The sequence below is a fragment of the Lacerta agilis genome, chromosome 1, assembly GCF_009819535.1.
Source record: "Lacerta agilis isolate rLacAgi1 chromosome 1, rLacAgi1.pri, whole genome shotgun sequence".
Classification (NCBI taxonomy): Eukaryota; Metazoa; Chordata; class Lepidosauria; order Squamata; family Lacertidae; genus Lacerta; species Lacerta agilis.
Genome location: NC_046312.1, coordinates 65,575,591 through 65,705,678, shown reverse-complemented (window position 1 = coordinate 65,705,678; position 130,088 = coordinate 65,575,591). Strand labels below are relative to the sequence as shown.

The 130,088-nt window shown below is 41.8% G+C and overlaps 1 protein-coding gene across 8 annotated transcripts; it reads left to right on the top strand.

Annotated features, from left to right (window-relative positions):
- The first annotated feature begins 42,710 nt into the window (after positions 1-42,710).
- On the top strand, positions 42,711-129,784 carry MICAL2 (microtubule associated monooxygenase, calponin and LIM domain containing 2). Of its 8 annotated transcripts, XM_033152364.1 has the most exons (27): positions 42,711-42,780; positions 75,712-76,069; positions 86,882-87,089; positions 88,197-88,313; positions 88,969-89,070; positions 91,844-91,999; positions 93,282-93,382; positions 94,433-94,690; positions 95,524-95,639; positions 96,693-96,819; positions 97,314-97,404; positions 97,522-97,669; positions 101,577-101,776; positions 102,760-102,872; positions 107,893-107,949; positions 109,057-109,206; positions 110,552-110,662; positions 112,616-112,825; positions 114,723-114,824; positions 115,185-115,316; positions 118,791-118,898; positions 119,447-119,533; positions 121,078-121,264; positions 122,295-122,383; positions 123,100-123,199; positions 127,628-127,680; positions 129,547-129,784. In XM_033152364.1, exons 2-26 carry the CDS (start codon positions 75,770-75,772, stop codon positions 127,666-127,668), a joined length of 3,411 nt encoding a protein of 1,136 aa, XP_033008255.1. In that variant the 5' UTR covers positions 42,711-42,780; positions 75,712-75,769; the 3' UTR covers positions 127,669-127,680; positions 129,547-129,784. The 8 variants fall into 8 exon arrangements, with proteins under 8 accessions (XP_033008255.1, XP_033008276.1, XP_033008227.1 ...); XM_033152336.1 differs by lacking the exons at positions 127,628-127,680; positions 129,547-129,784 and having other exon boundaries at positions 42,715-42,780; positions 123,100-124,100; XM_033152355.1 differs by lacking the exons at positions 115,185-115,316; positions 127,628-127,680; positions 129,547-129,784 and having other exon boundaries at positions 42,715-42,780; positions 123,100-124,100.
- The last annotated feature ends 304 nt before the right edge of the window (positions 129,785-130,088 follow it).

The following is a 130,088-nucleotide window of genomic DNA, read 5'->3' as shown; positions in this document are numbered from 1 at the left end:
GATATTTATCCCTGTCTGCATCTGCATTATAACCATTTTAAACTGTTTTCATATGTGGAATTGTTTTAAATGTTCCCATTGTTTTCATATGCAGAACTGTTTTTTTATGAGGGCTTGGTATATTTGGAATCTTGGCCGTTTGACAGATAACAAGGTCAAACAGTAAGGTAATTTCCCCCCAGAACTACACATTCACATTCATAAACTCCCATATTTTCATTGTATATGTGTGGCTTGTTCAGCATGAAATTAAAGCTACAGATATGTACAATGCAATTGGAAAGAAGAGCAATGCTTCAATATCCACATTTTAATATATTTTATTGGACTTCAGAAATCTATAAATGAGTAGAAGATAACCATTTGCACAGAACAATGAGTACGGAGTGAGCAAAACAGTTCCCCTAAAGTGTGTATACATATTTTTAGTTATAAAAATTGTATCGTGGTAGATCATAAAATATCAGGGTGGTGTACAAAGACAAAACATAAACACCATTAAAAACAGTACAAAATAATCATTAATGTGACTTGCCAAAGCACTGGCCCTTGCAAGTCCGTAGGTATGGAAAGAGGTTGCAAACATGTTATTGCCGTTGCCGTTTATATGACAGGGTGTACTTGTCAAGTGACTAAAGATAGATGCTGGCAGATACAAAATTTGCATATCATCGCAGCAATAATTGTTATAAGAGGTTTACATTGAAGACGACCCTTGAAAGGGTCTGGAATTTCAACCAGGCAGATAAGAAGAGGAGGCCCAGATTGTAGCAATGAAGACTCACAGCTGCTTGTTTAGACATGCTCACAAATACCAATTCATGGGAAGGTTAGCAACAACAACTCTGCTCCAGCTTGCCCATCACATTTTGAAAGTTGTCGTGCAGAGTTCACACAGTTAAATGCTCTGGTGCAGTTTCCTGGACAACCGAGAAGAATCATACCAAGTTTCTTACTCAGCAGTGAATATCCAATATGCTTTGTATGTATCAACAGCTTTGATTTGACACTAAACAATATACATTTGTATTTTAAAAAATGTAAGTACAGTAGGGGCACTTAGCTATGTGATTATTGTACCAGTGATGTGTCACTGTCTGATAAATGGTTGATATTCTACAGGTGAAACTCGAAAAATTAGAATATCGTGGATAGGTTCATTTCTTTCAGTAATTCAACTTAAAAGGTGAAACTAATATATGAGATAGACTCATGACATGCAAAGCGAGATATGTCAAGCCTTTATTAGTTATAATTGTGATGATTATGGTGTACAGCTGATGAGAACCCCAAATTAACAATTTCAACTTTGGGGTTCTCATCAGCTGTATGCCATAATCATCACAATTATAACAAATAAAGGCTTGACATATCTCACTTTGCATGTCATGAGTCTATCTCATATATTAAACTCCAGTGGCTAATGAAAACAATTGCTTACATAAATGGACTTTTCCACGATATTCTAATTTTTCTAGTTTCACCTGTATATGCCTCCACAGTCATTCCTGCCCTGAAGCCTACTGCTTTCTCCTTACCTTGCAAAGTCTTCCTTTGGACATGGAAATGTATCCATGCTTTTAGACCAATCTGCAGCTTTTTTATTTTTTAAAATAGCATTTTTTAAAATAACCACTCATTAATGATAAGGTATTGTGGCAGTGCACATCAATTTTTGCAAAGCCATGAAATGTGCAAATTTAATATGAAACTTTAAAACAAGATTAGAATAAAGCCAGAATAGGAGCAGGAGTCAGTTAGAAACTGCATCATTGCTCAGAACCAATTTGAAGTTAAATTTCCCCCAAAGAGAAATGTTTTCTTAAAGTCTAAATAATTTTGGTAAGTGCAGTATCGGAGTTGCAGTGATATGAGGGAGATTCCTTTTTTAAAAACCCACTATGTTAAGCCATTCTGCAACTCCAGTTTATGAATGATTTCTGATACTGAGAAATAAAGACATCTACAGAGAAATCTGTTCATTTTAATAGCCGGTGTAACAATGTGCATATACTGAAACCCTTACAAAATATATCACATACCAGCAGTTGAGTTGGACTATCTCTTGGAAGTCAGCATTTGCCTTGTCTTAAAATTGGTCTATGGGGTGAAGAAGTGTAACTAATGGTCTGCTGTATTTGACTGAGTGCAAGATGCAAGTGTGAGACAAGCTTCCCAGCCAAAGGTTTACTTGTAAAGGTTTAGATGTCATCTTTGGGTTGCTGCTGTGGAATTTTACTTGCAAATTTAGTGGGGATAAAAGTGACAGGCTCACATTCAGTAGACGGACAGGTGCTTCACAAGTTTATTCCCTTAGTTCTGCCAAAGCACACACCCCTTGATCTGTGGCATCCCTGCTATGCATCCCCACAGCTATCCTGTGCCAAATGGTGTTTCTTCCAAAGTTCACAAACGCTGCTGTCAGATCAGAAATAACTGTGACTGCCTGTGCTTTGCACATGTTTGCTTGAATAGCACCATCGGCAGTGGCTTGCTGCAAAGCCTACCGATATCTGAAAATTGTGTGTTGATATGCAAGGAAGGGCTCCCATTTATTATGGATGCACATCTTTGGAACTTTTGAATGGAGTTGAAAAGGTTGAGTGATAATAACTGCTCAAGTACACCTAGTGAGTTTAATGGGTGAAGGGGGATTTGAACCAGGATCTCCAAATGTAGCAACCATAAATATATACAAATGGAAAGACTTCCCGTCCCTCTGGACATTTCAGGAAGATCAATAGGAAGATGACAATACCATGATAAATGCTTCAAAACATTACAGATGACAGTGTGGCTCATTCACAGTAGATAGGTTGTTTCAGTGGCATCACCATGATAAATATAACCAATGCAACGAACCTTTGTGACCATTCTGCATTCGTTCGTTTTCTGTGCTATCTCTCAAGTGCCATGAATTCTGGAGCCTGAGCAAATGGGGCTTTCCATAATCAGTGGCAAAAGTCTGGATCACTTTAAAGAATGTGGGTGGCATGTAGTTACAGTGAAAAACAGTGGAGGCATAGGAAGGCCTGTGGCTCAGAGAACATGCAGAAAGTCCCAGATTCAATTATTGGAATATTCACTTGGAACAGTTGGTAGAGCATGAGACTCTTGATCTCAAGGTTATGGGTTCGAGCCCCACATTGGGAAATGTTTCCTGCACTGTAGGGGGTTGGAATAGCTGAGCCCTGTGGGCACCTTCCAACTTGACAACTCTACAATCCTATGATTCCTTATTTTCTTTGCTTTAAATTTTTTAAAATTAATTTTCACAATTAAACATTATCATCACAAAAGTATAAAAGAATAAACCACACACACACACACACACACACACACACAATAATAATAATAATAATAATAAACATTTTCACACAATATTAAATCCATATTTTGGAATTACTCAGATCCCTTGACTTCCCTCCATTCCCTCTCCTGATTCTTAGGCAAGCTTTTAATGTTTAATAGATTATTGTATTTTAATATTCTCTTGGAAGCCGCCCAGAGTGGCGGGGTATAAATAAATTATTATTATTAGTAGTAGTATTAGTATTATTAGTTTAATTATTATTATACAGTATTATCTTAATTTATACATGTCAATAATTTCCTTATCTTTAATTATGTCTAAATTTAAACATTCTCCTTAATGTTACAAGTGTTTTTTAAAAGCCTGCTACTGTATTAACTTCCTTACAATGCATATGCAATACATATGCAATAAGCACTTTCCATTCTTTTTTATATTTGTTATCGTCTTGATTTCTAAATCTTCCAGTTAATTTAGCCATTTCGGCATATTCCATTAATTTCAGCTCCCAGTCTTCTTTAGTGGGGATTTGTTCTTCTTTCCAGTGTTGGGCTAACAATATCCATGAGGCCGTTGTTGCATACATAAACAGATTCTTGTGTTCTTTTGTTATATCCATTCCTATAATACCTATTAAAAATGCTTCCGGTTTTTTTTTTTACAAAGGTTATTTTAAACATTTTTTTCAATACATTATAGATCATTTCCCAAAAACTTTTTATAAATAAATAAATAAATAAATAATAATAAAAAGATTCCTTATTTTCTCTTTTTCTCCTGCAGTGGCTGTATGCTTCTCTTCTGTCCTGCTTGAGTGTACAGTAAACCTAAAACTTACATGGGGATTACATTCCAGGGATGGTGCCTAAAGTCAAAATTGCATATAGTGAAAACACATTATTTCCTAGGCACCCACTGTCGCGGTCACTCTCTCAGACCTGAGCAGCACCCCCGGACGTTTAACGGTCTATTGGTAACTGCCCCAACGACATATGGTAATACCGCTGCCACCAGCCAGTATTCACTCTGGCAATGAATAACTCACTTTAGATTCAGATGTTGGTAAAATAAAACATAAGTTTCTTTATTGTGTGTACAAAGCGTAATGGTTTCAAATGACTTGGTGAAATGTTTAATATAACTGCATGGTTATTCAGATAAGTATATATCAACTCTCTACCTAGTATTCCAATAACTATCCCTAATGCCTCCTGTTTATTATTCACTCTGCTCTAGCTCTGATCATTGGTTCTATCTCCCTCTCTCTATCCTTCCCTAACTCAACTCAACTCAACTGTCTGACTTCTAACCTCTAACTGCCTTTTCTATCCTCTCTAACTGCCATCCTTCCACACTCTAATTGCCTGGAGAGCTCCCATTGGTGAAGCTCCTCCCTGCCAAGTTAACCCTTGGAGAACCTTTAGGGGTGAATGCCACACCCACCCCCTTTTTATTTTTCCCCAATTGTGTAAAGCTGAATATGCACAAGTTAAATGCACATAAGTTGTGAGCTTAGTGTACAGTATTATTTTTAAAAAATGAGGCAAGGATACCCTCACCCTGCAATCCTAGAGCCCCATGGCCATAGGAGTGGGAATGGTGTGTGTGTCTAAAGGAGGAGATTGTTTTATGTGGCCAGTATATGTGTAGCACCAAGAGAAAGAAACGTCCTTTTCCTGAAAAAGTATGCATCAGCAGATGAATATTCTTATTTGAGTACTTCCTCAAAAGCAAAGAATGCTCTGTAAGCATAAGGATGCAGGACTGAGGTTGGGTGTAGAGGAAAATGACTTGATTACTGCCATTTTTTCAATTCCCATCCACTGTCCACATACACATGAGTAACAGGAAGAGGAATAGAGGGGTTCTTGTGGTCCAAGCAAGAGCTGTAGGGGACAATGGGCAACAACTCACTCTGCACCCATTGCTGCTTTTTAGAATCATCTTCCAGATAGGTGCAGAATCTTCCCTTAGCAGTTCCAAAAACACATGCAGGGCTCCAAAGTTATCATCAACACCTTGTGATCAAACTGTATCAAATGCAGCTGATAAGGTGTAATAAGATCAGTGGGTTTCAATTTGTTTCTGCCACTCTCCAAACATCAGTTGTTGTAAATCACAGCCTAGTGCCATCTCTGAGCCATAACGTAGTTCAGAGTCACTTTCGCATGAATGTCACATTGTCTAGGTGCATCTGGAATTGCTGCACAACCACATGGAGCTGCTGGTCTACCATTCAGGGTGGAAGCCCTCCAGCCGGCACTCCCACATGGCACCCTGCCTGCCCCACTGCCACCATTGGTGCTGATTGTGGGAAAGATAATGTCCATTTGGGGTGATATCTCACCCCCCAAATCGTCCTGATCTTGTAAGAAAAGGGTGCTGTCCGGCAGGTCACACAGCAATTGGTGGTAGCGGAAGCAGCAAGAGCAGCAGGGCAGGGTGGCAATTTAAATTTTGCCTAACTGTTCCTGACTAGGAGTTACTTTGAGAGGGATGATTGGAGTTGTAGTCAAGGATGATTGCCAACAGATGGAGGGCGCAATTTGGGAAAGGCTGGCCCAAAGTATACCTGCAGACAACTACCCTTGATCAAGAGTTCCACATTTATCAAGGCAGTTTCTGGGTAGGAGTTATTCCATGTTGTAAAGCTGCAGCTTGATAGTGCTTTATAGCTATGGCTCTGGCCACTTCCATGTTATGGAAGGAGGCTAATCTTGCAGATGAAATCCATCCATTTCTGACAAAACTAGCAGCCTGTTAAAAATAATAATAATGCAGATATGTTACCACCAACCTTGGTGAAGTCTCCTAAACTTTCAGTGCTTCCTCTTGTTGCCGTTCTTCTACACATTGGTAGTAACACGAGCAACTTTGGCCATGGAAACCTAATAAACAAGACCAGCTGCATTCCAATAATACTTTTAGCTACTGAAAAAACATGGAAGCTTAAATTAGTGAATGTATTTCAGTAGCAGGTGCTTGCTGTCAGCAAGCACGCAAGCAAGAAATCAGGCTGCAGAAACAGGAACTGCAAAAGCCCCAAGTAATTTATGGAACAAAACCCATCACAAAAAAACTTAAAGGAAAAGAGGTCAACTGGCATAGGCAGTTGAGTTTGTAGCCTCCTGTGACCTGCCATCACCTTCTGCGGTGCCAACTGACCATGCTCACATTAAGGCCAAGATATAGAGAAAATAATCCTGGTGTCTGTGGATCATAACAGTGAAACCTGAGATCCCACCTGGCATGTAGAAGACACTGCTACAGAAATGCTCTTAGAGATCTCTTAAGATGTTAATCAACTATAGAATTCAGCATAATGACTGACGTGTGGCCAAGTTAGACAGTGTTCTGTTGGTGGTTACACTTCAGCACTAACATACTGCTCTGTAAAAGAACATTCTACTGTCGCATTCCAAGTTTCAAATAGCAAAATTCTAAAACTATTAGTTCTGCAGAGCATCCAGTGGGTGGTGCCAAATAGCAACTGGAAAGCTACATTTTTTTGTCTCTCTAAAATGTGGTCAAATCTGAACTTCTATTTTCTAACCATTTCTATACCAGTTTATATCTCCATCCCCCCCTTCCAAAAGCCACAATCATTTTGCAATTTTTGCTTGATGGCCTTTTGTGCCATGTATGGGTTATTGGGGTTTTTGCCTTTATACAAAGAGCAGCAAAATCCTGGCTGGGTTTTGCACACCACATACATTATGAAATAACATTATTTATATTGATGATATAATATCAGTAAATATTATATGGCGCTGATCTGCCATACCCTGCTATTCAGTGTTATGTTTAGTATGCCTCTTTCCTTGTTTATTTTATATGCTTGTCTGCTGTCCCCCCCCCATTCTGCTTATACAATGTGTGATTAGTTTTATTCACACTTTTGTACACTGCCCTGGAACCATATTATCTCTATTTTACACATAGACTGACAAAGAGGTCACATTTGGGGGCTTTATAGATGGGGGAGGAACCCAACAAAATGGGGGACATGACAAAATTTTAAAATATGTGTGAACAGAGAGTTGAGAGTGGTCCCCCTTACCTATATGCACCTTGCAGACATTCAAGGAAGTTGCCAAGCAGTAAATTCAAGGCAGACAAATAATGTATTTATTCATACCATCCATACCACTGCCATTAAATACATGGCGTCTGCAACACTCAGGCAGCATTTGAAAAAATACAAATTAATAGGGAGCAAGTCTACCAATAGAATCTTTTTGTCCAGAGAACATAAGAGCAGCCTACAGGATCTGGCCAACGGTTCATCTTGTCCAACCTCCTGTTCTCATAGTAGCCGACCAGATGCCTGTGAAAAACAGGACCCTCAAACAGGACCTGAGCACAAGAGCCCCCTCCCTTGCTGTGATTGCCAACAACTGGTATTCAGAAACATTACTGCCTCATATCATTGACGTAGAGCACAGGCGTCATGGCTAGTTGCTATCGATGGCCTTACCCTCCATGAATTTGTCCAAGCCGTACGTCTCTGAATACCAAGTACTGGAGATGAATAACATGAGAAAGCTGGGCCTTGTTGGCAGCTAGTGAGTGTTTAGAAGCATCTGGCTAGATGATGTTAGAAACACTTGTATTCATTCCAGTAAGACAATTACTTACATTCTTAAGTTGTTATTGTTTGTTGGCTATGTTTTTAAGGGATTGTAAAAAGGAAAAAAAGTGCACATACGTACTTTGCATTCTTGGGCATTTCTTTTGCTGTATCAGATGCTCTGTTATCTGATGTTCTGCCTAGGACTTTGACTGTGTGATGAGAAAAGTTAGTCATCTGCATGTCCAGAACATGAGAACATAAGAATAGCCTGCTGGAACAAGCCAAGGGCCCATTTTTTTTCCTGCTAAGTTCTGCTAGTTGCAAAAAGACACCTCCGTTTTTCCAGTGTCGAAAAAGAAGGAAAAGGAAATGATGTGTTTTCTGCCATTTGTGTCCTATGTGCCAGTGTTTGTAGCCTGACTGCCTATGCTTTTAGTTTTTAATTATTTTCCTGGTACTTGCATATAAAGGTTAAAGCAAGGAAACTAGCCTTTGCTTTCTTTTTCAGGCTTGCTTCCAGCAAAGCTATTTGCGATTTGGAGTGGATGAGCTCCTTGCTAGCAACAAGGACTGTCTGTCTGCATCGGAGATCAACTGTGGCTCCACGAGGGCATTCTGTCTTTCATATGGTGCTGGATCACAGGTGTGATAATTTTTATAAAGGTCATTTCAGCCCCACCTCCCGGTGAGCGGCCTGCCACTGACTTAATGTTTTCCACAGAGTGGTTATATCACATTATATATTGCTCAATCCCTGCCCTTTGCTGTGATAAAAACAGGTCAGATGGAACATCTAGATTACCTGCTTTCAGGATAGGCAAAGCAGAAGGCAAACACAAGAAGCCAGGGTGGGATGTCAATGGGCCTCGTTGTTTCTGCTGACTTTGTAACTTGGACCATAGTGATATGCAAGGATTAATGAAATCACACTGGTGCACACTGACTGACACTTTCCTCAGTAGTATCCAAGCTTATTGTAGGGTATGTCACTGACTGAGCAGGCTAAACAAGCAAATATCAAGTAGAGCCTGAACTGTAAACAGTAGACAGCCACAGGGATTATGCTTCACTGAAATTCATTTGTGCTTGTCAAAAAAGCAGCTTTGATCACAGGTTTGGCAATCATGGAATTTAATAATGGGTGGGTTCCTTTCACAAATCTTACACATTAAGTGTTTCTTCAGAGATGCGTCACTTTAGACATCCAGCAAATTTAAAGTAAAAACCTGTGACATATCAAAGGGGGCAAAGAGGATGTGACAGGAGGGTAAAGGAGAGGACTCCTCTTTTTGCTTTCTCCTACTTTCTTTCTTTCTTTCTTTCTTTCTTTCTTTCTTTCTTTCTTTCTTTTCTCCAGACGGGCACAGCCCCATTCAATCTAAGCAATCGGCAGAAGAGCTAGCATTTGATGCAAGACTCATCTTGGCTGGCCCTCAATGATCTGTTTTCATGGAGACAACTTCCCAGAGGTGTTCATACATTACATCCAATGCATGTACAATCTGTGCACACCTTTGTATGCAAGCAGTTGAGCTGTATGAATCAATATAGATACACTCTTTCACACAAACACTCTGCATGCGGGCAGAGACAGCTTGTACCTATGATCAGTACAGCTGGCGAACAAACCTATGGAACAGGTCAAAGCGTGCCGCCACCACAAGACCACCCAACTCAAGGTGATTTACTTGGGTAGACCTAATATATTATTTCAGTGACCTAAGATGGGCATGTTTCTTTTGCCAACTTCCTATGCCCAGCTAGTGGGGGAGCAGTAGAACATTCACTGGTGGCAGGATGCTTGGTGACTGATGAAGCCTGCTTATTTAGATCACTTGAGAAATGCCAAGTGACTTGCGTTCAGAGTAATTTTTGTCAATAAAAGTGTCACCTGATCAGGTTCCTTCCCAAGCTCTCTTCATGCTGTTTTATCTTTCCAGTTATATGTTGCCAGCCTGATTTTTCATTGCAGTGCTGCTGACAGCAACGTGAGTGACAAAAATGCAGAAAATATTAAACAGAAACAAATCTCAGCATCAAATATTATACTTCTCTACACCACCATTCTTGCCACCAATAAGGTGAATATAAATTTAACAAGTGGTAACTTGTCATGGTGCTCACACTGTCACTTGGTATATTCACCTGTTTTGTCCTGCCGCTTCATCTTCTCTAGATTTCTGATCAGTTGTGGAAGTGAGATAATATTGTCGCCATCACTTTGCAGAACAAAACAGACTACCCAAATACCTCCTGGTGGTGCAGCAATAAAACTGTTAGCATATTTGCAAAGCTAAGCAGGGTCTGGTATGGTATCAAACTGAATGGGGGACCAAGTGCTGAGATCCCTGCATTGCAGGGGTTGGGGCTAGATGACCCTTGGGGTCCCTTCCAACTCTATGATTTACTAAGAGGTTACTTCCACAGCACAGTGTGTTAGCACACAGTAAATGGCTGTCTGTCTTCAACTTCTATGGGTGCTCAGGTTCTTCAGAATCCTGCTCACTGCCTCCGATAGTTAGTTTATATGCATTTTCATGCAATACAAATACAGCCTGCACATGCAGATGTCCACCTTGGATAGAACTGGGGCAACTGCACAAACCTTTCCCGTTCCTAGTACCCTGTTATGTTGGGAAAGTGTTAATGAACTTCTTCCACTCCAACACCAGGCCCTGGGCAGCTCCCAGTTGGTCTTCATAGTTGTGTTTGGGGTTATGCATCAGCAAATGCTTATGGTTAAGACTCAATCATCTAGTGGCTTCACCCTTCTGGGAGACTATTCTGCAGTCATATGCTCCTGCATGGTGGTGCAGCTGGAGAGGTCGCAGGAAAATCATCCTCACACTTGGAGGATGATGGAAGAGTGCAGGAAGTTTTGCTGAGTGACAGATGCACCACCTGAAGCAGAGCCCTCCTCAGGTCAAACTGGGACCCTGGGGGCAAAGGACATGGCAGTCAGAAGCCCATCCTCACACCTGGGTTCTGGCATGGCAGAGTCATCCCATGTGAACTGAAGAGTTCTGCAAGCAGGATGAGGCACTGAAGCTACAGCAAAAGGGAATATGCAACCCTGTCAGGCCTCCATGTTTCAGCTCTTCAACTAGCCTCTGCCATTCTCCCTTTCCAGCAAAGAACAAGCAGGAGAATGTTAGTTGGTAAAATATCATGTTGGTGACATGTCTACAGTAAACCCCCCACCCCCCGTTATGGTTTGAAGTTAGGATTCACTAAACAGAGAGTGTATAAAATAAATGTATAAGGTGCAGGATGACATGGAGATGGTGTTAAATTCAAATTGGGTTGTGTGTTTCTCCATGTGCAGCACTAGGCACAAAGAGTATTGGATTGGAAGCATATCATTCTGATGTGCCAGCACTGTAGATTATGTGTACAAACTTTTGGTCTGATTTAAATAGGATGCTAGCTGTGTAGAATCTGACATGAGGATGTGGGTTTAAAAATGAGCCAAAGAAATATATTTTGAGCCAGAAATATTATATTTTGAGCCAAACATCATAAATGCAACTTTAATGCAAGATTTCACATCAAAGATGTGCATAAAATATGGTGCAAAAAGTATACGCCCCATAACAAAATCTTACACAGTCACTTTTCTGTCCCTGACACCTGCGGCAAATTGTTTATCATTTCTTATTTTCTCTAAGCAGCTGTTCTTATGTATAAAATAAACGAACTGTACTACACACTTTACTACACTTGACTGAATCAGAAATCTGAGATACATAAACACGCATAATAGTTAAATGATATTTCTGTTACAGTTCTCTACTCTCTCTCTCTTTTTAAAAAAATTCTTTTCTTTTTTCATTATAACAGAATACTAATACTTTGGGAAAACGCACAACATAGCTCGAAGCTGGTTTATCATGCTATTCTGTTTCCACAAGAAACAGCATGAAGCCAAGTTCTGCTTAAACCCTTTCACCTACTCTGCAATGAGCAAAAGGGGTTTGCTTGTGAAGCAGCTGTGAAATCAATATATACACATGCAGAAGACATTTTTAGATGTGAATTTGCTGCTGAAGCGACTTTAGGATAGCAGGCACATGTTGCTGTGAAATAGTTTGTGTTTCATAACCTCAGATTTACTAGCCCCATAGCACCGCAACCTATAAAAAGGTTTTAATCTCTTATGCAAAGAGTCTGAGCTATCTTTGCAGTCAATAGAGTTGGTGGTTCTTGGAATAAGATAAGCAAACATGTGTATCTTCAATTACACTTTTAAGATTTGTTTGTTTGTTATAATGCTTTGTAGCCCCAAGAGGCACTCAAAGCAGGTTACAAAAGATTATTAGAATAAAAATCACAAATCCAGACCTGAAAGGGAAAAAAACAAGATGCAGTAAAGGGGATTTTGCTTAAATTGTTGGTTCCTTTTTTCCGGCTGGCGACGCCATAGCGGGTGGTCGGGGCTGCTTCGGCTGCGAGGCGCCCGATCCATCCCGGGGGTTAGGAGCCCCGCAACCGCAAAGCGGGGCTCCGGTTGGGGTGCGGGAAGAGCGTCCCGCACCCTGGGCTCCCCGGCTGCGCCCACGGAGGCTCCGAACCCTTCCCTTGCCCCCCCTGTAAAGGGGGAGTGGGGGTGAAGGGACAACGGAGCCGGGCTTACGGGGATATGCCCCAACCGGGATGCAAATGCGGCGACAAAGCCCGCGGTGAGCGTCTTAGTTCTACCTTTGAAGAATGGAGCCAAAGGAACCCGGTGGTCGTGAGTAATTAATTTGACCAGAAACTGAGCTTTTGGAACGATCCGGGGGGAAGGAGAAAGGCAGCCTGCCTTCTTCCCTTCGAGTTAAAGAAGCTAACCAATTTGAGTAACTGCTGCTACAGAACTGTTTCAATGTACTTAAAATTGATACATGAGACTGGCAAACTTTTTTCTTGGGAAGTAAATTAGTGGAAAATATCTCCATTTAAAGTTGCGGTATCTGCGCTCCAGTTTAGGAAAATGGCGACGAACAGAGAGGCAGGAGTAGAAATCTGATACCCACTTCCTCCCCCTCCACCAGTATGCTGGGCTTCGTCCTTGAACTGGTACTGAACTCTGGACTAACGGACGAACAGAGGCTCACTGCTTTGAAGGTGGAACTGCTGTACAGGAAAGTCAAAGTCTTGTGTGGGGGTCTGAAAGAGAACCAATTGCCCACAGAGGAGGCTTTTAAAACTTTTAATACTTTGGAAGAAAGTCTTGCCAAAGAGCTGAGAGGGTGTCTGGGAAGATGGAGAGAAATGAGTGAGCTACTTCGGAGAAGAAATTCGCCTTTTGGGGGTGGCAGTCCCAAGGCGACGGTAAGATTTGTTATATCCAGTCCCCGAGGTGTGAGCTCGGGGGCCAGGGACAGAGAATTATGGTTTTTACAAGAAGAAAAGGAATGCTACAAAGAACCGGAGAAGCTGAGAGACGACGAGATGGACATCCTGGAGCTCGTGGCAAGGAGAGTTTTGGACTGTGCCTGGATCTGTGGACGCTTGGAGAGGGAAGCTACAGGGAAATTCAGTGTTGATGCCACCAGGAGAAGAATAATGGACAGAGGGGGTGTGGGGTGAAACACTAAGTAAAATTTGAAGTAGCCTGTCATGGAATTTTGAAATCGGAGGGTGAATACTGTCAACAATCTTTCTGTTTTATTTTTTGTTTGAATATGAAAGGAGATATTTTGAGTTACTATGTTATTAGCAGCAGTTTAAAGGATAGAAGTGATAGATATGATATAAATGCTTGGTGAAGATTTTAATGGAAGAAGAATTATGATGAGATATTACTACGATGATGCATTGTTAGTTAAATGTTGAATATATAATTGTGTGTAACTATATAATTGAATTTGAATTTCAGGAGAAATGGTTATAAAATAGATTAAGAATATGAACTCGAAGGAGAAAGGGCAGGGGAAGTCAATGGTCAAGATATGGAAATAGAAATTTTCTTTTTAAAGAAAAGATGCAACAAGAAAACTTGACACTGTTTGTATTTGTTTTATCAGTGTATCTGTTTTGTATTTGTTTAATTGTAGGTGTGGGTGTGGGTATATGCTGTTATAAGAAAAAGGTCAATAAATTCTTATAAAAAAAAAATAAATTGTTGGTTCCTTTTAGGTCTGTTGTGTATATTGTAATCATGCATGCAAATTGGCAAGCTTTTTTTTTAAATAAACAAACAACATCTAGTTTTGCATTTTTGCCTTTTGGGCAAGTTCTTGAATGTAATGACATGAATATAATGCTGTTCGATTCTATATTACAAAATAATCCATTTGTAGTATCTCCACTATTCTCCAACCTTGCTACTCAAAAGTTTTAAAAGAAATGTTTAAACCATAGACAAAATTAAAGACTTCAAAATAAAAGGTGGATGCTATCTAATCTCAAAATATGAACTTTTGAGCAGTCCTAGGAATTTGGGGGTGCCTTGCCAGAATACAGAACCACTAAGAAGCTGTAGACTGGAGAAGGACCATAGTTCAGCTGTGTATGCTAGAGGTCCCACATTCAAAACCCTGGCATCTTGAGGAAGAGGGCTGGGAAGGACCCCATCTGAAATTCCCTTCCAGCCATTTACCTTGATCCCATCATTCAGTATCCAGAAGACTTGAGCAAGAGGGACTCGGTATAACACAGCTTCCCGTGTCCTTGCATTCTGAGTTAAAAAGTGAAGTCATACCAGAAAGCCTGACAGGTCAGCAAACCGCCCCCCTTTTAACCCAAAGCCCATGTTCTACTTATTTGGAGAGCTTCTAGCTTAGTCCTTCTTGGTCGGAGACCAATGAACTCAGTTGACTTCTACTGACTCATGTTAGACTGCTGATTTGGCATGAGTCAGACTCAACACATAAAACCACTATAAAACCAAAGCTGTGCATTCAAGGTTTGGGATGCAATGTATCTGTGTGCGTGTTAATGCATACAAGAGCACAAGTGGGCAACCCAAGATGTCCATTTCAAAAGCCCAGCTATTTGACATGGTGCTGATTTGCTCAGAAATCTTATTTATTTATTTATTTTTCTTTTGTAGTTGCTTAACATTTCATTTCTATTAGTTTTGCCCCCTCTGGTTATTTACACTAATTTACTGCCCGTTGCTTCTGAAGGCATTATAACATTGAAGGAAATAAAACAGACATTTCTGGAAAACTGGATTTGAAATCCTCAACCTTTAAAAAAAACAAAAACAAAAAAAACCTAGTTCCAACAGATTTCATGTTTAATAACTCCTGTGCCCATGTGTTATGGCACTGACTCCACTCATACCAGTAGAAACCACATACATTCAGAAAATGTAGGCATGGTAAATATGCTTGATTTGCATTAGCCTTCAATCCCAGCACGGTGGGATGACAAAAAACAGGGGTGGGAATTACCATGTGAATCTACACTCTATTTCCTCCTGTCTCATCCTGTCCATTTCATGCAAGTGTGTATGCCATATCTCTCTTCCCCGCCCTCCATCCTGCTTCCCCACCCTGCCAGCTCCACTTTTGAGCTTCCTGACAGTCTGTTTCCTTTACCTTGAACATCCTTTCCCTCTTTTATTTCCCAAGCCAACTCCACAGTCTCATCCTCTAAAAATCCTTCAACAGCCACCTCTTCTGCAAAGCCTTTGCTGGATGACATGTGTGATCTTTCCTCTGGTTTTGCTACCAGTTCATTTTCCATTAGGTCCACCGTTGCTGCTTTAAAAAAAATAAAAATAAAAAAAATAAAAAAAACCCAAAGGAAGCAATTAGGTTTCATCCAGACTTCCTGCCAGGCACAGGATCCTCTTTACAAGCGAGAAATGGCAGCAACCTTCTCCAGTTTAGGATTCTTGAATCCTGGAAACATCCTATAAACAATACAGCATTCTCTTTTGTACTGCAGAAACATACTTGAGTGAAAGTTGAGAAAATTTTAACCACCTCTGCTGTCTATGCATACACAGACTTATTAAGCAAATACAGTGGTACCTCAGGTTAAGAACTTAATTCGTTCTGGAGGTCCATTCTTAACCTGAAGCTGTTCTTAACCTTAGCTAATGGGGCCTCCCACTGCCACAATTTCTGTTCTTATCCTGAAGCAAAGTTCTTAACCCAAGGTACTATTTCTGGGTTAGCGGAGTCTGTAACCTGAAGTGTCTGTAACCTGAAGCGTCTGTAACCCGAGGTACAGGCTGTATAGGCTGTTGTCTAGGAAGTCTAGGAAGGGTGATCTTTATGAAATCTGTGCTTAAGTTTGTTCTGGCTATCCTTTTTACTTTCTGTAACCATTTTGGTAGCTTGACCCCGCAAAGCCATTTTATTCTCTATTGTCATGTTGGTGCTTTGTAATACTAAAACAGAATTCTGTTTCACCCAAATTGTGAATCTGTGATCCTTTGCTAATTCCCCATGCTATTCAGTGCAGCATTCCCACAACTGGTGCACCATGACTCTGGGCCCGAGATCTTGAAATATCACACTTTCACAGTGGCATGTGGCATGTAGGCTAACATAAAATGTATGAATAGGAAAAGGTGTGAGGTTGGAAACATTATGCCACAGTAGCAGTTCTTCCACAATATACAATTTGCAAATTGTCGGTCTACACTTTTAAAAAGAGATACTGACTTCCTCTTTGATCAAACTCCCAAACACATTTGATGTGTGGACAGAAAAACACAGTTGAATAATGTTAGGGATTAGGAGAGGCAGAGTACGTTGCTGTGAGTACAAGCTTCAAGGTTCTATCAAGGCTTGATCTGAAATCTCTTTAAGTCAGATGAATTATTGAGTAAGCCTTTAATAGTAAAGGAAGTTGCTGTTTTATAAGCGACTTAAATAAACTATTTCTTCAAAGCACACAGTGTTTCTTAAGCAACCGAAGCAAGTGGGGCAGCATGTGTTATTACTTACCTACCCTTTGCACAAACATCACTCTGGTGGTTTATAATGGCTCTGGTAGCTGCCACTGTGTTTATACGTTAATAATGTACTTGGGGCAGGGAGAGGCACAGTCATTCTGTTTCAGCCATTGCACAATGCTGTGGAGTGTGGGACCCTGTAAAATTCTTTTTTTTTTATTAGCTTCTGCTTCAAATGACAATATTGTAAGAAGTGGAGTTATTGGGGATCCATGTCATGATACAGAGGCATGCACAAATTTAGCCAGATTTTATTCTTCACCCCGACGCCTTTGGCAGCACACATACACAGCAACACCCACACAAACAATTCCTGCACACAGTGCTAGTCTAGATGCAGAATAGGCAGACTATCCTGGATTTGGTATTATGGTCCTTGTTTTATTAGTCTTCCACTGGTGGGTCACACCCAAACTAATAATGGGTTGCCATTCCTTTTCTTCAGTGTTTGCTTTCGTTCCTGGCTACCACTGCTGCTGAGCTATGGCCAGGGAGGGAGGGAGGTTACTCCATGCATATTCAAGCCACCACTACCTAGATTGTTAGTGGTGGGTGGGTGGGGGTGGGTGAGTGGATGGACAGCAGTTTTGATCCATGTGGTGTTAATTGCAAGGACAAAATAGGTATATAGAAAAGAGACTTCCTGGATGCCAAGATCCAAGTTTGGTGCAAGTGCTCTTTGGTGAGAGAACCCCAGCAGAGGATTTAATCACACACACAACTTCACAAAATATGCAGCAAAGTTATGCATGGAAATATAGGCTGCTGGACCTTTAAAATATGACTTTCTAACTTCCTTCTAAAGTTCCCTTCTTCTCCTAGCTTAGAAAAAAGACCACAAATTTGGCAAGCTAAAAATTGTTCACTTACAAACTTTCCAAAGATCCGATTCTCATGCTTTTCCATACAGCATTCAGAAAAAGTTGCACAGGCAGCAAAACATCACTTAGCTACAGAAGTGAAAGTTCCTAACTTATTGATATAGGAATTAAAGAGTGGCTTGTGAGAGCCATGCGGCTAAGCTGGAGCAAGCATATTAAGTGGAATCTAGACACATATTAAAAGTGTTGTGAAAATGCTTTTTTAATTTGAATTTGCCATAGCTCACAATCACCATCTAGTGTCACATTTGTGTAATGCACTTTACAGCACACTTAAAACCATTTTAATTGCAGCTGTATAGCTGAGTCCTTAACCTCTTCACACACTGAGTTCATCAGGTAGACTGAAGGGGAACAAAGGCTTGATTACCTAATCCCTCCCAAGGTGAGCTAAGCCTGGCAAGACACGTTACTTTATGGCTTTAGCCCCTTCAAACATTAATTAGACTTAACCATGTTAGTTATGGGACGGGGGTGGCACTGTGGGTTAAACCACAGAGCCTAGGGCTTGCCGATCAGAAGGTCAGCGGTTTGAATCCTCACGACAGGGTGAGCTCCTGTTGCTCGATCCCTGCTCCTGCCAACCTAGCAGTATCTAATCACTTTCTTCTTGCTGCAGTGCTATGCAAAGTCCAACCACAGACCCCAGTTAAAGGAGAAAGGACAGAGTAGTCACTAACACTTCTCAACTAGCACCAACAATTTCTACAATTAATCTAAGATGGCTCATTGATTCAGATTCTGTTAGATCAGCGAAGTTGCTTGTACATTTCATAAGTCAACTGAGTAGTGCCAACTTACACCAATAATGCTGTGGGGTCCTTTCTTTTGTTTTAGTTCATTATTTTTACACAGCAAAACCCTAGGCACAGCTGCCAGTAATCCTCACTCCAAAGGCTTAGTGGTTTTCTCCCTTTGACTGACTCACTAACTTTACGTACTGTGATTAATCCACCTGCCATGAATGAGATAGCTGTGAAAATGCAGTACCATCAGTGCCTACACATTCCCTGAAGGCCTGCGAAATGTCTGCTGCTATACCTTCTCTTGTTTTATGTAAGTGATTTTCCTAGTCAGTACACCTAATCCCTCAGTTCAAATAAAGGTACCCAAATAGATTACTTGTAGATGAGGAAACTGAAATTCCTTCTCAGGGTTTTCCCTTCAGTTGTACCGGTAAATAACAATATTTATTTCAAGGATGCTTTAAATATTTTTTACCTTGCCAACATGGTCCAGAAGAGCCTTCAAGGCATCTTAGAATATATAAACACATTTTAAAACAACAGTGTCACTAAAAACAACAATGGTATTAGCCCTCAGGTGATAATACAGCATAACAAAAAATAGCTGGAACAGAGAGATCTCACAGTAACATTCATAGCATGATTAAAAACCCACTAACCAAACCCACCTGCTTGCTGAATCAGCACACATCCTGCACACCTGCTTGGGGAGAGAGTCCCAGAAGGGCAGGAAAGAAATCTAATTATAGATATATTTCATTTATTCAGGAGCATTTATACCCCACCAAGTTCTTGAGGTGGCTTACAGTATATATTCAAATAACAATCAAAATAGATAGCAATATAATCAGGGGCATAGGGAGCCGCTTTGCTGCCCGGGGCGGCAAAGCGGGGGCACCCCCTGGGGGCGTGCCGCCACTCCCTAGCGTGCACGCGCCGTGATGTCACGGCGCGTGCGCAGTATCCCGAGTGGATGATACAGAGGCATGCGCAGTCCACCCAAGATGGCGGGTGCAAGCGGCCGGCACCCCTTTTGACCGTGCGGTGGCACGGCAAGTTTTAAGGCTGCAGCGCATGAACGCTGTGCTGCTGTTCATGTGCTGCAGCCTTAAAAGTTGCTGAGTGCTTGTGGCGCCGATCGCGGGGCGGGGCGCTGCCCCAAGTGTCATCCCCCTAGGGCGGTACCCGGAGCGGCCCGCCCCCCTTGCTCTGCCCCTGAATATAAAAGTCACTACAGCAGACTAACAATGTATGGAAGTCTCCAATCCCTTTAGAGTTTTCCAACAAATTCCTTTCTGCAGCTGAATCTCCTGGCTGTTGAAGGAGCTAAGCATCAGTCTCACATAGGCCAGGATGTCCTCACTGGGTGGTTGCTACTGATAATACTAATCACTGTATCAATAATAATGGTGTCACTGCTAAAGGCCCTGCTCTTTGAACCAACCAACCTAACAGCTGCCCATAGCTGGGAGCCCACACCAGGACTATGAGAGGAAAAGTATTTCAGGGGTTTGTACAAATTTGAAATACAGGAAGCTGTGACTGGGGGAAAGGAAGCATCAAAAGTGAAGAACAGTATTGCTAGGAGCTTTCGGAAAGGAGAGTGAGAGCCATGTGTGTTTTTCAAATGTGTTTGTCTTTATTGCCTTCTGCATCGTTAGAATGAATATGCGCAGATTTCCTGCCAATGTGCATCCCTAGGGCTCTAGCAGTAGCATTACTGAATGTAGTCCATGTTGTAGTTACAGAGGAACCAATTTCAGTTCCCTGGCTATTCAGATATGCTGGTGAAAATGCCATGTAAACCTTTATAACTGCATATGCCTTTATGGAAAGAGAGCAATTCTGCTTGTGATTGTTTTTTTATTAGCAACCAACAGTCTATTTTGATGCTCTGTGTGTCTCTGGCTAGAAGAGATTTTATTACTCATTATGCAGGGGCTGAAATATTTACAGCACTCAAGGCTGCTAAATATAATCTTGCTAAATTTAGTGATTTTTATCTTCCTTTATTTGGAATATTTGCTGCAGCTATTTGTGCCCTATCTCATTCTGAACATGAGCATTATTTGAGACTTTACTAATCTGAGCGCCATATTTCAAACATTAGTATTTTTTTTAATTTTTTGCCATTTGTGGAATAATACTGGAATCTCCCCTTTTCATTTCAGACTTTTTTTTTGTATAAGGCATCACCATTATTTCCAGGAAGCTGGTTCATTGCAGTTCCTTATTAAATGATTACCCACACAGTATTGCCACATCTGTAAATATTAGCACATGACCTTGTGGCTGAGATAAAGATAAATGTGTTGCACAGGCATGCAACTCTATCCTGAAAGGGTCATCCACATGAAAAATAAAATAAAATGATATTGTATGAAGGTAAAAAAAAACCCCACACCCAGCATTCAGAGATATGCTGGATTGGCATCACATTGAGTTAGAATTCCTTGGCAAACTCTTTGAAATCACCCAGATATCTATCAGCAGCTCTCCAGATCTACCTTCTGCCCACTCCTTCTCCAGCGTGCTGACTGATGGAGCTGGTCCTTAAAGCTGAAGCAACGTACATTAAGCTCTCTGAACATTTTCCTCCTTCTTGCGTTCTCTCTCTCTCTCTCTCTCTCTCTCTCTCTCTCTCTCTCTCTCTCTCTGTACTCCTCCATGCCTGGCTTTGAGCCTGCACGCTGAACAAAAAGGTGCATTGTTGAATGGTTTAATTACAATGTGATTAGCTCACATACCTACCCAAATCCTTATTTTCTAACACAGTTTAAAAAAAACGCTAACGTTTGTATAGCTCTTTCAATGATTCCACCTTGTTTATTATTAGGCCTTTTAACAAAGAAGTAAAAGGCGAACCTCCCTCCTTTTTGTTTCCAGAGTGAAACCTGGGGCACTTACATTTTGGCATTTACCCAAATCCAATAAAAGAGAATATTTAAAGTAAAAAATGTCTTGAGCTACTTGGGTTATGGTCACTGTTCGTCCAATATCCGTGTGATAATGTTATTGGCGTGTTTGTGATTGCAAAAGATTTCTCCTTCCACAGAAGACTCACATTGGGACAGTTTATAAGACTTTGTTTTTGCAAGAGGACTCCAGGGTGGAGTGGCACCTGCAATGTACTCTTCTTTCCTTCTTGGAGGAGAGCCTATCCCAATGGCATTTGCTATGCATGCACTGATGGCCAGGAAGAAATTACTCTTCCGTGCGCTGCTCTGGTTTTGCCAGAAGCGGCTTTGTCATGCTGGCCACATGACCTGGAAGCTATCTGTGGACAAACGTTGGCTCCCTTGGCCAGTAAAGCGAGATGAGCGCCGCAACCCCAGAGTCGTCCGCGACTGGACTTAACAGTCAGAGGTCCCTTTACCTTTACTTTTTACTGTGCTGTTTGCTGCCTCTCAACATCCCCCTGTGTACATGAATGGAATCAGTGGCATGCAGGCAGTATTTGAGCCAGATTCCATTGACTATGAGGATGACCCAAATGCAAAAGAGGCGAGAGCTCCTAAGCCTCTGGTTACTGTGTAGGAAGTAGTAGTGCTTGGAAGGTGTATTTTGTAATAAAGAGATGATGAAATCTTCAGACCTGCCGAAATGTTCTCTTCTGTGCAATTATTAAAGATGCAGGAGTGCAAGACTTCCATTGCTTCTAGCCACCCTACTGACTATGTGAATACAAGATCTGCAATCTGCAGAGGAATGAGAATATGATCACTTCACGTGGTCAATTCACAAATAATGCCAAGCTCCCATTTGGTGCTATGGGGAAGAATGTTCTGCTCACACCCACCTTCTGATGTAATACATTTGGCATCAAGCCATCCTTTGCGATTGCATCTGGAACAGCAGACTATGGTTTGCACTTGCCTTGCACACCAGGATCAAACCCTGATTTGCCATTTTGGCTTGCACACTATATTATTTCTATTATTTATTAAATTTATATACCCCACCCTTACTTACATGGGAGTTGAGGACACAAACTGTAACTTGTTGGTTCAGATGTAACAGTAAACCATGGTTTTCTACAACGATGGAAGTAACTAATTAAGTGTGAGCAAGTGCTGATTTACATAATGGAGCCTTGGTGGTTTAATCTGAAGCTGAGCTAGATTTGACCTAGCTGATAATATTTATGATTTCTCTTTCTTCATATTATTGTTGGCATATTGTTGGTATTTGTTTCACGTTATGGTTTGTAATTTGACAAATTATAATGAGACTGTCGTGGCCTTTGGATAGTACAATCAACTTACTGATTGATAGCGTCAAATCATGGTTTGCCATTAAATCTGAACAAGTGATCCCACAGTCAAGGCAGTATTGCTCTTTTTATCAAGTCTGTGGCCATATAATAAAAGTTGCTATTGTATTTCAGTTTCTTTCATTGCACACCTAGTAGGATTCTGAAAAGTGTTAGCGAAGCATAAAGTTGTCATGGGTGGTATGAAGAAAAAGGCAAGAGAAGGGGTTGTTGCCGCACCAGAGTGGGAGTCATCGCTCCTTAATAATATCTTGCTGCCTTGAAGCTGTTCAAGTAACAAGCGTTGTCTCCTTGAGTCAGGGGCTGGCAAGCTTAGTGATACAGTCATATGTTGCAGGCAGTGTTTAATTTTAAAAATGACAGGTCCCTGTCTGGGAGTCATTCCTTCCAACGTGGAAATTCTTCCCCTTTGTACTAAATGTGTGTGTAGCAGAGGGGGTGGGGGTGGGAGGCAGCTTGTTGTTACTGGTCAGAAAAAATGTAGTCTTCTCATGCTTGTCCTACATTTATTACTTCATATTTTTTCACAGCCGATGCTGAAAGTAGAGCTGTGTTCACACTCCCGTTTGCTGTGCCCTCACTGCGTTTCCAGTGCTGGGTTCTTAACCCATGTTCACGGGGCGTTATCCAGGACAAGGAATGGGGAAACAGAGGCAGATGTGAGAAAATCGGTGTGCACTTAAGTACAGCTTACACAGACTTAAAACTTGGTTTCAGTGGAGACTGAGAGGATTAAAACAGAGGCTATGCGGAAGAAGGTAGGTTCTGAGGAGTGAGTGACAGAGCTGTTATTGTGGGTAAAAGGTCAGTCCATTTATGCTCCAGGGTGAATGTTTATCAGTCTGTCGGCATCATCAAGACAATACTGACTGCAATTTGGAATCCACTTAAATGTTGTTGGGTAATAAGTGACTTCAGGAGGAATGTGGTCACTTTGATTTATCCAACAGTTTTTGGCTTAGCGAACAGGATTTTGTCGTTCTCGTGAATTTGTCCCATTCTTCAGCAGCCTGCCTGATCTTCTGCCTCTTGGCCCCCCTTCTCTTCAGCCTCTCCTTCTGCCTCTGATTCTGGACTGCTCTCTGCCACAGACTCTTCCTGCTCAGTAAACCCTGTTACCTCTTCAGTGTCACGGTCCGGTCTACGGGTGAACAAAGTCCCAGCAGAGGACGTCAGGACTGGGGGCAAGACGGCGAGGTGGGAGCAGGAATGCGAGTCCAGAAACCAGGGGTCTGAGGATCAGGAAGCAGAAAGTCACGAAGTCAAAGGTCCAGGGTTCAAGAAGCAAGGAGTCCAGAAGCCAAGGTCCGGAGATCAGGAATCAGGAGGTCAGACGCAGCAAGGCAGGAAGCATGTTGCTGTGGCAAAGAGCCGAAGGGAAATACTGACCTTATATCCCTTCCCGGCTCTTGCCACCAGGTGCAGTGAGTTACCAAGTGGCCTCACCTGTGCGGCCGCACCTTGCCTCTCCAGAACAAACTTAGGAAGGCCCCAGTCCTACAAAGCCCTGCTGGTCACGGGGCCTGGCTCCTGCACACACTCCAGACATTCAGCTTCTGACACCTCCCTCTCCCTGTCTGGCACCTGGGAAGGCTGCAGAATACAGATCATCAGAAAGATTATTTGTACAATGGAAGAAAGGACAGACACAAATGCCTCCTCCTCACTTTGAAAGTAATGTAAGCTAAAAAGAAAAACCCCTAAGATCTCACAAAAAGCCCCTCTCTCCTTTAAATGCAACCTCTTTTCAGCAATGGGGGCAGAGAGCATATAAACTTAAGGCATTTGCTGATGATGTGGTGATATAGGTAGAGGAACCCATGGTCAGAGTACAAAGGGTTTTAGAACAAATTTCTGAATTTGGAGAGGTAGCAGGTTTGAAACTTCTTTAAAAAGACAAAAATGATGGTGGAAAATATGAATGACCAGATAAAAATGATCTACAAGGGTTAATGATTGAAAATAAAATTAAATATTTAGGAGTATGGTTAACGCCAAGGACAATTATATGAAAGCTTGGAGAGGGGTTAAGAAAAGCCTAGAGATTTGGGGAAGGATGAACTTGTCCCTTATGGGGAGGATATATGTGATAAAAATGAATGTGCTACCAAAAATGTTATTTCTGTTTCAAACAATACCAGTGATCAGCAACACAATATGCTTTAAAGAATGGCAGAAAGATATCCCTAGAGTTATCTGGCAGGGAAAGAAACTAATAATAAAGTATAAAGAAAGAGGTGGATTTTCCTTGCCAGAGTTGACATTATATTTTGAGGTGTCTTGTCTTTGCTGGTTAAAGGAATGGATATCGTTGGAAAACAGTTCCATATTAGATCTTGAAGGACATGATAACAGATTTGGTCAGCATGCCTATTTGTGGTATGGCGAGGTTGAAGTTCATAAAGTTTATTTAAATCATGTTATAAGAAAACCGGTGTATGAAGAATGGGGGAAGTTTATAATCTATTTGAAAAACTATTGGTAGGATTGACAGAAAACTTGTAGTAAAAATTGGAACTATGGAATGATAAAGGATTTATGAGTTATGAAAGAGACACAGAGGGGGAAATCATTATATTAAGATCCACAATGGGGTGGGGGAGGAAGTCAAAGGGGATTATATGTTTATGTTTTTATATCACTTGTATATATAAAATGCAAAAATATATTTTTTTAAAAAAGGAAAAGGACAAAAAAATCACAGATTTTTTTTCAGCACAGTACTGCTTTATATCCTGCCTTTCTGCCATGTTGTATGTAACTCAAGGCAGTATACTAAGGATTGCCAAGCAGTCTCCCAGGCATTGCTCAAACTCAGACCTGCATGGCTTCAGCAAGTTCACTGTATCATGAGCCTTCAGACCATGCCCTGGGGCTAAACAAATGTAGCCGATTGCTTCCCATCTAGTTTAGCTTTAGGCTTTATAATTCCAGTGCTAAACTCACCTACCTATGCCTCCAGCAACCATATTCTAGATTACAGCCCCCCCCCCATTAATCTGGTTATAGGCTTTTTATATGTTGGTTTATTTATACAGTATGTCTATATATTTGTTCAATTTTTCTTTTGAAAAATCTGCTTCCAGACCCTGGAACTGCCTCTGTTGAGAAACTAGACTAGTCCCACTCCTCGTTGTCCTTCTGCAACCAGATGAAAACCTTGTTGCAACAGGCTTTGGGGAATTGACTGCTTTTAATGAAAGGGCTGGTGCCGTGCTGTTTTATTGTAGTTATTTGTATGTTTTAAATAGATTTTATAAGTGCATAAAGTTTTGATTCTGTTAATGCTTAATTGTTTTTTAATTATTGTTTTTTCTGTGTTTTTAGCTATTTTTGATTTTATCTGTAAGCAACGTTGAGTCCCACCAGGGGAAAATGCAGGGTATTAATACTGTATAATTATGATACTGATGCTGATAATAATAATAATTTGTGCTTAGAATCTTCTTTAGTAAGCTGTCCAGTGAGACCTTGCCCCAAAAGAGCTAGGTAAGGAAAGGATAAACTTCCTTCATGGTGGACACACTGGGGGATCCAGAGGCTAAAATGAAGTGGGGGGGGGAGAAGACTTAACTGTACATTACACATTGAGTGTAATGCCTTATTTGACCCTTAGAGGGCACACCAGTAAGGAAGTGAGTTAGGAAAAGACAAGTAACTGGAAATGCCTAACTCCATCCAAATCCATCTAAGTCTAGTGCCACCTAGTGACTAAACCGCTATGTGACACTACAGAGTGTCTGAGCTGAAGGGTGGAGGTTATGTCCGAAATTGAAACCCAATTGCTCCATGTTCATTTCTTGTTTATGCTTAAGTGTGATGAAGCATTGAGCACTGGCTTACTGAACTAAAAAGCCTCAGAATATTCATGCTAAGGAGGCTGTCGTGATGTGGCTGTTGCCTTGGTATGCATGATGCCAAGGTAAGTCTGAACCTGAGAGCCTCAAACCAGATTTAACCAAGTTTAACTTGTAGCATGTGAATTGATTTGAAGGTATGGCTCATAGTTTTGAAGTCAGAGTTCAAGTCTTTTCCCTCACTAGCTCAAATGAAAGTCCTCAGTGTATGGTTGAGTGCAACAATCTTTGTGTGTTCTACGAGGGAAATTATATTGGAAATATAAATAGATAGAATCTGATCTAAATGCTGCATCACTAAAATACTCCCTGCTGAGCAGGTCCTTAGTCTGCAAACTGCAAATGATTATAGCATTTATGCCTTGCTCCTTCCTGCTTATAGAGCAGAAATTGCATGCCTGCAAAGAAAGCTAAAGAAGATAATATTTCACATAATTCCTTTCACCTCATAATCTGCATCTGATTATGGAGGAAGGGGACCATCAGCGGCTGTGGTGAGGACTGCAGGGCCTGCTCCCTTCCAAGGCCTTTTCCAGCTGGCCTAGGGGGCGGGGCCCAAGCCTCACACTCCAGCTATAAAAAGGACTCCTGCTGCAGTGAGACCTGGGACCATCAGCGGCTGTGGTGAGGACTGCAGGGCCTGCTCCCTTCCAAGGCCTTTTCCAGCTGGCCTAGGGGGCGGGGCCCAAGCCTCACACTCCAGCTATAAAAAGGACTCCTGCTGCAGTGAGACCTGGGACCATCAGCGGCTGTGGTGAGGACTGCAGGGCCTGTTCCCTTCCAAGGCCTTTTCCAGCTGGCCTAGGGGGCGGGGCCCAAACCTCACACTCCCAGCCATAAAAATGACACTCTAGTGCTTGGAGAGTGGGGCTAGAAAATGTCCTTAAGCTGTCGATGGCATTTCAATTTTTCCCCTCCTTTTTTTTCTTTCTCCTTTTGGGTTGTTGGGGGGGGGTGGCTGGGTGGGGTGGATATTTTGTTGGGGTTAATTTTAGTATAATTGTTCTGTTTTTGTTTTATTGGTTGTTGTATAGTTTTGTTTTGTTTTAAGGGGTGGGATCAGAGCTGCCTGGGAGTGGGCCTCAGCCAACAGAATGGCTGGGGCATGTTCCACAGGGGGGGATGCACTAGTACACCCGATCTCAGTGATCATGGGCAGGAGGAGGAGTCACGCTAAAACCAGACCATGTCATTACCGAGGAGGCAGGCTTAGTCGTTGTTTGAGGACTATCCCTGCCTCCGGGTCTGGTCCTGACCGGACGGATACTGGAATCAACAAGGGATACCCACATGACCTGAAAGTGTTGCTGTGTAATGCCAGGTCAATGATGAACAAAACTACTGCCATCCACGACTTGATTGTGGATGGAGGATTTGACCTGGCATGTGTAACAGAGACTTGGTTGGATGAAGCAGATGGGCCTGTCCTTGCCGCTGCTTGCCCACCAGGTTTCTCTTACGCACAGCAACCCAGGCCATCTGGGCGGGGAGGGGGGGTTGCAGTGATTTTTAGGAAGTCATTAGTTTGCACCAGGCGTCCTATTGGGAAGACCGAGTTTTCTGAGTGCATGTTCTGGAAGTTGGGCAATAGGGGCAGTACAGGATTCCTTTTGGTGTACCGACCTCCCCGCTGCACCAAGGATTCCCTGTCCGAGCTGCTTCAGGTCGTGGCGGATGTGCTCCTGGAGACACCTAGCTTGGTTGTCTTGGGGGACTTTAATATCCATGCCGACACGACCTTACAAGGGGCCGCTCGGGACTTCGTGGAAAGCATGGCCTCCATGGGGCTGTCCCTGAATAAGTTTGGCCCAACTCATAGCCGCGGACATGCCTTAGACCTGGTATTCACCTCTATGGATGTTAGTGATCTGACATTAAGTAAAAGTGAAACAAAAGAAGTGCCATGGTCAGATCACTTCCTGGTCCAACTGGACTTCTCCGCGACCTTTCCCCTCTGCCGGGAGGTAGGACCAATTAGGATGGTCCGCCCCCACTACTTAATGGATCCAATGGGCTTCCAGAGAGTGGTGGGGGATGTTTTATCCCATGTTGATGGCCTTTCAGTTGATTCCCTGGTGACCCGCTGGAACGTGGAGTTAACCAGGGCTATTGACTGTCTGGCTCCGAAGCGCCCTCTCCGATTGCATGGAGCCCGGACAGCCCCGTGGTTTTCCCCGGAGCTGAGGGCGATGAAACAGTCGCTGAGACGGCTAGAGCGCCGGTGGCGGAAAACTCATTCTGAATCTGACCGGACACTGGCTAGAGCTCAACTTCGAGCCTACCAAGTGGCAATGGCAACGGCGAAGAGGGCCTTCTTCACCGTTTCTATTGCATCTGCAGAAAACAGCAGCAGGAGACTCTTCCAGGTGGTTCGCAGTTTAGCAGAACCACCATCGTCATCGGGGCCTGGTAGGGACCCCAAGATCTCCTGCAATGCTTTTGCAAAGTTTTTTGCAGATAAAGTCGCTCAGATTCGGAAGGAGGTAGATTCTACCGTGGGAGCAGGGCTGGGGCGGGAGAGTGCTAGAGCTCTGTCTAGTCATGTTTCATGGGATCAATTTCAATCTGTTACCTCCGAGGATGTGGACAGGCTGCTTGGACGAGTGAAACCAACCACCTGTGTCCTTGATCCTTGCCCATCCTGGCTAATAAAAGCGAGCCGGGAAGGACTGGGCGATGGGCTCCGCGGGGTGGTGAACGCTTCCCTCTGTGAGGGAGTCTTCCCATACCCGCTGAAGGAGGCGGTCATTAAACCGCTTCTTAAAAAAACATCTTTAGACCCGGCCAATATGGCCAACTATCGCCCAGTCTCAAATTTACCATTCTTGGGCAAGGTGATTGAGCGGGTGGTTGCGGAACAACTCCAGGCACGCCTGGAGGATGCGGACCATTTGGATCCCTTCCAATCGGGATTCAGGCCTCATCATGGGACTGAAACTGCCTTGGTCGCGCTGGTCGATGATCTCCGGCGGGCTAGGGACAAAGGTGAGAGCTGTTTCCTAGTTCTGCTGGATCTCTCAGCGGCCTTTGACACCATCGACCATAACATCCTTCTGGACCGGCTAGAGGGGTTGGGAGCTGGGGGCACTGTTATACAGTGGTTCCGCTCCTTCCTTCTGGGCCGTGTTCAGAAAGTGGTGATGGGGGATGAGTGTTCAGACCCCTGGGCTCTCACCTGTGGGGTGCCTCAGGGTTCCGTCCTCTCCCCCATGCTTTTTAATATCTATATGAAGCCGCTGGGAGAGATCATCAGGGGGTTTGGGCTGGGTGTTCATCAGTATGCGGATGATACCCAGCTCTACCTCTCTTTTAAATCAGAACCAGTGAAGGCGGTGAAGGTCCTGTGTGAGTGCCTGGAGGCGGTTGGAGGATGGATGGCGGCTAACAGATTGAGGTTGAATCCTGACAAGACAGAAGTACTGTTTTTGGGGGATAGGGGGCGAGTGGGTGTGGGGGACTCCCTGGTCCTGAATGGGGTAACTGTGCCCCTGAAGGACCAGGTGCGCAGCCTGGGAGTCATTTTGGACTCACAGCTGTCCATGGAGGCACAGGTTCATTCTGTGTCCAGGGCGGCTGTCTACCAGCTCCATCTGGTACGCAGGCTGAGACCCTACCTGCCCGCGGACTGTCTCGCCAGAGTGGTACATGCTCTAGTTATCTCCCGCTTGGACTACTGCAATGCGCTCTATGTGGGGCTTCCTTTGAAGGTGACCCGGAAACTGCAATTAATCCAGAATGCGGCAGCTAGACTGGTGACTGGGAGGGGCCGCCGGGACCACATAACACCGGTCCTGAGAGATCTACATTGGCTCCCAGTACGTTTCCGAGCACAATTCAAAGTGTTGGTGCTGACCTTTAAAGCCCTAAACGGCCTCGGTCCTGTATACCTGAAGGAGCGTCTCCACCCCCATCATTCAGCCCGGACACTGAGATCCAGCGCCGAGGGCCTTCTGTCGGTTCCCTCACTGCGAGAAGCAAAACTACAGGGAACCAGGCAGAGGGCCTTCTCGGTAGTGGCGCCCGCCCTGTGGAACGCCCTCCCATCAGAAGTCAAGGGAATAAACAACTACCTGACATTCAGAAAATTCCTAAAGGCAGCCCTGTTTAGGGAAGTTTTTAAACTGTGATATTTTAAATGTATTTTAATGTTTGATGGAAGCCGCCCAGAGTGGCTGGGGAGACCCAGCCAGATGGGCGGGGTACAAATAATAAATTATTATTATTATTATTAAGGTACTTCTGAGGCAAGATGCAGAACTGACAGTCAGAACCTCAGATTAGAATTGGACTTCAGAAGGTTTGAAATATATTCATAGTTAAGCTGGAATGAACACTTTTGTGAACCATCTATTTTCTCCTTACTGATTGAATCTGTTTTTTGTCTAGTTTCTTCACATGTTTTGGGACTGAGACAGCTGTGCTCACTGTTGTGGACAGGGGTAGTGCATCTCAGTGGCCTTTAACACAACAGTAATGGTACCCTTCTAAAGTGCCTTTATGTGCCTGTGGTGGAATCTTCCCACGATTGTTTGCTGTGAGCAAAGTGCAAACTAGGCCAATAAAAACAAGAATGCCATCACATGCTCACCTCCTGTGTGAAATTCTACAAGTCATAACCACAATACATGTTGTTTACACAGAGGAATTAGTTCCAAAAGAAAAATTTTATGCTCACAAGTTGGACTGTATAGATTAATCGCAAGAACCTTTTGATGTTACAAAGGGAACCTATGGAAGCATTAGATAGATAGATAGACAGACAGACAGATGATAGATTATATTAGTTTACTTAAGTTTAGATTAGATTATATATAGTAGGGAAAAAATAATGGAAAATGGAGTGGGGAACCTTTTGGCATCATAGTGAGAGACCCACAGGAGCAGTAAAATGTTGTGGTTTTTGTATTTTTAAAAGATCGGGTGTGGGGGCTTGGGAGGTTGAATTCAGTTTGCAGGTTAGCCAATCTTGAACTAGAACAATCTATGGGAACTACAACAAACACAAGTAGAAAAATGCTATATATAGCCGTAGCGTGGTGAACCTTTCTCAGTCTGAGTTCCATGTTTCCTTGTGGGTTGGACCAGAGGTAAACCGGTGTGACCCCTCCCTTTGCAAAGTAGGCTACCTTCCAATCATGTAAAAGCCAGAGGTTAACACTCTGCATCCTCTATCCAGAAAGGCCAGCAAGAGATAGGACCAAAGTTGAAGGACACATTCCAGCCAGGCTAAAACACTCAAGAAAACACTAAGCAGGTGCAAGTGAGGGCTGTAGCCTGGGGGTGGGGGCCTTGTTTGAGGAGATCATTGAGGGCAAGATAGAGATGACTTGATGGCGGGGGCACATTCAGTTCCTTGGCCTGAGATTCCCCAGCCCTGCTGTACTCTGTATACTGTTTTAAACTGGTTTCTAGATCTGTAGAAGGAAGCATGTTTTCCTTGTTCTGCTACAGCCCCACCCTTTCAGTTTTAAACTTAACTTCTCTAATTGCCTCCTACGATATGCAGAGGCATGTGGGACAAAGCCATTTATGTAGCCAATCATCTGAGTCCAATTAGCTTGGGATCCTTCTTGTCACAGAGATCAGGAAGTGACTAGTTATACTGCTTGAGACGCTTTCTGGTGACTAGTGGTCTGTCTGAACAGGAAACATATTGCAAGAAGCTTAAGGCATGGGGACTATAAATAGTGCATGTTTTGATAATGGTTTTCTTTCGGGACAACACATTTTACAGCCTATTGGCAAGAACTCTTGCAAAAAAATAAAAATAGGTCATGACTGGGAAAGAGAGACCAGAATTTCTCTGAGAAGAAAATAGAAGGAAGCTTTTCTTCCAGCTCATTAAGATAGCCATATTAACTTCCAGGAACACAGTAATAAATGCTTGATTTTAAGAGCAATTTATTTTGGCAGCTGATCTCTTCCCCTGCCCCATGAGCTTCTGTTAAAGAATTCCAGGAAGATATTTTTGAAGCCCATCCTTTTTTGGGTTACCCAAGATCCTCTTGAAGTAATATGCAATAAATTGGCTCACAGATGCTAATTTTTGTTTACCATGTACATGGGCAGTATCACTCCTACCAGGACCCTTCAGAATTACAATATAATCTGGTGCCACTTAATTCCATTATATAAACTGACCATTGCTAGGGCGAGACAATTGTACAAAGGAAGACATGGACTCTGTGCCTTTGACAGAAAGAGTTTCAGCACATTCAGAGCAACGAGGAAAGCCGCACTTGTCAAAATCCTCTCTTCTAGAAAATGATTTAAGGTACATGAGCTCTGACTTTCATTGCTACTGATCACACAATCAACTGGTCCAGGTAAGGTACTGGCAACAGGTTGACAGGCATGCCTTGGCCTTTGTAGATTATGAATATTTGCCAATGACCTTTGTTCCCTGCAAGTGACACAATCCTATGGGGCTGTGAGAAAATGGAGACACAGTTAGCCCTCCACTTACCTACTGCTAAAGCAAGAGTCTCAATAGGGTGACTGTCCTGCAAATGTGGAAAGGATTCCTTTGAGCCGGGGCTCTATCCTTGAATATTTCAGCACAGTTCTGAAATCTCTCTTAGGTGTGAGAGCTGAGCCACAATATATTAAATGTACCGTTTAATAAAATATGATTCTGAGGATATGCTGAGTGTTTCTTCTGTCCCCAAATCTTACCTCTGTTGATCACAGGTAATGTTGAATTAGAAACATTTATAGTCTGCCTTTTGAACTATTGTTGAGTTGATTGATGTTTCTGGCCACAACTTAATTTAAAAAACAACCATCTTATAATGAACTAAAAAACAAAACAAAATAAACAACACAGCAGGCAACCAGCAGAAAATAAAATTCTATTTATATTTCTTCAAAAACAACAGGGAAAAGAACTAGCCTATGGCAAACATTTGACTCATTTTCTGTATATGTGAATCTGTAATAAAATGTAATCAGAAAACTTTGGATGGGACTGGCAATAGTCCTAAATAAATAAATAAGACGGGATGGTTTTTTTTGGTAACTCAGTCTGTAACCTTGTTTAAGTATGCCCCCCCCCAATAACAATATTGGAGTAGATGGCATACTCCACCCGAAAAAGTATGCCAAAAAAAAAAATCGTCTTTTTCTTCCAAAGCACACAAAGACTTGACAGATTTCCATGGTGATATAACATCACTTGCTGAGGACAGCTTGGATGGCCAGATATCCCATATTTGGAAATATCTTTTGTCTTGTTTCCTCATACCACCTCTGTACAAAATGCAAGTCACAATTGGAAAGGCACCACAGTTCCCCAGCCCATGTTGTACCTAATTTAATCTGGCAGCCTGAGACTTTAATACACATGGATTTAAAAGAGTGCTTCAAATCTAAATGGGTATTTTTGTAACACTTAGAAAAACAATTTTAGCTTTGAAATTGAAATTGCTGTTCTCAAAACTCATGATTTTTTTTTAATTCATTGGAGCTTGAAAGGATTGGTTCCTTTGTTTGGGGATTATGTGTTGAATGTTGGGGAATTTATCTATATAGATAAATCCAGTACCATCCCGTTTGCAATTCAAGCACAAGGGTTAGATGAGGCTGGCCACTCCATTAGGACTCATGCCAAGCCATAGTCTGTCTCGGTGTTACGTGTAAATCAGGCCATTTTGTTTACATAAATATCGTTGTAAGATGCCAGGGGTTTCAGGCGCTTACCCAGGGTTCAGTTTCCTACAACCTGAGCCTACAATGGAGTGGCTCACAGCATCAACACATCCAACTCTGGCCTTTGTCCTTCTAACTAACAGCTAGTTGAGAGAGCAGGAGCCCACCCATTTGCTGTCTGACATGGAACCATTTCCTTTGTTACCTTCACTACCCATACTTTAGGGGAGCACTACCTCGCCAAGAAGCTGGCCTAGCTAGGTATTTCAGCAATTGAATTCTAGCTGGATCCAGCAATTAGAAAAGGATTTAGGCATACAGCCTAATCCCCCTGCCCCCCGCGCACAAAAACCCCCTCACAAAATGCTGATTGTTGTGGTTATTAAATAAACAGAAATGTCCTTTCCAAATGGCTGGGTTTATGCATCTACTTAAACTTTATCTGTTTAGGTTCACAATGAAACGTACATGTTGGCTCATGTTATTACTATAAACTGGATGAATTCCAACTCTTTTAGTATCTAGTAGCTCTAGAAATCATGAAGCAGAAGCTCACCCTTGTTTAATTATGCATTAAATAAGGAAGTTCAAATGAAAAGGAAAAAACTGTAAGATAAAACAACCTTGGTTAGAAATACTGAAAGGGGTTGATTAAAAGTTCTCCCAAGCCCATGTCACTCACAAGCAAGTCCCACTGAGTTCACTGTGGGACTTACTTTTTTGGAGAGATCCTGAGTCTGCCTTCACATGCACACCTTGGAAAATGATTAGTGTGCTGTAGGCTTGTAGGGTATCTGTTTTATATAGCCGTGGCCACATGTAAAACAATTTCTGCCTTAGTTCTCTACCCATCGGGCACTCAGCACAGCTTCACAATACAAATCAAAAAAGTAAGAGAACACATATCAAACTACCAGAAAAACACTAAGAAGCAGCAATCTAAAATACAAACACTGGCAGCAGTTACACTTAAAACATTAAAAGAAGGGGTTTTCTCTCTCTTTCAGATCTATGGTGACACTCCAGGAAAAAAATGCCCTGTATATTGAGGTCATTTGCTTAATAGCTCAAGAGCTCACACATCGGCAGAGTTTATCATAAGGAGTTTTTCTCATAGACTCTGTATCCCACTGGAAGGAAGGTATTGGAACTGATTACCTGGGAAAGGACAATCTAACTGTCCCAGGCATCCCGTTTACTTCTGTGACATGGGATTGGGCCATGCTGAAGTGGCCCCCACCTTCATAAGGCATGAGTGTGGATGAATTTTCATCATTTTGTGATTCCCGACTCCCCCCCCCCCAATCTTTCTGTGACTCACTGGCAGTCTCAGTGATTAATCTAAGATTATTCATGTAGCTCATTCTCAATGATTAATCTAATCTTATTCATGTAGCTGCAAGTTGGGGGGAAGTGGCACAGTTGATGCAGGCAGCATACCTAATTTACAACTCAGTTGCTATTTATTAGCTGAGGAAGAAAGTCCATGGAAGGAATTCAGCATACTGCTATGGCAATCGTTCTGTCAGCACAAGCATTTTGGCTTGCTAGATGGCACAGTCTCCCCTCTCTCCTCCCTCAGTGGGACTGTTCTGGAGGTTCTCCTGACTCTCCCCACAGCCAGTTCAGGGGTAGGGGGAGGAGAGGGGTGAAACCCTGTTATGCTAGCAGAGTAGGACTTTCTCTGGGCGGGACTTGTTGGTTGAATCCAGCCTCATCCCTTGATGGCAGGGGCAGGGAACCTCAGGCCCAGCCTGTCAGGCCTCTGTATCTGACCCTCAGAACTCCCCTCAGGCCACAGCCCTCACTGCCTCTGCTTCCCACCCTGAATGTTTTTGCCTGGCTGGAATGTGTTCTTTATGTTATTTTCACTAATATATGCATAATGTGATTGGAGAACTACACTGCAAAATTCAGCAAAGTGCAACTTTTGAAGGACGGTTGTGTTTCAGTTTGTATATTTTATTTTATTTTATTTTAGGAATGTGTGAATTAAATGCAAACTGATTTCAGTTTCTCTGCCATTCCTAGCAGTCAGCAGCTGTAATCACTTTGAGGCATGTACCTTTGAATGATACAGAATTGGAGACTGAGGAAGATGGATCCACCTGCTTTCCACATAATGCTGTGTCCTTTTCAGCCCCAAAGAAGGCTAACTGCCCAATCCTAATGGTATTTACTTGGATTGATTTCAATAAGACTCACTTCCAAGTTTTCAAGAACTTTCAAGAACGCTTTAATGAACTTCAGACTGAAAACATGGTTTGAACAATGTTCTGTCCACGGACAGCTTGCAACTGTTTCAGCTATAATATTGTCATAATAGACTAAAATATTATCCTAAGTATGGGATAAGCTACACATGAGGAAAGGAGTTAAGTTCAGGTCATTAAGAGTATGAAGTTTAACAGGTCAGGCTTCGAGCTAAGTTTGAAATAACCCTGAAGGGCACTTTTAATAGATTCCAGGAGTGTAAATAATACAGTGATAATTCAGCCAACTAATATACTAAGTTCCTACTCTAGGGTTTCATCTGGGAATGCAGCAGTTGCCTGACAGCTTAATTTTCATCTGTTGCAAAAACAAACCCAAACCCAAACTCACTTGTTGCACTTTTGGGTTTCCCACATAGCCCACTGTTATGACCATTCTGGCAAGCTCAGAGTATCTTGGTTCCCCGTTTGCTGGACAACTCTTATGGAATGGGATCCTAGTTCATTGGTTACTGAAATCTGAGACAGTAAGCACAAGAATTATAGAGAGATGTGAGGCACTTTGTTGACAAATTTTCAGTCTTGCAATGCAACTTACCTCTGCAGAGACCAGTCTTCAGCTATCTTAGCCTATTAACAGCTACATGATATACTTAACATACTTTCCGCTGTTCTCACAAAACAATCAGATAACCGTGAGCCTAACTATTACAAACTCTGTGAAAGATCTCAGGCAGAACATAGGGCAGTTTTTAAAATGTTTGTTCTTGCAAGCAACAGCCTGTATTTCTAGTTCTTTTATAGCCCTGACAGGTAAGAAAGAGAAGAATTACTTTAGGATGCTAAATTGATGTTACTTATTTGTCATTTCCTATCAGAGAATATGCAGCCGGGGGAACCTGGTCACATGGAAAGTTTTTACCACTCATCAACAAGTGATATTGATATATCACCCAGGCCTATAAGTCACCTGCTGTTACCTGATTTTCTGAGCCCATCTGCTGTGATATTTTATGTAAATTGTTATAGTCACCTTACTTTTGCCAGGCGGGTGAGAAATTCCAGGGCTGCAGCAGCACTTACCCAGGTTTTTCTTTTGAAGGATATCACTGATTGTATGTAATACTATATTTGCATGAATTTCAAATATACAGGTAGAAGTACAGATTAAATGGGCCAACAACTTGGCCTGGCCCACTCGTGAGTCAGGGTGAAGCAGTTGCCCCGAGTAGCGAAAGCCCCCAAGGCAGCACCCCCCAGGGCACCCTGCCCACCCTACTGCCTGTGCTTCTGGCAGAGAAGCAGTGCTGGCATTGGTGCCAGTTTCTGGTGAGATCGAGATATCACCAAAATCTCACACGATCTCACAGAGTGCATGAGATTTGCTGGAAATCAGCTAATGCCAGTGCTACTTCTCCACCAGAGGTGGTGGGGTGGGTGATGCTGCAGCAGCCGGGCGGGAAAGCACTTCCCCATTTTGCTTCGAGTGGCGAAAAGGAACGCGCTGGCCCTGTCAAGAGCCAAGTCCACTGCCCCCACACCAGATCTCCTTGGAGATGGTCAGTGCCTTAAGATGCTTACAGAACCCAGTCTTAGTGCTTGCTCTCTCTCTCTCTCACCTGTCTTTGATGCAAAATGGCAGCTTCCCCCTTTATTTCTTTCACAGACACCTAGGTAACAGCATCCCTGGTGGTGGGAGGAGGCATACCCTTTAGCCAAAATGGTTCTCACTTTCCAGAGGAATGTCCAGCTATTTCCTGTTTGATGTGGGAAACTATTAGCTATCACTTCTCTAATAGAGGCTTAACCAGGCCACTAAAGAAATACTTCAGGCTCTTAAGCTCTTTCTTGTCTTACCGCTCCCTCCCCTATTTTACAGTACAATCTTTGTGGGTAGGTGTTGCAGGAGGCCCTCAAGAGTCTAGTTGAAAGTCATTGTTTTTAGACTGGCTACTTATCTAGCTGGGACAGTTTCACAGTCCAAACTCTTGAGTTCTTTTGGAGCTGGGACAGAAGTTTAGAGAGAATTCAGCAGAAACTTCCCATGGACACAAATCCTTATAAATCAGGCTTATTTGGGAAATTTATTATTTTTGGTTTAAATCATTATTTCCTTTTCTGTATCTCTTGAAGAAATACCCATCATGTTGTCTGTCAGGGCTGAGCTCAAGTTAATCATATGATATGAAACAGGAGCCTACTCTAACACAAGGGGGTCAGAGTTGAAAGACAGAATTGAAGTCAGAACCCAAAAGCAAATCAGGAGGTAGGATAAAAGATCACATCAGAACAAAAAGCTACAGCAGAGGCAACTTGGCCAGTGTGGACAATGGGAGGGATGGTGGAAGTTGCACTCCAACATCTGGAGAGCAGCACATTGGCTATCCAAGCTATAGGAGCACACACAAGCTTCGGAAGACCATGTCTATCAACCAAAGTGTAACAGCAACTGGAAGGCCTCTTACACCTACCTGTCCAGAAGACTCAGTAACAAGATTGGGTGGGTAGTAGAGCAACTGCACATAGATCCAAATACTACCAGTAAACTGGGACAAGCTTCTGAAATGTGCTGTTTACTGACATTGCCTTGATTTACTCTTTCCTAACTCCTCTGCTGAGTCCTGACTGCCATCAGTCTGGCATTCCACTGAAACTGCCCTTACTAAATTGCTTCTTGATCTCACTTCATTCTCATCCACTTTTCTGGTACCTTTCTTACAGTTACCCTCTCCTCCTTGATCCCATCTATCCCTTAGGCTTCTAGGGCTCTTATCTCAACACACTGTCTTGTTATTTAGCAGCTTAGTCATTGAAATACAGGAAACCACACACCCCAACCTCCCCAGACTTCTCCCTCCCAGTTGGTTCAGTTCAAAGTTCTCCTCTGGACCCTGTGCAATTCTCACTGTATATACTGTCATGGGTGACCTCATCAACTCCTGTGGCTTTCAGATGATATCAAGCTGTTCCAGCAGCCCAGTCATACTCAAACATGGCAAAGGCTGAACTACTCTTTCCTGCAAAGTCATTCTCTTCCCAATCACACTTGTTGTATCCACTGACAGGGTCACCATCCACCCAACCCTGTTGACCAGGCACAATGTGTTGGCTCTATGTTTTTATTTAACCTTATCCTTTGCCCCTCATTTTCATCCTGCTACCAAGTCATTTCACTTTTCCCTGTATAAGATTTCTAAACTGTGCCACTTTCTTTCCAGTTCCTTGGCTAAAGCAACAATACAGTTCTGGATGCCTTGGTTTCTGCTACTGTCTTCTGCCTCCCCTTCCCCAAGCCTCTCACTTCTGTCCAAAACTCTGCTGTTAACAATAATTCACCTATTGCCAATTGAACCATGTGACACAATACCACTTCTCAAATGGCCACATCCCTCTTTTCTGTCCAGCTTATTTGCCCTGCCCAGCTTTGAAGGGTTCAATGGCCTTGCCCCACCTTATCTCCCTGCTATTATTTCTCATCATGCTCCTACCTTGGACCTTTGTGCCTCCAGCTTTCCTTCTTGTAGCCATCCCTAACTCTCCTGCCCCCTTCACCATTCTTCCTTGCTGCCACCCCCAAAACAACTTCCTTCTTTCCACTCCTACCTCAGAATGCAACATTTTAAATCAACAGCATGCTAAGAGTGATATAAACTAATAAAGTTATATTGGTTTGATTTTCTAGTTTGCAGGGAACCTATGTGCCTCTATGGCTGTGACCATCTTGTTTTGTATTCAACATTGTAATATTTCAGAATAAAATGAATACAACAGACTGTGATTTGTTAAATACAACTTATCTTGCAAAAGTGACCTTGATTCCTGTGCTCACAATTGGTTATTTCTGTCTGAAAGTGATATTGAATATGAATGCTTCTAATCTAGTTCTAGGAAGAGATAATATGAAACATTCCACAAATAGCTGGATAATTTTATCACCTGTTTCTCAGCACTGTCCACAATGAAAGCAAGATATGGATGATCACAGTAAACACTTTGTTTCAGAGACTAGTTAACATTACGAAGCGGAAACAATGTCCTTAAATTTCATGTGACTTACAAAAAGCAAGAACTCCAAATCAAGCACATAGAGATTGGAGATGTCATTGTAACTAGTGCAGGGTAATCTAATAAATACATTTCACTGCAACCCGAGAACAGCACTAATTCTGAACAAAGGTTTGTTGTGACCCATGTTTTCTCAGTATGATTGTATAAGTTGGATTGATTTCTGTCACAAAGTTTTTTGGGCCATTCAAGAAATGCTATTTCAAATTCGAATAGATCCCCCCCCCACTTTCATGTCAACTCTACTATCCATGTCCCAGCAAAGCTAATGTTGGTGGAAGTGAATTATGATGGATTACACTTATGATTATTTGCCATGTGGCAAGCAAGCTAGCTTCGCCTTAATGTTTTTCAAGCTGCAATTGTAAATACACATATATTTAAATGAGTTTATATATGAGCGAGAGACCTTCTACTCCCTAAGTACCCCTTTAGACTTTGATGGAACATCTGTGGAATCAGACTTACACCATAATTGTGTACATGCCTCCTTAGAATTCCCAAAGAGTTCCTGTTTGGGCTTTCTTTCTGAGTTACTTTCGACAAAAGCCCATCTTCCAGAAGGTCTATTTAATAATGGCACATATGTATACCATCTTTGATCCAAACCTAAAGTGCTAGTGCCCAGATATAGTTACAGATAAATGACTCCTATTTAAGGCTATGGTCTTATGCACACCTCTTGGGAAACAAACCCATTGCATTTAGTGAGGCTTCCTCCAGAATAAAAATGCATCGAGTTAGGCTGCACAATTGCAGCTCCTAACCACATTTATTAGAGAGCAGGGCTCTATACACTCCTTACATTTAAAGCACGTCAATTCCGCATAAGAATCCTGGGCACTGTGGTTTACCCCTCAAAGGGTACGCTACAATTCTCAGCATCCTTAACAAAGCCATATACTTTCAATATGCTTTTAAATGCATGGTGTGGATGCAGCTGAGCCAGTTTATACATTTAGCAGAATCAAGTAACAAAGCTTTTCCTGGACTTTACCACTTCAGGCTACAGGTGGGAGATTATGTCTAAACCATAAGAGCAAACTCCTAGGGGCCATGGTTTTTTTTAGCCCTCACAATAAAATATTTGAAGGGGCAGGGCCTCCACAAAGTTGATAGGCATTCCCATTCAACTAGTATGTGTACTCTGTGTCATGTGTGATCAGTTATGCAGGGCGTGGCTTACCTGCCCCCCCCCCATATTTTATTCAAGATGGCATGCCTGGTCTGACCCTTGAGGTGGGTATGTAGAGAAATCTAGCTTGTCAGGAGTTCGGCCCCTGTTATGCTGATTTATACTACGGTAGGTTGAGGAAGCTTTTTATGGAGAAGCTGAAAAATTCAATCACTGGTCTGTAGGCTGAAGTGCTACAATCCATGAAAACTTTTTCTGGGTGCATAAAGTGGCCCCAATACACTCAATGCGTAAGAGAGGGACCACATAGTTCAGTGACACAGCACATACAGCATCTTGCATGCAGAACGACTCAGTTCCAATCCATGGCATCTCCAGGATGTCCTGGGAAAGATCCCTGCCTGGAACCGGAAAGACAGCTGGATCCCTGGTTCCCAAAGTGGGCAGTAGCACCCCCTGGAGGGCGGTAAGAGGCAAGGAGGCAGCAGGGTGGGCGTAAATGAATACCAGACTTTGAAAAGCTGGTATCGCTGGATCAAGTTCGTCAGTTGGATTTGACTACGTGCGCAGTTAATGAAGACTTAGTGGGTCGTGCAAACCGCTGTTCTAAATAATGCTTTGGATCGAGTGCAGCAGAGTAAGGGGATGAGTTCATGGAACCGAGAGGGCCGCGCTGCCCCAAAAAGTTACATGGGCCAGATGGACCAATGGCCTAACTCGGTGTAAGGGAGCCCCTTCTATTTTCTGCCTTTCAAAGGCCTAGGGTTGCGCTCTTCCACCAGTCCAACCCCTCCTTCCGGCGAAGCCCTTCTCTCAAGCCCTCCTCGAGAGAGAGAGAGAGAGAGAGCATTAAAAAAGGAAGCCTCCTCAGCTCTCCCTGCTTTGCTCCCACGTGCGAGCTCGCGCTGACAGGACTCCCTCAGGCCGCCTTCGGATTGGCGGAGAAAGAGAGAGCTCGCCTGGAGCCACGCCCAGCCCCAGCGCTCTGGGCTCTGGAGAGCGAGGCAGTCCCGGCAGCCAGAGCCGCTCATATCGCCTCGCGCAAAGTCGCGCGCGCGCAAGCAAGCAAGCAAGGGGAGACATGTGTGTGGCTCCTGCCGGAGCCCCCCCGGAAAAAGAAGCCGGAGTGCTGACGGCTTCTCCTGCCTCTGTGGGAACATGTTGAGCGGGGACTCTCGGTAAGTCACCGGAGGGCGCGCGCGTTTGGCGCTTCAGTTCTTGCGTAAGGAGGTCCGGGCGCGCTTCCCGACAGGAGGCGTCCCGGTTCCCGCGGCTGCGCCCTGCCCGGAGCCGCCGGCTCAGCCCTGGCTTCCCTGGGCAATTCTATCTCGCCTGCCCTTGGCCGCGGCGGAGCAGGTGGCGTTTGGTTCAGGAGGCGCCCGGGAGCAGCGCTAAATAATTCACCCGGAGTGCGGATCTGATCTCAACCTCGTTGCCTCGAGGAACCCCGGGAAGCCTCCAGCTGGGGAGAAAGGGACCCGTGTGTATTTGTTTCTTTAAAAAGAAAGGGCGGGAGAGGGGGAAAGACAGAGAACCGCTCGTCAAACAGATAAAAATGTGGCGCGTTGAAAGAAAGGAAGAAACAGGACGTGGTATAGGCAACAACCCCAAAGCCACATCCCTGGCAGAGGCGGAAATAAACGAAAATCCTGCTTGTGTGGGTGTTCGTTCTTTCTCGCTGTGTTACTCAGATGTGAACTATTTTGCACTCCGGCACTTAGGGTCTCTTTGAATTCAGGTCATTGGGCTGTTCTTAAGAACAGGTGGCTTCGAGACACACGCTCTGCTATAGCCTGCGCTGCTTGGACTTGCTTTTAAAACTAGGGGGAGATTCCGAGGTTTTTATATATATATATATTAAAAAGATAAGCTTTTGTAAGTTAACAGAGCATTTAATTGTAGAGTTTTTCTTCCTTTCACTTACTGATGAGGCTGGTTAGATTTTAAAGAGAGCAGGCAGTGTTGCAAAACAGATGGTTCCTCATATTTGTATTAGAGGTTTGGGTGGGTTGAGAGCCTATGTACATTATGTATTCTCAGAAGTAAACCCTAGTGAGCTCAGCTGTACTTACTCCCAGGTAACTGGGTATATCATTACAACCCACCAGATATGTTATGGCAGGAGCCTTGGAGGATTACAGGCCACTGTGCCAGGTGGTGGAAGTGTTTTCGGTTGGCTGAGTGTGTGTGTTTGTGTCTATGTGAAGCACAGAAAAAAAATGCCAAACTTGGGGGTCATGTGGCAATTAAGTTGTGTTATGCAAGTCCCAAATCCTTATGTGACTGAAGATGTCCTGAAGTGTTAGTGGCACATTTCTTAGTGTCCTAAAAGTGACAGGTCAACCGAAGAGAGGTTTTAGAACCTAAAGGGAAAAATGAGGTGCGGTAGATGAGGAATGTAGATTGAAGACGGCTGGGTGTGGACGGGAAGTCGGAGATTGTTTACAGACAGTTGCAAGCATGCTGTTCTCTGTTATGGAGGAGAGCTTTAATAGCATACTAAGCCACAGAAGTGGGACATCCCTATAATAAAAATGTAAGCAAAACATGGCAAGAATGGGCAGTGTAACTCTTCTGCTGCTCCAAGGAGAATGGCTTGTGTTATACATGCTGCAAAGTCCATATAATCATAATCAATTAATACATTGAAGATGGAATAGTGGCTTGCAAGCTTCGGGAAACTGAACTTTAAAGGAATGCGATCAGCATTTCTGATGGCACTTGTTGATGCATTTGTGTGTTAGTCTTCCTATCAGCATGCTACTTGACAATGTGTGTGCCCTGCATAGTGTGAAATTGTGTGTCTATTTAAGGAGGTGTGTGCATATGCAGTTGGGGGCGGGTGTGTGTGTAGATTGATTCTTCAAGTCCATCTGAATTCCTCTTGGATTTGTCTTCACTGCAGTACAAGTGTGGGGATTTGTGGATGGCTTTCTGCCCCTTTAAGAGGTATACATTCTCCAGTCACATATTGTTTTGGTTTTTTTTGGTAAAAATAGGTGAATCACCTTTCTTCTGGTCTGTCACATTCGCATTTTACCCACAATTCATTTGTTTCTAAATTAATCAGACTGTACTTTAAAAAAAACCCTCTTAAAGTAGTATTTTAAAATGTGTATTTAAATTCCTATTTTCCTTATCATTAAGTTGCCAATAAACCACCACAATGTTCCAGTAAGTGCAAAAGTTGGTGGATAGTTAAGTTCTGGTCTGCACCTTCGTCTGTGTAGTGTGGATCAGGTAATTTCTTACAGGAGCTCACACAGGTTGAGTTGCTTAAGAATTTGCACTTTGGACTCTACTTCTGTTCTCCTGGCTTCAGAGTTTGTGTAGATATCTCCATTGCAAATATACCTTTGAATGACTCTTTTAGTGGATAGTGGAAGGCTGAGCAGAAATCGTGTTAAAAATTACATTTTACTTTTTGAAATACGGCAACCCTAGATTGTTCCAGTGCCGCATCATTTAAAAAATATTGTAAGTATTTTGTGTCTTGTTAATACTATCAGACTATACCTACCAATATTATTCATTCCATATACTGTGAAGAAAGCACAGATTAAGATCCTTAACAAAATCTGCAGCAGGTGGTATTTCCTTTATGCCTGCCAGTTACTTAAATAAGATCTGCTGACAGCCTTTTTTCCCTACTGAATAAGGTTAACAACAGCTGCTTGAGTAGGTGACTTTTTAAATAGGCAAGCCCACCTCCTTCCATGGCTCCTTGAAAGATTCATAGTAAAGTGGAGTTAATTCTCAAGAGAGGCCTTTTATGTTGTTTGAATGATGATATTGGATGGTATTTTATACCAATCTTTACTCTTGGCACTGATGGTAGGAAGGCTTGCTCAATAAGCTGCAGCAGTACTAATTCTGTCACAATGCTTGCTCAACATCAGGCTTGTAAATATTTTGCAAGAATGCGATGCTATCACTCAGACTTGTGAAATTCAGTGCGAATGGGTCTCTCTGAATTCATTGGCTCTTCAATTTGTTCTCTCATGTTGGGCTTAATTAGATATGCTACCCCATTGCTATCTACCCTGGCTTTGAAGTGGTAGTGTTTGAAGTGTTCTCTATTATATTGTTATATGTATTGTGTGTATTTAAACAGAGATTGTTTTGAAAAATGCAAAACAAAGGATCCTGGATATCTCTCCAGAGCGACATAGGATGGAATCCTACCTTTAGATTCCAACTTAAATTTACCATTGGTAACTAACAGTCTGATTCACCACCCAGTTAATTTAGGTTACAATTGTGCAAGACAATTATCCCAAGATTCTCTTTTTCTCTCTCTCTCTGTGTGTGTGACTGATAAAATGGTTTTAAGTTCTAACTTTAACCCTATTTAGGTGCTTGGTAGTAGCAGAAACACATGGGCCATAGCTGTCGGTGTGCTCAAGAGCCACATACGGAATACTTGCATTGCATGCTAGTGCAGCAAAGTACGTAAACTATCTTTACAATTGGCATCCAGGCCAATAATCGCAGCCAAGAAGCAATTTGAGAGTGGAATTTGAATGACGTTCTCACCATTAGAGATGGCCACTTCAGGTCAGAGTTAAGAGAGAGTCATGGGAGCAGAAAACGTCTTGTTCCAATTATGAGTACTTGTTGGCTATTTATTCCAGAGTTTTATATATTAAGGAATTGGTATAGTAAGAAATAACACGGGGGGGGGGGGAGGTGTCTGTCTCTTCTCTCTCCCTGCCCCCTCCTTGTTTTCTACCTGCTTACTATGGGCAAGCTTCTTAACCTGTTTGATCTGATTCCTGTTTTTATATATATGAAAATAAGACTTGCAAGGCTTGCTTGCCTGGGATGCTAAGCCCTAATTAACGATGCAGAGTATTGTTCTCTCGATGAGAGAGGCTACGTAAGTGTCCTATTGCCCTTACAGGCTGAGTCACTTGGTAATTGCACTGGAAAAGTGTCTTGTATGAAGAAACAAATTATAAACAATACTTATTCAAATTTATAAAAGCATAGCTATAGGCATTCATTGCAAAGCCCAGACGTACAGGTCTTCTTTCTTGCATTTGTTTTTGAATAGTAACTTTATTGAAGTAATGTTCCAGCCATGGTAAATACTGACTTAGAAATACTAATAAATCTTTAACTTACGCAATTGCAGGGTGCATATCTCTCACCGTGAAGGAAGTACATGAGAAGGCATCAATAAATTGGGGCCTATCTTCCTCCTCCTCTGGAGTATGCATGCTGGATGCACTTCCTGCCTCCCTATCCAGCACTTCTTTTTCAATCCAGGGCTGCAACTGGGAATGCACTTGAGTTTGAGGAGGGAAAAGAAGGCTCTTTGGGGCTCCACTGCAGTCTCTCTGTGTGCATGCAGCTGGGATAACAACAAGAAACATAGGTCTACAGTGGGTAGCATCCAACTCAATCATACTCTGAGCAGATCCTCTGAAATCAACATATCGAAGTGCACCGATTTCAGTGGGTCGACTAAGATTGGATTAGTGTTGAAATGTTGACATAGTTTCAGTTACTATTTAGAGAACATACCATACTTTTCCATGTATAACATGCTCCCTTGTATAAGACGCCCCCTATTTTGGGGGACTGCAATTTCAGAAAATGGCCCAAAGTTGTTGAGCTTTTTTTTTGGGGGGGGGGAATGCAGTAAATCACTAACCCAACAGTTGCAATCGATTGCACCACTGACGATCACTCGCGTCTGCTACAAACGTCTACGCAAGCACCAACAGCGGAAGTACATAGCAACCACAATTGCCACAGCGGCAGCCAATCCTCAGCAACCTTTGCCACAGCCACCAATCACACTACAAATCGCCAATGACAATCTGCAGCTCACGGCTGCAACCAGTCACCAGTCACCCCTACCCACTATCCATGTATAAGACGCCCCCAGTTTTTAAACCACCCCTTTTAGTAAAAAAACAAGAACAACACACGCTTGTCTTATACACGGAAAAGTACAGTACATTAGCAAAACTTAATTCACTGATAATTGTGGAAATTGTTAGTATCTGGATTCTCACAGAAGCTATGAAACAAATAGAAGCAAAGAAAGCTGTGATGGAGAAGGATTGTGCTGTTGCTTGCTTCTGTATGCTGTCTGCCTGTCATTGCAAGCCTCATGTTAAATAGTTATAACGAACAAACTTTCGAGGAGACATATTTGTTGGGATGCCTTGATAAACAATGCAGAAATACTGTTTTCTTTAAACACAGCATAGGTTCTTTAAATTATCATTTACAGGTAAAACACCATCCAGGATTGGTGTACACAAGCTGCATGTATCTAAAGTCAGCTTTAACCGATAGCGGTTTTTGAAAATGAATATGCTTTTTTGTGAATAAAGTTTATAACAAATAAAACATGTGCCGTTCTTGATGGTGGTGGTGCAGAAACCACCTTTAGGCAGCAACCGTATAGAACATGGGGTTTGTACCAGGGGTGGCAGTTTGTGCCCAAGGCCAAAGCAACAGATACAGCATTTGCTTTTGTGCAGCAGGTTGCATTTTAGCCATGTAAACGCCAGTGGCTTCTACTTATACCTCTGCACACACACCTCTCCATCTGGAGAAGCACAAGAAGGCGTTATTGGAGTTCAAGGACGCGTTCAAGCCTTAAGGCTAAGGCTCTGAAGAGTGGTCTGGAGCAGGTGCTGGTGTGGTCTAGGGAAAGGGGGAGCGATCAGGACAGGAGCGTACCCAGGATCAAAACTTGGGGGGGGCAAGCCATGGTCGCCCCCCCTTTCAGGAGCCAATTACAGCAAGGGAGAGCCGCTTTAGAATTAGGCTACTGTCCTCCCCTCCCTGGCTTGTGTGCTCAGCCCTCAGAGTGCAACAGGGTCCTAGCTCCTCCAGAGGGGCGCTGGAGGCGCGAAGGCACCAAGCCCCTGCTCTGCCTCACTTACCTCCCCGCTCTCCCCTCCCCGGACTCTCCCCGGACTCTGCTTCTGGGGGGGGCAGCTCCCCCCCACCCCCTGGGTACGCCCATCAGGAAGGCCACATTCTGGCCCCACACCTGCTTCCTATATATAACCAGTTAAGTTTCATGGAACGCAATGGAAGCAGGTCCGACGTTCTGCTGCAAGTACTGATTCAGGCCACCCTCAGATAGCTGTGTGTTGTGACAAATAGGACTACACCTCTCACCCCTCCCACACCATTTTTAGTGTAATCTTATCAAAGCGAAGTTTCCTGTAAGAAACAAATGAGAGAGTTAAAGCCAGATACATGGGGCATGGCCTTTTCAACTCTTGGAGTAAATCTGTTTATAATAAAATTGTTCTCTTAATCTACAACCACTTTATCTAATGGAGTAAAGCTGAAAGCTTCATTTAAGCAGCCTGTTTGCTTGATCTTCTGCCCCCTGGTTCCTTATCTCTCCACTTGCCTTCGGTGTTGCCGTTCTTAAGCAGAGAGAATGGTGTTGCGTTGGGACAGGATCCCTGACTCTGGCTATAGGCATGGGGACATGAATAACGTGACAAGTTTTACTGCCATAGTGTCCTTCAGATGCACATGAGGACTTCTGTTTGGTAGTCTTTTTATCCATCCTTTCTATTTGTGAGAACTGAAATTATCGAAATTATGAGATATGTATCATGTCAGCTTTGTCATATGTATATAGTTTTCTTAAATGGGTTCACTTAAAACTTAAAACAACAACAACAACAACAACAACACAGAAGTGTTACCTGTGTAGGAACTGCCTTGAGTGAAGTAGCTCAGGCCAGCCCTGATGCTAGTTTTTGTACATACCTGTTGATATGCTGCTTTCTCTCAAACGTTTTTCTTCACAAATAATGCTAATTTTGTGCAGCTTCAGGAACATACATGACTTAGTTACAGAGTACTAAAGAACATGAAGGAAACTTTATAGTTAGCCTGAGAAGTACAGTAGCTGAATTATGGGACTGAAGTCAACTTGGAAACAAGAGATTGAAATAGCCTGATTCTGCAGAGATGTAAGTGTGTATGTGTGTGAAACAAGCAAATTCTTTGGATTTGTTAATTGAAGATAAACCCTACTCAGACTTCTTAAACCTGCAGATTATTGCTTGGCTGTGCTGGTATAACACTTAAAGGAGCTTTTCTAGTTGTCTCTCAGCATTCATCTAGCACACTTGCAGTATGTTTGTCTATCTGATCATATTGAAACATGAACTCATTTTGAAATTTAATGTTGGTACATAACTGTCAATTGATAATTTAAGCTTTCATTTTCTTAACTGATTAAAGCATATCACAAGGCATTTGTGATGTGGGTCGTTGCATATGCATTGTATGCTTTGAAAACTTAACAACTTGTACACATACAGTATTGTGTCACTCTAAATCCTTTTAGCAAGCAGATTGAATATAACATAGCCTTTTGAAATAAGACCTTGTAATTGTTAGTTTGGAATAGTATTGTAGGTGCATAAAGGATCCTGTAAGCTTTTCTTTGTGGGGCAAAAGTAACTTGCAGAAAATGTAGCTGGAGGTAAAGGGTTAAATCAGCACCATCCAGTAGATACAGTATTCTGCCATCATTGTAATTTAGTGCTTACTAGCAAAGAAGTGAAAAGCATTTTCTTAAGCTTTTGAAGATGTCCAGGTAGAGTGGTTGAAAATCTTTATTTACATATACAATAACTAGCAGGAAGATCTTGATAATCCTGATTAATGACTGGGTGAGACCATCTGTTAAAGAGAGTTATACCCTCCCTTCCCAATGCCATAATCTCAGTCTGCACACAAAGAGGACAGGAGGACAACAGAAGTGTTAGGAAGAATAGAGATAAAAAGTTGAAGAATGTGCATAAAATATAACAGTGCCAATTGATTAAATAGTTTTGATTGGCTGCTGAAGCTCCTTCGCTCAGCTTTACCCTACAACAGGCGTGTCCAACAGGTAGATCGTGATCTACCAGTAGATCACTGGACGTCTGTGGTAGATCACCGGTTGATCAGTGGCTGCCCCCAAAGAAGCTAAAAAAACTTTGGCTCCCCTAAAAAAAAGCTCAGCATCTTTGCCCTGCACCCCTAAAATGACCTGAACCACCAATAATAGAGTTTTCCTTCCTAAAAAGAAAAGCTCAATGTCGCTTTCCTCTTCCCCAAAGAAGCTCAACAACTTTTACATGAACCCCCCCCCCCAAAAGGGTTTAGATCACTGCCCGTTTTTAACTCTGTGAGTAGATCACAGTCTCTTGGAAGTTGGCCACCCCTGCCCTACAATATCCTCCTCACAGTGCTGGGCCATCAGTCTCTTCCATGGATTTGTTAACCCAACTGCTACTTGCAAGTACTCTCTGCTGAAGTTCATTACAGAGGAATAAAGCTTGAACGCCACAGGTGTGTCTGTGAGAGTCATTTAGGGACAAAGTACAGTGAGGACTGGGACCAATTTAAAAAAAGGAACATTGCTTTGTTTTCTCTGGCCAATAAGAGCTGTATGCAGGGGAACAAGCACATAAACCAGTACAGTGGCTGATATCAGGTATGAGTATAATTAGGTCTCTAAGCTAGGTTTGCCGCTAAACTTTGGAAACAATATTCAAGCTGAAACTGGAGGGAGGGAACAAGTCCAGCTACAGATTTGCTGGCATCTTGAAGTTGACTTTTTAACATTAAGATGCAAAACTCTCTTCCACCCAACCATCAGCTGTCTGAAGGACTCTCTCTCTCTCTCAAAATCCTCTTATTCTTCCCAACAATATTCTTAATACACACATCCTCATTGTCTGCTTTCTTGCATCTAGAGTTGACAATCCCTATTGTGACTGAGGGGTGGGGGGGAAGGGACTCCAAAATATTTGACGGCTCATAAAATACCATTCTTAAACTTTTTTAAAAAATCTATCAAGAAGCCAAAGAGTTCATTCTTTTACAAGTTAAGTGGGAACACACTATTTGCAGTGCAATCCTATGCATGTCCACCCAGAGGAAATCCCATTGACTTCAATGGTGCCTGCTACCAAGTAAGTAGGAGCCTGAGCTGAATAAATGCTGCACTTGAGCTGAATAAATGCCAGAAATATACTGTTGCTTGCCACCCCAATCTCTGAGTGGTGCAAGATTCCAGGGGATCCAGTAGTTTACCCAGGGTTTGTGTTTCCTTTTGGAACGAGGCACAGCAGAAACATTAACACCCCCCAAAGTGTCTTGCCTCTCCCATAGCTGTAGCCTTGGATTCAAACAGAAATCAGCCATTGCTCTGAGGCCTCTTTTCTCCCAGCTTCTGGCTCACATAACTCAACTCTAAACTCAGGCTTCCCCCCCCTCTATCGTTGAGTTGAAGCTCACCCATTTGTCATCTGACACAAAGCCCTCTTTCCTTCGTTCTCTTAATGGCCCATTACCCCTGGTGATTACCTCAGCAGGAAGCTCACCTGGCTTGTATTTCAACACTTGTGGACCCAGGAGTTCAGGAAGCTAGCCTGGCATGATTAGCTGCTAGCACTTGTTAGATCCAGGGATTTGAAAGGTCTGGCACCCACAAAGTCTAACAATGCTAAACATTATTTTTGGAGCGCTTGAGTAAGTGCCTACAGTCTTCCATCCTGTGTAGGATGCTCAGAAACCTGAATGTGCTATTTTCCTGTATCCACCCAGCCTCTGTGTGCTACAGAGGCTTAAGCACCATTCATATTTCATTGGGTGTGCTTTGAAATAGCATTTTAAGTATCTGACTCTCCATCTAAGAGCGTTCTTTATTAATGGGTGGTTCAAAAGGCACTGAAGGTGTGAATCCTCTCTACTGAAAGTGCATACCCAAAGTAAGCGAGGTTCAATTAATGTTAAACTTCTGTAATATTAAGGGTGGGTGCTCTGGAAGAAGGGAGGAGGTTTATTTTGTTATTATCTAGTTTAAATATTGTATGGGTGGAGCGGCTACACAAGGTCCAGGCTTTAGGATAGATAGAAAGGGGTAGGATAGGAGATGAGTTTGCAGCTCAGCTTTCTTACAGTGGGGCACCTGATGGAGTTGTATGTGTGGAGCGAGAATGAGCTACTACTTCATACTGTAGTTTTGAAATTGAATTGGACACCTCTTCATCCTATGGACATCGAGTCCAGTGGAACCTAGATTTTGTAGCAAGATTTGCCACCCTACTCTTGCCTTTCATGGCTGATTTATGGAATGCTTAAGACTTCAAGGTATGCATGCTGCAAAATGGATAATGGTTATAGTAGAAATAAGATGAGGGTGCAAGCGATTTCTGTATTTGGGAAAAGTGGCTGATTTGTTAGATCCTTGAAGCAGGAAAACCCTTATACCGTAAGGGCACAATGTGGGCTTATGTATGTACCATTCCAACCAAGTGAAAGGTACTTGTCAGCATGACTTAAACAATTACCTTAAATAGGTAAACACGCCACTCTATGTTTTCTTTTTAATGCACATTTATTGAGGCCACAAATGTAATTAAAATATATATTTCTGTGCCTTGAAGATTTCTTTAACTAGGGTCTATTATGTGCAATAATAGGGAAGGGAGTGTACAGTATTTGCTTGATTAGTAATTGCAGTAGCCTTAACAGCATTTTGATGGATCTGATCATAGCTGTCAACTTTTCCCTTTTCTTGCGAGGAATCCTATTCAGAATAAGGGAATTTCCCTTTTTAAAAAACGGGAAAAGTTGACAGCTATGGATCTGATAAAGTCTCTTCCTAGTGTAAAGGAGAGTGGGCCTGCATAAGAAAATGTATTGAGAGATGATGGTTCCAGGCCTGTGCCAAAACATCTCTGTCTTGTAGAATGAGGGGATCCCTTCAACTCCTAGAATGGGCTTTGAGGGTTGTTCTGGCAGGGGTAGCCAGTAGAGAAACCTGACTGAGCTATTAGAACGTTAGGGTTAGTAGTCTTGGTACGTTCAAAGAACAAAACAGGTGTCCTTTGTACACCTTAGTGTGTCTGTGTCTAAATACAACATGCTGAAGCAGGAATGGGTAGCTTCTCTGTCCATTCTACTCTGCAAACAGTGACATGTTCCACAGGCTAGCTCTGTTATAAAGTCTCTAAGCAGCTATCAACTGGGAATTACATGCAGAACTTGGATATAAGAAACAAAATAGAAAATTCTTTCCAGTAGCACCTTAGAGACCAACTGAGTTTGTTCTTGGTATGAGCTTTCGTGTGCATGCACACTTCTTCAGATACCTCCTAGAATGGCATCTGATACCTCCTAGATACCTCCTAGAATTGGTATCTGAAGATACCTCCTAGAATTGGTATCTGAAGAAGTGTGCATGCACACGAAAGCTCATACCAAGAACAAACTCAGTTGGTCTCTAAGGTGCTACTGGAAAGAATTTTCTATTTTGTTTCGACTATGGCAGACCAACACAGCTACCCACCTGTAACTTGGATATAAGGTTAGAGTAGCCAAATCTCTCTTTCCACTCTTAAACTGTTTATTTTCCATAAACTGGTGAAATGCTTCTGAACCCTACTTGTTAATTCCTGAGACTGGATGTAATTGCTTTGTTGGTCAGATGGGCCTGCTGGTTTTTGAAAGTTGGGTTAAGACTGACCATATTAGAGGCCAAGTGTATTTCTAGTAAGAGGGAGTGATCCCTAACAGCAAGACCAGTGTATCTATTCAAGTTGTGAAAGAACAGCAGAGTTTTGGCTTACTCTTAAAGGAGGACAGGGTGTATTCCCCAAAAAGAGATTGGTGAAGTTACTGTATTTTTGGAAGTTTTCCATTCTTTGTCATACTGTAGTTTCTTGACATTTGGAAAAGTATAAATATAAGAACTATAAAATAATCCTACCATGCTGCCTATCCCCCACCCCACCATAATTCATAAGTGTTGGCATGTGATGTGGTGAAGGCCTAATTCCAGTCCATGTGCTCTTATTAACCATGTTAATAATTTCAGCTTGATCTCCAATGTCTTTGGTGTCTGAATTTGTATTGTTAATGTGAAACCACCTCCTTAACTTGAACAACAGGAATTGCTTAGCTATTTCATCAGTTTACTCAGAGTGCATTATCATTTCAAAGCTAGGATCAAGGTGTATCTTGATATGAGCCAACATAACTCACATGGGTCCTGCCCTCAGTTTGACAGGATATTTTTCTAGCACCTCTTTGTAATAGAGTAATTTATATGCACATTTAAAATAAAACTGAAGATTCTGTAAAGCAGTCAATAGGTTGTTGTCTGCTATTTTGTGTTTTTCATGTAGCACTGTATTCTGGTTCCTGCTTAAAAAAAGAAAAAATCAATTCATAGGGCCATGATGGGAATCACCAAACAAATGTCTTAATCTTTGCTTGGAAAACAACTTTATTCTTGCTTTCCCAAAAGACAAGTCTGCTATCCAAAGTTGTTCATGTAATCTGTAGAAGACTGACCATAGACAGACTTCAGGTTTCTATGCACTGCATAACATATATGAAATTAAAAAACATTAAATATGACCTATTTCTGGACAGCCAGAAGTAGATAGTCGGTTGCTATTGAGTACAGAATGCTAATTCTGGAGCATAATTTTAGCTGAAAAAGCATAGATATCACCAGGGAGTATATTTCCCTGCCTCCCTTTTTGTCTGTCCATCAGACAGCAGCAGAGGGAGAGATGGGAAGCATAGGCGTTCCTAAGAGACCAGCTGCCTTGCTCTTCCTCAGCTGCCACCAAGCAGCAGCTATTCCATCTGGCTGCAGCAGTGGAAAGATGGGAAGCAGGGTCCACTCCATCAGTTCTGCTGAGACACCAGCACTTTTTGCCTTCTCGTCCCTGAACTGTTTACACCAGGGGTCAGCAATTTTTTTCAGCAGGGGGCTGGTCCACTGTCCCTCAGACCTTGTAGGGGGCTGGACTATTTGAAAAAAAATATGAATGAATTCCTATGCTCCACAAATAACCCAGAGATGCATTTTAAATAAAAGGACACATTCCACTCATGTAAAAACATGCTGATTGCCGGACCCTCTGCGGGCTGGATTGAGAAGGCGATTGGGCCGCATCTGGTCCCCGGGCCTTAGTTTGGGGACCCCTGAGTTAAATCCTGGTTAAGATAGAAGGGGAGCTCATCAAGTGGATAGGGAGAGCATGCATTCTTGTAGCCTTTTCCTTGTGTAAACTCCAGTTAATTGCACTTACTTATTAGCCCTTGTCTTGAACAGCATTGTTCATACAGGGCAGATCTGGGTCACTGTTTTCTGAAGTAGAAGAGCTGGATAAAATAATTGAAGTGGGTACTGGTGCAGTCAAGGTCACAGATTTCAGAAAGTGACCTCTGCAGTACTTTATCAGCCACCAGTGCTCAGATGACTGACAGTCTGTAAAGTCCCCTCTCCTCCTATAGCATAGTCTGCGTTGCCTTATCTGACCACTAACTTTATTATCAAATGCAATGAAGGATAAGGTAAAATCCACAGCTCTGTGCAAGCCACCAAATTTTAACATAGACATTAATTCTGATGTAGTCATACTGGAGATAATAGCCTGGATGTTTAGAGATACCGTTAATTGTTGCAGATGTATTTGTACAGTCACATAGTACAAGTTTGATGTTGGGTATACAGTACATGCTAAGAGGTTGGGAGGGGGGGAAGGCAAACTAATACTCTTCCTCACCTGTTAAGACTGATAATAAATGCAAGATATATAGTGTGCCATTATTAAAGTAACTGTCGATACTAGTTGATATTATTGAATGTCTTTTTCTATACAAAAGTTACATATATATATATATATATATATATATATATATATATGTATATCTTTTCTAATCAGGGAGATTATTTCATTCCTTTGGTGTCTTGATCAAATTCCAGGGAAACCTTACAATATTATATAGCAATATAACCTTTTAGTCAGAATATTTCAGCATACAGTACTTAATGGAGCTGATTTGTTCAAATAACTTCCAGAAGAGGGAGCCTCCTTTTATTTAGGCATATAGTTGCAGAAGCTCATAAACCTTGCTCCTACTGTAATTTTTTTTTAAAAGAAAGCAGTACTTTAGCAACATAAAGTAAATCTACAAATATCTGTTATCTATTCAGCACAAGAAAATACTCATTTACCTTATTTATTTAATAAATTTTATATACAACAATGTGGTGGAGGCATAACAGGTTGTAAACTTTTCACCAATTTCTGATTGGCTTAATACTATCTTACTTCACTTTAGTATATAGTACATCCCCCTTTCAGGCTATTCAGTTCATCTTAAAAGCTTTTCTAACTTCTGGGATGTGTGGGATTTATTTTTTGAGTGATACAAAATGTAAGAACATAGAAAGTTGCCTTATACCAACTTGGACGATTGGTCTATCTAGCTCAGTGTTGTCAACACTGGCTGGCAGCCGCTGTCCAGGATTTTCAGACAGCGTTCTCTCCCAGCCCTACCTGGAGATGCTGTGGGTTGAACCTGGGACCACCTGCAAGTTTGGCAGATGTTTTACTGCTGAGCTACGACCCTTCCCTATGTTGTTAAGATGATGTTGGACTAAATACAAGGAATTTGGAGAATCAGGAGCCAGGAGCTGCAAGATGGGCTGGTCGTTGGGAACAAATGAGCAAATCAGGACTGAAGGGGGAAAACTAGAGGGAGGTTCAAGGAATGCACAAGTATACAGGAATAGACAAGAGCCCAGGAAGGCTTTATTTTATCTTATTTTTTGCTTGACACAGTAAAGTCCTTTCTACTCTTCCTGCACAGTAAGATCCAGCAGTCAGCTTGAGTGGGTAGTGTCAGTCTAGAAGGTTCTTCACTAAGAAGGCTGCCACCCGCAGTTCAGTGCTTCATCATACAGATTCCTGTGAACTCCTGATAGTTGAGTTTGTTTTATGACTTGGCCTGTGCGCCACATTTTTTACTAAATTGCAGCAGAGGCGTTTTGTAGTGCTCTAGTATACAAACTGCTTGTTTTGTAAATTGTCTCCTAATTAGTCTTCCCATGCATAAAAATACGACTTCTGTGGTTTTCATATATGCTCTTTCCAGCTGACACAGTCTGTCATGATCCTATTAAGACACTCAGAGCGGTGGATTAGCTTCCGAGAGTAAGAATATCAGTCCTGTGTGATGATGAGCAGCAATGCTCATGGGCACAATTCAGAGAATTTGGGGGTGAGGGATAACTGGAGTTGGAGAGACTGTCCTGTGAGAGTGAAACTGCTATCCTATCGCAAGGCAATGAATGATTAACACTAATGCTTGCTTGGCATTTTGCCCTCTTATGCTTGCTCCATGTGTACAGCAGATCATCAGATTTTGCCCAACAGAACATGTGATCGCACCAATCTGCTCTATTTCTAAGGGCTGAAAATGTTGACACACTGAACTTCTTTGGCTTGTCAAAACAACTCTTGAAAAAAGAGAGGCTTAAGCAAAGACCTAATTAGATGATGACCTGGTTTGGATACCTGCCTTGCCTTGCAGGCATGCTCAGATCCAACCTTTTAACCTGCAGGTGACTAATATCCAGCATGCAGCAGTGAGACTGTACACATGGACAAAGGTGAACAACACTGAGAATTTCATAGGAATTAGCCAGTGCCTCTCATACTGTACTTCTGATAAGATTTATTCATCACATCTACTCAAAAGGATCGTGCCCAGTTACTATGAAGGCATCTTGCAGTTATCCTCTGTTCTCTTGCAGTAAAGTAGAAGTAGATATTCTCTACATGATGGGATCTCCACCCCTTCCCACTTTCTCCTGCTTTTGAAACTTTTGTGGTTTCTAAAGTTCTCTTAAGAGAAAGAAATGCCTTCAGCCATAGTAGCTTCCCTTTCTGCAGATTCACAATGATGCTACTTTAACTCTGATAGATCATGATGATTCTTTTTTGTGTGTGCATGAAGCTGGTTTGATTTTTTTTTTTTTGGCTTGTCTTCCACGTTGCCAGAATCAGTGACCTATCAGTGGCTCTGCTGTCTTGTTTGGATGTGTAAATGAACTTGCTGGTGTTACCAGCTTTGACATTTTCTTTAGGTTTTGTTTGTTTGTTTGTTTGCTTGCTTCCTTTTTACGATTCCACTCAATGACATGTCTAAGCAGGTTAAGGGTTTGATATGATGATTGATGTGAACATGGTCTGTGACTAACCTCTGAGCACACACACACACACCCCCCTCCAAAAAATAGTGCCAGTTTTGTAAGCTGGGTGTGAGCAGTATGCTTTAGTAAACTGACTAAATGACTGAACTGGCCCTGTGTTGAGAAAAACGTTATTGCCCTATACAACAGCTATGCATTGGGCAATAATGTTTCCCCGGGACCACAGCAACCCATCTAGGGTTATAAAAGTAATCTGAATTGTCCCATGCATTTGAAACTAAATTTTATTTCATCTGTTGCTGACTTGCACCTTTTACATTTTATATGCTCATGGCTGCCACAACTGATGGCTTCTGTACTGGGCAACAATTGAAGTGATTGTAGTAGGGCATCATGTGACTGTGGCTTATGGTCCGATTTCTCTCACCACACTCTTATTCAAAGCTTTATTGCTAATACTTGGCATCTTTTGCTGCAGCAGAAAACAGTGAACTCATTGTAAACTGTGGTTAATTGTAGAAAGGCAGAAGCAATTTGTTTTCATGATCTGACTGTTGTCTTGGTACTAGTACTTGTATCAGGTACCTGGCAAATGGAACAATGCTCTGCAGCATCCTGTTGTGCAAAACCACTTCTGGGGCATTTGTCCTGGCAGACCCCTTTCAAGGCCAGGTGAGGGTATAAGCCAAATAATAGACCAGGATACGTATGTGGGTGAAAATTGGTCACAGCTTTATTGACTAACAGAAATAGGTGGACCTGGCCAGGCATTTGGACAGAATCTGTTGACTGAGGAACGTCTGATCTGAAGTCTGATCTTGATCCCCACAGGACTGCTGAGGTATTTTATGGGGATTAAGGACCCAGCATGGCACCAAACAGTACTGCTAATAGTTTTAGATGGCTACTGACCAGCTTGGCTGCTAAGGCAAGCCTCCCTTTTTACATATACTTTTTACATATACCCAATGCTGCTTCTGCCCAGATTCTGACAATGAAGCAAGATGCCTAACAAACATGTGCTGTTCACTGGGAGAAAAGCAAAATTCTCCCAACCTAGAGCCAGTTGCAGTTGAGAGTAAAATTCCTTTCTGACCTTGTAAACCAGTGAGCACTGGAAGTCTTAGAGGAAGCCTTTAAACTGAAGGAGGGAGGACCAGGAAAGTTTACCCTACTTGTGGTGGGGAGGAAGAAGGCTGGGCAGAATGGCAGCCATTCCTTTTAAACAAAGGGCCACCAGTCTACCCTTCCCCGAGATCTCACTGGGCTGTGCAGAGGGCCCAAGATCTCGTGGGAGGATTACTCTTCCCCTCTAGCCATAGTAGCTGCTGTGCTACTCCACAAATCAGCTGATGGCTCCAACATTCTTGCCAGGCCACAATATGTAGAGCAAGACATGCAGTTGTTCAGTCTATAACTTAGGCACAGAAAATAGGTATTAACTTTTTCTCTTGAGTAGCCTTCAGAAGCTAAGAGGTGTGCCTTCCCCCAGTACAATATTGTAATATGTTTAAAGAGGGAACAATTTGCATTGTCTGAAGGTGCATGAGCTGAAGCTAAGCAGGTCTCGATCTGACCAGTGTCTGAATGGGTGACTGCCAGGGAGCCACATATACACTGCCTTGGAATGAATTGTGGAATAGAAATGTAAAAATGTAAAATAACTCCCTATTTAAAATTAATCTTTGCAGGGTTTTCTTTTTAGACTCTTCTTTTTTTCTTTTAGAAATCTGAGATCCAAAATTGGTTGCTACCACATTGAATAATTGTTGCAAAATAACTTGGCTTGTCTGTAGTAAATTTGTCATTTGTCCTTAACTTCTGATCATTATCATCGTATTAAGCAGGAATGTTCACAGTACCTGCAGGTGCAAGAGCCTCACGTGCTTTAAAGGTGGAATATGGAGGTGGATGTTGAAACAGACAACTTGTGATTTGTAGTATGTGTTTGAATGCTTGCTGAGATGCTTTTAGACATTACAAGAAACAGGAAGTGGGAGTGAGTTGTGCTTCCTCCTTTGCCCATAGTGTATTAGGAAGGGGAGCAGGAGAGTCACTGGCTGTTCTCATATGTGGAAGGCGGCTGCATCCTGGGATGGGGTGGGAAATTCATGCCCCAGCCCCAATCTTGCATGCTACAGTGGAAACATACCACGGAGAAGCACATGATTCTTTCAGCACCTCTTAGCATGCATGAAGTGCCTGGACTTTGTTGCCAGTTTTTGTTACGTTATTTCTTACATATAAACTCGATATTGCAGGACATATTTGCTGAAACAGCAGAGCAGCATAAGAGTTTGTACGTTTGAAGGAAAAAACCTATACAATTGGAAATGAAGTGGTGTAAAATATTTACAGCAGTAAGAAACAAAGACTAAGTGTGCATAATATATGAGAACAACCTAGAAAAATAGAGCATAGTCAAGAAAACGGGTATCCATGGAGCCTTCCAAAGTCAAAACTTCATGATGCTTAGGACAGAGTGCCTCCATACACAAGTCTTTGTGAAAGTAATATGCTGTACTGAAAGACATTTTTATGCGTGTGCACGCGGACACATTGGCATGACCGCATCAAGCACTTCATTCAACAGTAGTATTGCTTTTTAAATGCTCTCCCTGCTCTATCAAAAGGCCTCAAGCTAGGTTATCTATCATATGTGTGGGAAAATATTACTCACTGTACAAAAACAAAACACAAAATCCACAGTCATTCCTTCAACAGCTGATAGTATGCTGGACTGAGACTTTTCTTAGAGCTATTGATGCTGTGACTTGATGACCATGGTGGTTTGAGAGTGGGAGGTCCAAATTAAAATCTCCACTCTGCTCAGCTCATTGGGTGGGCCTTTTGATAGGATACTACTGCTTTGGTGGTTTGGATTCCTGCTTGTGTGATACCCACACATCTATGGGATTCAGTATGATAAATGTATGTCCAAGGTTGCCCCCTAATTTTGATACAGCTTTGTTAAATACATGCTTGCACATAATAGTAAGCTATAACTACAAACAAATTATGATTTACTGCCGAGTGAGCAGTGTGATGGTGCACGCTGCTCAAATTGTGCCCAATCCCCACTGCCCTTTGCCAGCCGGGGAGAAAGCAGATTACAGTGCTGGCTTAATGTTACATTACAAACCTTGGCTTCCTTTTGTGAGTTGTTTGGAGGGGAACAAACCACAGGTGCTGGTTTGCAGATAATGCTTAGTTAGCACTGTGGTTTGTTTCTTTCCTGGTTGGCAAAAGGGAGAGTGGGGGAATGAGAGATTTGAACAGCATGCACCAGCATGCTCCATGTTCAGTATAAGCCTTATTTTGCATCTACGACTTACCGTGATGCCCAAACAAGGCCTTAATAGTTCTTGGATACAGAGCCAATAAGCAGAATCTTTTGTACTTTATTCCATCACTGTAAAGGTTTCTTTTAATTGGCTGTCTGACTACTGCTATTGACGCTCTTGCATTAAAGACCATATATTTAAAACTGTTGGCTTTCAACCAAGATATGTTTTCCTTTTATTTTTTGTTAAAAAAATAAGGTTGAATTTTATGGGAGTTGAAATATAGCTTCTTACATGATAGAATAATAGAACTGTAGAGTTGGAATGGACTACAAGGGTCATCCCATTTGAAACAATAACCAGACCCTGCTTAGCTTTGCAAATGTGTTAGGAGTTTTATTGCAATGAGCCTTTGTTATTCACATTTGGTAAGAGCATAACTAGAGCCAGGCTTGTTACTTTTTTTTATTAACTATCACTAGTTATTTGCAAATGAGGTGTTGGTCAAATTAGAAGCTCTCTTGGAATCTGGAAAGGGGAACAAAACTAGATAAAGTACCCCTGCTTACTGTTGACCCTGACTTGGCTTTGTCCTCACCGGTATTTGCAGAAATTTTGGGAAGGGAACTAGATGGGATCTATGGACAGGGTTTGCTCCTTTCATGTTATTTAGAAGCAACGTGAATGAAATTGACTGCTGTCGAACCTTCCTGTATGTTGAGGATTTCTCACCCCAGTTGATCATCTCTGCCTCTGGGTGGATGTCGGGGAACCTAGAGAAACAAGCTTTGCTTGTAGGTGAAACAAATAGCTGGAATGGCTGGCAAGTTTGGGCCTGTCATCCCTGTGCTTATGCCAAACTTGTTTCTGGCAATTGTTTAGCAATACTACAGCTGATAAGATCTTGATAAGGTTGGCTGGCTAACGTTAATGTTGATATTTTCAGTACACATTATAGATTGATGCTATATCAGGAGGTTGCTGCTATAAAAGGAGCTGAATTCTTGGTGTCTGTCCTCACTGTGAAAGATGCATGGCAGATACCTGTGCATTTTCAGGAAGGGAGTCAGGGAAGTTACAACAATAATGGTGACAAGAGGAGAAGTTGTAGACTTATTCAATGCAGATACCTTTCCAGGGCCAATTAGTACCCACACAATAGTTCAGAAATGTCACATTTTGATTCTTTAAAAATACATAATTTGTCCCTAAGATTGGCCTCTTCACCTGAGTATTGGAGTGGACAAATATAACACCATTAAACAAAATCCAGAGGAAATCTGGGAAATTAAATTTAAAATATTGCTTGGGTTGAAAGATTGTACACTGAATATTGCAGGCTTTTAAAATTAGAGCAGAAATTTACTTAAAAAAAAACCCCCACTCAAAAGCACTCCAAGAATGCCTGATAATAGTAAACAGTATGTAAAGCATATCAGTGAGAAGATTCTAATTTTCACACACCCCCCATTTTTTTATTTACTGGTAGGTGATCAGAATATGCTGTGTACCTTGTTAGCAGAAATTGCCATTAACAATGCACTGGGAGATAATGAACTTAATCTCGAATATAGTTAATTAAAAATCTGATGAAGTGGGAGGGAGAGTAATGCATAACTTGATTAAATTACTCTTGAACCTTCAAGCTATGATATTCCTGACAATGAAGGAAAAGAGTTTTGGGTGTGAACTACTTCTGGATCTTTCCCCTAGTGAACTACCAACTTGTATTTCGGTGCTAAGGAGGGTTGTGTCAAATTCTTAGTTTTAATGCCATTTACTGATTTGTTATAAATACATCATTGTTGATTTAGACTATCTCTTTGCCTTCAAGATTAGAGAGAAAGAAACTACTCCTTTGTCCTCTTCCTCTTTTTAGCAAGATGATGATGAAAGGTACCCATCCGGATGGACTTAGTTCCTCTTTAAGGGATGTGATTACTTGTGGCTTTTATCTCAGACTTCAGTCATTGCTACTTAGTGATATGCAAAGCATTCACTTTATTACTTCAGCTTCAAGTTTTAAAGGGCCAACAAAGCTTTGGTGGTTGATTAAAATTGGCTGGCTGGTGACTAAAAATGATGGGGCTGTTAATCACATGCATATGGGTTGTGTCTCTTTAAATAAGTATTGCCGCAATATGCAACGACAAAATAAAATGAAGATCGCCCTTCTAACAATGAGCGGAATCTAAAATTTAGTAAACAGAAGAAAGTGATTATTGCATGGCTCTTCCTTTCCCTGGTCTGTAAAACATACATGTTATGAAAGACATGCACACATACACTAACCCTGTCAATATATTACTCATGCTTTTAGCTCTGCCTGGGACATTGCTTCCTTCTCATTTTTTGAGAAGTGTGTTCAGCATGTGAATACCTGCCTTTGAGTAGGGGCTCTGGAGGACCATGTGGTATCCCAATTGTGTGAGCCCCTACTTGCAAGCACATGCTTGTGTGCTGGGCTTGCTTCTCGCACAGCCGCACACAGTGAAAGGATGACATAACAGGGGTGGATCTAAAAGTTCCTTACTGTACACACTTATGGCCTACATGTGAGTAACATGTGACTAAGGCTCGAGTGCTTAGGTATTTGAGCTTTTTCTTACTGAGCACCAGAGCAAATACTGGCAAACCTTTTTTTTTTTTTTTAAAGAAAATGGTTAAAAAACAACAACCAGCACACACACTCCTCTTCAATGCTCCAACACTGTTTGACTGCAGCAATTTACAACTATAGCTAGAAGGTTTTCAGAGTGAACTTTGCAATCAATTAACGTGAATTTGCTTCACATCTTGGAAAGTGCTTCCCATGAGGATCATAATATCAGGTTAATTTAGTTCAATATAAAATGGTTGTGGCTAGCTTTTCTATAAACATGGAGGCTATTTTAATACTTTTTTTAAATTAAAGGTTGCCAGATAGCTTCAAAGCTAACTTTAGTTAGCCTTACTGTGTGTCTTGGATGAGATTTAAAGCAAAGGCAGGAAATAAAGGCAGAGTGAATGCTTAGCCTTTGTAATAAAAAGAAATTGGAGCACCACATAGGGACTTGCTTTAGTAGTGCTGACAATATCCCAGGAATATAACATGGAAAAAACATTATGTCCAGGAATTGAGCTAAAAGTTAAGATTACTGTAAATGAAGCAGCATGGTGATAAAAAATATACAGTGACCCATAAATACTGTTTAGGAGAGAATATGTGTTAACCACTGAATTATGATGTATAAATGCTTTAGGGCACTATTTTCTAGACTTCTAGTCCTGGGATACAGCCCCCCCCAATTAAAATTGGAGGCTCAATCCACTGTACTCTCATAGAAAAAACCGTGTATCTGCTTTCCTAGATCAATAGACAAGCATCTTCCTTAGAAATACTGTACAGGTTAGCATAATGAAGACTCAGGGTTGAGGCAGGATTGCTGGGCAGTGTGGGGATTCAGCCTGTTAGTTGCAACATGAGCTGTGCTGCTCCCTTAGTCATTGGCCATAGATCATAGGAGCATGCTGGATTAGGTCAGTGCCCCATCTAGTCCAGCATCCGGTTCTCACAATGGTCAACCGGATGTCTGAAGGAAACCTGACAAGCAAGACCTGAGCTATCCATCAACCCCTATTGTCTTTCCTAGTATTTCACTGGTTCTTAACTGCAGTCTGGGAAATAAAAAAAATTCCTTCCAGTAGCACCTTAGAGACCAACTAAGTTTGTTCTTGGTATATATATACCAACTAAGTTTGTTCTTAAAGACTTAGTTGGTCTCTAAGGTGCTACTGGAAGGATTTTTTATTTTATTTTTTATTTTGTTTTGACTATGGCAAACCAACAGTAACTGCAGTCTGGGCAATATAGTGGTTTAATTTTCAGAGGTACACATCATCCTTTCTTTCAGCACACAGATTAGGGCTCAATACTTTAGGGGATACTCAAGGTAAGGTTGGTGGATTCTATCCCAGACAATAGGACCGTGGTGAATTTACCTCTCTTTGTATGTGGAGAACCATATTTGATTTACTACTGCTGATTTACCAGGTGTCTGGTGGGATTCCTGTTTTGTTCCCACTGCCAACCACTCTTGCATTTCAAAACCTCCTAACCACTGCCACCAGGCATTGAGACTATGCTGCTTAGCAAACAGCATAACAAATGGTTATTTCTTATTCACGGTAAAGGTAAAATAATGTAAATACTATATTCAGTTGGTTGCTGTTTCTTTAAGGCTTATGCAGCTAGGTAACAGCTAACTTTCAGCCGCCAACGGATACTATGAGATCCCAAGCCTGACTTTCAACATTCCATAAATGTTTGAAACTTGGATTGCTGTGATATTTGTAGCCCTTCCTGTATTCTCTGACTTGGCTGAATAGGCAGTGTGCACTAGTAGGGTTTGTACATACAGCCCTTATATATGAAGAGATAAAATTTAATATTTATGTCCTGCTTTTCTGTTAAAATAATACGCGAAGTTGAGAACAAAACACAACGTAGCAAAATGAAACACCAGAACACTAAAGTTGCATATATAATATAAAAACAATGTTGGGAATCAGAATTTATCCCAGTTGCTGTTCCTTTTGCTGTTTCCAGCAGAGCAGAGTCTCTGGGGTTCTGAAGGATCACTCCAAAGGGTTGCTTTTCCTTTGGCGGTTGCTTTCCAGGCAGCAGTGCCTCCTACTGGTGGTGTCCTTCACGCTATTTTGGATTCCAGTTTTTGGCTGTGGGTTAAGTCATCCTTTGTGACCTCATAATTTTAAATTATTTTAAAATAAACCATTTTAAGATTGCTGAAAATTAAAATCATTAATAGATTGTGATTTGTGTTCCAAGAGCTGCTTTCACCATCTTCAAAAGTGCATGGTGAGCTTCCCTAAATACACAGAAAATCATCGGAGAGCAACAGCCCATGAGACTACTGCTTGTTTGGTTCTCTTTCAGTCAGACAGCATTGGTGGTGCAGTGGGGATGGAACTTTTCATGCTGAGAACTAGTGGTGGAATTTAGGAAGACAAAAACATTTAGAAACTATGGCACAGGACCTCATGCGTCTGGTGGCCATCATCCCAAGGCTTGATAGAATGGGACATTTTTCCTTAGAGGATCTGAAGTGGCACCAGCTAAATCTAGGAGATGTCTTTCCTTGAAACAGCTGAACCCACGTGACTTTCTAGCTTTAGACACAGCTGTGCAAAGTGCCGAGCAAGAGAAATGTTCTTTTCAGAAGGGCTGCTGACTTGCTTGCAAAGCTTTGCTTACTGTATTATAAACACTCTGTTAAGAAGAAGAATAGCAGCTCATCATTTTGAAAGAAAGAGGTGGTGGAGAAAGGCCAAAGCAAACAGTTTCTACAGAGGTTCTCCCGTTGCTCCTGATAACACTAACTCAAAGCCTTAGGAAAAAGAAGTTTCAATCCAGTCCTTTTGGAAGTACCTATGCACAGAAGGCTCTCCAGCAGGCATAAACAAATCCCTGTCCTTATTTCCCTCTTCCACAGTGTGTGCATAAGTGTGGTCAATGCAGCAGGCTATTGTGAGGCTAAAGCTGTTTGCACCTTCCTTAATCCTCTCCAGTTTTTCTTCCTTTGGGTAGTTAAGGAGTGCTAGGGAAGTGGCATCGTAATGGTGTGGCATGTTGAATGCAGGTGTGTGTACCCCACAGAGCAGAGCTGGGTAGGAAGAGGGACCTGTCATGGCCACTCATAATTTGTCCATGCAGAAGCACTGTTCTGAAATAGGACAAAATTGTGACTTACCGAAACCATGATTGTTGGATGCACGCTGATGTTCTTGTCACACTGAATGGCTTGACGGAGACTGAAAGCTTTCCATCACATCTTTCTCTCTTTGGCGATCACTCGTAGCCAAGTAAAATTGTCTTCCATAAACACGGTTTTAACAATGAGTCCATAAGTGACTGTGGAGGCCAATTCTGAACCCACATGTCCTTTCACAGTGGGGACATTGGTTCCCGGACGGGAGTTGATCATGGTGTGGATTTGCCAAGCGTGCGTTCTGATTTTGAGAGTCTTCAAAGTCCATGACACCCAGTTTGTTACGTTTTGGTAGCGAATGTGTCATGCTTATCCCCTTCATTTTTGTAAAATACTGCAATCATATAAGACCATTTGCCTCTCCTTCTCTCAACTTCAAATCCAAGCACAATATCAAGCATTTTTGTGATTTTGAAATTAGAATCCATTATAGTAATGGGGCAGCAATCTTGTGCTTTTTCTTTTGCATTGCTGAATAAAGTATAGTTAATATTATGAGTTGGGAGAGTGATGGATTAGAATTCTCTGGTTAGTACAGATAAAATAATAGGGGGCTGGCTGCACAGACTCTTTCCAGGAAGAGGGGAGGTTGTTCGGTGGAGCTCATGTTCTGTAATGAATGAAGAACAATCTTGCACAAGTAAGCTGCAGGCACCAATTTGATGCCCTCCAGATGTTGCTGGACTTTATCTTCCATCATTCTTGGCCAGTGACCATGCTTGCTGTTGCTGATGGGAGTTGGGGGAGTCCAGCAACATTTGGAAGGCATCACATTGACTGTAGCGAGGTAAGAAATGTCTAGCAATATTACCAGTACAGGGAGAGAGATTTTATACATTGCTCTGATTCACTGCAATTATTTGGCAATGCCTTTTATCCACTTCCTCTTAATTCCTTTTTAAAAAGTTGATTTTAATTGAAGTTTTATATTTATGAATGTACAAAGTATATATATCTGACCAAGTAGAATAAAGCAGTGTTTTTCAACCTTTTTTGGGCAAAGGCACACTTGTTTCATGAAAAAAATCACGAGGCACACCACCATTAGAAAATGTTTAAAAAATTAACTCTGTGCCTATATTGACTATATATAAAGTAATTCTCTTGAATTTTTCAATTTTTCCCACGGCACACCAGGCAACATCTCGTGGCACACTAGTGTGCCACGGAACAGTGGTTGAAAAACACTGGAATAAAGCACCATTATAAACCCCTTCCAAACAGCACCTTATAAACCCCTTCCACTTCATGACTAGACTCGCTAGAGGTTGCAACAAGATCCCATCCTTGTTCAGATAGGATATGAAAGACCCCCAGATAAGCTGAAATTTATCTCTTCTGGTGATCATTCTTGCAACATGGCTTTGATAAGATATTCTCTTCAATAAGGCCATGCTCTAAATTTTTCTCAAGCCAATCTTTGATAGAAAATCAACATTTTCCAATGACCAGCAACCGCTGAATGAGTTGCAGTAAGGTAATGTGACAAACTCCCAATGAATCAACTTTTGCTTCTAAGAAGATTGGATCTTTAGAAGCGCCAAGGATTGATCATGCAGAGTAATTTGCCCTGTGACAGATGAAATTGTTGCAAATACTGCGTTCCAAAATAGAAGTCCTTGAAGAGTTTTTGATTGTTGGAAACACTTCAAACCAACCTTAGCACAACTGGAGCCCGGCACGCTTCCGCTGCGCGTACCTGCCTGAAGCGTTTTTCCTTGCTGCCGTCTCCTGTGCTATTCAGCAGAGTTTTCTTTTCTTATCTTCTCTCACGCAACGGGTTGTGTGCATGCCAGCATATTACAGACAACAGAGTCCGGCTTCTTTCTAATCTAGAAGCTTTATTTTACAAGGCATAAATCATTACATTCCGGGAGAGTCGCAAGCCATGTTGGTGGCTTCTCCCTTCTCTCCGTTCTCCGGACAACAGAAACAGAAAGTATCACATTACAAAGTACAACAGTACACAGAGCATCCGGTGACGCTCTTCCTCCTGTGGGTGGGACAACCTGGTTGAGCTTGTTAACTCTAAAAGCTCCAAACCTCTACACCCCCTCTTGTCCCGCACACAGGGGCGTTGTAAGCTTGCAGCTTACCTCACACAAACCCTCACAGAACTCCCCATGACGTTGGAAGTTCCTGGGCTTCGTGAACCCAACCTTCTGGTTCACCTGACCAGGACAGTACTTCAGCTTCTCCAAGCCGGTCTGAACGCACACGTCTCGAAAGAGAACGTCTAGGTGTTTGGGTCTGGCCTTGACTTGTCCAGACTCTGCCACCAACGAACAGAGTTGGTTGTCCTCCCAAACCATCACGGGCAGGCAACTCTGAACGCAGATCTCTTGGATCAAACACCTATAGAACTCCAGTTCCCTGCAAAGCACTGACAACGCACTGTACCTGGCTTCTGCACGAGAACGAGCAATGAGGCTCTGGCACCGGGACTTCAGCCCGCCTAGAGCTCCTCCACACTGTACAACCATTTCAGACACAGATTTCCTGTCCTCGGAATTTGCCCAACCGCCGTCGCACCAGCGCGTGAGCTGGGGCTCACCGGTAGCTGACAACTCCGGGCAAAACTCCTTAGTCTCCTGCAAACTCTGGAGCACTCTCTCCATGCCATTCCAGGCATGCATGCTGGGATTTGCAGCCACCTTGCTGAACAGATCCACAGCAACTGCTATGTCAGTTTTGCTCAACTGTGAAGGAAACAACAGCCTCCCAGGAGCTGACCTAAACACCTCGGGGCTCTCGAACTCAGAGCGTTCCCCGGTCTGACTGTCCTCACCTAGACACGTCTCCATGGGTGTTCTGACACTAGCACATTCAGACACTCTGAACTTCTTCAACAACTGCACTACCTTGCCAGTCTGATTGAGCAAGACACTATCGTCTTCGGCTCTGTCTACCTGCACACCTAGGTAAACACCAACAGGGCTTAGGTTCCTGAGCTGGAAAGACTGACCAAGCTCCTCTGCGAACCGTTGCACCTGTCCCCTGGTCTCCACCAGGTAAAGCATGTCCGCACCGGACTGCAGAACTAGCTCCTGCTCTGGACTTACTCCTGCCAGAAACAGGCAGCTATCAGCACAACTCTGGCTGACACCTAGCTTTCTCAAAGCTTCTTGCACGCCTGAGGACCAATCTTTGGCTGACTCCTTCAAGCCAGTGATTGCCTCGTGCAAACTCCACACCTGATTTGGCCCGTTGTCCTCGAACCCTGGCGGAGGTACCTCGTACCTCTCCTCATCCAGGTCGGAATCCAAACAGGCATCCAAACCAAAGTGGCTTGCCTCAAAACTGCTTTGAGTCGCGACCGCTAACAGCATGCACGTGGTTTCGCTTCTGAGAGAGGGCGCATCCAGTACCTCGGAACAATGGACCCCCTCCTCCTGAGTGAAACCTCTGGCTACTGACCTAGCCTCGCACTGCAACTCGCCAGTTGCTGCCGTCTTGAGTCTGTACACCCAACGACCTTCTGACAGCGTCGTGGTTGTGCACACACCCAAAGACCTCATTGAGCTTACCTGCTCTACCATGGCATCCTGCCATTTCTGGGCCTCACCTTGAGATACCCATTGAACCTTCACAAGGCTCTCCGGTTCACACTGAACCAAACAAGCACTCACGCTAGTGGCCGTGAACCTTTCGGGCAGAATCCCTTCAGTGGATCGTGCAGACCGCTGTGATACCACTTCAGATTCTCCCTCTGCTCCAGTTGCACTGGACTCCACCTGCACGTCCGTGACGTCAGGCATCGCACCTACAGACTTGCTGCGCCTGTGCATCCTAACTGAACCACCCAAGGATAACGTTGGCGCGCCTTTGGGCTCCTGCTTCACTGCCAAAGAACCCCCCTCTTGCTCCGGGACGAGACCTGCGCCAGGCTCTCCTGGAGAAGAGTTGCCACACAAAGAGTTGCCAAGCGTGGCCTGCCTCCTAGTCCGTGACATAGGAGTTGCGGGTGCACTCCCAGGCTGCTGCCTTGGAGTTGCCCCTAGCTGCGCTGCACCCTGGTGATGGCCGGGAACTCGGCCCGAGCCACCAGCAGTTGCCAAAGGCACAGCAATACCCCCTCTTGGGGCTGATCCACCTGGACCACTGCCACCAGCAGGTGGCGCATTGGCCTGTCCAGCACTGACAGGACCATCCAGAACATCAGGGCTTCTAGGGATGTGTTCCAATCCATTCTGCTCACAAAATTCAGCACTCCTGCTGACTAGAACCTGGGTCTGGTCACTATCTGGGTTAACTAACCTCCAGCTACGCAAGCTGGGTTCGTACCCACAGAAAGACACTTTCAGAACCTTGGTATCACCCAGTTCCACCCAGAACCCTTGTGGAAGCTCTGCATCCAAGAGCATGTCTTCAGTGGCAGCATGCAGCATCCTTTGCTGCCTCTCTGCAAGACCACATACCTGTGAAGAAAGCAGGTTAGTCACACTGTGCTTACTCCCCCTCTCACTGAGGACCTGGGAACAGCCTACTCCAGTAGAAACCTGCTGTTCCACTGCAACCAGTGGTGCTGCCTCAGTTGCCTCCTTGAGCAACGCAGACCACATGTGGTGAGAGAAAGCATCAGCCAAACACTCAGAACAGCACGCTCCCCCCAGGCTAGCTTCTGGCATCCCTTCAGAAACAGCCACATGAACCAGGGAAAAGGGACGCGTGGTTTCCCTTTCAGACGCGGGGTAGCTGGATGTCGACTCCTCGACCTTGCAAACCCTGCAATCAAGAAAGCTGTTACATGCCCTTAACTTGCACCCTTCAGAGAACTCAGGCTGCTTCAGCACACTGTCCCAGTGGCGACTTGCCAGCCTTTGGTACCACTGACACAAACATAAGTGGTGCACGGGCACATTGGTGCACTGAGCAAACATTCCATCAGTGCCACCACCTTCCTCTGTTCTTGCTTGAGGCCCCTCGACAGCAAACAGCCCGTCCTGGCTGCCTTCCATGCGTAGAAGCATCTTCTGGCCCCTGCAAGCAGAACAGGTGATAATCACAAAGCAAACAGCAAAAACATTGGACAGAAGGTTTGACATAAACAGATACACAGCCACGTCAGCAACCAAAGAAAACGCCAGTTCTGTCCCTTGGATCTGTCCCTTGACTGTTAGCAAAAAGTCAAGCCTTTTCTTGCCTCCAACAGTCAGTTCTCCAAACTGCTCTATAGGAGACTCGCAGTTCCTCACAAGTCCACCAGGAGGAACGACGACGACGACGGCAACCATCACACGCAGCCCACCAGGGTTGGCCTCTCTCAGCGTTGCCTCGGTGACTGCATCACAACAGTAGGGCTTATCTCGGCTCCGTCCTTCTCACTCAGTTGGGCACGTGACCTGATGGCTGTGAGAAACGGCCTTGCCCTTATCTTCAGCCATGCACGTCAACAAAAGACCAGGTGCAGGCGACGTGACAAAACACAGCTCCACAGTCAAAACTTTTTACACTGGCTTCAGACTTGGAAACAGCCCCTCCCTTTCTGGGAGCAAAGCCCACGGCGATCTGGCCCCCCTCCTGCTTTCCATGGCACTGTTGCTTCTCAACAGCCATAAGCCGAGCTGGGGGCGAGCTTTCCAAAACCACTTCAGCCAGTCCCTCAGCCCCGTGAAACTGGGCTAGGGTCTTCTTCCAGGCTTCACAAGCACTGGCCAGACCTTCCTCTTCACAGGCGTTGGCCAGAACATCAACGCTCTCAGGGAACAGCCCTCTGCATTGAAGCTGTGAGGCTGGAGGTGCTTGCAAACAAAAGCTTCCCTCCTCCTTGCTGGGAATGCTATGACTCCCTCCATCTTGCCCAGGGGTAGCGTACTCACGAACCTGTAGCTTCTCACCCGGCTCCACAGATGGGGGTTTCACCAGAGAGGGTACACTGCTTGGGCACACCTCAATCTGGGCTTTCCTGCTGCCTTCCAACCTCTGGCAGCAGGTTTTAGGCTCCTGAGCCATTCAGCAGACTGCTGAATGCTCCTGCTGGCAAAGCAAACTCCCTGGGTGCTCCATCACAGTCCAAACCAGGGAGGCACTTCTCAGCTTGGCACACACGTTCTGGATCCTTGGAACTGCTCCAGAATCAATCCAGAATGGGGAAAAGCTTGGATCCATAACCTGAAGAGTTTTTGATTGTTGGAAACACTTCAAACCAACCTTAGCACAACTGGAGCCCGGCACGCTTCCGCTGCGCGTACCTGCCTGAAGCGTTTTTCCTTGCTGCCGTCTCCTGTGCTATTCAGCAGAGTTTTCTTTTCTTATCTTCTCTCACGCAACGGGTTGTGTGCATGCCAGCATATTACAGACAACAGAGTCCGGCTTCTTTCTAATCTAGAAGCTTTATTTTACAAGGCATAAATCATTACATTCCGGGAGAGTCGCAAGCCATGTTGGTGGCTTCTCCCTTCTCTCCGTTCTCCGGACAACAGAAACAGAAAGTATCACATTACAAAGTACAACAGTACACAGAGCATCCGGTGACGCTCTTCCTCCTGTGGGTGGGACAACCTGGTTGAGCTTGTTAACTCTAAAAGCTCCAAACCTCTACAGTCCTCTGGGCAGCAGTGCTAAAAAAACATTACGGGACTGTTGCTAAAAGATGAGATTATGGGTGTAATTGAAGCAGTTGCAATGTGTGACATGAGGAGTATCTCATTGGGATGCTCAGCCACAAAAAGATATATTTTCATTAAAAAGTAATAAATAGAGTAATAAATATTCTGCAGAAATATACATGTCACATCAGACCTTTAAAAACGTTGTGTTAATCTTCTGATCTTGACAGAAACAATTCCCTTAAAATACTTAAAAATACTGAGGAGCTTCACTTTTGTGTTCTTTTGTTCTGGGCAGGAATTTTATTCATGCCTTAGGCTCAGACAACTTTTCAGATGTAGGGTATCAATGCAAAGGAGAATCATGTACTAGAATAAACAGCCTGGTGCAAAGGGAACAGGAATTTATTCTATCATAGTGCAGAGTGATCATCCTTCATAAACACTGTTGTCTATCCAAATAAATTGTGCAAAAAAGGATGCCTCAAGAATGCATTGTGCATAATACATCAGGGTGTGGGTGGGTGTTGGACGAATAATCCTATAATAACCCAAATCCTCTAACAGGTTGGATGTTACAAATGGTTAGTGAAACACAAGTTCTTGACCTTTGAAACACTTAACCATGAGTTAATGTCTGATGTGACTAGACTGTACTTTGCCCTATTAAGTTGTAACCTTACATGTACTTCTAAAACAGTACAGCCGATTCAGTACGGAATGAAAAAGTGAGGGAAACCATTGCGATTGTCACCTTGTGAAGAGGGCCTATAAAGATTGTACCCCTTTTTAATGTGATGTTTCCTGAGGATGTGTATTTTGGCAACAGCATAGCTTGTTTGGGAACTTGGAAGATTTTGGTTTTGTGTGAATTAATTTGGGGGGTAATTTTGAAGACACAAATGGTACGAAGGGGAAAGTCAAGCAGCACCTTCCCTTGTTGCTGTTCCTGCTGTCTTACAAGAAACTATACAACTGATCAACAAGTGTATTCTGAGCATCAGTTAATTGTTGTTAAATTAAACATACTGCCCGGATACTGCATTTGGGTGCTTGATGAAATTCTGAGAATCTCAATTTTCACAATTTGAAGGGTCAGTATGCTTACAACCCTTAAAGTAAGAAAAATACTGGGAGATCTGATAGTAACAAATGCTAAGGACATTTTGAAAACCGCGCTCTAGGAGAGTGGGAAAGAAGCAATAAATTGTCACTGAAGAAGGTAAATCTACCATCCTTTCTATTGCAGTTGTGCAAAAGTAGCCAGTTTAAATAAAACAGAGCAGCAGCATCTTATTTGGGAATTCTGTTTTATATAGGATACCCAATTTGCTGGAAACTACTGTGTTCATTTATTTGGAAAAGTTTGTCCATCAAGGTCCATAGCTTATTCCCAGAATGTGCTTTGTATCCCGCAGGCTTCTTAACCTGTAGTTTGTAAGGATTTGAATCTTGTCCTAAGGTGGCACTAACTTGACCTATATCTGTCTCTTCATAGGTGTTACATGCTTGCGAAAACCTGATAACATATTTCAGCTGAACCCCAGCCTAAGAGCATGCCATTAGGATATTCTTCTTTTACTACTTGGAACATGGGTGAAAAGGACGATGAGAAATATAGCCAAGCTGGTCAAATATTTGAAAACTTTGTCCAAGCCTCAACATGCAAAGGTACAATCCAGGCCTTTAATATCCTCACTCGTCAACTTGAACTAGATCCTTTGGACAACAGGAACTTCTATACAAAACTTAAATCAAAGGTGACCAGTTGGAAGGCCAAAGCCTTGTGGAACAAGCTAGATAAAAGAGCAAGCCATAAGGAATATAAGCGTGGGAAATCTTGTGTGAACACCAAGGTAAGATCATAGACTTTAATTCTGATGCTCTGTTTTCAAAGTTGGATCCTTGCTACTTCTGCATATCAATGCTGTGCTGTTCAAGTTGCAAATTGTGCCTGGTAGCCACAATTTGGAAGTGTGCAACTGTCACTGCATCTGTTAACTGTTTAATTACCTCTCCCCCCGTGGCGACCAGCATATAGTTCATGCTTTTTATGGTCTATTTTTGGATCACCTCCCTCATCTTTGTATGTTTTTGGAACTTTCATTGGCTTATCTCCCCTTGCAGGTAGTCTATCAGAAGTCCCCTTGGTTCACTCCACTGCCATTCATATGCATAGCCTGCCATAATCCACAGGTTGTGTGCATTTGTCTTTCATCATCGGATATATATATTCCTATATGTATGTTTCTAATTACGTTAATCTTTACAGTGGTGAAGCAAAATGCAACCACAAGAATGTGACGATTTAACACTTAAGTTTGTGATGAATTGAAATCTAATGTGCCTGTCTATAGTTGCCTCATCTATTCCTCTTTCGAAGAGGCTTATCTGCATATGTTACTTCATTCAAATCAAAGCCAGGAGAGGAAGGAGTGTGGGAAACACATCTGGTTGATAACCCACAGCATCCCTGCAGTTTCTGCTAGTTGGCCTAACAGGAAGTTGTCAGTGAGTTTATATCACAGCCTAAAGGAAGCATCTTATCAAAAGGCTGAGCCTCTGGGGGATTGGGTAGGCCTTTCAGTCTATTAAGGTTTGATATTTCATTCAGCATCCTTCTGTAATTTGCAGGACTTTGTTTATTATTGTATTTGTATAATATATGTCCTCGAGCTCTGAGCAGTGAATGTGAGATTGTCCCATTCCCGCCCCCCCCCGCCCCCCGTGGAATGGCTCTTCATGATACTAGGGGGCAGGGGTGGAGAATGAGAGCAGTGGACAGAATATGAATAAATGAAACAAGCACAATGTTGGCTAATATATTAGCTGTATCTGTCACTTAAACTAGCCCATAAATGGCCCAGATTTGTTTTTACTGCTTATCGGTGTAAGCAGCCTGAATATATGAAAATGCTTAATCTGGGGAATGCAAATGAAAACACTGGCTATGGACTGCAGGCTTACTGTGGCTATCTAGCAAGCATTCCTTGCTTATGATTCATAGTCTGCTGTGAAAATATATCTATGGCACATGAATGATAGGAAGCGCATCCAGACAAGAGCAACTCCCCAGTGATTACTTTGACGTCATGCTGTTTTTGGGAGGTTAAACGTACCAGCCTGTGAACTAGCACCTTAATAGATCCATCATGGTAAAATGACTTGCCAGCATAGGAGTAATTGCAGGGAAGCTGGTGGGCTTTCAGAAATGGGATGGAATATATTTGCATATTGAACAGGGAATGAGTCTCGCTGTGGGTTCAAGAGTCAGGGAACTGAACCCAGGCCAGTGACTCTGGTCCAATGTGGGAAAGCCCAGTTCAAATCCTTGCAGTGCCATGAAGATCAGTGTGGTCTTGTGCAAAGTCAAGTCTCAGTCTAGCCTACCTTTTGATACTTTATTATGATGCTAACCAATGTATGTTAAGCATCTTCCAAGTATTAAAATTAGGGCAATAAAATTTTACTACAAAAATTATGCTTCAGGCTTTGTGCTAGAGAGAAAACATAAAGAGAAGCTCCAAGGTGCATGTTTGTATCAACACAGAGGAAAAAGTAGAAATGGAAACAGCGCTCACTTGTATTAACTACTGAGGCTTTTTCCCTTGTATTGCAAGCCAAAGCAGCAATGATAGCTTTAAGTCTCACATCTGAAAAGTCTCTTGAAAACTGATAATTTATCAGACAAAATGTAAAGTTTTAGCTGTCTGTCCAAGCAATGCCAAAACCAGGAGTTTTCATGAACATAGAAAGCTGCCTTAAACTGAGTCATACCCCTTGGTCCTTCTAGACTAGGGGTCCCCAAACTGTTCTAGCTCATAGAAACATAGACTTGTAGAGTTGGAAAGGACCCCAAGGGTCATCTAGTCCACCCCCTGCAATGCAGAAATATGCAGGTGGCCCATATGGTGATCAGACCTGTGACATTGTCATTATCAGCACCACAGCTGAGCTAACTGCTCAGTATTGTCTACACTGACTTCCAGTGGTTTTCCAGGGTTTCAGAATGGGGACATTCCCAGCCCTACTTAGAATTGAAGCTGGGCTTTCTGCATCGAAGGCAAATGCTCTTTTCACTTACCAGTAGCTACAGCCTTACACTTTGTGGATGGTTTAGTTGCTAGCTTCCTGAAGGCTTCATAGTTTACTAACTTGACTATGGGTCATCACATTTGTGCAGTAGGCTTCCATTTGCCTAAAGAGACTTGCCCTTCCTCTCCTCTTCATGCAGCCTGCATGAGCCTGCTTAGCTTCAGCAAGTTGATGGCCTCATGTGTCTTCATATCATACCCAGGCCCATTACATTTCTTGATTCAGAAAGACTATGTATAGGGTACAGGGGAGGTAGGTACTATCTGAATGGTCCCACAGAGCACTTCAATTTTATCGTGGCTTTTATGAGATGATGCTTCATTCATATCCTGGACAGTGGGAACTGTGAATTAATAATGTCCTTTCTTTCACACTGCTCTGAGGTTGTCTTCCATCTGGTAAAAAATAAGTGTGTACTGTAGGAAGGGTATGTAGATTTCTTTCCAAACCAAACTAGGTGGCAAGCAGAGCTTACTCATGTCTGTCTGCTAGTACAATTAATTCTGTGCTGATCTCGTAGCATTTCTTCCATCCACCTGATTATTACTCAGGCCATTTTGTCATGCTGAACAATTAGAACTGCTGTGCTAGGGGAAAAGTAAGCTGTCCTCAGTTATTTCATTGTGTTAATTTTTCTTTAACATTATTTACTTTTCAATGAGGTTAGCTTAGGTGTAGTCTATAAAAGAAGAAGACTTTTTTTGATTATGTGATTCTGGTTGGAGCTGATATTTGCTGACAAAGGCTAGGCAGGCTGTTGTCCTGATTAGTGTTGGCAATTTCATTCCTTCTCCCTTTCAATAGTGATGGGGTGAGACAAGTAACAGGCATGCTGTGCTACTGAGGTAATTCCAGATGTCTGGAGTTGGTATGCTAGTTTTAACTTCTGCTGTGCTGTCTCAGGCCATTGTGATCTGTGACTGTATAGAGGTGACCCTTCAGTTCTGTGAAAATGACTAGGGCAAAGCCCTGGCTTAACTTCACAGGAAATGTGAAGGCGGGTGACTTTAAAAATAACAACAACATTGACGAACATGCTTTGCAGTGGAGTGGAAAAAGTCAACTCTGTTTGTCCAGGCCGAACATCATCCAGAATGATAAAGCAAAGTAAGATGTGAGAATAACAATGGCATTAGCTTGTTGCTTATATGAAAGACTGATGCTGTTGAACTAGTCCCAGAACACAGCTGTTAAATGCGATATATTATTTCTTGTTCCTTTTGGTTTCCTTGCTTTAATTTGCAACTTTTAAGAATCTTTGGTTATCGGTGTATAATTGGGAATTCATATAGGCATGCCTTTTATTTCTCTACCCAGGTAATATAAAAGTGTTGTCACATTTTTAAATACTGGTGTGACAGCACAGCCTGTCGTCTGCCTTTTGAGAGGGAAGAGAGCCAAGCAAACTAGATAACTTAACTTCCTACTTAACTTCACTCCTGCCACCAAGTGGATACCTTAATTTTTTCCTTTGGCTGCCTCCACTAAATATTCCTTTTATACTTTTGGATATAAGGTGCCATAACCCATTCCCTATATTGGCTAGAGTAGCATGGTGCTGAAGTGTGGCATGACTAACAAGGCTTCAATCCATATTTTCTTTATGCTTTTATTAAAGGATTTAGTAAAGCAGCAACCAGTTTTTGATAATATTATTTTAGGAAGAAATGTATTTCATTCAGCAGAAAATAAAGGGGGTTGGTACCTCAAGGGCGAAGTTGAAACCATCCACACTATATATTGCTGACAGCAAGCTATGAAGTGCTTAGTAAGGAGTAAAGCAAGATGTTTAGTGAAGCAACTCAAGCAACAGGAAGCATTGTATAGCATCAAGGGTTAATTTCGGGCAGGAGATGCCATGATGTTCAATAGTGGAACAGAATGTAATGGCCAGAGCCCAGTTATGTCACCCCTTGCCTGCAGAGCTGGCAGCCTCTCACCCTTTTTCGAACACCTTCCCTTGTGGTGTGTTCCCTTAGCATCCTCTCATCTCCCCTCTGCTTAGGAGTCCTCCAGGCAGCTGCTGTTTCTGTCCCTGGTCTCTAAGCTGCCCCCCCCCAAGAGAGGTGCCTCCCAGAGGCACCATTCACCTGTGGAGAATATAGCCAGGACTGCTGCAATAAACAGCTTTGCAAGCCATTGGGAGGCAGAGACGTGAGAGGGCATCAGAGGAGGGAGGGAAGGAAAGAGGGACAGAGGCCAGTATTGCCAATGGCACCCCTGACCATCATTCAAGGCACCCCAGGGTGCCACGACACACTGGTGCCACGAACCACTGTCCTAGCTAACTAGAGAATGACCTGTCTCAGCAATGCTTTGACTCAAGTTTGAGATACTTTCTTACAACCAAGTGAAAATATAAATTGAAGCATTTCTGGGCTTGGTAGGATAATGTCTTGGTAACTTTTTAGGTCATGATTCGAATCTAGCAGCACACTGTTAAAAAGAGACTTGTTTGAGCGATGTTGGTATGATTGGACTTTATAACTGAGATTATCTAAGCACACCTTTTGTTCTGTATCTCTATATTTTATTTTTTGGCAGTTGGTAGATAGAAAGGCTGTTAAGTCATTTGAACAAAAATGTTTACAGAAGGCCAAATCACACCACATTCATTTTTTGTGTTTAGATTGGCTTGTGGCTTAGTTTTCATGCATTAGGGTGTTTTTTTTAAAGGAGCTAGCTCTTGTTTTGACAAGTATCGGTGATGAAAGGATACATAGGAGACTCAATTTTCTGAAAATGGAGTGATGTATTAGACTCTTGGTACATATTGTTTTAAAGCATTAAATTAGGTTAAATTACATAAGTGAGAGCAGTTTTTCTGGCATTTGATTATTGCATAATGAGACCACTGCAGATCATGCATAGCACAGCTGCTTTGTAAGTATATAATTTATATCCTTCCAACTTTGATTCTGTGAGGCAGTTGGCTATGGTTTCATACAGTTCAGCTAGCCCTTTTCAGGTTTTTTTTTTAAATAGAATAAGTGGGATTGATTTTTGAACATCAAAACACCATCTACCAGGTGTTACATAAAAAACACATTCTTTCTAGAAGGGAGACACAGCAAGGTCAGGTGATGAATGAGAAGTCAATAGTGGAGATGGGACAGCAGTGTATCATGTGGGGAAAAACTTTGAGACTGGGGAGGGGGGTAAATGCAGTTTGTCTTGATTGTAATGAGTAAATGATGAGGGAAGTTTCTTGCTGGACCAAAGTTAAAATAGGGTTTAGAAAGTGTGGGTAGAACAAACTATAGTTCCTTGAGTCCACTGAAAATAAGTAACTGTGGTTTGTACGAATGTAAAAGCAGAAACTTTCTCTCCTAGCATAGAGTAAAACTCAGGTTCACTCATTATCATATATAAACCATGATTTAGATCTGAGTTGTGTTTCTTCCTATGGCAACATGTTGAAACCTCTTGTATGGTAAGTGTTTCCCCTCAAAAGAATGGACCACATTATATTTATGGAAGAAAGTGATTTTTCAAAAATAAATGTGCTTAGGAATCAGGTGGAGTTGTTTTGGATAGAAATAGAAAGTTAGAGAAGGGCTTCAGTGAAGCAGAGCTCTTACTTCTGTAAAAAGTCTACTAGTATTTAATGTTCCAAGTATGTTCTCCATCAGTCGCATCCATGGAATACAATATCAGTCAAGTATGAGAATTCACTGCACTTGATCTTAGCTCAAAGGCTGAAGAGTGATTCACTAGTGAAGCTATTATTGCTCTGTTCTGCTTAACCCTTTTGAAAGGCTTTTCCCTCTCTGTGCCCAGTCATTTTCTTGAAGGCAAAGGATGTTGTGAAAACTGGGATTTAAACCTGCCTGACCTGCCTCAGCATTTCTTTCTTTCTTAAAATATTTTATATTAAGGATTTTCTTGTTTTACAAAGGTAAATGCAATGTCTTTCTCGTATTTTTCCATGTAACATTTTTTACAAATCGGTTTCGTTTGTTGAGACATTGGGGGAAGGGGGGGAAGAGGTGGGTGGGATGGGGAGATGGGTGGTGTGGGGTGACAATGTTTCTATTTTACTTAGTATATGTAGGGTTTGGTGTCAGCGTTGTTTGTGCAGGTTCTCTGTTGTTCGCTTGTGCTCCTTTGGTGGTGAGAGAGGTCAGGGTTGGCGTAGGGTGTGATTGTTCATTTGTGGTTGGCTGTGGTGGTCTTTGGTTTCCTGTGCGAGTGGGGTTGGCGGGCGTTTTGGATCAGGTTAGCCATATTGATTTGTATGCTGTTGGTAGATTTTTGTCATTGTCTTTAGCCGGGACATATTGTTAGAGTAAATTGTGGAATTCTGAATTCCCGCCCCTGGTGGCTCAGATTATCACATTTGTTTCCTTGTGTGAGAGGATAATGTTTAAAATTCTGTGGGTGGGATTCACCTAATGAACCCTGTCAGCAGAAGCCCTTGTGGGGATTCCCCCCTCTCCTTCTCCCATTCACTTGCACCTCCTGAAATTGGCTGGGAGGGGGTTGTTGTTCAGGAGAACTCCCCCAGAATAGCATGCAAGGGGGTGTGTTGTTGGCCCTGGCAAACTGATACACTTGTGCAGATAGAACATTTGCAGTAGTGGGATGTTGAAATCCACCCAGTGCCCATGACATACCTGTACCTGCAAATGACAGTCATAAAGAGGTATGCCTGCTAGTGATTTTGGCCTAGTGCTGTAGTTGTTTGCATTTATCTCCAGGCAACAAGGTGGCAGTCCAGGCAGGAAAGGTTTCATAAAGTATCAAACAAGTTGCAAATGCGTGAAACATTGATTTCTTTTCAATAGGATTATCAGCGTAAATGATTTGTTGTCTGATACCCTAACTAGTATGCAAACACTGTTATATGTTGATGAATCTGGTTAGATTTGTTTTTGTTTAATTGTGTTTCAAAGAAAAATTGATGTGCAGCTGGTATTAGTAATATTTAAAAGTTTTTTAAAAATAGATTCTTGAATTATCTCTCATTTTATTAAGTAATTATACTGGATTTTAGTTCACTCATGATAATTCACAGTCTGCCACTGACTGGCTTAGGTTCTAAAATAGAAGCATCAGCTGAAGGAGCAGTAAGTGTTATGAATCTTTTGGAAGAGACTTTTGCCAAAAATTCTTCAATTTCTACATATAGGGTTAAAGTATGAAAAAGCTTTCTGGTAGGGCAGAGGTTAGAGACTTCTCACTGAAGTGTTGCTTAACTGCCTCCTTTCTAGTTGCTGTAGCAGCTGCTATTCATTGGAAACAAACTGGATTAATTCCATGGAAGTCTCTATTTATCCTGTGAAGTAATTGCCTTTTATTGTGATGGTACTGTGTACTTATGCTGGAAGTCTCTCCAGAAAGTGTTTGCCCAAATTTCGGTATTCTACCATCACGCAATAAAAGTTGTATCAAATGATGGCAACTTGTGAGAATGCAACGCTTTCGCTTCCATTCTCTGAAAACTCCACTAGAGCAAAAAGCCTTCTGTGGGTGAAGGGACACAATTGTGTGAAAGCTTAGAATAGAATGCTTCATTCTGGGTAGTGGTTTCTAAATTAACAGCAAAATACAGGGTTTTCCCCAAGGGAAATAAAAAGGAGGTTCAGAAATGCAAATGTTAATTAGAAAAAATATTAAACAACATAGTTTCAAACTTACCTTTGAAGTCTATGAGGGTTAGAAACCTGTATTTCAAAATGAAGGATGAGATTTTCAGGATGCTGAGCTTTGTACTGAACATCAAATTATGGATTTATATGAAATTGGAATATTCAAATACCTGCAGGGGAGTAGGCGACTATCATGTCTAGACCACTCTGGATGGCAAATGGGTAACAGCTTCCATTCAGACCCAGCTCCTCTTCTCTTGAGGTGCAGCCTCTGACGTGCTTGACATCTGTAGTTCTTTCCTATAAAGAGGGCCAATGCAGAGAAATAATGCCTGATCTTCTCTCTCATCCTCTGCACCCTCTAAATCTCTGGAGGGAAGACTTGAGGGAGGAGGATCCATGGTGATGACAGCTTTTGCAGGCCATCTCTCATCTCCCAGCATCCCTCGGGAATCATATAATGGGTTTTGAACACCATATATGCAAAAAGCCCTATAGGAGCTAATTTGTTTGCCTATTTGGAAAAAAAGCTCAATGACTTTTCACTTTGGCAAACCTAGTATCATAGGAAATTGACAATTAGGGGTTTTCATAGAGTAAGTATTGGGGGGATTATCTGAGCGATTATCGAGTGAAGATTATAAGTGGGTAGAAATAGTTAGGGCTTGTGAGTACTAAGTTCAGATGAAATCAGGAAGTGAATTCTGTTTCTTTTTGTTTTCCCTGACTTCAAATCAAAAATTAGATCCTCTGTTTTTGCCTTACTTTTACTAACCCGCATTAAGAAATACATTGAATTGAAATGAATTACTTATTTTATTTTGGATTATTTCTAATCTTACTCAAATAATATCAAAGTGTTGAACAATATACCTTAAAATACACAAGAAAAACACCAGTATGTCATTTACAACCGCATCAGAGAAAGAAACTACCGTAAATAGCTGAATGCATAGCAGTCACTACAAATGAGTAACAAATCGGATTCCGTATTGCCTCTTCAGTATTTGTGTATTACCTTTGTTGTGCTCAGCAAACATGTAGGTGGGGGAAGCGGTGGGGATGAGTATGCCAACTCTTCCCCGAAATGTTATCTTTTCTGTCACCTCACGGTCCAACTCATGAAAGGTGACCTTCTGAAGCAGGGAGCCTTCTGTACATGTGAAATCTAAGCATTTTAGAACCCTGCTTTTCCAGAATCCTGAAATGGGGGTAGGGAGTCTTCTCAAGTCTTCCCATGCCACACAGTTGTCCTCAGTGAGTTGAAGGATGATGGAAACAATGATGAACATAGAGTAGAGAAGTGCAGAGCTGGGTTGTTTGCTCCCACTGCCCCCTTCATGTAGTTGCTGATCCACACATGGCAACACTTGAACTGGACTTGTGTCTAGTTGTGATTAACATGTAGACCAGAGATGGAAACCTAGTGCCCTCCAGCTGGCTTGGGTGTGCCAGTAGCATAAATATAACCATAATTTAAAAGCCAGCAGGTAGTTTTCAAAGCCATTTTTGAAATGCCTTTCTCTTCTCTGAATTCCAACCCAGCAAGCAGAAGTGAGAGAACTGGTGGGAGGCAAACTCTTCAGCCAGAAGCGCTGAAGCCAAAATTCATTCCCACCCCAAGCAGTTGGTCGAGGCCACTAGGAACCAGAAGGCTGCATGCACAGATCCTAGGAATGGTGCTGGAGGGGACCCTTTGTCCAGCTGCTCTGCTTTTTGCGGGTTGCTTTAGCATTTTATCTCTACCCTACCCACTACTTGTGAGTGGACTCAGCTGGGAATAAAAGAGGAACTCTGGCATTTTTAGCCTAGTCCAGAACTTCCTAAAAAGCACAGTTCAGTGGTTGCATTTATTTCTTTATGTAACCTGAGTTCTAAGTAGCTTGGCTTCCTTCCTCCTTTCCCAATTCTTGTTCTGTCCTTTTCATAATTTAATATAGGTAAAAGTCTAAACACTAATGAATTCAGTGTTGTCAAGAGCCCTGCTGCTTTGTCTCCAGAATATTTAAATATCAGTGGTACATTGCCATGTGTAAACTGTGCTTCAATAGGAGATCTTCACAAATAAATCAAAGAGCAAATACATTTGAAGCAAAGATAAATATGTTGCTAGATGGTAACCCCAGATTATGGCTTTAAAAGGTTTGCTGCCTGAAGTGCTTTGGAGCAAATAGGTGGGGCTTTCCCTCTTGTCTGGAGGGATGAAGACATTATTCACTGGAAGGCCAATGTTTGAATGAGTCGCTTTTGGTAACTGCCATTGTTTATATACATAGATCTTTGTTTGCTTGGGGATGAAACCATTTATGGTGTGCATTTGTTGAGTACAACAAAATACTGTGTACCACTGTTAAGCTGCAAATGCATTAACTCGGAGTTCTCATGTTAATCAGAAAGCGTTTACTGCAAAAACTTACTAAACTCCTGCCGACTGTCCTGCTTTTCCCAGTCTTGATAGCATCCTGGACTCAGTCTTGTCCATCCATATAGTTGAGCCATTTGCTACCTTTTCTTATGATAGAAGCTCACGCCCTTGCTCTGAAAAGGAGAGCCTAGAAAGTTCTCTAGAATCAAGCCAAGCCTCAGAACTGCTTTGCATTTTAATTATTTGTGTAAGATTCCTTACCCTGCCCTTCTCCTTAAGGTCCCAAGGAAGGTTACAAGAGAAGAATCATCCTTAAATGGACTAGTAGTTAACCAGTGTAAGAATATTTTAACCCTTTGTCTTGTTTTTATTTGTTTGGGACATTTATATCCCACATTTCTTTCATCATGGAACTCAGTGGAAGGGCTGAGTCCAAGAATACAACTCTGAATTGACAGACCAATTTCAGATTAAGTTTGTTTTGGACTGAATATATGAGAAGATTTCTCAAAATCATCTCCTGATTGTGGAACATCATGAAATAATATCGTATCAAAACATGTATAAAATATTTTCACATATCTTAATATATTCAACTTCTCTGTTTCTTCCTCCAGTGTTTGATTGTTGGAGGTGGACCCTGTGGTTTGCGGACTGCCATAGAACTTGCCTTTCTAGGAGCCAAAGTGGTCGTTGTGGAGAAACGAGACACTTTTTCAAGAAACAATGTGCTTCACCTCTGGCCTTTTACTATTCATGATCTTCGAAGCCTAGGAGCAAAGAAATTCTATGGAAAGTTCTGTGGAGGATCCATTGATCACATTAGTAAGTATCATTCACTAAGAATGGACATCGTATGAAAGTTCAGTGTGACTACTTCTCTAGCTATATGGCAGGAATATTGGCTGTAGCTCATTACACAGCTGTGTGCAGACACGTTCTGTTGAATTCATTTGAGCTTGTGCAGGGTTGTAGCTCTTCTCCTGATATGGTATACCAGTATATCACAACAGATTTAACCGATGAAGCCAGTATCCACTGTAGGAAACAGCTCATGCTGGGTATTTTTGGAAGAAGATGAAAGAAATGTTTCAGTATATAGATAATGGAACATGGCATCCCACTCCTTCTAGCAGGTGTCCCCTACCAGTATTTTTTAGCAAGTTTTGTATAAATTGAACGCCAACATATTTCTTCAAATTTTCAAGATGGTTAAGTTGACAGCCCTCATCTTTCAAATTTACATTTTATTATTCATTTATTTATATCCCATCTTTCCTCCAGAACCTCAGCTCAAGGCAGCTCACAAAAACTAAAACAATGGATAAATCAGATAGCTCTGTGTGAGAGAGAGTTGGTGTGGAGTGTTCATGCTCACTTTTGCCATGGCCACTGCTGGTTTGTGGCTGTTGGACTAAAAAAAGTTAACTACCTTTTTCTATTTCTTAAATCACACACACAGAGAGACACCGAAATAAGCTGAGAGAGCTAGTGAGTTGTGATCAGCATGGATTAAGGTACCACCCAATTAATTTTTTAAAAAAACATATAATTATTCTAGTTAAATCTCTTTCTCTCTCTGTGTGTGAGAGAGAGATGAAATTCGAATGTATTGCAGTTGCTTAGATTTGTATACAGTGGATTCCATGTATCCTTTTACACTGCTGGTAAAAAGTTATCCAGGATACTTAAAAAAAAATAGTGAGTGTGAAGTATGGCGTTTGCATAGATACACAAGTTAGTTGGCCATCCAAAACCATTCCTAATTCTTGATCAAAAGAAAACCATGAATTAGCAAAACAGTTGGCTAAACTGAAAATAGCAACATTGGAGTGCTTTTGCTACTGAAGGCTTTCACTGTATTAGGAAACAAGTATATCTGCCACTGCGATGAAACCATGTTAAAACAACCATTTCGTTTCTCTCTTGCAGGCATTAGGCAGCTTCAGCTCATCCTCTTCAAGGTTGCACTTATGTTGGGAGTTGAAATCCACGTGAATTTAGAATTTGTGAAAGTTTTGGAACCTCCTGAAGATCAAGAAAATCAAAGTACGGCATGACTTTCGTTAAGAAAAGTATTGCACAGAAATAAGGCGATCACTTTAAACCTTAAGAAATTGGGTATTCTGCTTGGTGTGAGTGAGCACATATAATTTAAATATATTTGGTCTCTTTCTGTTGGCATTTTGGCTATACCTTATGCCAAATAAACTTCAGTTCAGTTTGCTTGGATGGAGTTTGAATGTTTTCTCCAATAAGTTCAAGGATGCCTGGAGCAAGGCCTTCTGGGCAAGAGGGTGCTTGTACTGCCTTGGTTTTGCTTCCACAGCTAGAAGTTCTCTTTCAAAATTAGTTGAAATCTTAATTTTATTTTAGCAACTTTTAACTTTTTTTAAAAAATGTTTAGCTTCCATGGACCACCTCACCTAGTATGCCTCACTCTGTGGAAGGGGCCCTTTCCTCAGAGCAACAGGCAGTGACCATAGGAATGTGAGCTGGGGTTTAAATATGCTGCCCTCTTGCTACCTGAGGTAATTGTCTCAGTTTACCTCATGTTAGGGCTGGCCCTGCTATACAGTCTTTACATGGACTTCTCTCAAGTGTTGCTTGGAGCTGATACATGGAGCCCAAAGGTGTTCACAATGCATTTTTGAATTACCCACTGTTTGACCACTTGTGTGGCTGACTGACCTACTCCTTTCAGAAATAGGTTGGCGTGCTGAATTTCTCCCAATGGATCATCCTTTGTCAGAATATGAATTTGATGTCGTTATTGGTGCTGACGGCCGCAGAAACAGCTTGGAAGGTATGTTGTAAAAGTTGTAGCAAAATGCCTGCTTTTTTCTTACTATAGGAATGGCAGTAGAGTGGGATAATTACTGGTTTTAAATTACAGCGGTACCTCTACTTACACACACTCTGCTTACGTATCCTTCGGGATATGCATGCGGCAAACCCGGAAGTATTTTTCCAGGTTTTGCTGTGTGCGCATGTGCAGAAGCACCCTACTGTCCCGCTCATGCGCAGATCAGGCACCTCCAGTTTCAAAAACCTTGGCATTCAACCAGAACTCCAGAACGGATCCCGTCTGCAACCAGAGGTACCACTGTACTGCTTTTTTGTTTTTTACAAAAAAGTTACATTCTTGCTTTTAAAAGTCATTTTACCGTCATATATATTGCTTTTATTCCACTTGCCCTGAAACAGAACCAGAGCAGCTAACAATGTCTATAAAATGTGGCATTAAAAACCAAGTTAAAACACAATCGTAAAATACAATAACAGCAGTGTATCACATTGTGCTTGTGGATATTTTATTTTATTTTATTACATTGTGGAATACAGTGGTACCTCTGGTTAAGAAATTAATTCGTTCCGGAGGTCCGTTCCTAACCTGAAACTGTTCTTAACCTGAGGTACCACTTTAGCTAATGGGGCCTCCTACTGCCACCGTGTTGCCACCACACAATTTCTTTTCTCATCCTGAAGCAAAGTTCTTAACCCAAGGTACTATTTCTGGGTTAGCGGAGTCTGTAACCTGAAGTGTCTGTAACCTGAAGCATCTGTAACCCGAGGTACCGTTGTAATAATACCTAATAGAAAGGTTTCATGGTTTTTATCAGGAATGGCACAAGCAAGTCAGCAATGGCCTACATTTTGTGTTGTAGGCCACGTGTATTCAAAATAATCATCACCTACAGTGCCTGCTAGGGATCTGATGAAGATTTCTGAAGGAATAATTAGGAAGATATGATTTTAAGAACAGTCACTTAGGGCAAGGATTTGAGGAAGAAGAAACAGCCAAAGGAAAGGAATATTCTGTTGCAATAGCTGCAAAATAATAATTAGGCAAAATTCCAACCCTCTGAGTCAGCTTCTCTCAATGAGACATTAGTTGAGCAGTTCTTGCTAGCCGTATCACACGAACCAACCTAGTTACGTATGTACTCCCATTGGACTCGATTAGGTGATTTTTTAAATTTGGCTAATCAAGTAATACTAGACTGCATGTTAGCAGTTAACCGAATGATTCTTCTGCTGGGAGATGGCATGCACTCAGGCACAATACAGCTACATGTGCAGCCCAGCTAAGGAGAAGCATTGATACTTATACTGAGCAATAGGGTTGAGAACTGAGTGGGTCAAAACATAAGAATCAGGAGGAACAACTTTCTGTGGCAAATGCCAGTGAAACATCAAAGGCAATGGGAGTAGATGCCATGGGGAATTGTAGGACCCTGGTGCATGTCTGTTTTAGTTTGAGAACATGAATGTGTCTCCTCTCTGCCCTTTATACACTTAGGAAACATTGGTGTACTGAACCTGTTGAATAGTTGGAGTTCTTAAGCCCAAGTGACTCATGAGGCCCAGTTGTATGTTGTGGTCCATGTAACTTCCCTCCCCACTGGTGAGAAACCAGATTGGGGGGGGGCATTTTGTGTGGGCAACCAGTAAGGGAGTCAGGCAACTCTGTTCTTCATTCCAAAAACCCCCCCACTTGGGACAGGTGGAAGAATCATGCAGGTGAACACCATGAGAAGTTTGGATCCCTGTGTCATGGGAAACATGACTCCTTTTATTGGGGCCGATGCACATTACATTGCATATCTAGTCCACAGCATCAGTGGTTTTTAAATTAAAACTGAATGTGGACATTAGGACTGCAACCTGGAGAAGAGGTTTATTCCCTGTCTCCCCACATGAAAATCACTCTCCATGTGACCCTTACTTTTAAGGGGGAGAACTCCCATCAGCCCCCATGCTGCATGTGGTTATGCGAAAGCAAAGGAAGATAGACAAAGCTGGTTTCAAGGCGAAGGATGGAAGAAAGAAAATGGGCAAAAATGGATGCATAAAGTGTTAAGCAGGAAAGGGGAAGCTGTGGACCTGCAGGTGTTGTTGGACTCTAGTTCCCATCGCTCCCAGCCACCATGACCAATGACCAGGAATGATGGGAATTGTAGTCAAGGAACATCTCGAGGGCCACAGGATCCCCATCCTGGCTGTTAAGTGGGTTGTAAGTACAACGTTTACAAAGGCTTTGAAAGGTGAAAATATGCCTGTGGTGGAAAAGGAGAGGAATTGAGGTTTGGCAACATGACTAACATGAGGAATCTGCCTTGGGTGATAAGGCAACTACTTTGTAGCAGGTGTGGTTTCAACTAATAAGCAAGTAATAGGGAAGCAGAAAGGAGGAACTTGAAATAGTTGAAGCAGGATATTATTATACAATGAATCAGAATTTGGCTGGGATAATTGAATGAGGAAAGTGCACACAGTAGCAACACCGTAGGAGTTGATGGTAATTTATGATCCTCATAAACAGTATTTGGGGTGGGGGATGAGCTTTCTTCCAGACAGGTACCAGAAATACATAATCTTGGACTGAGAACCATCAACCAATACTGCCAAAAGTTTGTATTTTTACAGTTATTAGCTAAGAGTTGAACAAATGGCTAATTTAAAAATTGCACTGTGAGAGAGGTGATGCTTTTTGCTTTACATCTTAAACTTATGAAAATACTTTGGTTAGAGCTGAGCAGCAGAGGAATGATGGTTCGGTTGCTTTTTTGTACAAGGCTTTAGGAGGAAGGAATTTCGTGGAAAGCTGGCGATTGCAATCACTGCCAACTTTATAAACAGAAATACGACAGCAGAAGCTAAGGTGGAGGAGATCAGTGGTGTTGCTTTCATCTTCAATCAAAAATTCTTCCAAGATCTGAAAGAAGACACAGGTGGGTTATCTGATCTTTTTTTTCCCCTCCATGGCAAAGGAAAACAAAGAATTATAAGTGAACCTAACTCACTAGCAGCTCTGTACCAATTACTAAATTGAATGATGGTGATTACTTGATTTCAGACTACTGAAAGCAGATATATTTATCCTTATCCTTCCCCAGTTGCATCTCTTACATGATGTTTTGTAAAAAAATAATCTTAAAGTGTATACAAATATTTTCAATTGCAGATTTTTTTTCCTGAGTGGTGTGCATGAAATTTAGCCAATGTTTTAAGGCTGCTTGTTGTTGTTGTTTTTCTTGCTATATGATTAGCTATATGCTGCTTGACTGCCATGTTAACTCTGAGAGTTCAAGAAACATGATCCATGACTGACCGGTTTTGAACTGGGTCTGGCCATCTTTCAGCCCAATGGACCTTCCCAGTATCAACATCCTGTGAAAATGAGTTTAGGAACCAAGAGGAAGTCTCTTGTTGTTGTTGCAGCTACGGCTGCTGTTGTAAATATATCTCAGTTATACATACTCATTTTTTGCAACACTGTAGACATTTATTAAATGTACAATTAGGAGCATAGTAGATGTGAGCAAATTCAAACCAGTTAGAGCTAAGTAGAAGTGTAGACCATTGCTTTGATGACCTTTATAAAAGCTATTAAAATACACAACTGGAAAACCATGCTGATTAGCTACACAGGAGCTAATTCACAGTATACTTTGAAATAAACATGAGATGGATACAATTTGGCTGTGATCCAGCTGCATTGGAGTTTTGAAGTAAACAAATCATTACAACTGTTCTGTGCTCCTGAAATAAGGGAACAGGTTTGTGCCAAATGTTGAGTAGATAAAGGAGAAATTTGCACAGTTATAAGCCTGCCTGAAATTCAGAATCGGTACCTGAGAACCTGTTGTTTGGTATGCAAGTAAGATCTGTTGGATCAACAGGTGCCAGGGGCAGAACCTTTTTGGTGGTGGCCCCACATGTTTAGAACTCCCTTTCCAGGGAGGTATCTATGGCTTTGTAATTGCTGTTTTCTAAGAGAATTTATGGCTCCAAAGGGATCAAGAGAACACCCCACCCCACCCCACCCCACACAGCAGAGCATGAGGAGAGGAAAGAGAATTGTTTCCTCTGGCAAGCTGATATGCTTGTGCAGATTGTACATTTGTAACAGCATGACATTTTTTTGCAAACTCTTAACCACTGCTGATTTTAATTACGGTTTTAAACTGTCATTTGTTGAATGTATTGTGTTTCTGGTACTTTCTTCCCTAGGAATTGACCTGGAGAATATTGTTTACTATAAAGATAGCACCCACTATTTTGTGATGACTGCAAAAAAGCAGAGCCTTCTGGAGAAGGGCGTCATAATCAATGTAGGTATTCAAATGTGGGTTAAGGCCTTTCTATCATATGCTAGTTTGGAGGGAGCCTATAAACCACAGTTTCCTTCTTCAGATGTCACAGGAAGCTGTGGTTTAAGAAAGGTAGCTTCACTTACCCCCAGGGGCACAAGAGGAGAGGTTAGGAAGGAGCATGCGCTTGGCTCGTATCCAACCCAATAAACCATGTAATAATCCCGATCCAATAAACCTTTAAATATATAAGTATCACTCACACTTTGTATTACCCCAGAAGTGTTGAACTTACATCCTGCAGGCCAGGCCATTTTCAGGAAGCCCCACCCACCTGCCCTATACCTGACACTATACGTGAGTGTGTAGGGGTAGGACTTCAAAAGAACAAGCTCAAAGCTCCCAGTTGTTCATTGGATCCAGTTGTTCCTTGGATCCAGCAAGGTGAGCTCCCACCAGTCCATCAGCTGATGGGTGGATTGCAGCACACTATCAGGTGGGATGGTTATGACCACAGCACTCCTCCCCCAGTTCTGCTGTTGCTGAGCTCCACAGGGCTAAACCACGGTTTGGCTTAGCATTGCATCCAATCCAAGCCCTTGTATTCTGCTTTCCACAGACAAATCATGAGTGGTAAGCCAAGATCAAACCTTGGCTCCAGGCTCATGGTTTATTTGGCATGAGACACACAATGGGGTCAGGTTCAGACATAACTAAGCCCAACCATGTTTTAACCCTAGGTAGCATGACAGCAAAAGGATCAAGGGACAAGCACTGTGGCCTCAGTCTTTTTCTCCAGGAACCCACGTGTTTTCTCATTTGTGCTTAAGCCGTGGTTTAATCTAAGTATTGTGTGAAAGCCAGATCATGGTCTCTAAACTTGATTTAAATATACTGAGTAACATAAGATAAATACATCGATACATTGCTAAAAGAAAGAAGTCAGAATATAACCTGAAACGTATTGAAACTTCGGTTCTTCCCATGTGGAATATCATAATCTTTTTTTTGTGTAGCAGTTGCGCAAACATCCAAAGATCTCTAATGATGTAGTTTTGTCTTTCAATGTAGGATTATATTGATACTGAAATGCTACTCTGTGGGGAAAATGTAGACCAAGACAATCTGCTGTCCTATGCAAGAGAAGCTGCTGATTTTGCAACTGATTACCAACTGCCTGCCTTGGATTTTGCAATTAATCACTATGGTCAGCCAGATGTAGCCATGTTTGATTTTACTTCCATGTATGCCTCTGAAAACGCTGCATTGATACGAGAGAGACACAGACACCAGCTGTTGGTTGCTCTTGTTGGAGACAGTTTACTAGAGGTAGTGTGTCATTGTCACCCTTAAAAAACAAAAGTTTAGGCAGGTGGCTTCTTTGATACCATGGAACACCTTGGAGAGTTTAACAATTACATATTCAAAGCTGTGTAGCCATGAGAGCTCGAAACTTATTTTTTATTTAAAAGCTGGAGTTCCAGGATCTTAAGTAAATACCATGGTTTGCACCAAACCATAGTTTGTTAATTTTAAATAATATGGAACACAAGATCTTCATTGGGTTGTATCCAGTGCTCCACACACATAGTTCTTCTGACCCAATGGGGCTTCAGTTTCCTCTCCTTATCTCCATGTGCCCCCAAATCTGCTCTGGAAGTTTCCCCAACTGCTTGGGGGAGTGGGGTGGGGAGCTGGAGGGGGAAAGAGAGGTAGTTTGTTTCGCCAGCAGAGCTGCAACATTGGAGAGGGTCCATTGTTCCCAAGAGAACAGAAGTAGGATTTGAATCTTGTCTGTTCAGGCTACAATGAAAAACAATAGGTTTGATTTAGACATGTTAGCTCACATCACATCCCTTACATTCTCCCAGCAAATGGATATAGGCTCTGTGGATCTAGAGCTTTTTACTAACTCCTCTACATTCTGTGGGAATTTGTCTTTTCCACTTGGCAGGATGACATCATATGTGTCTTGTAAGTGGATACTTTAATCACCACATTAGGGGACACATTGATTAAATGTTTTATGCCAATATGGTGGAGTTGCTGATTTGAAGTATCTTAAGAACAGTTTTCCACCATTCTGAATAACATAGCTGTGTGGTCATTTCAGAATGCTCACGATGTTAGATTTCATCTAATATGTTGATGTTATTTCACAGCCGTTCTGGCCCATGGGCACTGGTTGTGCAAGAGGGTTCCTGGCTGCGTTTGACACAGCGTGGATGGTGAAAAGTTGGGCCCAAGGAAAGCATCCACTTGATATCCTTGCAGAAAGGTTGGCATCTCTTGTTTGTTCTTCCCATGTATTGCAGTGAAACCAAGCAAACGATTTTCCTGGGGGCTGGGTTGATCCTTTTTATTTATTTATGTAATTTATGTACTGCTTCATTGTAGAAAGACCTCAAAGTGTTTTACAAAAAAAGGATGAAACAGTAAAATTGTCCGAAGGTTCGAATCCCTGCGACGGGGTGAGCTCCCGTTGCTCGGTCCCAGCTCCTGCCAACCTAGCAGTTTGAAAGCACGTCAAAGTGCAAGTAGATAAATAGGCACTGCTCCGGCGGGAAGGTAAATGGCGTTTCCATGCATGCTTTGGTTCGGCCAATAAAGCGAGATGAGCGCCGCAACCCCAGAGTCGTCTGCAACTGGACCTAATGGTCAGGGGGCCCTTTTACCTTTACCTTTTAAGGCAAATAAAAACTCTCACAAACATTATGAACATCTGGGTAGGCATGTTTAAATAAGAATGCCTTCAGCAGCCTTTGTGTTTTTCTGTTGTGAAGAGCCCTGAGGTCTTTGGATTAAGGGCAGAATACTAAATAAGTAAGTAAAAATCAAAGAGCTGCTGAGGATTTATTAGAGGATGGCATTTTGTGTGTTGGGTAATGAAGACAAGAGTCTGGACTTAGAGAAAAGGCATATAAGGGCTGAGAAAGCATGTTTGTGGATGACAAAAAGATAGTACAGTTGTACTTTGAATCCTCACTGACTAATAATGATTGGGTGAATCTATACCCGATGCTGTTTTGTGGTTGAAGGAGTTGCTTCTTTGTGTGAAGGGGAAAAAATCAAAGCCATATGATCTTGGGTGATGTAATCTTACTTTTTCCTAGCTATTTTCCTGCTTGAGGAAGACATACTTAATGTCTGCCTCAGTTGTTCCCACCCCCGTCGTTTATCATGTTTAGACAATGTGTTCAAGTATTGTGTTCAACATTCTAAATATAGGCAGGGAGCACATAAGGTAAAGAAAACACTGTACGATAGAAAGCACACACACACACACACACACACACACACACACTTGCAACCTTTTGTTTTTACCTTCCAGAGAAAGCATTTATAGGCTCTTACCTCAGACAACACCTGAAAATATCACTAAGAACTTTGACCAGTACACCATTGATCCTGCAACACGTTATCCAAACTTGAACTCAAGTTGTGTTCGACCTCATCAGGTAAGCTGGGGTACATGAGAAACGCCTGTCTCCAACTAAGTTCTACTCAAGAGCAGGCCAGTTAAAATTAATGAACCTCAGTTACATCTGCTAATTTCAGAGGGTTTACTCTGAATATGACTAACATTGAATACAACCCACGAGCTCTATAAAGTAGTGTGAATGCTTAGCTATGCTCTGTGAATGACAGACTTTTGTAAAAAGGTCAAGTCACTCAACTTCCAATTCCCTAGATAAAGCAATGTTTGTATAAGCAAAACATTTGAGAGATTTGGAGATACAGACCCAATTTGGATGATCATATCAGGCTTTATAAATCATGTTGCTCCTGGTTTATATTCCAGGTTTGAGTCAGACATTTTGATAAACTTTCATGTTACTTGTTGGGAAAACATTGGTATAACAGGCCTATTTTGAGTCTGAATAATTAGCAGATTGAGACTTCAGGGTTGTTATAGCAAAGACTGTATTTTATGGTGTGTGTCTTCCCTTAGGTGAAGCATCTGTACATTACAAATGAGCTTCAGCCATTCCCTCTAGAAAGAGCAGACTCCATTAGAAGATCAATTGGACTTTCAAGACATGGTATGAAATGCATGTTTTGTTATTATGCTTTTTACGTCCTATAAATGGTGAAGGGAGTGGAGAGCTGTAGCTTTGGACAAGTGACTATACTTTTTTTTTTTAAATCTGCTATTTCAGAATCTGATATAAGGCCAAACAAGCTTTTAACCTGGTGTCAAAAACAAACAGAAGGATACAGGAATGTTAGTGTCATGGACCTCACTACTTCATGGAGGAGTGGCCTTGCCTTATGTGCAATTATGCATCGCTTCAGACCTGACCTCATGTAAGCTCTTATGTCTTTTATATGTGTAATGCTAGCTAATTGCAGGTTCTGCCACCTACAAAAGTATAGACTTGGGTAAAGCCAATCAAAACAGTGAGGAGAGTTTGTTTCCCTTTTTAACATCTTTTTTTTGCAACTAAGCATGTATTTGCTCGTTTTTTTCCTTCGTGAATGTCCTTGGCTCAGTAGTAAAAAACAAGTAAAAATGCAAGGTATACAGTTTCCAAGAACTACTACTTGAGATTTTAACTGTATCATTTTTGCTTACTTTTGTCAGAGTCTGAATTGCTTTCTTCTTTTTTTAAGTAAGAAACTGCCATAATGCTTTGCAAATATACACGGGAAGGTGATATTTTGTGGAAAAAAGAATCCTATAGCTTAACTAGGTCTGTGCCAAAAGGGCTCACTGCAACACAAAACATTCAGAATATATACACTACCAATTCAAAACAAAATAAAAAAATTCCTTCCAGTAGCACCTTAGAGACCAACTAAGTTTGTTCTTGGTATGAGCTTTCGTGTGCATGCACACAAAAGCTCATACCAATAACAAAATTAGTTGGTCTCTAAGGTGGTACTGGAAGGAATTTTTTATTTTGTTTTGATATGACTTGTTATGATGTTAAGTATCCGAACCCTGGGGAGACATCCAACAGTTGGTTCTATGGGTGTTTCCTTGCCTGTACCTTCACCTTCACCAGACCCTTCAAGAATGAGTGTTCATTCTACTGATGATTTGGCCAGTTTGATTTGCCAGGGACTTGGAAGCATTGTTACAAATGTGGAACTCTGGATTTTAAACCCTTTCTGGAAGCTTATGCTTGTATTCCTGCCATGACTGGATCAGCTCTCAAGTTGGGAGTGATGCAGAAACCATGCAGTTAGTGCCATATGGGGATTTTTTTTTTGATAGCCCTGAATAAAGGATGTTTTAGGATGTGTATGTTAAGCCTCAAGCTCTGTTTTGTGTTGCTACCCAAGCCAAAGAATGTGATCTGCCTAAGTAACCTTTTTCTAAGTTGCTTGGTTACATATGCTCTTGAAAAGGATCTGCTGCCCAGATTATTTAGGGGGCAGCAGAAAAGAAGTCAGGGTGGCCCTATACCTTAAAGCCGTTCCTCCCCATGCATTTGTTTTTGAGGTGCAGACAGTGTCACAAATATCTGGTCATGGCACTGCTAGAGAAATAGTCCTTACTAGCAGATTTAAACACTGTTGTACATGATTGGATGAAGGTGGTTTTGTTTTTGTTATTTTGTCTTACTCCTGTGAAAGTACACCTTAGAGTTAGAATGGCTGCTTCAGTGAGTAGCCGCAAACACCTGAGAACTAACTGGAGGAGGGCTTGTGCTCCACTGTTGCCCCCCTCCCCCTCTTGTCTTTATTGTTGCTGTCGCTTGGGGCAGGAGCAGCCAGGGGCTTTCTAAATTGCTATGCTCTTGGACTTGATGGCAACACTCCTTAATTCTGAGTTCCTTCTGACAGTTTGTTGAATCTCTTTCTGTTCTTGCTTTCTGATAGTGCTGACAAGGCGCTTAGAGAGGTCTGGCTTGCCATTTCCCTTGGCTTTTATCACCAGTGTGAGAGGGGTTGGAACCAGCAAATGGTAAATGCATCTCTTTATGAGATAAGGTATGGTGCTGCTAGTTGCCTTGAAGGGGGCAGTAGCGAAGTGGAAGTGGTGAAGGGGGAAGACTCCTTCGGGTAGTGATAAAGCGGGATATCAAATCCAAACTCCTCTTCTTCTTCTTCTTCTTCTTCTTCTTCTTCTTCTTCCTTTGACACTAATTGATCTGTCTGGTTGCAACCTGTTCGGGTTCAGGTGATTATTCCTGGATGACAGAGATTACCTAGACCCATTTCAGTCATTATTTGGCATGGACTGCGAACTGAAACTGCCTTGCTTGATGACATTTGTTGAGAGAGGGTGAAGTCTAGCTCTTGCTAATTGATCTGGACTTCTCATTGCCTATCCCATGGACCATGGTATACTTTTTGGGTCGCCTGTCCTGTTGAAAGTTGGAGATGCTGTGCTCAAGGACTTCCATTTCATAGAATCATAGAATCATAGAGTTGGAAGAGACCACAAGGGCCATCCAGTCCAACCCCCTGCCAAGCATTTCTGTTTGAGGGGTTGATTCTAGGAAGTGGGATGGAGTTTTCTTCTTCATAAATCGATTGCATTTGTTATGGTGCTCTGCAAAGTTCTGTTCTGCCCACCATACTATTTAACACCAACATTAAACCGCTAGGAGAGGTTTTCTGGAAGTTGGGGTTTAGGTAGCATGAGTATGCTTCTGCAGTCTCACTCTGCCCTTTTCATCTAATGTGGTTAAAGGTTAGATGAGGATGCTTGACTCTGAATTATCCATAGTAAGATGGATGGGGCTTAGTATACTGAAGTTGAATCCAGATAAGAGAGGGGCACTGTTGGTTGGTGGTTTAACTAACCAGGGATGTGGAACTCATCCGATTTTTGGATAGCATTGCATCCTCTCCCAAAGATCAGGTTCACCGCTTAGGGATCTTCTTCAATCTGGCATGGTTTATTGATTTATCAAGTTACATGTTGAATATCACCAGCTGTGTCCCCTTCCTGAAAGGAAATCATAAGTATAATGACTAAATCCTTTGAAAGGTGAGGGGAATTCATCCATGTGTAATAGAGCTCAGCCAATGGCATTTCCTTGTTTTCAGAGTTTAATTCTCTGGCTGTAAAAGTGGAGAAATGCTTGCTGCAGTTTTTGGAGGTGAGCTGGAGAAATGGTTAAAAATCTTTAGGGGCGGAAGATTTACACTTTGATTTGACAGTAGTGGATGCTCCAACCCTGGCTGCCTTTTAAAGACTTTGCACCACTGTGGCAAACATGCACTCCTAGTGTGCTTCAGGACCATTTCTGATTCCATACCTGTGTGGAAGGATGTGGCATCACAAGATAGCACCTTTTCAGGGCCTGTGCTGGTGGGAACAAGGATTGGTATTCTTTTGAAAGGAAGAATATAGCCTTTTCCTCCCCCTCCCCCAAATATGACTGAAAAAGTTCACCAGATTTTTTTGGGGGGGGGGAGGGGGGCAGAGCATTGTGTCCAGACATGTTGTTGCCATGTTGCAAGCATCAACCTTCCCTGCTAGCATTTGCCATGTTTGCACCAGGGACAGAAATACTTGCAGGTATTCCTGTGATAGGAGTTTCAACTTATTATAGTGTGGCACATGTTGTTTCATATAGGTTTTTTGAATTGTGAATTGGTTGTCATTGTCAGCAGAGAATTTGACCCCTGTTCCGCTCACAGAGCTACAGTGTCCAGAATTGGTTTAACAGGCAATGCCTCTTCCCAGGGGACTCTGGAAATTGTAGCGCTGTGAGGATAATCGGTTTCTCCTAGCAACTCTCAGCACCTTTTACAAGCTGTAGTTCCTAGGATTCTTTGGGAGGAGCCATGGTTGTTTAAAGTGTTACGATCCTGATTTGAATGCCTATTGTGGATGGGACTAAGCCACAATTCCAAGGTTGTTAATTTGCATAAGTGAGGATTGAAGATGAGATGGCAATCTTTCAAGGCCCACCCAGTGAGTTGAAGGCTGAAGTGTGATTTGCACCAAGGGTAGCACTTGGCTGATTCCTAGACCACACATGTTCAGTTTTGCTCAAGGAGGCAACTTTTTCAACCGAATAAAAGTATTTAGATTTAACTAAATCGAAGTGCTTGGTTACTTTCATGTGTTGTTTGGTGGGGGTGCCAATTTTCCTAAACAAAATTTCTCCGTGGAGGATTGCAGTAGACTTCTCAAATGGTTACTTATAAAATGTTTCCGAAAGGGAAGATATTATTGATGGGCAGGGCAGGGGAACTAAAATATCAACACTTCTGCAGACTGATGTGCCCCTCTTTTTGAATCCCCAAGTGACTTTGACTCCCTGAACGAAGAAGATGCCGTTGGAAACAACCAGCTGGCATTTGACATTGCTGAGCGAGAGTTTGGAATTCCCCCCGTCACTACGGGGAAAGAGATGGTGTCTTCTGGAGAGCCTGATAAACTCAGTATGGTCATGTACCTCTCAAAATTCTATGAGCTATTTAGGGGAACACCTCTGAGAGCCGTGGGTAAGTCAATCTAGGTTGCTCTTAAGTCTTAAGAGAAGCCAGCCTTTCACTGTTTTACAGCTTGCCTGATTGACCTGGAAGCCGAGCCAAAGTTTCCTTTGCAGCTCCAATATAAATTGCTCTGGAATGCCCAACTGTAATAGCTGTGTTCTGTAGTTATCGCAGGCTTTAAAAAGAAATGGGGGGTGGCGTAATGTCTAATATTGTGAATGGCTTATGTTGCCTTACATATTTTATCCAGAGCTGGATAACATGGCCATCTTTACTTAGTGTGTCGCTGTAGTGTTTCACACAGAGTTGTCGGTTTTGCACTCATTCACTCCATCCTAACAAGTAAACAAATCTGACTTATGTACCAGGTACCAGGAGTGCTGGGACATGAGGTTTCTCAGTACAGTGATATCTGTCACTACCATACCAAAAAGAGAGAGACATATTCCAGTGAACCTTCCACATGGTCCACATTAGAAAGATCTTCCTCCATTCCACCAGTTAAGGGAAGGGAAGTGGTGATGGGAGTGGCAAGGCTGGAAGACATCTTCCATGTTGATTAAGATCTGAACTAGAGAAGAGCTAGGGCAACAGTATTTGATCTCTTAGATTACAAGCTGCTGAAACTTCTATTTACAGGCCAGGTAATACAAATTTCAGTGAAGCTTGCTAGTAAAGAAGACACAGTGGGGAAATCTTAGATTGGCTTATAGGCAAATGAGTGCAATCTCAGGCACACTTGGCTTGAATAAGACCCATTAAATATTAAATAATATTTAAAATTTGATACATTGGAATAAGATTGTGCTATTTGGCTCAGACAGTGATGTTATTTTAAAATATAGTTGAGTAAAATAGAGCTTTTTGCATTTCGGGGTTAAATTTCAAAACATGCTTTATTAAGAGGAGTAATTCCTTAGCCTAATAAGAATGTTCCAATTACTGGACAGCATACTTTATATTTATTTCTTTATTTTTCCATGTTTGAACAGGTGCTACGGACAAGCGAAATGGAGAAAGAAAGGATCTTTGTTCAGCAAAATCATCCAACTTCATCTTTAATAACTACATGAATTTAACTTTTCCGAGGAAGAGAATACCTAAAGTAAGCATCCTATAACTTCAGTAGCTCTGTCCTTTTTTTAAAAAAAGCAATTATAAACCAAATTAATAGAGGATTGTGTTCACCAAAGAGCTATTAGTTATGATAGCCAAAACAGAATTCTGTATTTGGAGACATTATGTACAGTACAGTCTCAGCTGGCCTTTGGTTTGATCCAGCAAAGCAGTTCCCAGGCTTGTTTGCAGAATACTTTCCTCTAGAAATTCACTGCAGCATTTGTGGACGGTGAATTGGCGGAGGGATTATGGTCAATTGGCAGGGGAGTTATTTGAAATTTTAGAGATATTACTTATTAGGGGCAGTCATTACTGGTTGTGTCTTTGCCGAAGTGGCCTTTGCTAAAAGCTTCTGTAGCAGCAGAGTTCCTTTCTGGTTTTCTGTTGGTACTTATCCCCCACACATTGCCCCACTGGACTGTGGGGCCACAGAGAGCTTCCTTATATTGAGCCAGATCATTTGTCCATCTAGTTAGTTGAGATTATCTTGGTTATTTACTGGGTCAAGTGAGATAAACTTCATTGTTTATATTCCAAATGTGACGTTTCTTCAGCATGCAACAAAATGTTCTGATTCAGTAAATTTGTTTTCATCTTTGTGTGAGGGTATTCTTTTTTATTGTATCAAATCAAATGCACACTTTCCTTTGCTTTAATTTCCACTTTTTGGGGTTAGAATTTTATTACTTTCTGTTTTTGTGGCAATCTCAGAATGCAAAACTGAGACTTAACCTTAATGCTGGAAGAGAAATGGGCAAAATGTCTCTGTTGTTTTAAGAGGGTCATGGATGAAGCAGGAAAAGGTTAGGAAATATTATTTTGCCAACTTATAAAATCCTTGTCTGCATTTAAAATTACCTCAGCTGGGTCTTCTGAAACACACTAAATTGTTCTGGGAAGAATTTACTCAGAACTAAGTATAAGATCATTCTTACATTGCCCATTCTATAAATAACATCCTCAAATCATATGAACGCTTAGCTACCAAGCAGTTACCTCATGCCCTTTTTAGGAAACAGCGTTTCTTTGCTCAGCCATGCAAACAGAGCTGGCACATTTACTCAACAGAAGCCTAACTGACAAAAATCAAATTTTCCAGCAGAGAAAGAATACCACACCCTCTTAAAGCAAACTCCCAGCAGATTGTTTTGCTAAAAACTTGATAGGGTATTTTTCAAGGTGTCACTTAACAACTTTTTTGTTCCTGGACAATTCAGCCGTTACAACACTGCACACTTGTGCCCTGTTTATATTAGTGCTGGACATTAATATTAACCTGAATTAAAAATTCATATTGAACCCATCTTCATTTACCCCCCCCCCAGCTTTCGTGTTCTTAACTGGACAATAAAAATGTAAATAATATTGTATTTATTAATTCAGAGGGCCTAACAGACCTAAGTACATGCAAAAGATTAGAATTAAGCAAAATCCTTCTCAGAGCCTTACAATTTAAGTCAAACTTTATCGACTAAGGTTTGTTGGATCCAGAAATCCCTTACGCTTACTCACAAAACAATCCCACTAATGGAAAGTTTGGAGGTGGGTTTTGTCAGTTTATTTCCCCCCCCACACACAGCCACTTGCACCCCCTGAAAAAAATTATCTGGTGGGTTGTGTGTTGGAAATGGATGCAGCTTGTAGGGGGAAAGGAGAATTGGTGAAAATCTCCCCTTTCCTTCCAACAACAAGAGCTTTTGCTGGATCAGAGAGCAATTTGTATCCTAATCCATGTATCTACCAGTAATCATTTTGATCCCAACAAAATCTAATACTGTACAGTTCTAGGAAAATGAGAACCTTCACTTTTAATGAAGTCTTTTTTCAACCTCTGCAGATCTTAGGGGCATTAAGTAGAAAGAAAAACAATGACATGGGATGGTATCTAACTAAGACCATCTTTGCACAATGCCTTTAAAGCACTCTGATACTGCTTTAAACAGCCATGGTTTCCCCCAAAGAATTCTGGTAGCTGTAGTTTAGGGATGCAAAGAGTTATTAAGAGACCCCCCCCCCCATCAGCCTCACAGAGCTACAATTCTTATAGTTACCTAGGAAGAGAGATTTATTGTTAAACCACTCTGGGAATTATAGGCCTGCACAGGTACTAGGGGTCTCCTAACAACTTTCCTTGTGCTTTGGCTTCCGTCACAGTGTTCCATTGTGTTTAGTCATGCTGGCCGCATGTTCCGGAAAGCTGTCTTCAGACAAATGCTGGCTCCCTTGGCCTGAAGCAAGATGAGCGCCGCACCCCTTAGTTGCCTTTGACTAGACTTAACCGTCCAGGGGTTCTTTACCTTTACCTTATTCTGAGGATGACTTCGTTGAATAGCACCCATAGTCAATAAGTTGATAAAAAGCATGACTGTAGAATAGTTCAAATGAAGCATATGGTCAGGAATACTACATAGTAGTTGTTTAATTTTGTCAGTATCACTGATTTTTCATTAACCATTGTTATTGAAATGGCTATCACTTGTTAAAAATGTAGACTGGCATCTGTAGAATCAAATGTAGAATGGCACAATGTTAACAGCATTTCTTATACACAGGGGGGAAATGTTTCTACTTGTTCTAACTGCAGCTTATCTCTTTGTTTTTATTCATTTGTTAGCAACAAATCTTTTCTGTATTGTATAAAGATCTGAATTTTCTAATGCCTATGTCAGTCATATCGAGCAGTAAGGAGAGACAGAAATCCCTTCACCAAAGACTCCTGTTCAAGACTCCAGATAAGAAGTGTTCTATTGTCCCATAGGAGAGAACGTACAAACTCCAGCAGAACAAACTGTGCCACCGCAGTGTTTAGTCTTGTTAGGCAGACTAATGCTTACACTGAACACGATGCTTTGTTAGTGAGAGCCGGTACTTGGAAGACGTAGTACATACTGTCATCCGTTTCTCTTTCTTTGGGATCAGCCCAAAAGTTAGGGTTGAGATCATTCTTGATTCCTTACACCATGATTTATTATAAGCAGTGGAAATGTAAAAAGGAAGCCCTTGTTTCTTTGATCTTGCTCTCTCCCTCTGCCCCTGCTCAGTGCCAGCAGTGCAGATTACAAGGCTGCAGGCTGTGGTTGATTTTGACGTTTACAGGAACAGGTTACATATTTTTTTCCAGCCAAAAATATTTGGTGTGTTTTAAGAAAAGAAAATTGAAACATAATACCAGTCAAGCCAGAGCCTACAACATGTTTGTTGGGTGCTGTAACGTTTTGCTCACCAGTTCGTATAGCAGATAATTTCTCATGTCTGTGAATTAAATCTGTAGATCCATGCAGGCCCTGAATCAGGCAGCACTGGAGTTCTAATCCTCTGAGCACAGTTACCACAACTGAATGATGTGCTTAAAAGTCATGTGTGCTTTACTGCTACAGTACATTTTGCCACCAAAGTCCTGCCTAAAGCAACACACTCAGATGCTTTGTAGCATTAGAAAGCTGAGGAGTCTAGACTTCTATAAGCGTTGGTTATTATGAAAGCATTTGTTATGTAATTCTGACTCGTTTGAAAGAACTCTTGGCTTTGGTCTAAACTAATGTGTCTGAGGCCTCTGGCATAGCCTTTAATCCACGGATGAGCCTTGGACAAAGTATTTCTCCCAGCTTTTATTTCCTCCATCTGTAAAATGGGAATTGTTATGGGAGTTATGTGAATTCAGGGCCTTATGGAGCTGATCACATAATGACTGCAAACCACTTTGCACATTTGAGCTGCAACCCTGAATACAGCACATGCCCCCATTTATTTCAGTGTTACAGAAGCGCATGCAAGATTGCTATGCTATCATAAGTTTCTTGAAGGCATATCTAGCCATTGTCCGCAAACTGAATGCCAACTTCTTAGTTCATCAGTCTGGTATAGTGGCTAGTGCTGGCCTTGGTTTTTGGGAATCCATACTGAAATACTGACTTAGTTAGGCAGTTCAGTTGCTGACCTTGTCTGCCCAACAAAACCATCCTTTCCAGGTGTTTGCAAGGCTAAAATCTACTGAAGACTAGAATGCAAATGGTTTAAAATTAGTTTATGAATAAGAGTTATCTTGGCATTGATTCATAATGAGGCACCAAGTATATAGGATCAGCCCATGTTAAAGTTATATGGAGGAATTGAAGGACCAGTTCAATGAATTTGTTGCACACATGCCTAATGCTACTTGAGAAATCTCAGATTCCAGCTGTCCCCAGTGGAATGTGCTGTTGCTCAAACTTGACTTTCATGATACCTGAAAATGATAATCTAATTTTTATCGATTAAAAAAAAAAATTATGGCTGCTGTGCTGGCCCTAGGTAGCCATTCTGGAAGTTGATAGCCTAAAGCTATTAATGAGGCCTGTTTCACAAGGAGCAAATATGTTCGGGCAAAATCAAATGTAACTGGGCATCCATGTTTGTTTTAATGTCTGGCCATTCATGTATACTAAAAGGGGCACATGGATGAAAGCATTTGCAGTATCTGGCCTTCCCATGGCTTCAGGCAACTGTTCTCATTTCAGTTTACTTTTGGTATTTAAGACAGCTGGGGGGAAAGGTGCCTGTGCTAACAAAATAGTTAGGCAAGGGGCGGGGAGGATTCTGATCTGACCCCATCCACCCCACTTTTTATGTGAATGGAGAGACAGGAATAAGCAACATATAATAAGCATCGCTGCCTCATCAAGTCTAGCTTGGCCTCTCCTAGATAACATTTTGCTGAGGATAGGGAGATGCTTATGGAAATGGCAGAACAAGCCTCAGCTAATTTTTATGATGACTGAAAGTGGCCTGGAATGAGTTCTGTAGACATATGTCAGTGGAAACATTTACAAGGTTATTTAGTAATTAAATTAAAGCTAGTGCCTAACCTCAATTCCTCGGTCTGATCAACCCATTCATTTTGTCACTGACCAGTGAATTTAGTTTTGTGGGATGTCTTCATTTTAGCTGCCGTTCTCTATTAAGCTGATAGATTCTGAGTGTGTATGCCGTTGTGAACGATATGTTTTGCTTCCTCCAATTGTTTTTAGGCAGAAGAAAATGAAACCAGTAAAAGGCGACGTAAAAGTCTCATTAATTTTGAAGAGGTTAGTACTAATTGTCATGGTTCAATTTGTTATTGGTATATGGTTTTAACTGATCAACAGTTTTAGGCAAATCAAGTGTCCTGATCTATTATCCTCAAGTCTTTAATGTATAACAATTGTAAAAAACAAAAACAAAAAGAAGGTCTTCCTTTCATATTTCCTTTCATATTTGCGGGCATCCATATTAAATTGACTTCTGTTTGTTTAAATGATTTTGGTAGAAGAAGCTGCAGCTGGATTCGCAGCCTGGCTTCTGTTGAAGATGTCAACCCACAGACGCAATGTCTGACAGGCATCGCTTTAATTTCTCTCCGCTATTCTCTAAAAATAGAATCTATATTATAGATTATAAACATGCCAAAAAAGTTCTGATCCATACACAGACAAGGGTGTGTGTGGAAGTTACCTTCTTCATCAAAAGTAAAAACCAACCAACCATGCTAGGCCCCAAATTTTAAAGTGGGAGATGGGACCAGATGCCACCTTATTATCCCCAGTCTACTTTCTTTTGAAGCTTGACTTATGAACATATATATATATATATAGAGAGAGAGAGAGAGAGAGAGAGAATGTTTCCACAGGCTGCAGTCTTTATACAATGTAGGCTTAAAGTAAAGCCACCTTCCATTTTTCACAGGCTTTCTGCTTTCTTTCCATTACTTGCATGTGTGTCTCAATGCATGCCATTGATTGATTGAGTGATTGATTAATCAATGGCATTTCTATCCCACCTTTTTCTCCAAAGAGCTCAAGTTGGCATACATGGTCCTCCCTCTTCTCATTTAATCCCTACAGCAACCCTGTGAGGTAGGTTAGGCTGAGAGGCAGTGACTGGCCCTAGGTCACCCAGTGAAGGTCATGGCTGAGTGAGGATTCAAACACAGCCATAGGCCCACATTCATTTTATCTGAATTTAAAATCTATTTGGTCACCCCATTTCAAATATAATATTGAAAACCCTATTTAAATTTTAAAGTTGGTTTTACTTTCCATGCATTCAGTGACACTTCTGTGGCCTGTGTACTGGTCAAGATGCCATATTAGACTGTCCCTAACCTTCTCTCTGAAGTGGAGTATATATCTTTTCCTTCAATTGTTTCATTGCAGTCTTCAGGTTCTTTGAATCGAGGTACAAATTCTGGTAACCAGCTAGGGGACTTGAAAGAAGGAATGAATCAAAACAAAGTGAAGTCTATGGCAACTCAACTCTTAGCCAAGTTTGAAGAAAATGCTCCCAGTGCTTCACTACGGAGGCAGGTGAGTAAATAATAATTGTAAAATTCTTCTGTGGAAATGGGTGTGAGTTCTTTCTCATGAGTAATCAGCTGTTAGGAGCAACATGCCTAGAGCCCAAAGCCTGAAATACTTAAAATGAAAACTGGTAGTTGGAGCTCTTTGGATACTTTGGACACATGTCATATCTACACGGTTGTTAAGAGTATAAGGAGATAATCCCTCAACATTCACAACCATTTCTAGTCAGTGGTTTTGAGAAAGCTTTTCCTGGGTTTGCACAAAAACAGTTCTTCTGGGCAGTGGAGTTCCATTTAAGCTTCAGAGTGTCCACATGCATAGGAAATGGCTAGAATGATCATAGGCGGGGCAGGCAGGGAAGACTGCCTACAGGTAGTTATGGGAATTGCAAGATGTGGGAGGAAAAGAAACATCAATTTTGCATTTCCTGTATTTGGGTGGAATGACCAAAGGGCCAAAATGAGTAGCTCTGTTGGAGTGAAATGCACATGGAGTCACTTTAGACACTAGAAAGTCTGATATTATTGGTAATGTCCAAGTCACTGGCTGATAACTGGATGTTAGGGTAAATTTATTTAATAATACAGTGGTACCTTGGGTTACAGGCATTTTAGGTTACAGAGTCCAGTAACCCAGAAATAGTACCTCGAGTTAAGAACTTTGCTTCAGGATGAGAACAGAAATCATGCTCCGGCAGCGTGGTGGCAGCAGGATGCCCCATTAGCTAAAGTGGTATTGGTCTCCCAGGGCTCAGATCTGATCTTTTGAATTGGCTCTGACTCAAGCTGATCACGCAACAGACCAGATCCTGAATCTTTAGACCCTTGCTAGATTTTGGAGTGATAGCTATACAAAATCAATGTGGGCTACATAGACGAACCTTGTGGGGTTATTATTTATTTAGTTATTGTTCAGGTAATATTCGCACTTCAGATCTGCCTTCCTAGTAAGTCCACAGAGCATACAAGCCAAAGAACATGTTTAGAAACCCACCACCCACCACATACAACATAAGTAATTTGTGGCACAAAGATGACTTGAAAATAATGAGATCATCTCCGATTTGCACTCATGTGTGCAACATCTAGTTTGCCTGTAGCTTGCTCTTTAAATAGTCACATTAAATTGTGCATTTCATGTACTGTAACATCTGTGGGTGTCAAAAGTACAAACTGTGGCATGGTAACAAATTACGAATGTGTCTTGCAGGAACCCTACCAAAGCACCTTTATTAGCCTTCAAATGTGTTTTCTCATTTCTTCTGCCTCATACTGTCTTTCAATCCTGTTCCTAGTCTTCATAAGATATTCCTTTATCTCCTTGAACTGTTCTGCTTTTTACATTTAAGGATCTAGTAGATAAGCCTACTTTGCACCTTTCTTCTGACCCTCCTGTAAATCCTCGCTTTGCTAAACCCAAGGAGCCAACCTGTAACCTGCCACCTCCACCAAAAAGTCAGGTAGGAATTCACTAGGGAGTGACGTGTCAGTTCTTTCTAACATTATGGCTGCAAAGCATGGTGGGTAACATCAGTGAGAAACAGCAGGAGCATAGAGATGCTTAGCTGCCCTTTTAAGACTGCTATTTGATAGGAGAATGTGAAGAATGAAATGAGTTGAGATTGCATGGGGCTTTGCCGCCATCTTTAGACTTTAATGAAAGGCCTGGTTCACACAACCACCTTAGCATGTTGGTGTATGGGTTGATATGGTTTCCACTGTTGCTGTGCTGCACTGCACTTCACACTGGATCATAGTTTACCTTGCCTTTTTAAAGTAGAAGACTTGTGGCAGTTTTGCCATTGGACAAAGGCAGGAGACGATGTGCTCCAGTTGTAGCAATAGTATAACAAATAATATAATAGCAAAACGCCATAGCTCCTAACAAGGCAGAGCCCAACACATAGGTAATATAAATTGTAAATGATAGCATGTGTTGGTTTCTAAAGCCTGGGCAAAGGAAAGTTTGGTGTGGCATATTTTGAAGCATGCTGTCTGTTATAATACTTAGGCAATTAAAGGTTTTGTTCCAAGGGATGTCTTTGGTATGGTTAGTTGACTCAGAAACCAATAAAAGATCTAGAGCACACCTTTGGGAAATGTTTAGAAATAAACACAGTTATCCTAGTTTCCCATATCCCCTGAAAGAGTGTCTTGCGGTTACAGCTGTCTGAAGAGTTTCCCATGCATTTCCGCTTGCTTCAGAGCCTCCTGCTTTTGAATTGCATTCTGGGCTTGGCATATGCCACAAACCAATATGGCCTGCTAGAGAATGCAAGCTTGATTCCCAAATTCTCCACTTCTGAGGAAGAAGGACTAGTTCAGCTAAGCCAACATGGGCATTTTGAACTGCTAATCAGTTGTGAATTTTAGATTCTTTCCACTCCCCCACCTATGTACTTGTGCACTCTCTAGAGGCAGGCTTATAAACTTAAGCATGGGCAGCTGTGTTGTGAGCTACTATTGCTGAAAGTTTTATGTTCTTATCTCTTCTCTGGCATATTCACTAAACAGAGGAGACTCTATGGCGATACTAGTATAGGAATGACCTAACAGGTCTATTGTTTTATTCTCTGTACTGGAAATTTTTTGCAAGTCTTAGAACTGGAAGACAACCCCTGGTCCCCTGTCACATTCCCTTCCCCAAATACAGAATACCCTGTGGCATATAAGAGTACTTTTTCTTGTAACTCTCCAGCTGGAGATGGACTTCTGCATTTAAATAATTGGTAGTTTGTTGCCTATTGGTTGCAGTATAAAAATTAGTGGATTATACAGTGGTTTGTCTTTTCTGAATATATATTGAGATATCCTGCCTTGTTCACTTAGTGAACTCAAGGCAGCTTTCTGACACAGCCTCATAATAGGATAAAATCAAAATATAATAATCAGATCGTCATGAGACTTCACTGAGGCTTCCAATAATACTTGGTATTTATTGAATACTGGGGATGCTTAAAGCATTTCATAAACATTTTCTCAATGATCCTTGCAACAACTCTATGTGGATGCCAATATTATTTCCCTGATGTGGCTGAGAGAGAGGGGCCTGCTTTGGGCCACCCAATAAGTTAATGGCTGAAATGAGGTTTTAATCAGGGACTTAGGGACTCCTGGCTTATTCTCTGTAATAATAATAATAATAATAATAATAATAATAATAATAATAATAATGTGTAGAACTCAAGGGGCCGCTGAACTTCCAAGCTGATAAGACTTGAGTCTACTCTGTCAAGCTACAGTCCACTGATAACTGCATGAGTTTTATGCACCACTGCTTCATAAAAGGAATATTCCTATGCATGAGATGCCTGTTTGTATTGCTGCACTCTGACTATGGCACATGCAGTTTTATTTGCAGAATGTGCTTTGATGGAAGAAAGATCCCTCTTTTCATTTCAAGTATTTCCCAGTTTCAGGCGGTAGCTAGGTCTGAACACACGGCCAGGGAGCCCGTACAGTCTTTGCCTGGTCCTCATCCAATGACCAGGCATTTGAGACACATAGAACGGGCAGAGCTGGAGTCCAGGCTTTCAGAATCCCTTGCGTCTTCCTGTCCTGCTGCATTTGCCCTGTCTGGTGTGCTTCAACGCCTTCAGCATGTGGAGGAAAAATATAAACAGGTGATGGCACGTTCTTCTTCTTTTTCCCCTTTCCCACCCTCCCTCCCTTCCCTGTTTCCTTCCTTCTCTTTTAGCAGAACCGCTGATCATCTCCAGGACAAATTTGAGCAGTGAAAATGTGGGCAATATTGTTTGGGTTCCTACCATATAAATCTTTCAAGCATGCCACCTACTTACCACATTTATTTGCCGGGTAATATTTGCTGAGTACTGGTTGGAAGCCTCCTTACAGTGTTCAGTACAAACATGCCCTTCTCATTCTAGAGTTGAGCTCTGGGGTAAGGGGAGTTTTGCGAGTGTCCAGCTAAAACTGTTGATGAAAGTCACTGGCAATTTTGTAAGTGCTGAAAGTATATTTATTTGCTCATTTTATGTATTGAATTATTTTTAAATTCCACATTTTCGTCAGATGGCACTCAAGGCATCTTATAACACAAGTCCATAGAAAGTGGGAGTAGACGCATAATATCACCAAGACAACTCCCTATAATCCCCAGAACAGTTTTGCAAATAAAAAACAAAAAACAAAAAACGTTTCCCCTGTCTTAAAATAAAGGGGCTGGGTGGGGGAAATGGACATATAAATGAGTAAGTGTGATTGCGCCCCTTTACAGATTACAGACATGTGGGCAGCCTGCCCAAGCAACTGGGGTGGAGAGAGGGCAAAGCTGGTAGCTGACCTGGTTCTCAACCTGATGGAATGTGCAACATGTCACCAGCCCAATGCATGTGGCAGGCTACACTCTGTACCTTGTTTTTTCAACTGAGTTGGAAGAAGGTGATCTGAAAGTGGGGGATATTGACATCAGTCCCTTGTCAAGGTCAGATCACTTCCTGTCGAGATTTAAGCTTCCAGCACCTTTGCCTATAGGGGGGTGGGGACCTATTAGGATGGTCCACCCTGGGAGGCTGGTGGATTTTCCAGCTGATATGACTGGCACTCCTGTCAAAGCCCTGGCTGACCTCTGGAACATCTAAATTGCTCAGGATGTTGACACGATTGCCCCTGAGTGCCATCTCCCACTTTGTGAAACCCACTTTGTGTCTCCCTAGTATATCCCAGAGCTTAGGACAAGGAAACAAGCTGGGAAACACAGCTTCAGAAGTTGGTTCAGAAATGTCAGCTGGTGCAGAATTCAGCGACCTGGTTGCTCACTGGGGCAAGATGGTTTGAGAATATTCTACCAACCCTGGCCCAACTGCACTGGCTGCCAGTTAGCTTCCAGGCCCAATTCAGGTTTTGACCTAGAAAGCTTTAAATGTCTCAGGACAACAGTGTCTTAAGGACCACCTCTTCCCATATGAACTGACTCAGACCTTGCAGTCATCAGCTGAGGCCCTTCTACACCTGCCTTCTCCACAAAAAGTCTGGAGGCTGGCAGCATGAGAACGGGCCTTTTCTGAGGTGGCTTCCCATTTGTGAAATGCTCTCCCCAGGGAGGCCCGCCTGGCACCTTCACTACATATCTTTAGTCACCAGGCAAAAATGTTTCTGTATAACCAAGCCTTTGGCTGATTAACATTCTATGATATTTTTAATGTGTTTGTAGGAGGTGGATTATTGGTTTGTTTGTTTGTTTTTGCTTTCTTATATATTTTTGTTCTCATTTTGTATTTTTATATTGTGAACTTCCCTGTGTTTGTCAGATGATGGGTGGTACACAGATTTATTAAAATTATATACACAGTATATATACACACTCCAACACTGAAGTCTGTCCCCTTTTTTTCTTCTCACTGCTAGCATTCTGTTTTCTGTCCTGCCTGCCTCTTCACAAATTAGCTACTCCCCGCCCCTCCCCCCACAACTAACCATTTTTCTGATTAGCACTATTTCTTCCTTTTCTATGTAACCAAATTCTTTCTTCTGTTTCCTTTCTCTCCCTTATGGCTGCAGAAGAGAGCTCAGTCCATAGCAAATAGAGAATTTCATAAAAAGAGCATTAAAGAAAAAGCCTCTCATCTTGCCTCAATGTTTGGCTATGTCGACATCCCAAAGGTGAATACTTGTGTTTACTGTTGCAGGTGCAGAAAAATAGATTGTGTGTGTGTGTGTGTGTGAGAGAGAGAGAGAGAGAGAGAGAATGTTGGTTTTCGTCCTATTTAAGGGGGGGGAAAGGCTCGTTCGTGGCCAATAACCCTTTTGTTTTATTTCACCAAACAGAAATAGAAAACTGAGGAGCAAATGAGACATTAGTCCACATTCTAATATTGTTAGTTCTGTTTAAGTCTAACTGTAGTCTCGGACTGCAGTTTTTTCTTCAGTAATTTTAGTGCATGGTGGTGGCAGTGCCATAATTTTAGCACTCATTAATATGAAAACCATCTGGGATAACTTTCCTCTTTCTGCTCTGTACAGAATAAACTTCCTCCTACTAAAGGTCTCTCCCACTCTCAACTCCCATCTCCCTCTTGCCTTTCATCTCATGATTCAGCTGCTTCTTCTCCATCATCCACTGACTCCGCTTCCCCTGCTGTTCATTCTAAAAAGGTATTCCTTAACAGGTTTCCATGTCGGATTCATGTTGGCACTAAAAATTACGCAAGGTTGGCTTTGACTCATGAGACCTAGCTTTGCTCAGAGGCTGTGATTCTGTCTCTGTGTGTTCATGCAGCATTTCACTTGAATAAGGTCTGAGCTTGTTAATTGGCATGGTAGCAAAAATAAATAAGTGACAGTAATTCATGGCCAACAGGGAATTACGCCAATTCCAGTTTCACTCTTTCTTTTGAAATATCAGAACTAAGGCTGCTTCTTTTGTTCAATATGGTTTTTAATTTTTAAAAATTAAAAATGTGGAACTAGGTCCTGAACTATAGGGCTGACAAGTAGTATTTGTTCCCAGCCCCTACAATCAAACAGTATCTGCTATTGGTGGCCTAATGACATGTTTTCCAAAGCCCTGCATCCTGAGTTCACATGTTCTGGCTATTACCAAGACTCCCATGCAGTTTTACTTTAATTTTCCAATCAAACCTCCAATACTGCTTCATGAAACAGGCAAGAATGGCTTAAGAACCAAGTAAGAAATTAAAGGAGCTGGTTTGTACTTTTCAGAGTGTGAGGTACTGTAGCAGTTGGTTTATCAAATGTTTGTGGGAACTAAGCTAGTTTGGAATGCCTACTCCTTACTCCAAGGTGTTTGATGGAATTAAACTTTGCACATGCTCAGAGGTGCTGTCTCCAGCCTTGCCTTTAAATCCCAGTTTGAATTGTTTATTTTGGCAAATTACCCGAATCCTTTTGTGTATTTGCTGGTTCCTTTGGAACAGCCCTGTAAAAACCATGTATTAATGCTAAACCAAAACCTCTGGCTTATAAGATATTTCACTTAAACTAGGAATTTTCTGAGGCTTTATCTGAAGTAAAGCTGCAATATCTTTAGTCTTCTGGCCTAAATCATTAGTATGGTCTTGCCACTCTTGAGAAGGGACCCTATTTTTATTTTTGGTCTGTTGCTTCTGTCAAATGCAGCATTTTCATTTTGCATTCAAAAGTAGGCAGGCGGAAATAACCCATGCAGTTGAGGTTTGAAATGCTGCTCATGTAGTCCTAAAACCCAAAGCATCAACAAATGAACAGAAGGATAAATTGGTCACTTTTAAAGTAATCCATATTTCACCTTGATTAGCAATGAACCAAGATTTGAAAGTAACCCAAATTCTGCTACAGGATGACTTAGATTTTATTACCGGTAATCCATTTTTTAAAATGGCTTGTAGTTGCTGTTACTGGAAAGGGAAGGATCTGTGTAGAAACCCTCCTCTGAGCACGAGGCCTTCCACTGATAATTATAAATCCTAATCTGTGTCCCGTCTTCAATCTCTGAGCAGTGAGAGGTGTCAGTTTCCCCAGCATATATCTTGGGTTAAGTTTCCTTGGAAAGAAGGTGACTGGAGACTTAAGTGTTTCTGCGACATGTTTTATTTACACATTTGTATTGGCTGAGCATAAGATGGAAAGTTGACAAAATGACCCATCCAACAGAGCCAGCACCGCATAGCTTTGGATTCTTCTAGAGAGCAAGTCAGGTTTCTGTCTCCCTCTGCCTCTTTCAGAAACTGTTCCATAACTTCCAGTCTGTTATCTCTTAAACACAGGCAACCTGGATGACTTCTCCTCCAGACATTCACCCTTCCAGAAGGAGCTCTAGCTATTTTGTGTCTGTGACAACACATCACCTGTACTTGGCCATCTTTTTACTTTATGCAAAGGCTTATTCTCTCAACAAATAGAATATGTCAGTCAGTGTTTGTCCACCCTGTTTGCCCTCTTTAGCAATCTCATTTTAAAACCAGAGCCACAGGGATTCCCCCCCCCAAACCCCATTTAATCTAACCCTAAATCTTTTACCTTATTATACAAGATTAATTCTTAGCAGTTTTATGAGTAAGCAAAGTATTTCCATGCTATCAAGTCAAGTTTCCCTTTGGGTGGTACCTGATGTGAGAACTTTGGAGAGCCGGATGAAAAACCTTACATGATAACCAATTGCCTTTCCTTTACTCATGTTTGCTTACTACTTCTATTTTTGCTTGTTTCCTAGAAACGTAACAACCAGCTTCCTTGGCTTCATTTTTCCCATTGCCTTTCCCTCCCATCTTATCTTGCCCAGTACAATCTTCACACTTGACATAATCTCACGGGAATTTTGCCTGTTTTAAACAGACCAGAAACACGGTATCTTGTACCTAATTTGTATTGGGTTGAATCCAGAGAAAAGAGAAGCATGCGGAAGGAGACTTCTAGAAGTTGGCTTTCCTGCCTCCTCTTCCCTCTGGCAGCCTCTACCACAGGGATAACCATGTTCTTTTTTTTTCAAATAATAATAATTGCATACGTACAGAGTATATGTTAACTAGGAAAGTCGGCATATTATTTTTGTAGAAAGCCAGTTTGCCTATTTGTTTCTTGCCATTTATTTCTCTTGGCTTACCCGTTCAGGTTTATCTAGCCTTTGTAAAGACTGCTTCTACACAGACTAAAAACCAAGTTTTAGTTTTCACAGGCAGCAAATGAGGTCATGTTGCTCTACCAGCTGCCTTCATGATTGATGACATTTAATGGGTGGGGCAGCTAATTGACATCAAAGGGTAGAAATCGACTGGTGTTGCCCATCCTTGTTTAATCGTGCATGTCTTTTAAATACTTGCTTAAGCATATTCAGAAAGATCTTGCCTTATATGACTTTCCTTGCAGATTTCATTCAGGATAATACTTTACAAGCTTCTTTTTTAAAGTATGGAAACATCTAGCAAATTTACAACATTGGTTTGGTACTGCCAAAATCTGAAAAAAATCCCATTTTGTACATGGGCATGTGGCATTCAGAAGTCAGGTGCAATTAGAAGCTTTACTTATACCTTATTCACAAGAGAAATTAACAAGAATTCAGATGATACAATAAAAGTCCAAACTCAACAGTAATTAGCATACTATTGTCTGTTCTGTTCTCAAAAACCTTCTTTTGTTAGTATTTATTTCTGTCAACAACATAGTATGTTTTGTGCCGTAATTATTACAAAGGAAAATGATCATCTGTGGATGAAAAAGTACCGGTAATCAAACAAGATTTTGCTGTTCCCTGCTCCATCCCTGCTCATTCGTACAAGCCTGGATCTGTTTCCACATGCTTTGTTCGATTTCCATAAGTATTTGTGGAGAACTAATTGAAGACATTATCGTTTGCTAACAATTTTAGAACAGAATTTTTGCATTGCTAAACAGAAAGCATAGGTGGTGGGGCAGAATTGGGGAGAATTGTGCTTTATAGTGCATGAAATTGCTCACAGCTCTTCTAGCTGCCTGTGTCCCTTTCAAAACTTCAAGCTCACTTAACACTGCTTTGTTATGTGTCTTGTCTGTTGTCTTGTTTCTTTTTTCTTAAACTGTATTCTCAAATTCTTTCTATGCCTCCCATCTTTTCTCTCTCCTTTCTCCCTCCGCTTCTTTGCTGGATGGTAGATGACTGTAGGGAAAGTGTCACGTGGAATAGGGGCCGTGGCAGAAGTTCTTGTCAATCTGTACATGAATGATCACAGGCCCAGTCCATTGTCCAACGCTTTGCAGCCGGTAAGGTTTAAACCCACAAATACTTGAATTTGTGCCAAGTTTATTTCTTACTTTACCCGCAGTGCATTTTTAAGAGTGACATTTCTGGGCATGTCCTTATACCTTTTCAGGTGTGTGTGTGTGTGTGTGTGTGTGTGTGTGCACCCACACTTTGCCACATGTGTTATGGCGAAGATGCACATGTTCATGCATTTATTGCTTGTAGCTTAAGCACAGCATAGGCTTTGGTTAAGTGTAATAAAGCTATGCAGTTTATAAGGGCCCATGATTAATCTGGAGTGGTTTTTCAAGCAAAGTCTGGGACCCGAAGGTGCCTGGGCATGGGTGTGTGTTTAAACATCAGTTTTCCATGTCTGGGGAGGGAGACTGCCTCTCAGAACAAAAAAAGAACCAGTCCCACTGGTTGTGTTTAAGTCCATGTGCACACATCCAGGGACTCACTCACTAGATGCTGGCTAGTATTCATAAATGCTGCTGTTGAAGCTTATGCATTTTTCCCCTTCTTAAATTGTTGCATCAAACTTATTGGAACGTTTTGTTGCATTCAGAGTGAATCTTTGGATGGTGGTGCAGCTGCTGCTTTCCCTTCTTCTCCTACCTCTCAAGCTTTGTCTTCTACTGCTCAAACCTGTCAGGTATCACAGAAAAGTACTGGTGCATGTAGTGTGTCCTCAGCGTAGTAAGAAAAGCTATTGTGGGGAGTGAGTGAGATCCTGTGTTCTGCCTTCCTCTTCTCCCCACATCCTTGCACCCACATCGATTCTGGATAGTTCCCAACCTTCTGTAACAGATTTAGGAGGCACGGTGGTGTGCAAGGGGAGGAGAGAAAGGGAACCCCCCCCCCATTTGTGCAAACAGAGGTCAACTGCACAAGTAGGATTTCCTGTGTGTGTTGGCCTGAAAATGTATTCTGTTCATAGTCTATTTGTTTTCAAAGACTTTTTAAGCTATCAATCAGATGGATTCTGAGTTTATTTATTTTTAAGATTTCTCTTGTATGTTGCTGGTATTTAGCTTGCTTCAACATACACATCAAACAAAATTCAGATAGAGATAAACAGTGTCCCAAAACAAGTAATTTGTGCAGTAAACCTTAATATTTATAAAAAGACAATTTTCAACATTATTTTCACTGCTTAATCATAGGACAAAGAGCTACTTGGAAATTCACTGACTTCAATCTGTCTATATTTTGGTGTGCCTTTTCTTCTCCCTTTCCCCCTTCTTTCTGTTTTCTTAAATGTTCCCATAATAGACCACAGGTGCTATTTTATTAGAGGGTGGAAGCCATTCACATTCTAAAACATGTATGTGTTTATTCACTTAAATATACATGAATGGGTGGAACCAAATGTTATGCATACATTTACAGAGAACCTAAGTGTGTGGTTGGGTGTGGATAACAATGTTCACATTTAGCATGGGTTATAATAAAATTGTGAAAACCAGTGTAAGACAGGGATGGAGAACTTGTGACCCTCCCAGTATTGATGAACTCAGTCCCGGCCAGCAAGTCTAATAGTCAGGGGTGATAGGAGTTGGAAGTCCAGCTGCGTGTGGGTACATGTTCCCTATCCCTTCTATAAGATCAGCGCACATTGGCTGCAGTCCAGCCCCACTAAGATCAATGGAGGTTTTGCTGTTGGATAACACCCATTCTGTGTTGAAGTCATTAGAAAATCCCTGTAAATCATGCCCATACTTACAAGGAAGTTTCAAAGATTAGGAACGAGTACATTAGATTGACTTCCCCATGCTCTACATAGTGCAGCACCCCAAAAGCATTCCCCATGGATCCTGGAATGTGGCTGCCATGTTAGCACTATTTCTTTTATGTGTTCCACATGGTGTTTGGAGTTTTCCTTGCATGTTGAGGGAGGCATGCACAACTTGTTGGCTGTCAAGTGAAACAAATACCAACCAGCCGTGTATTGAGACCTGCTAGTTGCTTTCTACCCCTCCTGTTTTTGCAATAAGGATGTAATAAAAACTTAACTTAACCCTGCCTGCACGGTGTGGTATTGCATATCCACAAAAGACCTGTTATCCAACTGACTTTGGGCTGGTGCAGGTGCATCTTCCCTGCTCTCTTTTATAATCTAGTAGGGTATTTAATCAAGCTGTTACATGTATGCTGTGCTGTACAAATCTTACAAACACTTGTTAATATTATTTGCAGAGTTCTTTGAAGAAAGTATTTCCACAGTCAGTAGGTGGGAGCGACATTTGCTGTTTCTGTCAAAAAAGGGTGTATGTCATGGAGCGCCTGAGTGCAGAAGGCCGCTTTTTCCACCGAGAATGCTTCAGATGTGCCATATGTGCTACAACACTCCGCCTAGCAACGTATGCCTTTGATGCAGAAGAAGGTAATTAGGAAGTGGGATACAACAGTTAGGATTTCTGCTGTGTAATTTGCAACTGGCATATTTCAGCCCTCTTCGTGCTCACGAATGCTAGAATCAACCAGATGGTGAAGGCAGTTCTCATCCGGAAATGAGAGGTGTCAAAAATCCCATGTTTTCCAAATTGTGGGTTTTTTTTGTTTTTTGTTTTTTTTTTTTGCTGCCTTATTCTTGCAGATGACATCTAGTGTAAATGACATCCTTGACCTCTGCCAGTAGCACAGAGATCTGGTTCACATGATTTCTCTCCCCACCTCGCCACCCTAGAAATAGGTGTGGAGCGATCACATAAACCACAACACTTCACTGTGAAAACTTTGCTGCAGTGCATAAAGAAAGCACTAAGGCTTTAACTTCGATTGAAGCAAAAATTCAGCCTGAATGCCTTATATAGCATGAATGTGCCCTGTTCTACAGATAAACAGGTTAAGTTGCAGAAGCTTTCTTGGTTATCCTCTGTTTATTGTGTGAGATAAAACTGACAGGGGAGTTAAGGAAATACGTTAATAGAAATTAAGCAGCTGCAAGATAGAAAACACACTTTTCTTTAGAGCATATAAAGACATTCTCACTGAAGCCCAAATCAAGAAGGATGCAGTAGGGGTGAGCAACCTTTTTCAGCCGTGGGCCAGTCCACCGTCCCTCAGACCATGTGATGGGCTATATATATATATATATATATGTTTGGGGGGAGGAATGAACAAATTCCTATGCCCCACAAATAACCCAGAGATGCATTTTAAATAAAAGGACACATTCCACTCATGTAAAAACATGCTGATTCCCGGACCATCCGTGGGTCAGATTGAGAAGGCGATTGGGCCACATCCGGCCCACGGGCCTTAAGTTGCCTACCCCTGCAGTAGGCTGTGTCACATTAAAGTGTATGCACAGCACCTGTGGGTTCTGTCACTGTTCATTTCCAAATGGAATTAAGTGATTAGTAGAGAGAGAAAGCAAACAATGTCATTCCTCCTGTCCTTGTGTTTTCCAGGTAAATTTTACTGCAAGCTTCATTTTGCACAGTGTAAAACAAATAACAAGCACAGAAAAAGAAGAGTTATGGTAAAGAATCATGAAAAGGTATGTGTGGTGGTCCAGAGTTTGTGTAGTTCCACTGATCCGCCAAAGCCGGGCAGTGAGTTGACAAGGCATGCTAAGAATTAGAAACTCCATCTGAATGAAAGTGATAAGCATAAGTCATGCAGTTCAAGTGTCTTGTGGAACCCAAGTGGTCTGATACTTTTATGTACCAGACAGTCACTTTGTAGAGGACACTAACCTGGAGGTGTGGGTATATGATTTGTGGTGGTAGCCCAAAGCTTGTTGCTTCATTTTTTAATGTCTTTGCTTCTAGATATTCTGGCTACTGCTGGAATTGTTATATAGTTATGGTATATTGAAGCATGCCCAAACTTACAGTTTGGCACACATTTTATGGGTGTAGATGCCATGGTTCATGTGGAAGGTGCTGCAGGAGCGTGGCCAGTGGTCATTTTGGAAACTGGTTTCTGCAGACTTGTGTCAACCTGCGCACGAAGTCTGCTCAACTTTTTCCCCCCCATTACAAACCATGTCTTCCATATAATCCAAGTGGAAATTGCTGTTATCGACTTCCATTGGAAAGTCATTTCTACTTTGGGAACAATGTCCTCCTTAGTTTGCAGCAATGATATAATGTTAGCTACCTGCTAGGTTTCCATTTGTTTTCTAGCTGTTCCTTGAAAGAAACTTTCTTAAGTTTGGGGAGATGATGATGATGATGATGATACAATGTTAAGCTGAGTGTCTCTTTAAAGGAGGAAGCAAAACCGTGGCGGCAAGAAGAGCCCATGTCTGCAGAAACCACCCCAGAAAATGCTTTTACTGCAGGCGGCAGCTCAGAAGACCGGTCCCCAGGTATCCTGCCTTCATTCTTTAGGAAAACGCTAAGCTGGCCTCTTAAGGTGACAAGGGATCTGCTTGACCTTCCAAGACGCCTCTCTAACTGGATGCATGGTTTCCTGCACGCTGCCAGACTTCATTTCAGGGACAATGCATACAACTATACCTACTTGTATGAACTCCTAAGCTTCAGTATGCCATTCTTTTTTGCGCTTCAGGAGTTACTTGGCCATATTTACCGGGATGCGGAGCTGTCCTTTGAGAACATGCTTGAACTGGTGAAAAAATTCTTCAGGGTTTAAAGTTCTTCTGAATCTTTTTTTTTTTTTTTTTTGGGTCGTGCCTTTCAGATTTCCAAAACTAACAGCCTTCTCTGATTACATGTGTACGCACAAGCAAAGACATTTCAATTTAGTATGTGCTTTAAATGAGCCCAAAGCTCTACTTGATAACCATGGTGCAATTCTTTAGATCATTTCAAACTTCTTTTGGATCATGAAGGTCAGTGTCCAGACACATTTCCAAACCATGGAAAATATATGAAGGATGTTTTTATAGGTTAAAAAAAAAACTGGTTCAATTTCTAGTTGTGACCAGATATTCCTCTGGGTTTACGTTTTATTATCCTTATTTTAAAGACTGTGAAAGACGGTCCTTTCAGACATTTCTAGGCCAACAGCAAAAGCTGTCTGTCTTTTTGAAAACTGAATATGGCACATACTTCGTTTCCACCCTTGCCCCTATTGCTTTAACTCTGCTATGGGGCTGCGAGTTTGTTCACATGTGTAGAATTTTTTTTAAGTGAAAAAATATGTATTACTGGCCCATATATTTTCATTGACTTCTCTTTGGTATACTCTGTAAACACTGGGCATTTCCTGTTACTTTTATGAATAAATTCAAAGAGCAAATGTTAGACATTAGTTAATTACAATTAGTTCAGAGAAAAACAGAACACTTGCCTATATTTATTTCTCCAAATTGTGAGGTATGTCATAGTATATACCATGAGAGATGACTTACAGCTAATATTGATGAGGCATAAATTTTGTGTTTATAAGCCCCCTTCCTCCCTCCCCCCCAATGCCCCTGACAATTTTAGATATGTTAGAATTACCGATATTAATATGTGAAATTAATACACAATATTTGAGATATTCTGGTATCCACTTCATGATACACTTACGAAATGTTTTCAAGTGTTAGCAAGACCCAAAGAACTTAGGATGCAACTCTGGGAGATTTGAATGAATGAGTACTGGGTGCCAACATGCACTCAGAGTTATCCCCAGTAGTTCAAATAGTCACATACTTTAAAGCCATACTTGACTAAAACAAGATTTTGAATCTGTTTTGCCATTATGAAGGTTTACAGGAGATATATGTGGTATATAACTACTTGGTACTTACGATCCAAGAACAATATCTTTTTGCCAGGGTTTATTACAACTTCCCACTCTGAGGTCATTGTAGCACAATCGTAGACGGCATGTTTTGCATACAGAATGTCCTGGTTCAATCCTCTGGCATCTACAGCTAGGCTAAGGGAGACTTCTTCCTGAAACACTAGAGAGACATTATGTAGGCAGTACTGAACCAGATAGGTCAATGATCTAACTTGGCAATAAACCTATGGTTGACCTTTCTCTGTGTATCCGCGATCTTACATTTTTGCTACTTCAGAGACAGGGTATGCTAAGAAATTAGTATTATAAACACTTTGCAACATTTATTTCTAAGTAGAGTTTAGCATGGCAAGTGTATACAATGAGGTTTCTGACACTCTTGTTTACTACTTGACAATATTTTGATGAGTTCATTACTTTTTAATGCAGTTTGATGCAGTGTGGGAAACGTCTGTAAAAAAGAAACAAAGTTCCACTGCATGATTGCAAGGCCTTGCTTGTAGGTGCTTGGCATCCTGCAGGTAACAGCTGCTAGTTTTGTTTATAAAAAAAAACAAAAAAACACAGCAACCATTTTGGTTTTCATTGACGGAAAGCTACATTGTCTTTCTGTGGATTATCAATTGCCTGGGTTTTATTCGCATCGGGGAATGACAAAAATGGATGGATACCTACTTGCCATTAAATATATACATTTGCCTTCATGAAAAGCCCTGACTTTAAATTTCATGCTTTCAAAAGAGTCACTTGGTACATTGTATTGATGGGGTCGGTCCCATCCCCCCCATCTGTCATTCCATTTTACACCTCAATCCTAATCAGACTAACATGGAAGAAGGTCCCATTTGTGGAGTGAAACTTTTAAGGTTTAATACTAAGCACACTTAACTTGAAAGTACATAAGCTCAGTTTAAATGAATTGGGAAGTAAAGAAGTTTCGGGCTGCAGTCGTTCTTATTTATAGTGCAGTCCTTTGCATGTCTATTTTGAAGTAAGCCTTGCTGAATTCAATGGGGCTTTTCTCCCAGGTAAGTGGTTATAGGATTGTGCACTTAGCTTTTCATTCTTACTGCACTGCCATTAAGGATTTGTTTACTGGCAAGAATTTTTGTAGGCCTGATGGGTTAGGAAAGAAATGGTTGTATTTAATGATGTCATTTGTTCCTTTTAGTTAAAAAGTGAGCTATTTGGCACAGAGTAGCCACAGAAAGTCTCTTTAAAACTCATGCACATGCTGTTTTCCTGCTTGCGGCCAGTCATTCCAATTCATTCACTGCTGTGTGCAGCACTCAGCATTTTGTGTGTCACCACAAACACTCAGGGAGAGAAAACGTCAAGATTTTCAGTTGTTTCCTATGCACCCAAACATTTGTCAATCACCTTTATAGCAACATCAAGATGCAGAAGTAATTGGAAGCCAAAGTGCCTAGCACTTCCTGGTTTCATTGCATCTCAAGTGTCTGAGCAGTCTCTGAGCTAAAAGAAAATAAGGGGGGATTGCTTCCGTCTCCAAATCGTAATACTTTTTGAAAAAGACAACTCTACCTGTTCAGTTGTAATGTCACTAATATCCTTAATGCTAATTAAAGTGTAGATCAACCTTTAAGACCCCTTGACATCTGTTCATGTAAGGCAGGATTCTTACTCTTAAATTTATTACCCACCCTTCACCTACAGGTCCCAGAGTGGGTTACAACAAAGTTAAAATTCAGAAGTAAAAACCGTTAAAATATTACGTTCATGAGACTGGGTGAGTCCTGAAAACACAGGTCTCTGGTGTCAAAGGCCAGTGCAAAGAGGTGTGTCTTCAGTATATGGTGCCCTCCAGATGTTGTGGATTACATTTGCCATATCCGACCATTGGCCATGCTGGCTGGGGGGGTATGGGAGTTGTAGTTCACAACAGGAACAGGGAAGTTACAGGGAACCAGGCAGAGGGTCTTCTCGATAGTGGCACTCCCCCTGTGGAACGCCCTCCCATGAGATGTCAAAGAGATAAATAACTATAAGACATCTTAAGTTTTTAATGTTTGATGTTTTATTATGCTTTTATATTTGTTGGAAGCCTCCCAGAGTGGCTGGGGCAACCCAGGCAGGTGCACAGGGTAGAAATAACAAAATTATTATTATCTGGAGGGCACCGCGTAATCTACCTAAATGTAACTGTGCAGTTAATGAAAATGGGTTTTTTTTGTTAAAAAAAGCCTTATACACCCTGAGAATAGTGTTGTAGTAGAGGAACTATAATATATGATGTTTCATGATTTTCAGTGTAATGGGTTGCTGTAAAGAGCTGAAAGGGTTTAGAGTTAAACCTAAGATCAGCAATATCTCGAGCAAATCAGATTTTGACAAGAGTGTACCATATAACTGCTTAGTTATTTGTACAGTAACTTGCACTAGTGTTTTAAAACTATCAATGAACTCGGAAGGGGTATCACATTGGTGGTAGACAATTCTGCCTTATTTATCCATTCACTTTTGGTCATTAAAAAAAACTTGGATAATCAAAATTTCTGGGTCATGCACTTCACCACTTCAGGAGGCCACAGTTTTCTTGGTGCAGTGTTTGGTGTCGTGAAGATCACATGTCCACCCAAACCCATGTGTTGTTTGATCACTTTGGTGCTTATGAGTCAGCTGCATATTAACCTAGAAGCAATGCAGCTTTGAAGATGGGTTTGGAAAACAAAGGGGGCTCCATAGGTGGTCAATGTGTGTCCAAAGTCTTGCTCAGATAAATTGAGTCATGTTTACTTTATGTCAAGGCGATGGTTCAGAGTCACACTCATTTTCAAATAGAGATTTGAAATAACAAAGGGTATTCTGTAACTGCTATATATTTGATACTTGAAATGTAGCTGATAATGGTTGTTAAATATTCTTCTTTTTATCAATGAAGGCGGGCAATTTCATTTCGGCATACTTTCCTCTACTTTGCAATGTCAGATTGTGTCTAGCAATCTTTTTCTTTCAAAGGCTTTATTGTTAGCTAGTTTTGACTATCTTCTTTCCCAATCTCTTACCTTGTCTTTAGTTCATTTCAACATTCCAGTGCTACATCCTCTCATTGGCTGAACCATTTCTGCTGTAAGATGATTGTGCAGTTTTGCTATCGTTTTTCGAGTGTGGTGACTAATCCCTAATATTTTCTGCCAATGTTACAAAGGCCATTTGAAGTAGTTTATGTGGTAACTAAAAGAAAAGGTTCTGCATTATCATTTAACCTGCCTTGTAGTTGACAATTCGAAAAACCATATGGTTTATTTTTATCCCTTTCCCCATAATTTCTCTCATCTATCTGCATGTATGTTGGGTGGATTTTTTTTAAAGTTTCATAAATGGACTCGTAAATAGGTTTTATTAAAGCTATTTTCCATTTGCAGTAGAAAAAGATTAAGTGCGCAAGGAAGGATTTGTGTCTGCTGGGAATCTCACTAAACTATAGTTCTAACTATAGTAAATACTGGAAGAGAATAGTAAATTATATTCTAGCTTTACAGACTACTTTTAAAGGCTCAGAACCAAAAGTAATTTAGATGTGCGTAGGTAATAAATGTATTCATTTGATAAGCAAGTAAGACATTTCAGAATCCTAAGTGTTTCAAAACAAAACTTTAAAGTGTGAATCCTTAATTGTTTCTAACATCAAACTGCAAATGCAAGGTTACCTGTAATATCTGTAAGCCACCTTGAGTCCCGTCATAGAAGAAGGAGAGGTATAAATAAATCTTAATAGTAAGAAGAATGTTGCTGTATCACCAGGATAATGTTATTGTGCCATGCTGGTGCATTTGTTGAAATATACCATTCAAACCACTTCCATGCTAATGCAGTACAGGCATTGAGTGGGGGTTCCATTCTTGGCCCCCACATGTGTCAGCGGAGCAGGCATAAATGCGCCCTGGCCCATTTTGCCATGCCCCCATAATGTTCTGCCTCCATTCTTCCAGGTCCAAAAGGACCCGCATGTTGGCAATTGGGCATCATTTGGACGTGCCTGAAATGGCCGCCACATGTATGTATTTTTCTTAGGGTGCACCCATGCCATTGACTCTGCTGCCTGGTTAAACTTCTATGATTAGCCAAGAGTAGCTTTGCAAATAGCAAGAAGTTACCAGCCATGTCTTAGACATGCTAAGAATTTGGCCAAGCAAGGTAATGGCTGCTAAAACTCCTGTGTCAAGAAAGGAGATGGAGGAAAATTTTCACTCTTCACTGACCTCACCGACTTGCTTATAGCAAAGGCAGTGCCCAGCCATCAGTGTCTTGAGGTGAGATAGTTCTGCCAGAGAAGCTCCAACCAATCCCAGATCTACACGTGATAAATTTGTTGTTGTGTTGTCATTGGGACAATGCCTGTGACATCATTCTCAGAGCCCCAACACCCTGTGAAAAAGGGTGACTATTTAGACACTTGAGCATGTAGCCATTTTAAAAGAATGAAAAAAAAAATGCAGGGTTTGCCATTTCTGACAATAATGTGCTGATACTCCAATATGTTCTTAAAATACTACGTTCTTCCTCTCTCCTATGCTGGACCATACAATTATTTTGAGTCATTCTTAGAAAAGGCATTTTTTCCCCTTTATGGGAAAGCTTTCTCTTGCATAATCACATTACTATTGCAGGAAAGCAACTAGTACAGTAGGACTAAGGGAGATGCTTCTCCTGTTCAGAAAAATATGATATATCTAGTACTTAAGTAGTAGATTCTGCTCTTAAAGCACTGGGGGAAAATTCATTTAGAGAACTGATGGATCTTGTTTTCTAAATTTCACTTCTCACCACCACCCAAATGAAAGGTTGTGAAAGAGTATCTACATTTCTTAACAGCATGATTCTTGTTTGCTGTGACTAACTTAAACTTTCCCTGCATGTTTCATCAATGGGATTTCTGATGGCAAAGTCTCTGTCTCTGTTTCTTGCTATACTTTATTCTTTTTTCTGTTGCAGAGCCTTCATTTCTTAAACAATGCCAATGAGGATTCTGTCCCTCTTCTACTCATTTCAAACTTTTGATTTATTTATTTTTTTGCCTCTGAAATTTAACTGAACATTTTTATTAGGGTGTTTTCTTTTTTTTCTAAAATAAATAAATAAAACAATCACATGGAAATTTGTATTTTGCACACGGTGAATGTTTAACTTTTTAGACTGGCTGTAAACAAATAAATGCAGTTCTCTATAAACATGATTGTTTCCTTTCTTCCTTTGAAAACAAACTCTGCTCTGGTGAGGCACTGTTTCAAACTCTGCCGCTGTTTGGGTTCTCATATGATGGAAATCATGCTCTACTTCGTATTTTCCTACTTTATGGTTCAGGGGTTTGATACACCTGGCGCCCTCTGGATGTTTTTGGACTCAAAACTCCCCATCTCACCCAGCCAGCAAGACCAGCGGTTGCGGTTGATGGGAGTTGGGAGTTCAACATCCATGCTGTAGCTCAAAGGCATTTAAAATGTTGCTGAATGACAACATTTTAGAATGTGGCTCAC

Coding starts and splice junctions, on each gene's coding strand:
- MICAL2 (XM_033152336.1), top strand. CDS start 75,770: ATGCCATTAGGATATTCTTCTTTTACTACTTGGAACATGGGTGAAAAG. Junction 97,405..97,521: donor AATTGGACTTTCAAGACATG/GTATGAAATGCA, acceptor CTGCTATTTCAG/AATCTGATATAAGGCCAAAC. Junction 115,317..118,790: donor CTGCTGTTCATTCTAAAAAG/GTATTCCTTAAC, acceptor GCTGGATGGTAG/ATGACTGTAGGGAAAGTGTC.